We start from the raw sequence: 115,941 nt of genomic DNA on the forward strand, positions 1-115,941 counted from the left end.
CTCAGTGGTTGAGTTACAAATCAAAGAATTAAAGCAATATGCAATCCCAGGAAGAGAGGAATTACAAATTAAGGCATGAGAAGACAGAAGGCTAAAATGTTTTTCTTTCCTGAATGTCACTTACTGCCAGAAAGCAAAAATACCAAAATAATTATTTCATTACCCTAAACATTTCACCAAGAAAGTAAATAAGCAAAACCATTAAGAGGAATACTATTATCCACTTACTAGGTATAGAAAAAGCCATGAAAATATTTTGCAATTATTCAACAGACTAACATTTTAGTAAATTAGTTGCTTCATCGTTAACCATTTATCACAACTGTCCTTAGGGTTCCCCCTCACCCCCTTTCAGCTGGAAAATACTCAGAGCAGAAACTCAAAGTCTGACTCCGTGGGCTCACAATTGGCTCAAGTTAAACTGAGGGCTGATAGTGAAGGAGAAGCCCAAACTTTCACTGTTTTTTTTTCTTGGTATTATTTTTTTCTTAGTTTTCAGTTAAATCAGCTTGCTAGTCTGACTCAGACACTGGCACTATTACTAGAGCTGATGCAATGGAAGTGGTGACATCACACCTTTTCAGCAGCAGCAAAGCCTTACATTTTTTTCAGCTCACCACAAAACTGCACCTTAAAATATATATAGGGGCCAGAACACCATACAAGTGTGAAGCACAAGTAAATTTTGTGGAAAACAGCACAAATAAGGAGAATTAAGGCTCCTCTGGACTAGTTCGTGGCTACAGGATAGGCCAATGTTTAACAGCATATTAAATACTTTGGAGGCTTCTGCAGCCAGCCTTACAGTGCTGTGGTTGCATGACACAAGGTGCAGTTCCCACTGAAACACTCTCTGCCAATTCAATTTGTTCCAACAAAACTTAGATAGCTACCTTTTCCCGGTGGGATGACTGCTGCAACAGGCACCGGTTGCCCACACAGCCCTAACTCTCTGTGGTTCCAGCACCACATGTTCCTCTGCAACCAGGATAAAAGCAGACAGGCGGCATAAAATCCTCACGAAGCACTCTGCTAATTTGACAAAAATGTAATCATGTGCCCACACCTGATCCAGATCAAATTTGTACTGCTGGGTGATGTGGCATGGCTGAGAGCCAGCGGTAATGATTGTGGAACCACAGCACTCAGCTAAGGCTTCTCCTGCAGATGAATTACCCGTACGGGAGACTGTAAATACAGAGTGTGGCCTATCACTGTGGAAACAGCTTGTGTAGGCTCCCCAGAACATGCCCCGATCCGCACAAAAGAGACACAGCGTAACCCCTTGCCAAACCACCTTTCTTTCTACCCTCAGAGGGAGGGTGCTGGGTTAGCCTCTGACTGAGAGCATTAAGCAGAGGAGGGGAAAAAAAAAAAAAGGAAATTACATGTCTGAGGTTTTTCTTTCAGGCAAGTCTCTTATAAAAATAAAGGAGTGTACAAATGTCTTTGTTTCCCTGCCAACTTTTATAAGAACTAATTAAGACCAAGGAGAGCTTCGTTTTCCTGTTTATTTCATGGAGAGAACAGCTAATGAATTTGACCTATTGATGATTTCGCAGCTGCCTGCTTTAATTTGCTTAAGATTGGGAAACAAAAAGTTACTGTAACAGCAATGAGCTGCCAAAGCTGCAGAGCGGTCACTGGTGCGTGACCAACGATCCAGCTGTGTGATCAAACTTCAATTAGGCAGCTGTGACAACAGAGCGTGGGCTGTCCTTCTGAGCAAGAAAACAGTTTTAAAATTATGGCCACTGCTTAGTACTTGCTTATTTTCAGGTCGGCTGATTTGTCCATAATAAGGTCAGTACAACCATAAAGGTATAGAGCTCTGGCATTTATTCCCTGTGCAAGAACATCTTGCACTTTTCAACTTTATGATTTATCTGTTGATTGCGATAGAAAATTCAGGCCACAAAATTCGGTGGTAATTGCTATCAATAAATAAAGAATTTTGCTTTACTTGAAAACAGTCTTTGGAGGGAAATATTCACAGGACTTAACATAACTCATACTTCTTAGTCCAGACGAACGGATTACAAGGCATTTATTTTATCAAGTAGTCCTATGGACTTTATGGAAATTACACAGAATTCAATAAAGATTTTTATGGCTGCTATAAAACCTACAATATAATTTTTTATGTCCTTTTGATTCTGAAGGTGAAATCTCAGCCCGCTATAAATCAGTGACAGAATTCCCAATTGAGATTGGCGGAAAATGAGCACCCAATCATTTGCAACTCTTATTTATAAAATTTTCCATAAATTACTCTATGTGCCTGGGGAACCTTATGGGTTTTACTCACATTAAATTTTACAGTGTTTTTTTTTTTCTTTCCAAAGTAGGAGGAAAGATGATTCATTTCAGGGGAAGCGAGGTACTTTATTTTCTTGCTTTCCTTAAAAAACTAGCTCTTCAAACTTTTACATGTTATTTCAAAATATTATTTCAAAACAATTTAGAAATATTAGCCAGGGATTCCCAAACCGTGGTTTCCTAGCAGCAGACTACCTAAGCTACTTAAGAAGGCATGTGCAGTCCTTGGGGACTCCTGCTGCCCTGCTGCACCATCGGTCCCCAGCCAAAGTTAACCCTGCGTCAGCTCATGCACGAAGATTTGTACAATTCTAACAACTGGGAACTAGAATATCAAATAACAGCTAACTCTCCAGATTTCCACTGTTTATTCTATTCCAAAATCACAAACCTGGAGATGTGAAGCTTTTTCTGGGAAGCAGGGCGAAAGCCTTCTCCTTCTTACAGCAAGTAGAAATTGGCCACCAGAACCCTCTGGCTGGAGTGTAGCAGTATTATAAAGACTTGTGGTGTGTGTATGGAGTCTATGCCACAGAGAGGGGAAATGGTTTGCTGCAGAACACGTCAGATCCAAGCAGAACAGAATCCATATTATGTATTACTTGGTAGCAGTCAGTATATGCTGCTACTGTTGGTTCACATCTCTGCTATTGCTGCTCAGCAATAGCGCATTTCACCAATTCTTTCTTTTTCCTATTTACATGTGATTTGAAAGTCACATACAATTTAAATTAATGTATTGTTACAAACTGCACACAAAACAGTGTTTCTTCCTACATTTGATAAGTAGCAATTATGAATAAGTTTGCATGATGAACATTTGTTCAATTTTTTTCCAAGTAGTGTTTAGAAAGATTTATTTCATCAATTGTTTCCACAAATGGACATTCATGCATACAGACATGATAAAGTGACAAGAAAACAAAAATATAAGTGAAAATTAATTATAAGGCAATTTATGCTTTGAATTTCTATGTTGTTTGGGAGCATAGCTTCACAACGTACATTTTTTTTCTACATCTTGCAAAAAAACAGGCACTGGTAATGCAAATGGTATTGACTTAAGTGTATTAGTATTAATTCTGACTTCTAAGAAATTAAAGTCAATTCTTCCATCATCTGGGAATTGATTATCTTGGCTACAGGTGCAATAACATGTCATTTGCCCACAGATCATCTAGTTTGAGGTCACAGCACTGTATCACCAAACTAGGCTTTTTGAGCCTGCTCTTTGTGGTCTGCAGTAAAGTGTCAGCATCTTTCTTTATGAGTTTTACACTCTTTCTATCTTTTTAGACAAATTACAGATACTGCAGAATATGGGCTTTCTACTTATTTTGTCTAGTCACAACTTAAGTGTATAAGTAAAACCTCCTGCATAGAACTAAACAGATGTCATGGTTTTCCCTGGTTTTAGATATCCTATAAACATGCCATCTTGCAGGTTCTGAACAAGTTTCAGACTAGTATATTTATTCAGATTTTATACATTTTAGTAGATAATTGCTTACTAAAGAATTATATTAACAATAAACAATATAAAAGTTGCTTCTTTTCTTAGGTCTATACTTGTATAAAAGCAGTCTTCAAACTTCTAGTCATGTAATTTAATCTAGAAAACTGCTGACAGAGTATTGATTTATGTAGATTTAACTGATGTTCTGACACGACTAGAGGGTGTTCTCCATAATCCCAGCTCAGCAAAGCATGTAAGAACATGCATAAAATTAAGGATATGCTTTGTACCACTAATACTTTATGCTAATTAACCCATATTTTCACCACAATTTCTGCTATGCCTGTCTTGTGTCATAAGTATATTACATATATATTCCACATATGTTATATACTCCATATATAGGTTATATATTAATCTTATCTGTCATGTATTTCAATATGTTACACATCTACTGCAAAGAATATATTTATGTGAGATTTTAAAACTAGATTTTCCTAAAATGAACCACTTATGGAGTTACATAGTATCTGAGTAATTCCTTACATAATGCTCACCACGTAGGTGAGTTTTTATGATACAGCTGACGTGGTCTAATTGTGGGCTTATTCCAAAAGGGGCATTCCTATCACCAGTTACATACCTGCACCTTGTCCCAGCTGTGCTGTTTGGCACCTTTCTCAGTTTGTTTTTTGAGTTTTTTTTTGCTAGGGGCAGCAGGGCTAAGATTAATTTTTTGCCAGTTTAACTCTCTAAACTCTCTTGGCTTACCCTAGAGCTGAGCATCAGTACTGGTAGGACTAACAGCCAGGAGGAGTGAGATGGTGGGGCATGGTCCCTGGGTGCAGCAGGATCTAGCTTAGCACAGTGTGTATTAGCAAAATGTGTATTTTAAAACCACAGTGCCAGTGCACTCCACACCATCAAGAGGCTCACCCTGTGTTTCAGTGCACCACTCCCCCCATTCAGTTTTTAAACAAGAGATTATTCCTCTCTAATTAAATGTAAAACTGCTTTTAAGAAATGGATCAAAAAATATTCTCCTAGTACTTCAACTGTCTTTTGTCTGAATATAAAAGTTTATCAGAGTTAATCCTTTTAGTATGCACTTGTCTTACAAGAACAATTCTCTTTCATTCAGTCAAGACAAAGGAATTCAACGCTTTCTGTAAACTAACCCTCCTAGCATTTTTGTTGACATATTGGCAATATTCCTTCCAGTTTTAATTGGGTTAAGCACACTGAAATTTAGTGAGTTGTAAATCTGACAAGATATCAACTACCTTTTTTTGCAATTGTTAAAAAAAAAAAGGTTTAGCAAGGAGCAAACGTAAAGAAAAGCAGAGCTAGTCTCTTGAAAGTAATGCAATCTTCTCGCTGCATTTGCTCAGGTAGTTAATGGGAAGACTGGCAGAATGACAGATGTTTTTCCAGACTTGCAAGGAGGTCATGCTAATGCTAACTCCAACACATTCTTTCCTTCACAAAGAAATGTCAGGATGCTACATAGTGGAAAACCAGGAGTAGCTGCAAATATTTAATCCTCTCACTTCTATTCATCTGAATGGGATTACCTTCTGCTGCTGTAGGTTTTCATAGTCCCACCAATTAGCTAAAAAACAAGCCCAAAGAAATGATAATCCTGATTAATTTCCAAAGGAAGCTCAAATCTAATGGGGAAACTGAAGTAGTATATTTGAGCATCTTTAGAAAAGGTAGAAAAATAACTACTTGGAATATAATTTGAATACTAATTAGTAGACATTTTTACTACTAATGTGATCCTATGAATGTAATTGTTAATTCTAATAGTAGTTAATATTTATTTCAACATAACTCTTTTTGTGAGGGAATAATTGCATAAAATAGCACTTCAATTAAAATAAAACTGATTAGTAAAAAAGCCAAATTGCAAGAGGAATGTAGGTGTAAGAGAAGGACTGCTAGGTTCCTGCATGTATTCATCCAAATTATCAGATGTGGAAACGCTGCAAGTTACTCAAATGCCCATTTCTGGTTTGCTTCAAAAGCCAAAGGGAGACTGCTTTTAAAGTGTACTTTTGTTGCTAGAAATTTTCCACTAATTTTAGCATAAATAAAAAGGTAACTATTTTACATCTTCATGCAAATACAATACTGCAACAAGGGAGTGCGCTCATTTTTAATATAACCAGACAAAATTAAAATGTTCTTTGAAAAATTCTATTGTTATTACCAGCACTGGTCTTATAAAAAACAGGACTAGTCAAGCCTCATGCTTGTTGTTTGTTTTATGGGTTTTTTTAAATAGGAATTGCATTAGCTGCTTCTTGTGTGAGCTCATTTCACTAAAGGACCCTCTACAGAATTAATTCAGAGTGAGGTCCCTTATGCCCTAGAAGAAGGCAGGACCCCAAGAAAGGTCTCATTTTTGATATTTAGGCAATGAACTGCTTTCCTTTACTTTCTGACAACACAACACAGTGAGATTCATAAGACACTGTTGCTTCAGTCTCATTGGTTAGCAGGAACTTTAGCTCATTATTTCATTTCTATCAGTATGTGATAGTCTGAGTTTTAATATTATAAGACACCTTTACTATATATCAGTAAGCCAATAAGGGATCAGATGGGACATCAGGGATATTTTGAACCTAAACACAACTTCCAAATCAAAACCTAGCTCTAGTTCCTAATCACGGGGAAATTTTTAAAAAATAAAAGCCAAAATTGCTTTAGAAAATCCTTGTAAAGGCTGCTAAAAATTACTGGTAAAAACTTGCACTACTAAACAAATCTAGAAAGCACATGCAATTTTAATGAGGTATTGAGGCAACATCTTAAAAAAAAGCTAGAAAACCCCATAAAAAATAAATCACCATATTTTTTTTAAGACAGAACGGGTGACTGATGCTCTACAGCTTATAACGGAGGTTACCCGGTACTGAACACTGAATGGTACCTTAAGAAATGATTCAGCTGGTGAATGTGCAATGCATTTGTTACATCTGTTCATAGGGGTCCAAACCCACCTCCATTACTAACACAAAGGGCTGTGAATTTTCAGCTTCTAATAACACCATTAAACTTGTAAGCTGCACCTCTGAAAATGCACCTGGGGTTCTCATATCCTCCCACTCTGGTATTAAAAATATTCTGTGCATCAGCTGTTATTATGCATGTAAAAATGACACAAAGAGGAGCTTTTTCCACAAGTTCATGCTGACACCACCGCCCTTATTCATTTTAACTGTCGTATGAGGATTCTTGTCCAGGTAACCATAATCACTGAGAAAACAGAACTTCAGTGGACGAAGCTATTTAAGCTGTGTGCACTCTTGTGGAAGTTTTTTAGGAGTGCATTTAAGAAAGAATTGTTTCCAATAATGTCTTCAGTGGAGTTAGAAAAAGCTGTCTTTGAACTCACATTAAAGTTTTGGCAGTCTGTAGCTGTGCTCAGAGCTGACTTTTGTTAACCTGTTTCCTAAGTCAGTCCCTGTTCCTGAAGGCTATAGCTTGTCAGTAAAACTTAAAGTCTTAAATTAGGCATAGAAGATGATTCTTAGGGATGGAAGCAACAGAAATCTTGAAATCCTTTGGGATCACTCTCAAGCTTTCTGCTCCAGCTTGCTGGTTTTGGTGCAGAATTGGTACATGTCCATTAGCCACTGTCTGTTTAGTGAAACTGAAGTTATTACAAATATTGAAAATATTCTCAGCAGTTTTCAATATAATATTCAAAATACCAGAAACTGAAGCTAAAGCAAACAACCAGTCTGCCCAGACAAGTCAGACTGACTTTATCTGCCTCTCCAGCAGAGTGACAAAACCTGTAGCTAATGGGAACACGGCACACATGACTTAGCTTGTCTTTACTGACACTCTCCTTCTACACAGTCCACCCTGACACCACTATAAGCAAAATCGCATAACCCAGTTCATCTGATCAACTTCACACACACAAACTGAAGTAACTAAACTAGGAGAAAGGTTGTGCTGTGTTGCTTCTTCTCAGTGGAGAGAAAGGCAAGTTCAAAGAACAACTTGAATGGCCTGCTGTCTCTCCCTTAATTATTGACTATGAAATTAGCCTTAGGCAACTAGTCTCCAGGTTAACCTCAAAAGCCAGCAAAGATGAACCTGGGCATTGGAATAGATAAAGCTACTGAAATATGGGTGCAAAAATGACTGGAAACCATTCCCAGAGGAGTTAGCAAGGGTTGACAGGATTTAATAAATGCCAGTCTGCAGAACTCTTCCAGGTCTTAGACTCACTCTTAGAATTTTTACTGCTGAGTTGTTTTGAGAGCATGCTTATTAAATTTGCAGATGACAGAGAGCCAGGAAGGTCTAGAATTAGAAGGACAGGACTTATACTCAGTCTTGACCAACCAAAAAAATGCGTTGAGGAAATCACAATGCACTCAGGTAAAGGCAAGTGCAAATTATCCCACTCAGGAAGGACGAATACACTGAGGGGACGGTGTAAAGTTCTGCAGAAAATATCTGGGGTGCAGGGGATGGCAAACAAAGTAGGAGTCAAGAATGTTGTATTGCCACAACAATTGAAACAAGCCCAACGCAGACCCAGGACAAGGTAGAGGGAAGGGACACGTCAAATAGGGACATAAGTACATTTCAAATGGGCTGCCAGAGGTCTGGAATTCCTATGGAAATACACAGTATTCATTCAGATAGTAAGTCTGGGTAAAAAAAAAAAAAACAGACATATCTGGTTATGTGCCAAAGAAATGGCATATGCCAAAAACAATGTCTAAAAATGCAGTGATCGAGGACATAACAAACAAAGAAACTTTCTACTTGTCTACAGAAATAACTCTGCCTTTTATACCACGTAACTTCTTCAGGTAAGAAGAAAAGTTAAAATCTCTTGTGCTTGTCTTGGTCATTTACCTGTATGAATAAATATTTTCTGTGTTCTCATAGTGTCTTCAAAGTACAAACATGTTATGCCTTTGAGGATCCTTATTTTCCATTTTGTATGAGAACATGGGAAAAGCATCCTCTTCTGTTCAGACTGTTCAGTTCTGACAGCATTAGCTGGCTGTGCCCCAGAGAGGCACTCCGTGCTGTGCAGTTAGCCCAGCAGAATGTCTTGCTGGAGTGCCTGTGTGACTTCATCCTCTTTTCACAGTAACCAGGAAACTAAACTAACTCTGATTTTGTGATCTTCCGTCTCTCCAGTTTTATGTGAGTGCTGTTCCTTCTGATAAATTTGGCCATCAGTAACTCTTCTTCCTTGCTAACAGCACCCTGAAAATTATAATGATGTGTAAAAGACATTAACCACAAACGTGAAAAGAAACATCGAAATGTTATTAATACTCCCTAAATTTGAATATTCTAATCAGTCTCTATCAATGGCTGTATCTGCCATGATAAAGAATTCACAACACACAGGGCTTACATAGCTGGACTGTGGCACCTCACGATGTCCTATGATGCATTTAAGGCGTGCAGCACAGTGGTACTCAAAGAACTCCATGGTTCACTAGGAGAGCAACTTAATTCAAACAAAAGGCTGTGAACGAACACTTTGTGTTGCTATAGTTCTATGACAGAAATCAATAAAAACCTCTTGCCTTTTCTACAAGCTCTTAACTTGAGGCAGGCAAAGACAGCAGACAACTGGCAGGATAAAAGTCACAGAACATGCATTCTTTTTGTAACAAACATATTTAGGCTGAAAATATGTGACTTAATGCCGTAATTTTAAAGTTTTGTCTATCATTCAGAGGCAAGATTGGGGGGTTGGAACTAGGTGATCTTTAATGTCCCTTCCAACCCAAGCCATTCTATGATTCTATAAGTCTTCCTTGTAAGCTCATACAAGAAATCAGCACCTGGTTAATATTAATAACTTCTGTATTTATTAAACAATAGTAATTTGTGTTCTGAAAGCAGCACATTTATGGAAACAGCCACTGCCTGGAAAATCTATGCTTACTTCATAATAATGTATTTTCAGTTTCCTTAAAGGTGTTTATGTAATGTTAATTAGAGATCAAAGATTATATAAGGGATAATACTGGTTCTGCTATTTAAGGCTATACTGGTTCAGACTGAGAACTAAAACGACCCTAAAGAACTAGTTTCAACTAATCAAGTGGAAAGTACACAAAGCTGACAGGAACCATTAAACACACTATCAATAATCTTTACTTATAGTTTGACCTTATAGGATTGAAATACACACTATTTATATTCAGTGAAAGTAAGAATATGCACTTTTTTCCCCTAAAAGATGTGACATATTTTTATGAATTGAGTTTTAGATTGACTAGAGTAAAAATCCATCCTACCTAAGTATAGAAAACTAATTCATTATTAGTAGAAATTTTGAAAAATGAATGGGGGAGGGAGAGAAACCCTGACTCCAGTGAAGCTGGTGGAGTTCTATCAGTAACTTAAATGCACTGTAGATTTAATGTTAACAGGCCAAATATGAATAAACTGTCAAAGAATGCAGAAGAAAACCTGACATGTCCTAATTACTAGGGAAAAAAAAAAAAGGCTGGGCATGTGATTTTACTTTGAATTTCTATGTGCTTATTATATCTTGAATTATTGCATGTATACATTATAAATACATACTGAGAATGCTTGTGAGATTTTTTTATTTCAAAAACCATGAGAAAAACAACAGAAGAAGCTTTTAAGACACGGCACTTGATCTAGTGTCCTCTCTCACGTGTCCATATGTCCTTGTGACTATCCATGAGACAGTGCGGGATTGCAGTTTTGCAAAAGAACGAGGTGCATTTGTTAACTTCACAGCTCTGGGTGAAATGGCCACCAGTCCACACCTGTAAAACTTCTTGCTTCTACAACTAGTTCAAACAGATGAAAATCCTCCATAAAAACCACCTATTCTTTTCAAATAGGCTCCTCCAAAGCTGTGTCATTGCCTATAAATAACCATTATCATGTGAAATCTAAACCTTTCTGCCAGTAAGCAAGCACTTAGAAGAATAATGTATTATGCAAAATTAAATCATATGAATCATTTTGCAAAATATGATTTTTAAGTGGGTACAGGCACTTCATATATTATGCAAAGAACAGAAACGTTCCTTTACCTATCATGATATATTTAGGATTTTTTTTTTTATTATGGAGAAATAAAAGAGATGAAAGGATGGGGGAAAAAAAGCAGCTTCAGAGAGAGACAAAGAGAAGCTTAGTCCTAAAAAGAAAAAAACACAACACAAAGTTTATTTCTAAGTGTCTCAGCTAATGTGATGTACGTAATGTGATGTGACGGTCCAGATCACATAATGAATTATTCCTTTTCTCCCTTAGAGTCCAATTCCTGGAGCTGTGCAGTTTCCCAGGAATCTCATTTTTTACCTTAACAACAATTACACAGTTTTACCTCTTTGTCTTGCAAAAAACCCCACCCCTCCACACTCTAAAAATGAACAGGAAGGGTTCAAATGCAAATACAAACTCCCCAGTGCATTGCTTTTGATACATAGTGCATTTTAAAATAAAACTGTCTTTCCGTGTTTGATTTTCGAGCAGCTGCCCAAGCTGAGCGTTCAAGGCCAGGCCATACTGACTGGTGCCCAGCCTCCTGTGGGAGAAGCGGGATCTGGCCCCGGTGAGACCACAGCTCCCTCAGTGTGGCTCCCCCAGCCCTCAGGGCACAGCAGGGGAGGGAACTGAGGGCTGACGGACACAATGACAGAATGTCCTGAGTTGGAAGGGATCATCAGAGTCCAACTCCTGGCCCTGCGCAGGACAGCCCCAAGAATCCCACCATGCACCCAAGAGCGTTGTTCAAACCCTTCTTGAACTCAGACAGGCTTGGTGCTCTGACCAAGGTGCAACCTGGGGAGCCTGTTCAAGTGCTCAACCACCCTCTGGTAAGAAACCTTTTCCCAAATATCCAGTGTAAACCTCCCATGACACAGTTTCACGCCATTCCCTTGGATATGGCATGTTACAACATGGGGGCACCAAGACAAACACCCACTACCTTCTTTCCAGCCCAGGGCTTCCAGGACCCCTTTGGGTCTTGCCCAAGCAGTGTCACACCTCCAGTCCTGTGTCCAGTTCTGGGCCCCTCAGTTCAGGAAGGACATTGAGGTGCTGGAGTGAGTCCCAAGAAGGGCAACAAAGCTGGCGAAAGGTCTGGAGCACAAGTCCTGTGAGGAGCTGCTGAGGGAGCTGGGGTTGTTCAGCCTCAAGGAGGCTCAGAGGGGACCTTATCACTCTCTACAACTGCCTGAAAGGAGGGTGTAGCGAGGTGGGGCTTGGTGTAGAAGCGACAGCACAAGAGGACATGGCCTCAAGCTGTGCCAGGGGAGGCTCAGGTTGGACATCAGGAAGAATTTCTTCACAGAAAGGGTGACTGGACATTGGAATGGGCTGCCCAGGGAGGTGGAGGAGTCACCGTCCTTGTAGGTGTCTGAGGAAAGCCTGGACATGGCACTTAATGCCATGGTCTAGCTGACACGGTGGTGCTCGGTCACAGGTTGTGCTCGACGATCTCAGAAGTCTTTTCCTCGCTAACCGATTCGGTGACTCCGCGATGCTGGCACGGGAGGGAGGGGAGGGCAGGAGGGCGGCTGCGAAGGCGCGAGGGGGGGGCGGAGGGCGCATGCGCGCGGCGCCCGCCGAGCCGCCCCTGCCTGGTGCGCGCGGACGGGGAGCGCGAGTGTGGGCAGCGGTGACGTGATGACGCCGCTGTGCGCGTGTCGCCAGCCGCGCGACCCACGCACGGTCCGCCGGGCTCGTGCCTGCTGCTCCAGCCGGGCCGGCGCGCGGGCGGGGCGGAGGCTCCATCCCTCCTCCATCCCTCCTCCATCTCCTCCTCCTCCTCTTTCTCTCCCTCCTCCTCCTCCTCCGCTCTCCTCCTCCTCCTCCTTCTCCTCCTCCCCCTCCTGCCCGGGTCCCCTCTCCGACGGCCCGGCCCCTTCCCCTCGGCGGAGCGGCGCCTCCTCCTCCTCCCGCTCCCGCTCCCGGCCGTGCCGGACAATAGGGACGAGCGCGGCGCGTGTCCCCCGGCGCGGCCCCCGGCCCTCCATGCGCGGCGCGGGGCAGCGGCGCTGACAGCGGCTCCGCGGGCGGCAGCGCGCCCGAGGGCGGGCGGCAGGGAGGGAGCGGCGGCGGCCGCGGGCTGCGGGCCGGGACTCGCCGCCCCTGGCGCTGACAGAGCCGTCCCGCTCCGCCGCCTCCCCCCGCTCCCGCCGGCGGCTCCCGCCGGGCTTTGGCGGCAGCGGAGCACAAAGGCGCGGGGCCCGGCGCGGCCCGGCCCGGCCCCCCGGGGGGCGCGGGGGCGGCGAGGAGGCGCCGGGCCCCCGCGGGGCTTCGCCGCCGGCCCTTCCCCGCTGCGGGGAGCCCTGCGCGGGCAGGTGCGGCGGGCGAGGCCGCTGCCCCGCGGCGGGCCGGCGCACCGAGGCTTCGTCAATGGAAGTATGTTACCAGCTGCCCGTGCTGCCGCTGGACAGGCCGGTGCCGCAGCACGTCCTCAGCCGCAGAGGGGCCATCAGCTTCAGCTCCAGCTCCGCGCTCTTCGGCTGCCCCAACCCCCGGCAGCTCTCGCAGGTAAGGCACCACCACCGGGCCCGCCGCCCTTGCCCGCCTGCGCCCGAACACGGCGGCGGCGGCGGCGGCGGCGAAAAGATACAGCATTTAATAGATTTATGGCTGGTTATTGCCGAGCTTATCTCTGTAGTATCGGTTGCGATGCGACTGGTGAGCTCCTTGGGGTTTATTTCCATAGCCAGTGGATTATTTGTTTCTTCTGTAATTTTTAAGCAAGGGCTGTTTTCTGTCTTTTTGTGGTGTTTTTTTTCCCCCTTTTTTTTCTAGCTTGGGCTTTCTTTGAAGGGTCCAAATTTCCTACGGGATTGCCAAAAGCTGCAGCGACTTTGCTGAAATGGTGAACATGCACTGCAGTGTTTTATTTGGGATGCTGTGCTTTTTCTCCCTCCAACTATTGAGACTTGGCATTCCGTCTAGAAGGAGACAAAGATCCTTGGCTTTTTCTTTTCCACGGTATTGTTCCCTGCCCACATTACATCAGTCACAATATGAGCTGCACTGTATTTTGTTTAATCTGATCGTGTTGGAAATACTACGAAAAGGGTCATTATAACATATCAAGACAAAATGCAGGTTTTTCTTGTGAACACTGCCCTAAATTCTGAATGTGCGTTAGTATGGTTTCCCAGCACCCAGTGATAAAATTATATTCTAGCGGAAGTCTCTGGAGAAAATTATGGTGGAAAGCATGCGTTTTGGTGGGGAGTCAGCCCGTTTGAAGTATGTTGTCGTCACAGAAGATGCTGTGTTTGCTCTTTTCACGTGTATTGATCATTTTTTAATGTACATTTTTGGTGTATTTTATTACATTATTCTACTTCTTTTCATGACTTCCTCTTCTTCATAGATGCACATGTAGAAATTACAGAGCTGCCAGTCACTTTTGGCTTTGTCCCTGGTTTGGAAGCAGTGAAGCTCTCTATGTGTGTGAGCATTAGGCACGTATATGTTTGGACAGGAAGAATCAACAAAATACTGTGTTAATGATCAGGAATGCATATGGGAATAATTATTAGCAAGCAAACAAAGATGGACGTGTGTTGACAATGCTTCTTCCCCGAATCTAAATGTAATAATTGACAAAAACTTTGCTTTTATGACTATTAATTTTCCATGTAGCAGCTTGGTTAGGATCTTTTCCATTTGTAGTGCATGTTCTGAGTTGTACTTGGTGATGGTGACTTTCCCTTGTTTATAAATTGTCTTGAAAGTCCGGCCTAATGGCGCACGGTTTTTTCTGTGCAAATAAGAGAAGAGTTTCTCTTGTTTGAACCATTTATGGTTTTCTGAAAAGGAATAGTCAAAATGGGCAAGGTGATATATTGTATTCCTTCCTGTATGGTCTCCAGAGCAGGTGACGCATGAAGTGTATACAAGCTTATCAAATTAAATATGGTATTGACATTTAAAGTAGGGTTTTTTTTTTCCCCCCAGCTTTCAAGCTTCTCAATGGATTCCTTGTTTTCTGACCGATATGCTGCAGGTATATTAGTGAGTTACAGGAAGAGGTGCTTGAATAACTTGTAAAAAAGGGAAACTATATGTATAGTTGACCAAGTAGTGTTTTGTTTGCGTAAACCAAAGAACTAGGTTCATGCATTTACATAAAGGAATTAGGATATTTAAGTCAGGAAGCCTTTGTTATTATTGGACTTCTGATTAGAATACAGCTATGCTTGCTGGCTTTACATGTTCTTTTCCTTTCCCTGAAGTCTTCTGCAGACAATATGATGTGAATGTCTACCAGACCTCCAGTCACAGGCTGGTGTAAATGATGGACTAAAGCATCACCAGTGAGATTAATGATTCTATGTAACTCCTGAACTTTTTGTCACCTTGCAAGTCTCCTGTAAGACTAAGAGTATTCCAGTTCCGTTGCTGTTCAAAGAGGTCTGAACCCGTACTACTCTGTCGTTCTCAGTCTTCTGCTCCAGCTAGCTTTGGGCAATAGGAGTAAAACTGGAGATGTGTACTCAAGAAGCTGGTATGTACAGCCAGCATTTTACAGCTAATATGCATTTAGCAGGTTTTCTTAAAAAATGTGAGGTCTTGAAAATTGAATTCCCAGTTAGAGATTAAAGTGAAATGGTGGAGTCATAAAATGTTTTAGGCTTATCCTTTCAGCAAGACGGTATTTTACGTAGGAAACATGTGAGGTAAATGCATGCTACATTAGACATATTTAATTCTGACAATGCTGAGTAGGCCAATATCTATCTCTGTATATATTAAGTGAAATTTTGGTTTTGTAAATTTTCACTAAATGAGTTTAAAATGGGCTCTGTGTTGCTTTTTAAAACTTAAGTGAAGTGGTGTGGCAAATGACCTCGAGAATTCTGTTCTACTTCTCTCAGCCCCAGGAAGGATAAATTGTACTTACAGTGTTATTAGCAGATGTTTGTCTAATCTGTTTGCATAATCTGTTTTTTAAGATACAGTCTTATGAGATGAGATGAGTTGACATAACTCATTGTTGCTGAAGGTTAAAAGTCCTGCTTCCTCTGTGCCATCTCCGATGCTTGTCAGGTGTTTGCTGATTCAGTTCACCAAAACAGCAGAAAACTAACACAAGCAGCAAACTGGGTAGCTTCCTGCCACCTCTTTGAATAAAATATGCTTAATGAAGTTTGTCAGAACTGATTTAAAGAAAAAGATGGTACCACTAGGCTTTTGAAATCCATAAAAGCCTCAAATAATAGAATTTATGCAATCTCACTAGTCAGTTTTTCTTAATAGTGCTTAACTGCTCTTGTAAGGAGAGTTCTTTCTTAATACTGAATGAAATCTTTCTTGTGGTGATTTGTATCTTTTACGATCCCCAGTAAATGCAGAGAAGAGCTTATTGCTTTTCCTTTGTAGTTTTATGTATGAATTATTTCCCTGTAGTCGTATTTTTGATAATTTCAAAGTTTTTACAACAGAAATAATAAAAGTGACATCTCTTACTTGAAGGTTATTGTGATATTTATTGTCAAGTCCAGTCAAGTGAAATACATGCTATTGTATGGGTTTATACAATTGTTTGAGTTAATAATTTTCCTTGAATGTGAAATAATTTTAAATGCTAGTGTTTTTAAGGGCACTTGAAATGGGTAACTATTGAAATGACCAGGACATTTCATGCTGAGTTGAAATGACCAGGACATTTCATACAGTTGAGATTGAATTTAGCTTCACTGTGAGATGAAGTGGATGTTAAGTAGTACCTTGTATCATACATTTAGGGTATTCATTCCAAATGTTACAAAATTATGTTTTTCAAATTAAAGCTGAGCTTTCAGATAACAAATTTTGATTTATTGCCTCATCTAGTTTTTAGCTTGTGTTGTAGTAATAGCAGTAAAAAAGAGGTTCTAAAACCGTTCTTGGTGTGAAAATTTATAGTATGTATTTTTTATGAATAAGGGTTTATAATGAAAACTGCTTCACAAATATGGCTGCAAATGCTTTTAAATTGTCCTGTGTTGCACTCCCCCCACCCTCCAAGCTGAATTGACGTAAACATATCATAAATGGTAAGAAAACTTTGGCCTAACCTGCTATTTTTGACTAATTTATCTCCCTCTGCTTTGTAACTGGTTTGGCACTTTCTTCAGTTCCTCCAAAAATGGCATCGGTAGTATCTAGTAGAAATGTCTGAATAAAAGTAAAGAATCTAGTTTTGGCCTTTATCCTTAAATGATTGAAATTGGTGATGGTAAAGAGAGATGTCTCCTAATGATGAAATTGCATGAAGAGGGAATGGAGCAATAACAGAAGACTCTGTTTGAATCTCGGAAAGGTAGACACTGTCTCCACCTGAAGCACCAAGGATTACTGTGTACCAGGTAGTACCATGTACTGCTCCTCGTGTTTGATAAGCCAGTTCATAATCCTTCTCCATTCCTTCTTCATTTTGTGCATTTAAGCAATATAGTGTCATACTTTGTGACTTCTCATATGTTATACACCTGAACAATAGACTGTAGATCGTGCACGTGGAATCCTAGTTTTGACTTGGAGGATGAAGTGGAGAAAAAAGTCGCTAAGAGGAACTGGAAATGTCTTGCATTGATGGATTCTTCAGTGAAAGGCGTACACTTCCTCTGAAAAATGTGTTCCCCAACATTAACCAAGTGTTTTGGCCACCTTTGTTCTGTGTAACTTTTCACTGTTTGTTACCTGATGTGATCCAAATATGTTCCACTCTGCATGTAGCGTGACAGATTCCAAGGCAGAATTGAGAGGTGTATTTTTATGGTCTGAACATACACATTGGTCTTTAATTCCATGGTTGCACCTTTTTGCTGGGAGAAATGTTAGCCTGACCTATTTTTCTCTTGCAGCTGCTCATTTCTACTCCTGCGTTTTCCTTTTAGTTGTGTCAACTTCTTTTTTTTTTCCCTTTTTTTTTTTTTTATCAGATTATTTTTCAGCCTTGGCTGACTCATAGTACAGTTTCATAAACGATTGTGACTGTTAGTAAGGAGGAAGAAGTACACCACAATGCTAGACCAGGAATAACGAGCAGTGGAGAAGCAGAAGGAATGCCTTGCGTTGACCCTTCTATTGAATGTGAAACCTTACCCCAAACTCCTTTCTTTTCTCATCCACTGTTTTTCATAACTTTTGTTCTATACCCTTCTAAACCTCTTCATCAGTGTTTCTCAATTGCTTGCTCTTTCATTAGCTTTCTCCTGCCATTTCCTGTATCTCTGCTGCATGAATAATTAACGAGTTGAAATAATGAAATAATTTTCATGTTGTGATTCCTAGCCTCTGGAATTATTTCTGTGTTGCTGCTATGCTTGCCATTTCCTTCATCTTGTATTTATTGTGTCTGGTTGCTGAGATTGCATCTATTCATATGAGAGGCAGAGACTGATTCTACACACAGCACAGACAAGTTCTGATTGAGGCTTTCATGTGCTAGAGTAATTTTATGTGGCAGTTCTTTTTTAAAATGCTCTGAGTTTTATTACCAATTAACTTTTTCATATATTGTAGTATAAGGCAACATTGGTACTTCCATTCTGCAAAAGATCATAGCAGCTTGTTTTGTGGCCTGTAATTGTCTGTGTAAGATCTAAACAGAATAATAGTTTAAACTCCCCATTAATTAGATTGTCTTAAATCACCAGAAGTCAATTCTTCTTTTTCCAAATTGTGTAATAGTATGTTTTGTGTTTTGTATGAATCTCAATTTTCTCGTGCTATCTCTAAAGAGAAATTGGTTTGAAAATAGATTGTAATTTGGTGCCCTTTAAGTTGTGAAATATTGAATTTCAACCATAAAACAATTTTACAAGAATACAGCATTAGTCTATGAATATTCAGTATTCTATATGAATTAATTATATAGTAATGGGGTGCAAATACAAGGTTGTTGGAATTAGGAGTGTTTTGCATGGGATGTCTGTTTAAGCAGCTTTTCTTAAAACAATTCTCTATTTGCTAAGTAAGTCTGTTTTTTTAGGTTGTTTGAGAAAAGGAGTAGCATCCAAACAAGGTTAATTGTGAGTCAATATGGTATTATGCTCAATTTTGAATTAATAAAGTATCATAGAAATAATGTAATTTTCTGACACATCTGTTGTTCTACAGTTTTGGCTTGTGGAAAACAGTGTTGAAGATGTCTGCATTTTGAATCTGTTCCCTCCATTCTTTTATTTTCTGCAAAGTCTATGGTGGAAGAAACCCCTGGTAATAGAATTTGTTAAAAAAGTTCTTACTCATGTCAGTGATCATTGGCTTAGTGTTTCTTGTGTTTCTCTCATCACTCAGTATCTGCAAGATTCCATTGGTTTTCTGCTAACATTGTAGATTTCTGAATGTACTCAGTTATTTTCTGGCATTGTGAATCTCAAGATTTGTGGCTGTATTTCCAAGTCCTGCTGGGTTACGGCTCAGATATATGAAACACCTTTTGGATTGGACTAAACATGTTGTATTTGCCTTTATTACAAATTCACTGAACCTGCATGGAAATAGTGAGCAATTTGACAGCTCAGATTAGTTTGGTGGTTTGCCTTTTTTTTTTCTCCCAGAAGTGTGAAACCAAAGTAACTTGTTTGTCCTTTACTGTGTAAATCTTTGCTAACATACATCAGCACTTTCCTCATGTGAATTTGTACAGTGGGTGTGTAAGATACAAATTCATGTATCTTATGATACGATTAAAGGAAAGTAGTGTATTCTGTCAGAATATCTGTTCCTTGTAAATGAAGCTCTGAGGATGGGCATGCTAAAAACTTGAATCTTAATCTCAGTAATCATACTACATAAAACATTTAGTGCAAATAGTCCTTTGTGTGCATTCACAGCTAATGAAATGTTCGATTCTGCTCAAGAAAACTCTTTTATATAAGCAAATAGAAATACTTGGTGTGGGCATGCACATGCATGTGGGGTCTTACAGGAATCATGTTTCTGGGACCAGGAATTGAACCCAGACCTCTCAAATTCCAGTTCAGAGTTATGCACAGAAATCCTTACAGGAAAACTTGGAAGCATTTGTCTTTCATTAGATGTGAAGTTTTCCTCAGTTTGTTCTGATTATGTCATTAACAAGTAACTGCAGTGTAAATAAGCACCCTGTGTAATCCAGCAAGGCAGCCGGCCAAAGACAAAATATTTTATTATAAAAATACAGTTCTGGGAAACTGGATTTACGATTTAGTTGGGGAATTGTTTATTTGGATGTTTGCATCCTAGGTGTATTGAAAGGAATTTGTAGCCAAATATTTTGTTTTCTTTCTGTTTGAAAATAAATTTGTGGCTGTTATCTCACCTTCCCTGCCCTCCTCTCTTCCATACCCTGAGAATTTTTTACTTCTGTTACAGCAGTCTGACTCCTGTTTTCCTCCCACTTCCCCCCCTTTTGTATACCTTTGATATGGCAATCCGATTTATTATCTTCCTGACCACACTCCCACAATAATTATAATTAAAGAGATTCTTGGAGTCTGCTTTTCATCACAAGGCAGAGGGTGAATTCTTTTCTCAGCTCCTAGCTGAATTTGTGAAGGAGCCAAGATTTGCAGCAGGCCCTCCTCCTCTGCCTGCCTGAGCATCAGAAAGAGTATGCTGCAATGAGAATAATAAAGAAAGCTCTATATTAGCAGAATATTTTACTATTTCTTCCACTCCTTTCTGCCAGATGAGACATGTGGAAAGAAAGAGACTGGTTCCTTTACCGGTGGTAGGGATTTTTTTTCCTATCTCTCCCCCTGCCCCCCCATAGCAGACGTAGCTGGAGGCTACTCTGACTAGTAAAACTGGATATTTAATACATGCAAAACACAGCCTGTTGCCCCCTTTAGGACAAGGGATCAATTCTATCCCAAGGGGTAAAAAAAAAACAAAGGAAGAGGTACAGGAACCTATTCCAAGGCTGTGAGGGAAAAGTTATAATGAGAAGCTTGAGAGTTCTGTAGGTGGAACAGGAAAGATGTAGTAACTTTGTGTGAGATTTCTGTCCGATGTGATGGATCTTAGTTGTCTTAAAAATGGAGGTATATGTGGTGTTAGGATGGTGGCAAGCGATTTCATGAGGGACTCAGTTGTATATCTAGATCACAAAAAGTCAATACTCTTAGGAAAAAGACATAGAATACTATAGTCTGGTAGTGGAGGAACTGAAGCTGTCGTGGCAGGAGTGACACTGGCCTGTGTTACTTCTTGCTTTGTGTTTGTAGCTAATTTGCTCCATATATTGATGTTGCAGTTAATGATGTGCTGCAGAGACGGTTTCACAGTTAGTCAGGCATGAACTTGCACTTCCATTTTCTTAAGCTTTCCAGTAAAGTTCATGTGCCACAGTAATCTCCTGAAATGTGCGTGTGTGACAGGGGTGTGTGTCTTGTCAGTAAGTGCCTTATCTTCTCTTTTGGAATGGTAGAGTCCTGTAACCAGTTTTCAAAGAGCCCGGAGTACTTAAATTTCCTAGATTATTATCTGTGGAATTTTAGACTTTAGATTTCAGCAACTGCAATAATTGAGCTCTTTCTGATATTGGGCAAAGAAAAATCTGTAGTTTCTTTTCCAGCTGCAAGCATGGTGTGAGAAAGCTAAATAACAAATATCTATGTATAGAAGTAAAGGTGAGTTTCCTTTGATGTTCTTGTTTATTATGAGAGATCCAGAGAGTAATTTTATGGGGTTTTGTTGTTATTTCTTCTGTTGTAAAGTCTGAGCTACATTTTCTTTAGTGTGGCGATAATAGGAATTCCTGCATTTTTTACTAAATTTATACAGTATATTTAATCAGCTTTTCCTAACTTGTTTTCATTTGGATAAAATGAACTGATTATATCTTTGTCCAGATAAAACATCTAGTATATAGCTCACCACTTGATGGAGGAAAGGGGAAAACTTTATGACCTGAATTAAAAAAAAAATCATCTTGAATTTCTTACCTTGAGAAACTCAGAATGTCCCAAATATTTTAAAAAAGTTGTTGTCCCCTCAATGTTTTTTTCCCTTCTCTTTTCGAAAAGGATATTAGTTCTCTTCTGCATATAGTCCCCCTGCTTATATCTTTGTCACTTCAGATTATTGCAAGAATTTTGCAGCCTACCATAAATGAAGACTCGAAGTTAAACATAGCAAATTGCAGGTACTAAATTCCTGAACTTTTGCTTGTGGGGAATATGTTGGACTTGTACTTTGTGATCTGTATTGAGCTTTAGGCCCTTTTAAGGAGGAGAAAGGCTTCCTCTCCATAGGAGCATTGAATGGTTGAAGCTATGGTTACCTTGTGTTTTTTCGTGTGCTACTATGGCACTATTTTTTTGCCAGTGCCCTTCCAGCTTAAGTTGAAGTCTAAAGGGATGGGGTTTTTTGTCTTATAAAAGGCCCTTGCTTAAAATTCTCCACCTGTTACCTTTCGATACAATAGACTGTAAGTGAAATAATCAGCTGTGCACTACAAGGCTAATCTATTTTCATGAGATTTGTAGGAAATATGATTCGAGAGCATTAGACAAGAAGTTATTATTCATAATTGGCTGAATAAATAAGACCATTATGACTAATGAAGTTCAAGATTTTTTTTCTTCATTCTTAATATTGTTGTATTTTATGAGAACATAGTGTAGGAAGAACTATATGCTTAAAAATCTGGCTGTATTGAAAGCAATTTGTGAGCCAGGAGATCAATTTTTTTTTTTTCTTTTGGACATGGCAGAGAGTCTGGTTAGGGTAGGAGGAGATGAAGGTCTATAAGCTAAAGAATACATCTGAAGTTTGTTTCTTAGTGTAATAAAACACATTACAGAAGTTTTTTGTTTCTGACATGCCTCAAATTAAGGTTGTTACAGTTAAGTACAATGGGTTTTGGATTTAATGTGTCATGAAAAATAGGAGGTTAATTTCTTTAATTCTGCCTTGTTTGACACTTTGTAATGCTGTGTTTGTTGCTTGGAGAGGCATGGTGGTTGATGATTACTGTTGACAGGAGCCATAGTTTATTACTATTACTATTTTAAATCGAAATTCTTTTTCAAGTAAGAGTTTTATTTAATGTCTGCAGTCATAGTTGCAAAGTGCTTTTGGTGTAGTGTAAGCAGTATGGCTTGTGCAGTAATTGCTTTTAGCTGTGTATCTTTACTCCTCTAGTGCTGACATTTGCACTTCTCTGACCCTGCAGAAAGCTGGTTTACCGAGCAGCAGTAGCAGAAAGCCCTTTAATTTTTGTAGCAATAATTTTCTGCTGCTTTGTCTCTCCTTGGCTTTCTTGCAGGATCTGAGGAGTGTTGGTGCAAGGGAAGGAGCAGGGATGTGCAGGCAGGGGCCGCACAGTGTGTGGCAACATTGACTCAAGTTGTTTCCATTGCAGTTGGAGGAATGTCCAGAACGCTGACAACCGTGTGGAATTGTTTCACTTTCTTCTCAAACAGGAGGGGGCTGAGTAATTCACTGGTGTTATTCAAATTAACTAATGCACTGTGTCAGATTTTTAGTACTACCAAAGGAGCATTGTGCACCCCATATATTTTATATGTTCTTTTTCTTTGCATAGCTTCAAAATCTGTAATTTAATCTCTATTAGATGAATCCATGGTTTAGTGTATTTTCAGATATTGTATAGATGTGACTTAGTAGAAAGGACTGTTGTTAACTTTTGAACAAATGCTTGATGAAGTACATTAAGTCAAAAGAATCTGTATTTCTTCTTACTTTTTAACTGTAAAACATCCAATTTCAAAATTTTGGTTAATAGACTTCAGAATACTAAGTCTTTTGTTTTTCTCATCTGTATGAGTAGTACATTTAAAAGTAATGTACAAATGAAAGGTTATTTTCATGTAAAACTGAAAGCATCTTTATGCATTTTTTTAATGAAATGTAGCTATGGTTGTTACAGTTCACAAATGAAATATGTGAGAACATAAGGATCAGTCCTGTCATTTGTCTTTGAGAATTGTTTAGCATACTTCAAAGGCTTGTTAGTGTGTGTTTTTATGTGGGAGTGAGTGTACATGTGTATATATACACACACAAATGAAAATAAATATATAGATATAAATATATCAAATTGTGGTAACTGGATAAGGATATGCTGGGTGCTGCATAGATTCAGAAAGGAGAAAAAAATTATATTTATTGTACCATTTGCTAACATGTTGTCCTGGGTCCATCAAGTCACAGGACAAAATAATATCCTAAATATAATAATTTCGGGAATACTTGTTGCTTTCACTGGATCTTTCCAAGCAAGAAGTTTATACTTACTAGATTGTACTTATTAGGTCACCTTTATCGTTTACAATAAGGTTTTAGAAGCTTCTGGTCAGGATGAACAATAGATAAAGACACATTAGTTTTACAGTTTTAGGTGCTTCAGGATGATGTCAGGTAACCGTCAGGATTGTTCTTTCTAGCTTTTTTTTTTGTTGTTTGTTTTCCCTTTCTCCAGATTCCTTGTGTAACATACCTCCTTCAAACTTTGTAGAGCTTGCCCCGAAGCATGTCTTGAGCCAAGGACAGTCGTAGGTAAAAGCTGACTCTCTGTGTTACTGAGTTGCCGAGTCAAACGAACTTGGATTGACCGTGTACATGTGTGCACAGTTGTTCGGCCATCCCTTTCTGCTGAATTTAGTAGAGCACACAGTATGCTGATTATGTTGATTGGCAGAATTATTTTGAATCCCAGCCTGAAGTGCATTCAGTTCTGTTGGAGGTATTTGTGGGTGGGTTCATCGGGGGCCTGTGTGGAACCCAGCGCTTGACCTAGGAGTGGTGCCTGGAGTGAGTTAGGATGCCATATGCGGTCTGCCCAGAGTAGCACCGTGAGAACATTCCTGGAAATTGACAACAGTCAAGGAGATAAAATAGGCCGTGCTGCTGGTACATTTACTGGATCATGATAGAAGAGAAGAAGCTGCAAGAATAAATGCATTGGCTTCCATTTAACACATGCTGGCATTTGAGAGGAGGATTGATCAGTAGTGGATGATGGGTCTGCAGATGAAGTAAAACTTGAGGATGGAAAAGGTGATGTATATGGGCATCCTTTCTTAGTAGCTCTTCATCTTTGCTGTAGAAGACACTGCGTAAAGGTCTAATGTTTGTGAGAACAAAGAATGAGGAATGACAGTGTATGAGAGATGTGCCACCAGTGCCTTTTAGAGTTTGTTCCCTTTGGGAAAAGGTGAAGATCAGATAATCTGTGTGATGTGCATGATGGCACAATATTACCTCTGCGTTTCATGAGATTGTTGTGAAAGCAATATGGTTTTGTGGAAAGCACACATTGATCCCCATCTGTTTCATCTGTTGCATTTTCTCACCTCTGCTGCCCACTTTGTGGCATTGCTTTCTTCATGTTTCTTCATGGTGGCTTAGGCCCAGATACAGCCTCTCAAAACATTCCATGAAAGTTTCAGGTGTCTTTATGAGGCCCAGTGCTTCACTTCACTATGAAAGTGCCAATGAAAATGAGTTTGGTAAATAAAGGAAATGGATCTATTGCAAAACTATAGAATATTTATTAGAGTAAATGTATTAAGTTTTTAAGCAGGTCTCTGCTCTTTAGGAATTCCACTGATTTATGCTTTGAGAAAAAGAAGGAAGCAGCTCTTGTTTGGAGGAGAAAGCTGTGGAAAGTTTTTAAGGACACCTAAGTGTGGATGTGCTGTCATGCAGTGGTGGTGTATGCTTTCATCCCTGCTTCTCCAGAAGCAGCATTCTCCTGGCTATGGGCTATGCCACTACTTCTCTGCAGGGAGCAAGAAAAGACTGTGCTGCAGAGAGTATGGCAGCGCCTACACAATACAGAGGAGTCTCCAGTGAGGCAGTAGTTGCTGAGTTACGGTTTCCAGCATTGAGCTTACTTCTCAATTGTTTCTTCAGTGCCTCTGTATCAGTTTTCTCATCCTTGTAATGATATAGTAGCCTCTAGCACTGTCAGAGCAGCGTGATGGCTCTCACTCTTCTATTCCAGTGGTCTTTCAAGCCTCTCTGCTTCATGTCCATCAGATCTGTGATACTGTCTCATAGGTGCTATAATGTGCTCCCTGTTTGGTCCCCTGAGCTGCTGCTTTGCCTGTGATTCCAGCAGACTGAGGACTGCTGTCTGCATGCAACTGGGATAAAGGGGCTGCATTTGAGGCAGTCCTTAGTTAGAGTTGAAACGACTTGGAAAAGGAAGGATATAGAAAAAGAGAGGCAATCCTGGTATTGGAAGAACACTCATGCTACTGAGTGTTCAGATGGAGAGTATGGTTACAGTTTCTAGTTTCTGGATTTTTATCTGAAATCTTACTTTTTTTTAACTGCTGTGAGTCTTCTCAACACCCAAGGCAACCAGTAGAGAGTACAGGTCTGAAATAGCTTATAAAATGGGACTGTGAAATGTGCTTTTGTCTTCAAAAGCAGTTCAGTGATTGGAAGGAGTTTGGTAAAAGCACCAGGGCAATGATATCCACAGGACTTAACCAGAAAGCTACTTAATTAGGTGCATAATGAACTGAAATAATTCAGAGTCAGATTTCATCCCATCAATAACCTAACCTGGCAAAACTCCTTTATATGCAGATAAAAGAATTAATGTCATATAATTGCAGTACTTTTTCAATACCTTCTTTTTTATATTTTTGATCCCAAGTATCCTGCAGGTTTTTTCTGTTTTATCAGTCCATGGTTCTACATTTTGTAGTTCAGGAGAAAGAAACATATTAGTGAAAATTCATTGGTGCATTCAACAGCGTAGTATTTGGGTTCCATAAAGATGGGAGATCTGCAGTTTTCAAGGCAGATGGTTTTGTAGTTAAAATAGATATTTAGTGAAGTGATTGTGTTCTTTAGTTTTATAGTGTGCCAATCTAAATGTTATGTGAGTTTTACTCTATCTAAATACTTATTTTTTAGTTGGCAATTCTGAACTAGTTGTGTGTGTGCTAGCGAGTTACACTTACTTGGCTGAAATGTGCATTTTAAATTTTTCTCAGTGCTGTTATGAAAAACAATCTTACAATAAGAAGTCAGAATACTGTTAAACATTGTACAAGGAGTGTAGGTGAGATAAGGGACTTGTCATCTCTGCCCTGACAGCAGTGACCTCTCATGTCCTGTGTGATCTGGTTGAAGGGTGCTGCTGAAGTGTCCATCTCCTTCAGTATCTCTGTTCCCATCTCAGCTATGCAGATACACAGAAATGTATCCCTTCACTGAGCTTTTTTTGGAATCTTTACGCCTTCATAAATTCCCTTTCCAAGTCTTGCAGGCTCTCCTATTGGCTCCTTTGTCTGCCATAGAATATGATAGTTCTGCTCCTATACTTTTTAGGGGAAGAGGGATTTGTGCTTAGGGGGAACGGATCTAGTCAGTCTATAATCCTTCATGGTGGTGTTTGAGACAGAAAAGGGTTGAGAATGAACATAAATATTTTGGGGTCTGATGTTGCCAGCTGGGGCCCAGAGCTAGTAATACAGAATCACTGGTGCAGATACTGTAATAGGCAGCAGTGCTGGATTCCTTGTGTCCTTTCACTTTTAACTGCAGTGTACTCTTGCAGTATATTGGTTTTTTACTGAATGAAATTAATGTTTAGGCTTATTTGTGAAAAATTGCTCTGTTAGATAAGGACATGTCTTTGATAATAGCTCTTTTATGCTGTATCTACAACACTTATTTAAGCCTCCAGCAGCAACCATGGGTTATTCTGATTACTGGGTATGTTTTTTTGCTGCAGAGAGCAACATGATGTCTTCTGCCTCTAGAGAAAGCATCTCTGGTTGGTGGGCTTTAAAATAAAATGTTGTCTTGGTATTCCATAGACATTAAAATGCTGTTGGCATGATAAGCAACTGCATTTATCTTTCATGATTGTTCACCTTCATGAGTATATTTTAAGTATCAAATTATTCTGTTTGACTTTTTAATAGACATTCTACTAAGGAGAGGACTACCAAGCTGCTTGTTTTTAAAGGTCTCAAGCGATGTTTGAAGCTAACTAGTGGACAGATGCATAAGGGCTGTTCTTGGTAATGCTGGCTCTTCATCATGCTATGTGAAAACTCCGATAATTGGTCCTTCGTACTGAGAAAACGAAGCACTTAAAGTTTGCTGTCTCCTACTTTTTTGTCTAAGAGTGCTGGGGGATTTTTTTTAACATCACAACTTTAACTAGAATTCATCAAACAAATATGTGTTATTTAGAAGTGTGAGCTGTGCTTTTTGATACACAGATGTAAAATATTTCAACAGTAGTGTGAAGGAGAAAAAAACCTGTTTGAATGTGTAAAACTAGTAGGAAAGAGGCAAAAGGTATAGCTGAGCCTGTAATTTAAAAGGGGAAAAAAACCTGAGGAGGGAAGGGGATGTTCATGGATAGATGTTTCAGATATTTGAGATGGGAGTTCCTATCTAGTGGTATTTAAGAACTGTGCATCCTTTGCTCTTGTCCTTTGATTAAGGGTACAAAAGGTGGCTCAAGTGCAGTCCTCTGATTTCTGTTGGAAGTGGTAAAGGGACAGACTGGGTCATTCATTCAATCTCTCTGTCAGGCACACTCATAGGCACACACCTCAACAAGAAATAAAGGCATTTGAAAATGTTATATGTGGATGGGCAAGTTTTGGAGTCACAAATTTTAAATTGTTCTACAACCATAGACTAAATTATGGGAAAAGAGTGCCTTCTTAAAGATGATTAAGGAGTTACAAGTTTTCTAAGAGCAGCTCTTGAGGCCATAGGGCACGAATTAATTCTAATTAGCCCATGGTGGAATGTGTCATTGAGGTTTTTAAAACTGGCTGTTCTATATGGTAGATATCCCAGCATGTTTTTCGAGATGTTTCGCCATGTTAAAATCCACACAACACCACCTGGAGGGTTCTTCTTTAAATTACCAGTCTGCTTTGTGATGTGTATCTCCAAATCCAGCTGACGACTCAAAGCTTTGAACATCTGCAGGGACCACATTACATAAGTGTGTTGGCACCAACGTGGGTTCCTCCCACGCATTCAAATAAAGCTGGTATGGATGTACTGTATCTTTTTAATCAGCTTTGTCCGGCCATCTAGGTGATTTGTCTTTGGAAATGATGTCAGTTACTTAAGAATTTGCGGTACCTCACACATTGGCAAGGAAAGGGCGCTTGTAAGAAACTGATAGGAAGAACAAAAACTGAAGAAGCTGCGGATTAAGGTCTCTCCTGGAAGACAAGGCCTATGGAATGTTTTCAGTATTGTGTCTCTTCCAGAAAACTGGTTTCAGGGTATGCAGATAAGTGAAAAAAAGTTGTTTTCTTCTGAAGTGAACTTCTACTCCGTTTTTTTTTTGATGGGTCTGTGTTATTGTTTGGAGAAGTGAGGTAACTGATTTTATGGGTAGTACTGGCTGTCTTGGGGTTGTCCAGAGTATAGGCAGGCTGGACATTGAAAGTTTACAGAGCAGCACTCCAGAAGTTATATCTGTACTGACAAATGTAACAACTGCAGTTGCAGCTTGAATGTTTATTGCTGCTTCAAGAGTTGCCAAGTTCACATAAACTGGTTAAATTATTTTCTTAAAAATTAACCGTTTTGCCTCTTATACAATATGATGCATTCATTATATTTGCAGGTAGTAATAATGTAAATAATTGGATTAAAAAAATGCTTTGTGCATCATGGCAAATAAAAATTATTTTTGTATTCGTTGCTTTCATTCAAGTACAATAGGTGAAGGATCATAATTGCAGCTCTTAGAATACACATTTTTTTGTTCCCAAGTTTTTATTAATATTAGTGGAGGATATTTTTTTAATTCAGCCCCTCTTTTTTCAGTTTTCATTTCAAGTTTGCATGTTTTCAGCAACTTAAGATTTCAGATAAAATTCTCAGTTCTTCTGTAACAATTAACTTTGGTTAGTGTTTTCTGTGGGTGAAAAAAGTCGAAGTCTTATTTTAGTAACATTAAATTACAAACATTAATAGATGTTGCATCATAGAATTGGTGGGTGATTATAATGTTTTCAGATAGTTTATGCTTTATAAAATTGGGTTTTATCTTAGCCATTACATTGTAACCAAGTGTATTACTCTGATAGCACCAGCCCACACCGAAATACTGTTCCTGAAAGCAGTCTCTTGACAGGGGATTTCTAGGAGAGTTTGAGGATCTGCTCTTTCAGGGCTGCCTGGGTAATGGCAGGAGCCTCACTAGTTAATGAAAAACCTTTTGTGTGGATTAATGATTTCAGTTCCATCAGCAGACATGGTGTTCTCTTACCAGCACGATAAAGAACTTAAGGTAAAGTCATCACAAACCTTCATAATCTGGCAGCCTTGATGTCTTGGAGGCCTTCATTGTGACATATTAATTCAGTTGTGGGCTGTTGATATTCTGCAGAAATCTAGACATGAGCGCAAGGTGAAAAAAAAAATCATGTCATACTTGAGAAGGATTTTGTAGATTTAAAAAACACCTGAATCAAGTAACTGAAGATAGTTTTATCAATTTTGTTAAAGATTAAACTGTCTTTATATGTACTGAATTGTCCTTTTACATGAACAGATACAATGGGGTTGTTACTTCATTGGTAATAATTACACAATTGATTTGCCATTTGCAGAGGTATTACAGTTCTTGGCTATTTGCAAAGCTTAAGATATGAATCTGTGTAATACTTGACATTATGCATTGGTTTTAGTTATTAATTTCTTTTTTTCTTGTGGTCTGATGATTCTTCGATGTTTTAATGCTGGATAATTTTTGGTAGCTTGCCTATCAGTTTTGACCATAGGTACCAAAAAAATGTTCTAGGAAGCAGAATTACCTCCCTCCCAACTGCCTGACCGTGTGCCCCCTTATCCTCCATTAATTTTTTCAGGAACATGGATTGGCATCAGATATCCCAAGAACTATTTTCCCTTAAAGGAACATCACTGGTTTGATGCTGATTTGGTCTGATGGAGTTTGACAACACCTGCAGTTTGAAAAGGAAAGGTCTCTTACTGACACTGAAATGATGCATATGCATATCAAGGAAATGAGTCACTGAGTATTCTCAACTGGAGAGCGAGGTTAGGAATTGGAGCAGCCTTGTGCACACATGTAGCAGGCTTTGACATGCACGGATTTAGCACATACATAGAGGCAGTTCCCATGTTCGTAAACTCGGAGTCAGTTCTAGAGTTTGTAGTAGCAAATGGAGCCCCTGGTGGTCTAGTGGTAAAGGCGCGGCGCTGTCACCGCCGAGACCCGGGTTCGATTCCCGGTCAGGGCCACTCCCGGGCAGGTGGGGCTCGTTAGCCCTTAAAGGCAACCCACCTACGTCCTAAGGACCTCGCTGCCACCGTCCAAGCTCGCTTGGCCCTGGCAGATGAACTTTAGGATTAAAGGGTGGGCTCAGTTCCGCGCACACTGTGTCTCACCTAAAAAATCCAATGCGCAGGCTGGAAGGTGTAAAGACCTTCCCTGGATCTTCACTCGTGAAGACTGGCCATTATTAGTAGCAAATGATCTCAGTGCCCAGAATGTGTGATGGTGCTGTATGTGATACTAAGTTCCTCTCTGAAGGGTTTCCAGATATCTGGCAGTTTAGATTGATAAATGTAGGAAAACTGGATAGTTACTTTTTAAGAACTTTGCCTGAACTGGTGTGCTCTTGATATTCATGCTAAAATGGAAACAGAGGTGAAAAATTAGTTTGCTTGTTGAGGGAAGCAGGAGTGTACCTGGCCTCTCTTCTGGTTCGCTGCTTGTGCAAAGTGTGAAGTGGAGCCCAGGTTTCTTCTGGATGAGTCAGGTGGTGGTGATGCTTAGCGCCTGCCTGCAGTTAATTGTCATGAGTGACAGCTAAAGAAAAGCCTGTGAATGTTGTCTTCTTCTTCCTTAGGGTACACGTGCTGTTTAAATTTATAGATTCATGAATTCAGTCACTTCCCCCAGCTCCCAGAGTTGGGTTACTCTTCTGGCTTTGAAAAATGCTTGCTCATCATATTTCAGGAGAAGCTTTTATGCCTCGCTCCAAGCTGGAGCTTTCCCAACCTCCCGTTTTCTAAATTCTTGGTTAATGAGGTGGAGCAGTTTGCAGACCTTGTTAAGAATGTTTCACTGTGCAGGCAAAATAAAAGGGAAGAGCAACTAAGTAGCACCATTGAGTAGGTTGTCTTCTTAGGGCCTGAGATACACTCAGGTATAATCTTGTGAAATAGGTAGGTTGGTTGTACTTCTATTACTGCAGGAAAAAATTAGGAAGTGAAACCCCGTAAAGTTGAAACTGAGTAAGCAATCCTCTGTCAAACAGATAATGTAATGGGGTGGGGTGGGGTGGGGGGAGAAAAAATGACTACGCAAATCCAAATACGGTACATGGAAAGTTGTATTTCTGTCTCAAAGATTTGTTCAGACCTTCCCCACCTCCCATTCTTTTGTCTTAAGAGCAAACAAAAATTATAAGTAATGTTGATGTTTTTAGTCTTATCTGCAGTGTAGCATGGGGGATTTCTGTTGGTTGTTTTTTGGGTTTCTTACATTTCACACTTTGTGTTTAAAATAACAAAAATGTTGGCAGTTATGGAAATCACCATTTTTTCAATTTTAAAGGAAGACTCTCCAACTCTGGCACATGATTTATGCGTAGTTGCTTGAGGAATAAAATAGAAAAGTAATCCATCAGGGGAGTTTGGCAGAACATGCTTTATGCTACAAAATGTCCAGGAAAAAAGAAAGTAAAATAAATAAGTATGCTGTGATATTTGGTTAGAGAATAAAAGCTGAATTCTTCTTTCAAGGGGTTTCTGATGTAATTTAATTTCTAGGGTGGAAGAGGTTGGGGGCTGCTAAACTACTTGCTTAATTTCACATATGGGATTCCATTTTATATGGAATGATTTCCATGAAAATATGAGAATATCCAGCTAATTTTGTCTGCCATTGGAAAGAAGCTTATTGTCCCTTCAACTGGTTTTGTGGGGAATATTGTTGTGACCTTCATAACTTCGCATTCAAAGAAATTTTTTAGATTCTAGTTGTCTACATTTTTTTCTACAAAAACAAGGGGAAAGCATTAACATGAAAACGTACTGCTTGATGCAAATTGAAATTTGTCCTCTGCATGTCACAGATATATGCTGTTTTTTTAAACATAACCATATTTTTCAGTAATACAGTAATAGACTTGCCTTCCCAAGCCTTGAAGAAGTTACAATTCTGATATCAAAACTGTGTTTTTGTGGTCTGTTCCAACGTGGTAATAGATACTTACTTGCAAAAAATAATTTTTTTTTACTCCAGTTCCTCTCTTCGGGAGCCTTGCATTTGTATGACCTTATCCCACTCCTTCACAACGTGTCTGGATTCAGGAAGAGGTGGAATAATATATATTGCCTTAGGACAAGCCATGCTTCAATGGAAGGTTAAAAGGTGTGCAGCTGAAGGGCAGCAAGCCTCCTGTACCACATGTCCCTGGTATGGGGGAGGCCAGAGCCAGGAAAGGAGTTCAGCTTATTAGTCATTTTCTTTTACTTCTTGGATGTTGAGTATTACATTGAAACCTGTTTTGCAAAATTAGGGAATAAAAAGAAGATCTATCAGTGTGCTTGGGTTGAGTTCCAAGTCAGTTGGGTGTTGTACCCTGTGCACACACACCGTAACAGGCAGCATTGCAATCTCTCTGCTCAAGGTGGTCTCAAAGGACTTACATTAGTCTTGTGCCACCAAATATAAGCTGTAACCTGATGACAAGAAGCATCAGCATTTCAGATAAACTGCCCTATACCTGCAGATTTTAAAAACATCAAGTAATTATTTTTATTAAACAAGGAAACTTAATTAAACAGTGTTTAGTCTCATTGTAATTACTGTAAAGGAGGAGGCTCTCAAATGCGCTGCAGTGCTCTTGTGGCTAACCTGTTCAAAGCTTTGGTACAGTGTTAAATTTTCAGGGTCAAAGGCATTTTGGCGTGAACTGAAAACTTATTCTCATCTCTAAGGACGGATTGCTTTATGGCTAACGCCCTGTCCACGCCTAGCCCTGATTACTACACCACTTACAACCCTAGTAGGCATTGTATGCCTGGAGGAAACAACTTCAGACAACTTCTAAACCCATGAGTTTTAAAGATTTTTATTGAACTTTTGGGTTTGTAGGTAATTAAAGCAGCCAGTCCAGTGTAGAAAGTTCAGTTGTTCAGGGAATAGTATAAGTATCTCAGATCTAGAAAGATAAAAATGAGTGGGTATACAAAACTACCTTAGTTTTTTTTGCATTGTACTACTTTCTGTAAAAAGTTGGCACTCACTGGTTGAGAATGAGTGCTTTAAATTTGTGCATTTTTTTCCTCATATAGCTTATATGCTGAATGTGTTTATCTTATATAAAAGAATTATTGCTATATTGCTCAAGATACACTTTCAGTGTGTTTATTTTTGAATTAGATTTTTGTTTTCTATTATTAGAAATTATGAGTTATGTATGTAGTTTGTATCTTTAAACAGCAGAAGTTGCCTCTGAGATGGAGTTTGTAACTTCTTTGGTAAATTATGTGGGTAGAGTATGTTCTGACCTATAGAGTTTCATAGTTTGGTTGTTGATTTGTTATTTTTCTGTTTTGTTTTTTTTTTTTTTTTCAGTCGAAAGAAAACAAAAAAATGGTAACCTAAGTTTTCTTCCCTTAAAGATGTAACGCTAAAGACAAGTACAGCATTTGGGAAATACACATTTGGATTGCCAGTGCAATCCATGTTAACCTCCTTACATCAATGCACTGTGGGGTTTTGATTTTGTTAATGTTTTCCAGGAAATCTCTGTCTCCTTTATTGCACAAAATGTACTTGCTTTTGTTATGAGAAGCATTTTAGCCATTCCTTATGTGTTTTGTCTAAGAAGAATGGAGAATTGTGTGTATTTAAAAGGCAGTTAAATGCCACTCTGGAGAAAAAGATATTTCTCATGCTTCCATCTTGTAATGGCTTATTAGTGCAGACATGTAAATCAAGCTTTTCCTAGATCGTGACTGTATGCTTCTCATTTGTTAAGTATTTGATATGAGATCTTGCAGCCTGATTTGCCTTTCCTGCCCTCTTCCTCTCCTCCACCCACTCCCAAAAGAGGAAGACGCTTAGGCCGGGGAGCTGTGCTTATGTGAGGGCCATATGTGATTAAAATAATGGAAGAATACAATTCTAGCAGTCTTAAACTGAGTCCCCGGAAGGACTGATGTTTGTGCTCTGGTCTTGGTTCTGGGCTGGGGTTTGAGGATGGATACTTATCATAGGATCATAGAATGGTTTGGGTTAGAAGGACCTTAAAGATCATCTGGTTCCAATCCCCCCTGTTAAGGATGGGGTCACTAGACCAGAGCCCTATCCAACCTGGTCTTGAACACTTCAGGGGATGAGGCATCTGCAACTTCTCTGGGCAGCAACTTGTGAAGTGCTCTGACAGTTTTGATAAATGCTTTAGAGAAAATGAATTCTGCCTTCATTCAGAGTTTGAGCCCTTTGCAGTATGTTTTGCCTATTGCCATTTCAGGCTTTTTACTTTTCATGAAAAGAATTCTGACATGGAGCAGCAACCTATGTGCATAAATTGACTTGGGGATTCTGTGGAAAAACAGAATGGAATCTTACTTGTGGTCTGTTAAAAAACAGAGAGTATATACTGTAGGAGAATTCAGTTAAAATGCACAGTGTTCCTTTCTTTAAAAGATATTTTTGAGGGTGAGGTTAAAATTAAGGACATCATAAGTGTGGATTATAATAAGCTGACTATTTTGTCTAATGATGTATTGCCATGTATGCCTTTCAGTGCAGAATATTTTCCAAAATGTTTATGTTGCTTGTTTAGAAGGACATATATGAAATTTTTTTGAAATAAATAAAAAGTACTTAATAGAAACACCTGTGTATCTCAAAGCAGAATAAAAAGTTCAGTGTTGAAAATGAGTTGATTATACTGAGGATTTGAAAACTCTTAACAGTTTGCAAAGGAAATGAAAGACCAAGAGCTGGGCTTCTCACTGGTGATTTCAAGAAGTTCTATGGCATGATATGCAGTGAGACTTTGACCAGGCTGATGGGATAGCCACAGTATGTGCTACCCTTCTTTTCCTGTACTCCTACACTGTTATTTGGTGGAAAATGATGCAAAAGAGGGGACAGTAGAATGAGAGTGAGTTATTTGATTGCACATTGAAAATTTTGGTTAAAGGTAGGAGGACAGTTGGTAATTTTGTGTAGGAAGCAATAAGGAAGAAGTTGGGGCAGTTTTGGTGGAGGTAGAGTGTTTTATAGCACGGGAAGCAAGGTCCTGATGTGTGTGTCACAAGTTGGCTCCACATGGGAGCCAAAAAACCAGGGATTTTGAACTACAGGCTTTCTTTCTATATTTTCTTAGCCACATCTTTGGGAGTAGTCTTTGCACTTCCAGTACTGTTCTTCTCGGGAGCAGTGGCATCCATATTTGTGTAAAACAAAGAATGTTTTTAATGTTTTCTACTGTTCTTTTTTTCTGTATTTCCATAAAATGAGAAAGGCTTTAACTATATTGAGGGTCATGTCTGTCTTCCATCATATTTGGAGAAGTAACTGACAGCAGATCCTCCTTGCCCCTGGAGAGTATGGGGAGTGGGACTGTACACCTTTTGATCTGTGAACTCCCAGATCTGACGTAATGATGAGAAGCCTGGAATTATGCTACAATAGTACAAGTTACTCCTCTCTTTCCTCATCTTCCAAATGTGTTTCAGAGGTTGCCTGTTCTTGCCTGAGCTCAACTGTTTTGTCATTCTACTTTGTTCCAAAAGTGCCTCTATAAAATTAGTTCACTACATTCATAAGGATATTATGATCCAATATACCAGATTTCCCCTGTATTGCCTAAGTCATATAACATTAATGAAATTAATTGTGTCTTGGTATTTTTAGTTTGTCATGCAGACAGCACAAAATTAGTACTGCAGATAATCCTGTAGAAAGCTGAAATGGCTTCTTACAGAACAACAGGATGATTAGTGATGCCAAATTTGAAGACAAAACTAGGATGTAGTAACAAAAATGTGTGGGATTTCTATATACCTGAAATGCATACTGAACTACTGTTCAGGGTTCTAGGTTAAAATGAAAGGTTTTAACACCAGCTTGTGTGCAAACAGAGAATACAGCAAGCAGACTAACACCAAGACTTTAGAATAATAAATTCACCCCAAGTAGCTAACTGTTGCCTTAATTAGATACAGCTTCAAAGTATATGCTAAGATTTTTCCACTACAGCTTTTTATCACTTCCACAAGTTCAACATGCCCTATACAGATGCTTAATTTGTATGCTGGGCCCTGTGATAAAGCTATTTCTGTCGATGAGATTCCAAAATTGTAGGCACTGATGTCAATGCAGATGAGGTTAGCCTAATTTGGTCAAGAGAGGGCTATGCCATGCAAAATCTTCTTTACATGGGCACATAAAGGCCAGTGCCAAGACTGACAGGTGTCCAGTGGGTGGCAAGGAGCTTCAGAGATAAACATTCTTGTTGGTAACTGCTACAATTCTTGCTTCTTTAAGAAACAATATAATAATAATTGTATGGCTTTTTTCAGCATCCCTGCAGGATAAATAAGTGAAATGGAAATGGAATGTAATTTTATGAATGTAAATCTTTCAAATCCTATTGAAATAACTTTTTTTCCTATGCTACATTCTTAATTCAAATTCTGTTTAATGTTAAAGACTTGACAATGAAAGTAGCATCTTGTTACCTTCAAAAATGGCATACTAAATTTGGAGGTATACTGCCTTGAAGTGCCTGTATGAAAAATTACTTGAAAGTGTTTTTTAATTGCAGGAGATCTTGGAATGTTGTAACTCTGATGAAGTGCACACTCAGGTGAATAATGAGAAGTCTTTACAAAGATACAGTACTTTTGAGAAGGCTGTAGAAGGATATTAGTTGCAGTTGAAGAAGTCCCTATATTTTTTTCTCTGACTTTCCACATTTTTTCTATGTAAATGTGTCAACTGTGAAGTATATAAAAAATGTATTAATCTATTCATAGAACTCTTTCTTTGTATGCCTGTTTCCATACCTCCTTCCATACCTACCCCTAACAGGGGACTGCAATCATACGGGATTTTTTGCCTGGGCAATTTTTTATATTAGTTTTGAGCTTGTAATTCTTCTGTTCCTGTGTCAGCTATCTCTTTCTCAGTACTGATGTATTAGAAAAAAACCCAAAACCAACAGCCAAACGAAATAAAAACAAATCCTCTTTCTTTGTATCCAGGAAAATATATCTTACACTGACATCTCTGTAATTGAAGGCTGAGCCTTTTCAGTGTATTTCAGTCTCAAACACAGTAGTCTTTTTCAGTTTAACACCTGCAGACATAAGGCACAACACTACTGAAAAGCTCCCTCTGTTTCAGGGTCAGCTTTATCTGTAGTGGATGAGATGCTGAAATAAGTAGGTTTGGTTTTTTGATGAAAAATATTTGAACGTATGGATTGCTGACACCCACATGCTGACAGAATATTAATGAAAGGCAATAGCTACATGTTTTGCAACTTTGTAAATGTCTATAAACACAAGTTTTGCATGAAAATGCCTTTATTAAACTTCATTAGCAAGCTTTTAAAGCATTCTCCATAAGAAATGTACATCTGCTGCTACAGGTCAGAGAACGAGAATTTAGAGGTATGTAAAACAGGTGTTTTGGTGGCTTAATAAAATAAAAGGTGGGAAGCTGTCGTAATATATTACAGTCTGCAAAGTGAGGGAAGGTCTTGGAATGGCAGGTATGTTCGAGCTGTGGCATTTGGAAGATGGGTTTTCAGCTTCCTCTCTCATTAGAACCTCTCCAAGTTTAAGGAGTTCAGCTGAAATTGGTCTGCTTAACCAGTTCAGTTGAAATTGGTCAGTTTCCCCTTAATGGGTGTAGGTTTTAATTAGTTCTTGGAAAAACACATAGAAGGCTAAAGGCATTTTTAAATGTGGTGGATAAGCAAGTTCTGAAATAAGTGTTTAGTACAGGTGAATCTCCAGATGAATTTTCTCTAGAAAGAACTTTATAGCAGAAACTGTGACTCCTCTAATGGTTTGGTTTTGTGTATGATTTTGGGGATTTTTGGTGTGTTTTTTTGTTTATATTGATTTGACAGCAAATTGTGTAACCAGTTTCAGTGTTTGTCCTGTGTAATCCTTCAGTTATTTTAATGGAAATAATCACAGAATAGAAAAATGAAAGCCAGGCTTGATTTATTTCAGATGTTCTGATGCTATTTCTGCTTAATTTATCAATGTGAAACTTCCAGCTTTCCCCTTGAAATGTAATCTTTTTTGACAACGTATATTTTTGTAATGGCTGTCAAGGAACCAGAAACAAAGATGATTTTATTACTGCCTTTTTAATGCTTAGCCTACTTCCGAGCTTTAGTATGTAACAGTGTGCCTAGGAAAATGCTGAAATCTTTGGGTGTTTGGGGTTTTTTCTCCCTGTGGGAATTACTAGTTTTTTAAAATCAGATCTGAAAACAGAAAATCTTTACATATATACCTGCTTATAATAAATGGAAGCTTGGTTGACTGGGGAGTCTTGATAGCTGTCAATATTTTAATTTTATGTAAACTGCTCTTCAAGTGCTTCCTACAAAGTGAATTGAAGAGTGTATAAAGGGGTTAAAAGTAGCTTTTAGCAGTGCTGGATTAGGGAAAACTTGCTAGACAAGAACCAAGGCTTAGAGGAAGGTGAGCCCTCATAGCTGTGGGAGATTACCCATCACTTAGTCAAATAGAAGCTTAGTTGTTTTTATTAGTTTTATTTATTTATGTTTCCTTTTCAAGTGTGAATGAGAGAGAAGCCTAGGGAACAAGTCAAAAGGAGCAGCTCACCCTGTACCCTACCCTTGTGCCTTTTAGCCTTTATGCATTGCTCAGGGTTGCTCTCTTCTCTGGCTTCATGAGCTAGACAAACACATCTGTGGAAATTCATACATAGAGCTGCTGTCTGGGGAGGCCTTGATTGCTTCCTGAGCTCCCCCTTTCCACACTCGTGCCCCTGGAAGCTCTGAAGCTGCACAGGTGAGCTGGTAGTGTTCAGATAAGCACAACAGTTAGTGGGAAAGCTTCTCTGAGGTAAAAAGCTTAAGCCTTGAATGTAGAGGACACACTTGGTGTGTCCTTCATGCCTTACTATAGATAATTTATGAAGAATTATAAAATGCAGCTTTCGTGACTTGAAGTTCTGTGATTTTCTTTTTTGGTGTTGTGATGTGTTGACAGTTTTGTATTGTCCTTCTGTGAGATTCTAAACTCAATGCTTTTTATTTAGGTTCCCAGTTAAATATAGCACAGTAAGATGGTCTTTCACTGTTCAAAGGATGTGCTTTAGAAATAGAACATAAATGTTTTATTACAGAATCTAAAACATTGGTAGCTTTTCTTGTCATGTATTACTGTTCATCTGTTTTTGCTTACGTAGCCAGGTTACTTGCAATATGTGAAGTATGTGGGAATTGAAATTACTGTTTATTTGTCTCCATTATACCCTTCAGTCTTTGCTGAAGGCATATTAGTAGTGGAACATAGTTACTCAAAGCAGCAAAAACTCAACTTCTTGCATCTCACCTTCAGAATTCTGTCTTTACTGAACGACTTGCAGTCTTGAGACCCTGATAGAGCTTTGTCCTGTGACAGTAGTGCAGTCCTTTAACTCTTCAAAATCACAGATGAAGGCACTTTTACTGAATTCGAAATTGGCACAGTTTTTTTGCTGTGCAGCACACCTCTTGTGAATGAGCAGATGACAGTGCCTGCAAACAAGTGTGGGCAGATACAGGCTGATGTGGACCAGTCCTGGTTGAGCATCTGTACGACTGTGCCAACATGGCTCTTTGTCCGAGGTGATAAGTCTCACTACATCCAACAGTTAAAAAATAAATATTTCCTAAATAACACATGACACATATGTGTTATTAGGCTGCAGCCTTCACTTTTTCATACTTTTTTATTTGGTTGTTTCTTGAAAGAGGGTTTGGTAAAAGTGGAGTAGAACTTCTTTCCAAAATCTTTTCTCTGAAGAGAAGTAGAAATCTGGGTTCAGTGGATTTAAACAAAGCCCTAGAATGCAGTAGTGAGTAAACATCCTCTGAAAATGAGTCTCTGAATAAAATAGAGAAGGAATAGGTGTTGTAAAACAAATCATCTTCTGATGATTGTTTTATCTAACATAGTAAATTTCAGAGTTTCTACAAAGAACATACCATTATACGTTTCGATAATGTAAATTGGATCGTTTGTCACTGTACCAGTTTGTACCGTATAACACTTTTTCTTATGAAAACGCATCTAGCTATAGATCTGAAGTTCATGGTATGACAGAGGCATGAGAGTCTTCTAATTTGTATTGCAAAGGAAGCATTTCAGAAAGAAGTAATTTGTTTCTAGATGTTTAATCTATGTAAGGAAATTAAAAATGTGTTCTTACCCATCCAGTCAACTTAGATATCTATGTTTTTGCCTTTTCAGTTACATGTCCATTTCTGTTAACCTGCAAAAGCATGATGTTGAGTGAATAAGATGAAAGGTTTAAAATAGCCATCAGAAAAATGCTGTATTTAATAATGTGCTTTCTTTGGCAAGGATTTATGTGATTTGTGTATAAAATACAGACTACCTCTTTCCCCTTTTGGACATGCAGTACACACAGGATGATCCTGAGAGTTTTCTATTGCTACACAACAGTAGAATGATGGTACAGAAATGCAGGTTACTGGCTTCTTTTTGTTCATCAGCACTGTATCTTTTCTAAGAGGGGTTTCTTTCTTTCACTGAGGACTGAAATGGAAGATTGCTAAACCTGAAAAATGGTCCTTAAGGTTGTGCTTAAATACTGCCTTCTGGATCTGTCGCTGTCCTCGATTGTCAGAGTTCATGTTCTGGAGTTCTAAGCCCTTGGTTTAAGATCAGCGAGCCTTTTGAGTTTAGTTGCAATGAGTTAGGTAGTTGCAATGATGATTTATATGTGGTCGTGAAGGTGAATTTTACTAACTTCCTTAAATTTTTCATGTTTGCTTATTGTTTGCTAGCTGATATGGAGCCTTATGTGGCTGAATCACTATCCCTAGAGCTATTTAAAAGATGTGTATATGTGGCATTTAGGGACATGGTTTAATGGTGAACTCAGCAGTGCTGGGTTAATGGTTGGACTTGACGATCTTAAAGGTCTTTTCCAACTAAATGATTGTATGATTTTGTTAATAAGCAGCTAGAATTGTTGGAATCTTGTACCTAGTTGCAACATAGGCTCACATGGCAAATCATTTAAATAAGAAGCTGAATTGAAAGTAAAATATTTAGGTAACACTTTAAATTAAGACATAAACAGAAATATCATTTGTAAAAGTTGGTCATTGTGTATACATTGTGAAATTCAAAAAGGTCTGTTCTCAGTATCTGTAGAAATAATGGTGTATTTTCCTCTCTTTTTGTTCCCTTAAGTGCAGTGTTTGGTGGTTGAGTTGGGCTGCAGCAATAGCTACCCACACTTGTTACAAGAATACTCATAGATTACCATTTAATTATTCTTTGTTAGTGAAGTCAGCTGGGGAGAGAGATCACACATGATATTTATAATGAGGCAGGGAGAAAAGCAAAGAAAAGATGGAAATGAGTTTAGAGCTGTGGTTTTTTTCGCTATGTGCCGATGAATTTGTAAATGATAGGCTTATTTCTCTGCTGTCATTACATGCTGTTAATATAAATACAGTTATATGGTCCGTAGCAAGTAATAGACCAGTCAGGAGTGTATCCTAGAAATCAGTGTGCCGTAAACATCTGTTCTGTGCCTGTTCTGGAAGGGGGTGTTTGAAGGGCAAAGGAGAGTCCATGGAGATCTCTTTTCTGGGCCAGGTGCACAAGTGCACACACATGAAATCAGGTCATTCTGGTAAGTAGGAGTGATTAGTAATAGGCCTCAAACTTTAGCATAAAAACTCATGTGGTAATAGAGGTCTGTGAAGCCCTCCTGCATTTAAACAGGAGTGTCATATAGGACCCAATAGTGTCTGTGAAATATGGTGCTCTTGCTTCAACTCTGAATTTCCTGTAAATGTTATTAAAATGGGTTTTTGTGTGGTGGAGCATTTAAAGACACTTTTGCACATGTAGTAGTTACTGAGGTTTGTAAAGCAGCCTTGAGTCATTCTTCAGGGCTGATGAACTTCAGTAAAATTTAAAAAAAAAATAGAAAAGGATTGAAACATATGGGTATTTAGAAATATACAAGGAAAACTGGATCCTGTAATTGGTACTTCAAACAACAGAGTACATAATAAGAAATAATCAGTTTCCATATGGAGCCTTGCAGATCTCTAGGTGTGTATATGGAAATAATTGGTTCCTTGCAAATCACCATGGTATATTAATGGAGAACTCCTTTGAATTAGTAGGAGCTGGTCCCATGTGATGGCAGTTTCACAATGAGAGCAAATTGATATGTTTAGTAAATTCACTACTGGAATCTTTGTAACAACAGTTGCAAGGCCCCGAGCACTTTCTGCTGTATTGATAATGAATGCTTGTCTTATAAGGAATTGCACAGAAAGGTTTGTTCAGCAAATACAAAAATTGTAGCAAAACGTGCCTTTGACTGCTTAGATGCATCCACAGTGCTGCATATCATCAAGTTTACATTGAAGTCATTGGGATATTTGTTTCTTTATTTGGAAATCGTAAGAGACAGCAGTTGCACTTGTACGTTTGAGCTGATGGTAAGGACAGAAGAACTAGATAATGACTTGTATGCTATAGCTGAGTGTTAAGTACTGTAAATCTTGCCTTGTGAAACATGGTCTTTCTGCAGGCATCAAGAAAATGGATTTTAGAAAAACTGAAAAAGAATATGCTAGAAAGCAGGGAAGAAAAAGAGAAGAAGAAAATGAAACAGCCTTAAGAACTTCCATATTTTTTTTAAGTACAATGCAGTGAATTGTATGATAGCTGTTCTTTCTGGTGTGCATCTTAGTTTCAAGATAAAGCTGATGGTAATGTCCAGAGCTCGAGGGTCACTGATTGCACTCCCAAAACTGAGGTAGTATAACAGGTACTGTGATAACAGAGGAAATTTAATCCTACCTTATTTTTATGTAGTCTTCTATCTGAGGGTTTACCTTGAATAATTTCTTGCCCTTTTTTGTAAAATGTCGTTTCTTTCACCTTCACCTTGGAGTTGTTAATAGGGTTATTCAAAGCGGTAGCCCCCAAAACCAGCACTTTAGCTTCTGTGTCACTTTCTTACAGTTTTCATACAAACTGACGCACTTTGTGATCTTACTCTGTCTCCAAATTCAGAATCTTATTTCCAAAACAGTCTTTCCATTTTCAAGCCATAATTAAAACAAATAGTGCTGTAGTGGTGCTTAACAGATGGGCATATATTTTTATTTCAGTGTTCTGATATTAAACTTATGTATGAGACAGTAGTTTTAAGAAAACTTCCAGTAAGAGGAGGCTTCTTAATTAAACCATTTACTGTTGGAAGACAAAAGAGGAAAGGATGATTACTTTATTGTATAGCTATGTTTTCTACGGTAATACTGTGTTTCTGAAGTTGGCGGAAGAAGATCTTGCTCCATGTACCTGGGATAAGACCATCCACACACTCCAAGAGCTCTTCAAGTGTTCAGACAGGAAAACGGAAGACTTGTCAGGGATGGAAAACAGTGGTGAGGGAGAGAAATGCTTGACCTTTCAAAGAATGTAAGGCTATTTATGTTAGAGTCTTATTTGGAGGAGAGTTCAGTCCCGAAGCAAATCACCTTCTTGTCCCTGTTTATTGTGCCCATTTCTATTTTGTTTTCTAGAGTGGTTTTCGTATGTGCTAACCAGGCTTCTTCCAAAAGAAACTAAATTGTTCCACTTCTTGTGTGCACCAAATGTACTCTAGTCCATACTAGGGTCACAGAGGTTTGATCAGTTATTGGGTTCTTTTTTTGGCAGCTTTGAACCCCTTTTGGTAGGGTCTGTTTCAGGAAGTTTGAGTAAATATGGCCTTGCAAAAAAAATTAAAACTCCTGGGTTTCATATCGTATAGGTGTAAAGATCTCAGCAGCAGCTGTGTTTTGATCTGCTCCAGTTGTGTGCCAAATTGCTAATGCAAATATAGCCTAATGCCATTTATTGTGGGTTTGTTTTTTTAAAGTAACATCAGACTGGTGGTGACTAATTGTCAGGGTGTTTTAACCTTGTCAACTCTTCGAAGGTGGTAATGTTTTTAAATCTGTCTCTGTGACAGTTTGTGTTTTGGGTGGAACTTGACAGACCTTTAGATAAGTGCTGCATTCCTTAGGAGAGGTACCAAAAGGTCCATTCTGAGTGTTAAGGCCTATGATTTTGATCTGACTGGTTTTCAGGGGCATGGGTTGGGGACAGAGCAGAAGATACATGTTTGGAGTGTAATGTTGCTGTAGGAACAGCTAGTGCTGAGACCATGATTATAGCTCAAAAGTCAGCATAAATATAGGGAATTATCAGGTAAAATAATAAAGAGCTTTATCCCAGTTACTGAATCTTCTCCTGCCTTCACTAATCTTCCACTGTGGTATGTGTCCCCTTTTCCTGTGGATGGGAGGAAATTAATTTCTCAGTGTTGAAGTTAGTGATCTGTGCTAACTTTTGTATGTTGTGTGCATGCTGGAATTTGCAATTGATCTTTTTGGGGAAAAAAAAAGTTATATGAAGAGCAGAATCTTCATATAATTTTCCTTTCAGTTATTCTGCTTCATCCTTTTTAACTTATCAATGTCCACACTGTTTTTTTCCTGCCTCTGTAGCTCCTTTTTGTTCCAAACTATTTGAAATTTCTTTGTATTTCTGAAATGAAACATTTTTGTTAGCTTACAATGACAAAAATTAAAATGAATCTCAAAGCTGCCCCAAGCATGTAGGACCATTTGGCTGCCTAATCAGTGATCTTGGAGGAAGTTGGTCTGCTTTCCAACCCTGAGAAGTTCTAGGAAGACTGCAGCCAAGTTCAACCCTTGGAGCAATAAACCAAAGCCATATGCCAGTTCAGGCATGAGTGTGAGTGGCAAGAAAGACAAAGACAGTATGACGGATGGCCTGGTATTCAGTGGACAAAAGAAAAGCTGGAGAATGATGATTGGTTTGAATGATTGCACGTATTCAGTGCATTAACTTTCTTTCATTAACATTATTTATAGTAAGTGGCTGTAAAAGCAGTTTTGAAGTGCAGTTCATAACAGTTCTCCAGGTGGTGGAGATAAAAGGAATTTGAGAATATCAGCTGTGGTGGAATCTGCTGGAAACAGGCTCTTCATAGCATTTGAAGGCAAGGCAGTATCCTAAATAAGCTCAGGTGTTTTAACGACGGGAGTTTGATCCTGTTGTCTGGCACCCTTTACTGTATTGAAATGTGATAGAAGGGATATACTCGTGGTTATATATTTCCTTTAGCATTTCCGTGGGGTTTATTAAGGTTTTACTCTGTTGCCGTGTCGCCTGGTTGTAAAGCTTTCCTGTGTAGCCCAGCAGTGGCAGGAGGGGAGCGGGGCAGTGCTGCCCTCGCCGAGCACATTGCTGGGCTGTCAGGTGACAGCTGAGCCTGCCTTGTGCCTCCCTGCCCTGTCCTGCTGCTCGGGCTCCCCAGCCTCGTCAGACTGCAGCACTGGCCGCCGTCGGGAGGAGATTATGCTGCAGGGATCCGGGGTAACCCAATGGGAATTGCATTGATCTGGTGTTTAGCCCTGATCCTTATCAAATGGATTACTTCTAAGGTAGGCCTTTTTATTATTCTGCTTTGGCTAACTGGGTTTATAAGTGACCCGAGAGAAAACAAGTCGTTAGGAACTTCACAAGTGCTTATTTTTCTTCTTTAAATCTAATCTGTTTTGGAAACACATCATTCGTCATTTTGAGACTGTGTTTCCTGAGTGATCATACGTGATTTTGTAGCTCTTGACTTTTGCCTGCCTTGAAGTGGGAAGAGTGTGTTTGTAGCAGTGCCAGTTAGGAGACAGGGGAAAAAGGATCTGAAATGGCTTCTGAATGGCAGGGGTTTGCTTACCTCTCATACTAACATATCTTCAGTTTTATAGCCCTTTAAAGGCTTTGTGAAAATAAGGAAAAACAATTTTAAACATAGTGAGAATAATACAAATTAAAGTATTTTGCTTCCTGGACAGGATATCCTTTTTGTATTGTTGATTTCAGAGTTGTGGGAGTGGAAATACCAGTTTTGTTTGATTACATGAAATATGGGCTACTTGGCTTACTTTGTAGCCTTTCCATTTTAGATCCTTGTGTTTTGAAAAATATGTTCTAACGTTAGACAGGATTAGGAGTTCCTACTCTCATTCTAAAGAACAGAAGTATCTCCATAATGCATATTGTCCTAGTAAATATAGGTGAGATTGGTACCTGGAGATGACACCAGGTTCTTCTTAGCATAATTCACTGCCTAATCTGGAATTAATTCTAAGGGGGGAATAAATTCAAGTTAAGGATTGTGAAGAAGAGCCAGAATCATTGGAGAGAATGAGAGAAACTGGAAAAAAAAATCAGATTACATGCATTTATATGTAGGTAGATTTTTTTTTTATTGGTACACACATTAAAAATTTTTGTACAATTAGCAGGAGAATCTGAACAAGCATGAATTTGAATTTGTTGTAAAAACAGGCTTTGCCGGGCATCCATGCCTGTGCTCGTCAGTCCTTGCCTAGAACACGTTTCTAACTTTACTAAAAGCAAAAATGGTCAGGCTTCATTCCTGGCACTTTTGACAACTTTTGTCACATCAGGAAAAAGACCAAGATACCCAATGGATGTTCACTTGTGACTGAGGGTAGATTCTAAATGCCAGAGTTTTACAGCCCATGTGCTAGCCTTGTACATCCAACATATTACTGAAGGATTGTCGAACTGCTGGTTTTCTGGAACTTGACATAAAAGGCCTGCTCAGGGATTATGTCTAATCCAGTTTGGTCAAAGATTGTTTTAAAGTGTGGAAAAATAGGAATTCCAGGTAGTTGACACAACAGAGTTAGGCATAAAAAGCTCTACTATTTGTGGTTGTGTTTTTACATGAGCTAATGGTCGTTTCTTTTAACGAATTAGTATTTTTGTATTCATTCAATTACCCTATTTTGCTGTTGCCTTTGTGTCTTCCTGCTATTCTGATTTAGTTTCTAAAGGCAGTACCCCTGTGTGTTTCTATCCTCACCTAAGTCAACCACTTAAGCTTTTTTTTTTTTGACTATACTTTCTGATCAATTGTCAAGCTTTAGTTTTGTATATTTTTGTTAAATCTGGAATTTTTTATGTTGATAAATCTTTGGGTGAATCTTATGATGCCATGTGCTATACATCTAAGTTATATAAGAGAAAATAGCTTACAAGTTGGATGTATGTATCATTAACTTTGATAACTATCATCAAATGATAGATTTAAAAATGTTTGCCATCTGTCTTGGGAGGTGATCATGTGAAAATAGCTTTATATGGAAGAAAATTATCACGTTCAAATATTTGGAGGGAGTATGTGGTTCTTATTGCTGATTAATATTACCTTCCTGAAATTCAGCTCCATTTTCTTATCACTGGTTTGATAAACTTTAAAAGTACTGCTTTGAACTCCAATGAAATACTTAAGTAACAGTGGTAGGACCATTTTGCAGTGACTTACGTGAGTTCAGTGGTAGTTTAAGTGCTTTAATTGAATTTTCTCCAATGCTTTAGTCAGTAAAAACTTGTTGGTGCCTTGTAGAAGACTATGGATTTCATGTTAGCATGTAACTTTTAATTACTTGAAATAATTCTAAGAATTAACATATATGACAGTCTTGCTTTTGAAATCCAATGCTATTTGGAGAAATAAGGTCTAATTAGTTTGTAATTCTAGGAACTTCTAGTTGATAAACTGTCTTATGATCTTAAACATTCACACTTAAAAATTATTGGTAGGCAACGTCACCAGTAAATTGCCATTGCCATGATATAATAACTTCTTCAAACTTGTTCAGTTTGGAGAAGAACTTACCAGTTCTCCAAACTGATAGAACAGTTGAGAACAATCCTCTGATAGTAGGGCAAAGAACTTGAACAGAAAAACCAAGTTGATAAAAACACCTGCCTGGCTGCGTTGCTCTCTGTCCTCTGTCTTTTCTTTCCTGCCCCTGAATAAACAACTGTGTCACAAAATGAGGGTTGTGTACGCTATCAAAAAGCATGGATGGTTCTTTCTGATGGGCGGTACTGAATTTTGAAGGCCAACAGCTCTACCAGGTTTTGTTGCAGAATGAGACCCCAGCAGTTGTTTCAGTTGACAGTCCAAAAGCTGGCTAGCTGAGACTTGCCAAAATGAAGGGCCTGACTGCTCTGAACAAGTTCAGGGAGTCCATGTGATAAAACTGATACATCAATGGAAACGTTTCTGTTTGGCACAAACAGCAGCAGGTGCTCCGTTTCCAAGTGGTACATGTATATGCTGTACTCCCTAGCATCCCTGAAGCGGTTTCCCTTTGAAGATGTATCTGTGTGCTATTTTGGCATGTAGTTCCCATTGCATGGCCTTTAATACCTTCCTACACTCTGTGAAAAGATGTTCAGAAAGATCTGACTTAAAATCTGAGTTCTGGTAGATACTTCCTTTGCATATTTTTACAGAGTCCTTATTCTTAGAGATTAGTGAATCTCCCACTTTAGTTAGAACTTTTTTCATTCACGTTCCACAAATATGTCACAAAAGAGAGGAGAAGTTAAAGCTTTTTTACTTTTTTGCCCATTGGAAGAATAAGTGACGCTCTAATATGAAACTGAAGTTTAAGGTGAGGTTTTCAAAGTGGAAGTCCAGTATAAACAATTCTCCACAGTCATCTTTCTGACATCTATCTTCACTGCTGAAGCCAAACAGCCCACCCAGTTCAGACGGCTGTGCTCATGTCTGTAAGGAGCAGAGCAGTTCAGAACCTCACCTAATCATTTGAGGAATTTGTTGAATCATTTGGAGTCCAGAAAACATTCCAACCGACCAAAGTTGTCCCTGTGCTTGAAAAGGGAACCTGCCTAAACACATTAGGATTGTCTTAACTTTGAGCACTAGTAATTCTGTCTGCCCCTTGGAATGATGCTTGTTTGTTTGATGTTTGTATGGAGGATCAGTGTTGTTATTAATAGGTACAAAACTTCAGGTAGATCAAAGAGGTGGCAGAGATTTAGAAATAAAATTTTATGCTAGATGAGTTAAAAATATTAATAATTACATAATATTTTGAAGTGCCAGAAGTCAGTCTTAGTCCATGAAGATTTTAGCCAAGATTTCCCTAGGATAATACAGCGTTTGCTATGGTCATCTCAACTGTGTCAGTAAGGTTCATTTTCAGGTTAAGTATAGTCTTGATGTAAGTTTAGGTTAAGGTTAAGTATAGTCTGGGTGTAGGCTACAGAAAGTGGGCCTGTGATTAGCAATGAGGGTGGCATTTTTGGTCATCAACAAGGGTAAAATCCTGGTGATTATATTGTTTGAACTGTAGAATGCTTTACAGTAACTTTGGTTCTTCAAGACACATTTGCCTTCCTGCTTACGAATTTGCTTCATGTGTTGGTTCACATCTCAGTAGAAGCTGATGCTTTAAATCTGATCCTTCTGTTTGCTGGATTTAAATAGTGGCATCTGGGCAGTGGATTTTAAAGAACAGCACACAGAACAGATTAAATTACTTCTCTCTTTTTGGTCCTTTTTCTATTCGTTTTTCTAGAGTAGTGTAGGGTGTAATATAACAAAGTTTTATTTGAAGTCAAACAATAGGCGATACACCTCATCCTGCAGTAGATAGTCTGTTACCTGTTTGCAGCATAAGCTGACATAAAGCAATCCCTTTCTGCATGAGTGCGATATTATTTAATTTACTTACCTATCACAAGTAACTAAAAAACCTCTCTACAATTAGTTCCATCCTTTGTCTCTGACTGCCCACCACAGTGCTCCTAACTATCTGTGCCTCACTTATTTGCCTGGCCTAAACATAAGAGGTCTGGCCATTCACCACCCACCCTTTTTCCATTGGTGAAACTTGCTAATAAGTTTTTTCCTCTTATCTATTTTATTTAACAAATTTCAGTGAGTGAAATATCTTTAAGACCTCTACAGTTTAGTAGAGGCCTTAAAGAGTACAATAACAAAACTACCTGAAAACGTCCTATTACTTGTGAATTTTACACAATAAATAGTCTATTTTCCTTAGGAAATCAAACTTTGAAAGGTAATTTAAAAAGATTTGATTGTTCAAAGCTTTCTGTGAGATCTTTCAGGGTCCTTGCAGAACAAAATCACTTGTCTATATAAGCAACTACTCTGTGTTCTTAAAAATGTACTTTGATATCATATGGGGACATACCATTTTATACTGCTTCATCTAGCAAAGAATATTTTAGATAGCAAGTACTGTTTTAGAATCAACGTATGAAAGGATTGATTTTTCAGTAAATTTTTGCGTATTGTTTTCCTTCTTGGAAACTAATGCCCCGGTTGGGCATGGGTCTTGTAGCTGCATGTGTGCTTAGCTTTCCCCTGTATTAGATTACAGAACTGTACTGGACATGTCCAGAAATCTGTGATAGACAGGTGCAAATTGCAAGTTAGCACTAAATTACATCACTGATTGTGCCTAGTCAGTGATATGAAATGTTCCTTCCAGGCTACTGAAAATATATTCAGCTGAGATTTGCTAAAACTCAGAGGTAGGTTATATGAAAAGTTTGAAAATGTTAGTGGGAAATCGGCACAGTTTGCTGGCTAATGAGTTGCATTTCTGCCTTTCCTATCAGGACAGGCATACTGCTTTGAGAAATGCTGTACAAACATACTTTGAAAAATTATTTACATGGTTTGTGGTCTTCCAGGGAAATACGGAACAAAAGCTAAGACAACAAAGAAGTGCTGTATAGTTCTTCCTTGTAGTCTTTTCAACAGCTATTATCATTGAACCCCATTTGGAGTTAGGTGTTGGGTAATTTCTGTAATTAAATTTTAAGCTTACTTTTGGAAAAACTTCTCTGAATTCAAGTGTAAGATTTTCTTTCTTGTTTTAACATGAAAAATATTCAAAAAACTAAGGAATTTGGAGTCTTAGCACATCACTCATACAAATCGCTGTGATAGAGGTTATTCATCTCTAGTCTTTCTTTGTTCAGTTTGTTCTGATAGATAAATGCACATAAGCAGTTCTGCCTCTTCCCCCTTCTAAGACATTTTTCTTTATTTAATTTTCTTTCTTTTAGAATTAGTTTCAATAACCAGTATCTGGTTTCTCCCCTCCTGTTTCTTAACATGGTTTGGTTTCTTGTCTTTTGAACTTGCACATTTTCAGGCTGTTGTGTGTCCCTGGTATAGTGCTGTTCGTGCTGCACAGGTGAAAAAATGGGTGCTTGTGTTCACTACCAGGCTGGCTTTTATCTAAAGTTCTCAAAGGGGTCTGATGACTCTTTGTAGCACTGAGGCCTTCACTGTCCTAGGTGTAAGAAAGAAGTGTAGTGGACAGGGAAAGGTCATAGGAGTTTCTAAGAAAGTAAGGTAAGAAATACAGCTTATATGGGAGTATCTCAGTGTTGTACATGGATAACTTGATGACTCTTTTAGGCTTTCATCATAAAATATGAAATTCTACTTGCTTGATTTCTCTAAAATATCTTTACATATTCTTGCTTCAGTGGTACCTTGATTTGCCTACAGAAAGCACTGGGTAGAGTGAAAGTAGCATATGGCAGCCTAGAACTGCAGTAATGGTGTCATTTGATTTCTTTTACTTCTTTTAAAACTACTGTTACATTTGAAAGATGAAAACACCCCATAGGCAAAAGTAAATAAATAAACCAGGAGCTGCAAATTTATTTTTTTTTTCAAGTATGATGCTCTAGAAGGCTATGAGAAGCACTTATTTGTGTCAGTGTAGTCTTGTTCTGTGTCTTTTTTATTGTGAGGAGTGATTGAGGAACATCTGAAAAGAAATTTAAGGGGGTATGTATTTTTTTTTCCCCACTCAAGTCCTATTTTCATAATCTTTTCACTACCAATTCCTGTCCTTCTTTTGACCCCTCTTAAATGAAAATCAGTAGACATCTATATATTTGAAAGATGCGTTTTGCATGAAAGATGCAAAATTTCTAAAATTAATTTTGAGAGTTAAATTGGAAATGGTCAACTAATATTTTAATTTCAATTTAAAAATTATTTACTTCTAAGTTACATAAAATATGCTTCTTCTTTTTGCAGAGACGTGGAGCAATTTCCTATGACAGCTCCGATCAGACTGCGTTGTACATTCGTATGCTAGGTAAGCATGCCAGTTTCTATATTGCAAAGTTCTAACTTTTATGATTGATTTAAATAATACCTTTTTAAATATTTATGTTGAATTCAGGAACTTTCTCTTTCTCATGGATAACATTTTGATTAGGTTCTTTAGAAGAATTTTGGTTGTTTTGTGTTGACTTGGGTTTTTTGGTTGTTGGATTTTTTTCTCTTTTTTCCTGAGTTAGGTATTGTGTTGGATGTCTTACTTCTATATTAAAAAAAAAAAAGTTCTTGTAATTAACCTAAAGTGCTTGGTAGAAGTTACGTTTTCTAAGTGACTCATGAATGACCTTTATTTCTGTGATGGAATTTACCACCTCTGCATGGTATCCTTCTGGTTAAAACTTTAGCTTAGGGAAATTTGTGTAAGAGTTACCACACACTCTTAAAAACTTCGGTAGGGAGGATATGAAATGCTCAAGGTGTTTTTAAAATAATGATAATGATTTTAAGCAATATTTTTCTCATTAATCCTAGGAGGTGACTTGAGAGTATAGTCAAGCTAAGAATGTTTTCAGAATAGCAGCTAGAGAAAGACTAAATCTGAATTCAAATGAAAGCACAGTATTGGGAGGGGGAGACCCTCAGTGATACTGAGTGCACAGAATGAGTTGAGGTCACTTGTTGAGAGGAGAAAGATGCAAAGCTCTCGCAGTTCTGGCTGCCGGATTCAGTATTTCCCGCACCTCTTCTGGAGGCTGCTGGTGGTGCAGATGGCGTGGGGACTGTGTATGTGCTCTAAGTCTGTTTCACTGCAAAATGATGCCACTTAATTTAAGCCATCTTGAGCTATGATTTTGTGTTGAAATGGACTATGAATGTGTTTGCATGATGTCTCTCACAGCTCGATGAACAACAGCTAGTGATTACTAATTCTTAACCATCTCCAACTCAATCAGCCATAACATGTCTTTTTATGCCCTGACTCTTTTCAGTTTAGTTGCATATTGTATGTGTTAAAGTCCCCAGAAATTCATAACTGCATTGTCTATGAATTTAGATTTGTAAGCTATATGCATGTGTACACCTGTGTGTATATGAATTCATAGTCCTAACCTACATATGTGGGCATACACCCACATATTTACATATAAATCCAATTTTGACTTAGCATCTTCACATTTTTGTTTTTCAGTTATTTTAATTTTTTTACATTTATGAAGTTGTTAATACTACAGCACTGACTGTCTACTGAAGGATTTTTGATAAGAGAATTTAATTACTTTGGAGATTTGTTAAGAGGAGGGGAGAAGATGCTGACTTCTTAATGTTTGCTGAAGAAGCTGCTGGAGGTTTTGTTGTTGGAAGTAGTTTTATCTTGCTTTCAAAACTTAAAACGAAGTAGTTAGGCCCATCATTTCTGCAGAAGGATATGTGATAATGCTCAAGTAATTCTAGAGGGAAGCAAAACATGATTTCCTGTAGTTCTTGGTACATACTCCTGAACTGAGGGAAAAATCTCATTTGTCTGGAAAACCTTTAACTATTCTCATAGGCAGAACTTGAAAATATTCAGAATATGGTGCTAAGTAAATTAAATTTTCACTTGTTCTCTCATTGGAATTAATAATTACACTGTGTGATTGGTGCTTGTTATGAATAGCATAAGTCTTGCTTGCTGGCATAACTCATTCGCACTGTTCTAACTTGGGTGGGGGGAGGAGGGCACCAACAAGCAAACAAAAATTTGCTCGCTGGATGTTTCGATCAGTATGATAAATTTGTAGTATTTTCTCACTTATTAGAGATCACTTGTTTCTCCCAAATATTATGTACACTGTACTGTACAAGCTAGCACCTAATTTACATATTTATTACTTTTGTAAGTGTAAATGGACTGTAAAAAAGACCAGCCTGAAAGCTGAACAGTTGGGTGCATCTGTATGTAGAAACATTCATATCAGAGTAGATTCAAGAGTTAATATACTCCATTAGAATTTTTTGCAAGAAATGTGAAGCATTGCATTTCCTACAGTATTGTGACGAAGTTTTGTTTTTCTTTTATTTATCTTAGTACATTTTAGTGGAGTGAGCTATAAGAAATCCTCAGCTGTAACTTAATGGGAAGTTAGGCACAGTCAAGAGGGGTTTTGCCTTTTACTTTCTTAGTTATTATTCCATACAAAGTATATCTACTAGTAAAATGTACCTTGATAAGGTGTTTATTTTAGCAGACCAAAAATATAAAGCTAAGGATATCTAGGATACCTCCCTCTGCCTCTGTTTAGCAGTGCTGGCTGTAAAGTTGCTTCATTTGATGTTTTTAAGTTGTTTCAATGGGAATCCAATGGAAATTAATTTATTCCAAGTAAATTGGAATTCCTGTGGTATAGCAGTGTTGCTGGGTTCCACTTAAAAGATCAAATTTTAGGGCTACACAAAATAAACAACTCCTAACTGTCTTCATCAGTGTGTCGACATAAACAAACAGGGTTGACTGTAATGACTCATCTGTCATACCCCATTCCCAAAATATACACTAAGCCACTCCCGAGTGGCTTATTTACTATTTTAAAATATAGATACAGATGCAGCATTGTAGAATTTTTCTTTTAAGACCTTGGAAGGGCTAATACATCTGCATCACCTCAGCTACTACACCCCTCAGCTACTTTTCTCAGCAACTATGAGGAATTCTCCAAGTATCTTGTAAGTGCTTCTGTGTAATCTTGTGTAATCCTTGATTTGTTTTCCTCTTATTTGCTTTTCTGGTTTCTTTTTCTTGCTGTTTTCTATTGCCTGAAAGTTTTCCTGCTGTGCATGGAGTAGAAAGTGTGGGGCACTGACTGCTTGTATTGGTGAGTGTGCACCTCTCAACAGAAAGGGGAGCGAGCATTTTTTGCTCCTTTAGAGAGATTTTACTCTCCTTTAGAGACATTGGAGGAAAGCTACTGTGTGATGTAGGTGCACGCTCCTCTCCTGTAGCAGTTATGTCGCATTCAGTTTGCTTTAATTCTGGCATATTCGGCTGACCTGTCATCTGTTTCTTCAACAAATTTAATAGGAACTTTACTCTGTGAAGCTAGTAATTCTGTCTGGAAATCCTGCTCTTCAGAACTTCATGGCTTTGACTTGAGTGCTTTACCTTGAGGTGGCTGTCGTAATTTCTGCTCCCAGCTGTCCTCCGTGATCTCTGAGGTTTCTGCCCCTGCTCCAGAAGGCCTCAGCTCCCCAAGCAGCTGCTGCATTGTTACTGTGCCACACTGGAGCGTTAGGGTAGCATGAAGTATGTGCTGTGTAACCCTAACGGGCAGGGATGTCAGCTGTGGCATTTCAGCTGCCTCGTAAGTATCAGAGCTGTCCTTGCCCTGTAAGCAGGAATCTGAGAGAGGGGCAGGAACTAAGCGATCTCTTTGAAGGTAAGTTGTTCCAGCCCTGATTCCTTTCCGGTTTTCAGTTGTAGCTGCAAACCTCCCACTTACATTCATTCTTCCATGATTTATTTAGTCTTCAGCTGAGTTTCTGCCTGTGTGACCTTTGTCTTAAAAATGCAAGCAATCCTGATCATGTAGAACTCTTCTGGAAAAAATGTAGCTGAATACTCGGCCATCAGACATTTTGTCAATTTTGTGCTCAAAATCAGGTTTTGTAAGGAAGGCTTCACACGTTTAAATCTTCTTGATTCTTTGGAATCACGGAAACTCTCAAAGAGGGGAAAAAAGTTGTTCCTGGAAGTCCACTGTTAGTAAGATGCTGGACTTGAATGTGTTCCCTTAAGGTAACAGAGGAGTGGCTGAAAGCGGCCAAAGAAGGGACACTTAAGATAAAAGCTGTCAGTCAGGTTTGTACCGCTTCTGTGCCCTCCCCTGCCCCCCCGCCAGGAAATTTACCTACGAGCAGACTGTGCAATCTCATTGCTTAAAAAGATTTTGTAACCGTTTTGATATACTTGTAAAGGTCTAAATAAATGAAAACTATTCAAAAGTTCTTCTGGTTTAGGTGTTGAATTTACATTGTCTTTCAACTACTGTAATAATGATTGGCTTTGAGGTTGGACTTCTGTTGCTGTTTGTAGGACTTACGTAACAGTGTCCTTTTGTCTGATGAAAGCGATCCTAAATTCAAGATGTCTTCTGACTTTTGTTAAAGTTACCTGTGAAGATAAACATGTCTCTTCCTTAAAATTCAATTTTGCATAATTTGAGTAACAGGATTACAAAACACTTGCACAGGATATCCCAGGCAAATCGATGCAAATACGTTATGTTGTCTGAAAGCACGAGGATTTGGGATCTATTAATCTTTGCAGGTTACATTAACTGAACAGTGAATGCATAACGATGGTCCAGTATTCCTGGATGTTTTGGGGACTAACTATACCTATGCAGTAGAGATCAGTTTCACTGTGCTAATGGCACATAATTTCGTAACATGCAGCCAGTTAGCTGTTATTCCTTTTTCTGCTTCTATATACTTAGAAACTTCAGATGGAAAAATGCTGTCACCAAATTCCACTTGTACCAGTATTTTTCAAGCACATTTGTTGTCTGAAATCTTAAAAAAATACAGCAGTTCTGTACAATGGTAATGGAGACTGCTTTTCTGCCTTTGTTTTAGTGCAGTAGAATTTTCTGCTTTGCTTGCTGTAATACATTCCAGTCCTGTAGAAGGGATATATTTTCCCAGAATGAATACAATTGTATTCTTAAAAAATTCATCCATTGTTAAAATCTTTATTTTTAAAAAAAATTCCTCTTCTACCATGACTAAGGAGAGAGAATTTTGTTTAACAACTAGTTAATGAAAATATTTTGCTTTCCCTGCTGGGAATTTCTCATTTCATATGTAGGCAAGTAAATACACTCATTTTAGTTACATCTTATTACAGTTACCTTTTTGTTACTTTGCCATGTGCATTTATAGTATAAATTTCTTCTTTTGGCTAAATATTCCTGTAAATAGATGTTCTAATAACTCCTATTAAAAGCAATGTAGTTAATTGCACTTCTGCATTTCTCTTGTAGACAGTTTTTCATGTTTTCCTACTCAAAATCCTCAACACTGCAGGCATTTCAAGGATAACAGGAATACTATTATTCCTGTCTATGCTGTTAGGCAAGGTACTAGTAAATAAAATAGAACAAAGCAGAGAGAAATTTTCTGGACATCATTTATCAGATGAACCTTCTTGGGTTTTTTATTTGCAGAATTCCATGTTGGCCTTGTGGTATTTTTCTGTGAACTTTTCCTATTCTTGATACTTAAAACAATTAAATTGTTTGTCAAAACCTAGTTGTACATTGACTGAAACTATTTACTGATTTATGTGGTTTTTAAATTTTAAAAGTAAAGAACTGTCTTGAAAACTAAATATAATTCACAAAAGCTGTCTTACATTTTCTGTAAAAAATTAGCTCAACTAAAAATGTCTTTTCTCTTTTAATTCAGCTGGTGAACTCATTCACACAGCTGTAGCTATGCCTGATTACCCAGATAAATATGAGTGAAAGGTAATGAAAGTTGAATTTGTCTCCATGTAAACTGATATTTTCATACACAGCTACTAATGCAATCTCCTCCTCTCTTCCAAAGTTTTCTCTCTTTTTCCTTTTTATTAATTTATTTTGTAAATAAAATTCACCAGTTGCTTTTGCCTAACAGAAGACTTCTACAATTTGCTGCCTCTGTATTGCCTGGAAGGAGACAATTCTCTTGCACTCTGCTCAAATGAATGCTTGAAGCATTTTTAAGTCATATATTGTCAGGTTACTTTCCCTTGCCGCTCAGTTCAGATTTTCAGTTTCAAGAAAAATAAAAGGGCTAATCACCGAAAGGCACATTTATTTAGTATGTTTTTACTGGTATGCAAATTCTAGACCCAGCATTTGGAGAGCCCTGGACTCACTTACCTTTATGTGGTCCTTCCAGCACGGTTCACAAGATAACATTCATGTGTCACTATAGGTATGTCAGTGTTTATAGATACGTATCTCTACAAAGATACCTGTTGAGCATTAAAAGCTTAAGTGAATATCTTTAGCTATTTTCTGACAAGTTGCCTGCTTCAGCATTACAGATTAGCAGGTTGGAAAAGAAAAGAAGGGGAAAATACTTTCAAGGTGTCTATTACTTGCTGGAGATTAAATAGATATTTTTAAATTTTGTTTTTATCAAGTCAGTCATAGTTGGTTTTGTTAATTACTTATTTTGGGTTCATATAAAAAGTGCTGTGTTTGAGGTAAGGAGAATATTACACTTGAAGGATTTTCATAGTTAGAAAGCAGAACATTTGCACGTCTTCAATTTAACTTTTTGTTAGGATTTGAGGAGGGAAACACCACTGCATTTGATCCTCAAAGATTTGTCCAAATTTGTAATTGCGAAAGGATTTTAAGTGAAAGCTTTTAATCCAAGTGAACTACTTATATTAATGCATACAAGTACCTAATGAAAGAATACTGATCAGCTTTCAGTTGGTAAAATGGATAAGCAGAAATCAACTAGCATGCTAAAAGATTCAGGTTGAAGCTAATTACAGTGCAAAATAGTTTGATAAAATTTTAATACTGAGTTTTGGTATTTTAATAGGCTCTTGTGTAATATTCAAACAGCTGAGCACAAGTAAGTAAATGCTAGTGGGAAAATATTCTATTATGTAAAATAAAACCATATTTTAACTAGCTTATTTGCTAAAAGCTACCATTTTCTAGAAGTTGAATCTTTTTTGTATTTTACAAAATGTTATCGTTTTATGTGTGTTACTGAGGAACAAATCAACTTTAAATGTTTGTGTTTTCTGTCATATTAAGGTGCATTTTTACCATACTGGTGTAGCAAGCTCTTCCTAATTTCATCTGAATGCTTATCACATGCTTCTGGCAACGTATGCTTAGGCAGGAGAGATTTTGACGAGAAAGCATGTGATTGCATGTTTAACAAGTCTTCAAACTTTGTTTTGAATTTCACCTTTAAAACAAAAAGCATTGAAGTAGGCCTATTGTTTGAATTACTCTCCTCCATTAAGTACATGAATCTTTACCCCTCCAGGCTATGTTCATTTGCATTTTATCTCTGCCACTCTTCCACACTTTTATTTCACTCTTGACCCTGTTTCTAGGAGATGTGCGAGTAAGAAGTCGGGCAGGATTTGAAACAGAGAGAAGAGGTTCTCATCCATACATTGATTTCCGTATTTTTCACTGTAAGTATTTAAAAGCAGATAAATTACAAATAAACAAAGGCTTCCACCAATTTTAACTACTGAGCCTCTAAAAGATAGCAGCTTTTTATAGCAAGACCATTTTTTATACTTAGGAAAATCCTTCATGCTAGCTCTTTACCAAAAATAGAGGAGGACAATCTGCTAAATTTTTGTTTTAAAAAGTTTAGTTTAAGCTCATTGAATTTAAACCTGAATCCCTGTGAAAATGAAGACTGTCTTATATCCAGCTACTGGTGCGTGTGCTGAGTGCTCACTTGGCAGACCCAATCAGTTGAGGAGAATAGTTTCCTGCTTTTATGCAGCAGCAGCAGAAGGGCCCTGTCTAGGATGGTGCTTGAACAGACTTAGAGTAGATATCAATATGCTTTGACCTCATCATAATCAATTAACATTACATCTATCAAACATGTAGCTAGGGCTTAAATTTTTGGACAAATACAAATCTTAAAGTGTTACAGGAAAACAGCAGACTAAATTTTTTTGATTATGTGTTGTAGGAATCATTCTTTCTCAGAAGTGTTGTAAGAATAGTATTTTTGTAGAGGAAAAAGTTAAATTATCGATCTATGTTATTATAACTAAATTTTTCAGTAGTTGTTGTAGTATAAAGTCGCAATAACCACCAAACCAATATGCAGTGAAAGTGCAGGGGATTTAAGTCTTAATTAAATTATGTCAATACTGAATGTATTAAGTGTCATGAAGTATCTATACCAACACTGTATCAGCACAGTTCCAAGTATTCTGAATGCAATGGAGAGATTTAGAAAAGCTGATTTCATGGTAACAAGTGTGGTTGTTGTAATTACCTTATTAACAAAAATGAGTGGCAGAAACTGGTCTTACCTTCTGATTGTAACTGAAGTTACTCTTTTAAAAAAGTAGATCACATTTAAAACTCTTAAACTCTTAGTTTCATTCAAAAGTTTCATAAAAATAGGTGAGAAAACAAAGTTTGAAGAGTGTGCTATATTGATTTTTCCAACAAAGAGGATAAGAATTTCATCTCAAGTCCTGATTAAGTATAATAAATTCTTTAGAAATAGCATGCAACTTATGAAGTACATAACTATGTCTCTTTGTATATGTATATGTATGTGTGGCATTTCATGCTGATAGGGGAAAATACTAACAGAGGTAGTAAAAGGACTACCACTTAAAAGGCAGTCAACATATGATATTATTGCTTGTTGTCAAATTAACTATTTTCTGTGGTCCTCATCACGCTGTTTCTTTCCATCCTGGTGATTGTGCATCAGGCAGATCATGACTAATCAGGAAGAGGATTTTCACACCCTTTCTTCTTGCCCCTACTTGTTCAGGCACAGGCACCAGCTTTTAGCAACATCACCTGTGGTGTCTGATGACAGCAAAGAATGTTGCTAGGAGGCCCAAAAAATTCTTTGGCTGTAGCTTCCCTCTCAAGTCAGCTGCTGTGGCAGTTTTCAGAGTTGCCATTGTAGCCAGATTTTTTGCACTTCAGAATTGTAGCCTGTTGCAGGGTTGCTCTTCCACTTCAGGCTCCTGCTGTATTGTGGAGTTTCTTTCAAAGTCAGTACGGAATTCAGAGCCATCTCTCACCATATCACTAGGTTATCTGTTAATTAACATAACTGTGGGCTTTTATTAATCAGTAAAATATTTTCTTTGTCTCTGCAATACTAATTGAGTCCTGATCAATGTTTCCTTAATTGTTTTAAGCAAAAGAGATTTAGTATGATACTGTGAGACTACAAGTAGAGAGAAGTTGTGGGAATCAGACATGACTTAATTTTTAGGGTATTCTCCCTGCCCTCTCCCAGTAACTCCAGAAGGATTTGATTTTGCCACATTGAGCTACGTGACTGAAAAATGTTCACCCTTGTGAGCAATAGCATGTGAGAGGAGCCAGCCAGCTCTTCTTTCCTTGAGGCAAAGACTGAACTGAAAAGGGTCTCTTCAGGAGCCAAAGCTAACTAAACCATCTGAATGCTGGCTTTTTGTTTTTCCCTCCCCACCACAGCTGTATCCTGAACATCAGTAATGCATGGATATGCTTCCTTCATCATGTTTGTATAGTTTCAGTGTAATTTTCTTCTGCCATCCACTAACTTTATTCTGTGGTACTTAATATTTTGCAAAGATCATGGCTTACCTGTTTTGCAGATGTTGTATATACTGGCTGTCAGTCACTGTGTGGAAGCATTATTGCTGTTTTGTATTTTTCTTAGCTAATTTTTGTTGTTCAGCGTTTTCTTTTTGTGTCAATGATGTTTTGAGAAGTTGAACGTCTTTCAGGAGGTCCATCTGATAATCTGCTGACCAGTTCTGTTTTCCTGTATTTATTGATAGGCTCTTAACCCTGTATTTTATTGGTAGGTTTTAAGAATACTGAATTTTAAATGCTTTATTCTGTTTTCAGGAAGCTACTGTTGTGTGTATTTGTTTTAAATAGTCACTTCTGTTTCATAATGCTCTTTTAACTTGCAACTTCATTTGGTGTTGCTGAAGGAAAATTTTTAGCACTTACTTCTTAAGACCACTTCTGTATCTTGTTAAGCATTATAAGCTCAGCCTCTGCATCCTCATCTCACAGTTCTGTAATTGACACATGACTATGCAAGTTTTTAACTTGGCTAGAAGTGTTCTCTCAACAGTAACTTTTTTCTAGGAAATTCAATTTGAGGAAAGATTGTTGAAAAAATATCTTTATTGTTATTGTTAGAGATGGTGGTATGGGAGTCATCTGAGAATTGTTAAATTCAGGATTTGACTGGTGACCAAGCTAAGTTTGTTGGGTGGTAGTTTCCCTTCTTGGAGCCCCTGGTGGTCTAGTGGTAAGGGCGCGGCGTTATCACCGCCGAGACCCGAGATCCGGGTTCGATTCCCGGTCAGGGCCACTCCCGGGCAGGTGGGGCTCGTTAGCCCTTAAAGGCAACCCACCTACGTCCTAAGGACCTCGCTGCCACCGTCCAAGCTCGCTTGGCCCCGGCAGATGAACCTTAGGATTAAAGGGTGGGCTCAGTTCCGCGCACACTGTGTCTCACCTAAAAAATCCAATGCGCAGGCTGGAAGGTGTAAAGACCTTCCCCGGATCTTCACTCGTGAAGACTGGCCATTATTAGTTTCCCTTCTGTATTACCTGTTGTTCAGGAAATCACCTTTTTATAGGTAATTGCAGGAACTAGCCAGGAGGAGCAGCTTGATTAACAAATTTTTGTTTGAATAAGACTGCTTCCTGATTAGTGGGGAAAGACAGGATTGTATTCCTCGCATTGGTTGTCAATTTGTTTATGTCGAATCATCAATTAGCAGCTTTTCTGTTATTTTGGTCTGTGATTATGCCTGTGTAGGAAGGACCATGGGCGTAAACTCAGAAAGCAGCTCAAAGCCACCATTTCTGGGAAGGAGAGAGTAGACACACAACTTTCTTCCTCTGAAGTAAATTTTGGCCTTAAATATAATGGTTGTTCAGTGGATGTACATAAATCACAGTCGCACATTGAAATGCCTGCACTGTGATGTCTTATTGAATCGACTGTGGAACTTTTCACTCCACATGTTACGAGGAGGAAGTTTTGCAGTTCATTGTGATAATGCAGCATGTACTGTTTGGTTTTCAGGGAAGTTATTGAAAAGGTGATTTCAGTGGTGTTAACCACCTTTGCTGTCTGCTAGTTTACAAATAGGCTACAGTTAACGCGATTACTTTAAATTTTTTTTTACATTACTTGAAACAGTAATTTCATCTGCAGTGTTGACAGAATATATTGAGAGAAGCTAATGCAAACCAGAATCTTTGGTGGAAGAATTGGTAAATGTCAGTATAAAAATATTCCCTTTTCCAGAAAATGTAAACCAGCAATAAATGTTTAGGTCTTGTTTTCTTGCTATTGAGAGGTTGTCAGTAATATCTATTTATATACGTGTGTCTGTGTATGTATATACACACAGTTACAAATACACTTAAGAAACTTCGATTATGTTTGTGAGGAGTTTTTAGTGTGCACAAACAGGAGTATATAATTTGCCCCAATCATTCACTGTTTAACCTGAAAAAAACACCCAAAGAGTGCTCATTTGTGTGTACAATATGTTTTACTGAGGAAGTGAAGCCAAAAGGAATAAAGATCAAGTGAATAATTAAGATAACAGAAAAAACATTGGGAAGCGTCTTATGCAGAACAACTTAAATGAATGCTTGCTTTTAAGCTTCCTTTTTAGAAAAGGGTTGTTGGATATAGTCAAAAGAAATAGATAAAAACCCAAATATTTTTGAGTTTGCGGAGAGGAAACATTTTTTTCTTTGTGCTTTTCCTGTTTTGCCTGACCCTGAGTAATTATGATCTTGTCAAAAGGTTTTTAGAATTCTCTTGAGCCACTCTCATCTGAGCATGATGTAGTGATGTTGCCAACACATGAGGCTCTATTTTGTGTTTTACAGATAAGGGGATATGTCTCATATGTGCGTTAAAATATCTTGGAAAGAAGGAAGGGATTTTTTGAGTTATTCAGTATGTGTCTGCTGACATTCAGGAATGGCTCAATTTAAAAGGAGGTAGATGCTTGCATACAATGTAGTGCTCCGTATAGGAGAGAAAATAATGTGATTTGAACTTAAGGCTTCATTGAGACTTAGATGGTTCTTCTCAGTTGTATATGAAGCCTTTCTAGTGGGAAAAGAAAGGGAGACTTTTATAGGTAATGGATAAATCTATTTCTCTTTCTTGAGAAGGCAAACCCTTGAAGAAATCCCAGAGTTTATTATACAACCTTCAGACGATTTACTTGGAAAATCAGAGTTCATGTTACATATTATATGCTACTCTGAGATCTGATGATATCAGCATCTACTGTTTGCCATGATGTTTTTAACTGTCCAGTTTTTTGCTCCAACAAATTGTTGGAAAAGCTCTATGTTAAACAGTGAATTTAAATTCCCCTTGGCTGAGAGGCCAAAAGTCAAAGAAGAGAGTGGAGTGCAAATCTAAATTGATGGCTTTAAACAATTTGCAAAATCCTTGTGTAATAGCAGCCTTGTGCTTTTGATGATACCATCTAGAGATTGAGATAAAATGAGCACAGTCCAGGTGAATTTGAATGCCCTTTTTTGTTCCAAGAAAACAAAGGAATTACCAAGCTGAATATGGTTAAAAGTAATTGTCTTGTTTAACAGTCTACTGTGAAAAAGAGTGAATTTCACAACCATGCAAGAAGATTTCCCTGTGGTCATAGATTGAATGAATTGTTTCCCTATGAAAATACCAGCACTGAGGAGTAAAAAGCTTGTACTCAAGATAACTCTCCAAAAGCTGCCTTTCTGTGACAGATGCGATTCTGAAATGGTCCTCTAATTATTCACAACCCAGATTATTCAAATATATTGTTTTCCTCAATGTGAGCGAAATTTTGACTTCAGTTTAGTGTGGAGAATTCAGTCCCACAAGGGGAAGTCAGAAAATGCTCTAAATACAACCTTAGCCAAACGAAAACATTGAAGATAAACTTGAAGTGAAAAGGGATCTTGAAGTGAGCTTGGTTAAGGAAGATTTTGGGCTAAAAGCTGCCAACTGAGAATACAGGACAGGTGGGGTTTTTTTGTGTTTTGTTTTGTGGGTTTTGTTTGTTTGTTTGTTTGTTTTTTCTCCTTTTGCTGTCCTAGATTGTTGTTTTACCTACAGTTTCTTCTTTATGAGTTTCTGTAAAACATTATGTGTGCCCTGGAGTCTTGCACAGGTACAGCCCACTCCATGTTTTATTGCTGAAGTAAGTTTGGCCTTAGAAGAAGACAGAGACACATTCTGCTTTCTTCTTCCCTTTTCTTTTGAACCTCTCCAATGTGTTTCTTCTCCAAGTAGCTTATTTTGAAAGCCTTTTTTTTTTTTTTAATGCTGGATAATTTGATGGAAAGTATGTGAGAATTCTTTTGTTTTCATGTCTGCTCCCAATTTGAGTTTTGTATTCACAGTCATACAAACTGGTAAAGGAAATTCTTTTCTGTTAACCATGATGTGTTACTTTTGAATTCTTTCATTTCTGGTGGTGAAAAATAGCCAAGAAGTATTACTTGAGGGTTCTGACAGTCCATTGTTGTAGAACTGAAGATTTCTAGGACACTGAAGAAAGGTGGACTCTTTTGTAAGACATCAAGAAAATTATTTGGTGATGGTTTGGAATATATTATCCTTTTGGAAAATAGTGGAACCATTATTGTGTCATGTGCTTGTTCGTCAGGAGGATCAGTATCTTGATTAACACAGCATAACCCATTTTGTAAGGGCTGTATTTGTGTTCTGATGATATTCCTCTAAATGTTTTGCTTCAGTGAAGCTCATTGGTTCACACTCTGCTGTTGTGAGCTGCAGATTTGCCTTGCCCAGTGGGTGGTTTCAGGTTAAAAAAAAAAGTACACAATTGCAGGATTGCTGGGGTTATGATTCAGTAAATTGGTATGGAAAGATTGTGCCTTGTATATAGTTTCTTAGTCCTGAGATTATTGCAAAATATTACTCATGGCAGCAGAGGAATGGCATTGTCTAATTTACTTAATTTTGTATCTTTCCTGAGGTATTTACAGAAATATTAAGAACAGCCAAAATTCAAGAGAGATACTTTAGTAAAATCCTGTAGATTCCTTTTTGCGGTGTTTTCTTCACACTTTTTTTGCTGTGCATTGGCTTACAGTGCCACTGGAGAATTGGCACTTATTTCATACTGAAGCAGTCTAATCTCTGCACTCTGAGTAATTTCTCTCAGATTAGCTCTGCTTTGAGCAGAAATTTGGACTAAAGGACTTTTTGAGAAGTCTCTTCTGGCCCTTCCCACCTAAATTATTCTACGGTTCTGTGGTTCTGTATTTTGCTAAAGCAGTATTTCATTCTGTAAGATCCTTCAGGAAAGAAGTTATCTTTGATAGTGGTGATGTTTAGCAGTTCTTCCTGCCTCCATCAGGGAAGATTTGTTGAAAAGCACTGGAGTTGTTAATATAATTGTGGTATTACCAGGGTTTCTTGAGACTTAACAATTTTTTCTGAATCCACTCAGCCAGAAGACACTTGCAAAGCCATGTTTGTTTCATTGATCCTTAACCCCCGTAAGGATTTAGCATATTTTCCATTGATCATTACTATTTGGAAAAGAAACGTATGAGTGTGTGTATAAGTAGGTATACATTAAAACTAAAACAGTCTGGCTTATTTTTTTCTTTTAAGCGGGAGAGAGGATGTAGTGCCTTACAGTGATGCCGAGCAGGGATTCAGAGTGCTTATGAGGAAAACAAGAAGTATAATAAGGTAGTTTAGAACCCCAATAGTCTTTCTATGTAACTTCAAAACCCTTGCTGAAATGGTATCTTCCAAGCAAAATCATAGTTTTATATAATGCTTTAGTACTGAATGTCTTAAAAAATACTTGAAGCCTCAGATCATGAGTCAAAAACTTACAGAAGAGTTAAGTAACAGGACTTGATTTTTTAGAAAATGTCCATAGATCTAAAATAATGTATTTCTTAATGGTTTGACGGGGATAGATGGGAAATTAGAATGCGTATGGGTCCCTCTAGTGGTGTGAAGTGCTAGATAATACTTTCAAATTATTCGTAAATAGAAATTATTTGTATCCTGTAAGACCTCAGAAAGATGGTTATAATGGCATATGAAATTGAAAATTGCTTTCAAGTGTATATATTTACAGGTAGTGGAAACTGTCAGATGTTGTGTCATGTTTAGTGAAAGTATCTGCTGTGTAGAAATGATAAATGCTTAGTTGAGTTTAATGTGGAAAAATCAGTGAGAGATTACTTCCGCTAAAAGAAGATATTTCTGTGATACTTCTTAGGAAAAAGATCTCCTCTGCTGGGCTATGCACCTCAAACTTCAGGTTTTACATTAAACATAAGAACGATGCATCCTCTCAAATATTATTTTTACATTTCTTTTTTCTGTTAGTGGCGGTGATGCCTGAGATCCTGAGTTATGCTCTTCCTGTTTATTGTAGCAAAAACCAGTGATTTTTATCATGGATAATTTCCTATTTGTCTTTTGTGCTGTAGCAGGGAAGAAATGGAGGTAGAGTTCTTACACTGGGTAGCCTTGTTTCATCTGGGATCCCGTCAGAGGGTATGAGTCTTTATCTTTGCATTAAAATAAAATCGAAGCATATTGTTAGGATTTAAGTTTTCCATTAATAAAAAATTAAACCAAACCATAATTAAGTTGTCATTCTGCCTTTTGTTGACTGTCCTTGCTATATGCAAGATGCAAAAATTCAGAGAGCAAATCTATCAGTATATGATTTAGTGATATGATTATGATTCTGTGATTACCGCTTGTTTTCACTTTGTATTTTTATATCGGCATGAGAAAAATAAATATTTAATATCCTTGTGAAATGTGATAAAACTTTTTTTTAGGTTTTCATGAAGAATGACATGCTTGAAAGATTGGGAGTGGGAAGAGAGATTAAAATTAGTGTCTTGAAATACAGATGAAATCTGTTGCATGAAGGCAATGTGCGCTATTTTATTGCTGTATGTGCTTAACATTAGCAAAATAACTGATATTAGTAACAGAATTACTTATTTTTCTTTATTTTAGAGAAAGAAATATTTTATTTTACCAGCATCTCAGTTAAGGTGCTTAGAAATGAGAATATAACCATTTTAATCAAACAAACAAAAAGAAAAGCCAAAAAACCTTTGGAAAATATTTTGGATGATATCTCTAACTTAGAAAGGAATGAGAAGAAGAATGTCATAGGATGGCTGCTGTTGAGGAGGCACAAAAACCTACAGGTTGCCTTCTAGTTCCTTGCATTGAAAGCACTTCTGAATGCTGCAGCATTCTTCTTAACATGCCTGCCATCCCAACTTTGCTTTCATTCTCTTTGTTCTCAAGGCAGTAAATGCCATTTCTCACTTACTTTCTCATTCTAATTTGTCCCTAAACTGTCCTTAAGAGCAAGTGGTCAGTACTGGATATTAGAAAGGCATTTAGGACACTGAAGGCTCCAAATGAAAGATGTTTAGGCTGGGAGAAGGGACATCTTTGCAGCATGCTTATTCATGAGAAAATGCAATGCACTCTTCATTCTTCACCACCTTCTTTGCATAATAAATACATTATTGAACCTTGATTTGGTAGGCTCTTTGAAATTAGCATCTCATTTCATGACTCACTGATGGAAGAGGTAGGCTGACATTTTCATATTAATCATGCATATAAAGGGAATGAATGTGCCAGGAGGGAAATACCAAGTTTCCATTGCACAACTGTATTTTACTGGTCCTTCCCATGAACTGGTCTTAGCTGGTCTGCCAGAACCACAAAGCAGTTGGTTTGTGTATCCTTAATACCAGTTTATCTGTGAGGAAAAGGAAACAGCAGGCATGGTTGCTATCAGTGTTCCTGCAGCTGAAGAACCTGTCTTCCTCCCACCCCGTTCCTTGAAAGCCAGCTATTTTCTGTTTCAGCCTCCCATTACAATTAATAACCTGTCAAACCTCCGCATCTGACTCGCTTATTCTGAATTGTCTTGTGGAAGATGTTCAGCTGTTCAAGGGAGAGAAATTTGCTTTTGGGGTTGGTGGTGTCCCACCGAATGAGGTGTTCTGGAACTGCAGAGGGATGGCAAGGCTCAAGATCTCTTTTCTCAGTTGGAAGTTATTCTAATTATTGCAGATCTAAATGTTAAAAGACATTTAGTCAAGGTTTATTTAGCTTGGGCTATACGTGTACAATAACTAGTAGTTCAAAGGGAAGTGCAAAGCCCTTGGTTCCTGAGGAGGAACAGCCCCAGACTAGAAAGCAACTTGGCTGAAAATCACCTGGTGGGCACCAAACTGAACATGAACCAGCCATGTGGCCTTGTTGGAAAGAAAGCAGATGGTTTGCTGGGCTACATTAGGAGGAATGGTGCCAGCAGGTAGAGGGAGGTGGTCCCGCTCCTTTATTCAGCACTGGCAAGGCCTCACCTGGAGTGCTATGTCCATGTCTGGGCTCCACAGTAAAAGAAAGACATGGGCGTATCAGAGAGTCCCACAGAGGGTCAGGAAAACTGATGAGAAAAGTCTGAGCTGGGACTGTTCAGGCTAGAGAAGGCTTGGTGGGGGAACTTACCCATGTATGCAAATCCCTGAAGGGAAGGTGCAGAGGATGGAGCCAGGCTCTTTCAGTGCTGCCCAGTGCCAGGACCAGAAGCAATGGGCACAAACTGAAACACAGGAGGTTCCCTCTGAACATCAGGAAATACTGCTCCACTGTGAGGTGACCAAGTCGCTGGCACAGGTTGCCCAAGAAGACTGTAGAGTCTCCATCCTGGGAGATACTCAGAATCTTCTGGGACACTGTGCTGCTGGGCGATGTGGTCTGAGTGATCCCACTTGTGCAGAGCAGTTTGACCAGATGAACCCCAGAAGTCATTTCCTACCTCAGCAGTTTTGTGATTCTGCAATAAGCAGCACAGCTGCTGGGAAAGCTGGAATGATGTAGGCTTTGCTGTTTGTTTGAATTGCATCAGCTGAAGCAGTGCTCTTTTTCTTCTTCTTAACAAGGGGTAAAAAAAGTAGGATTAATGTGTAACAGTAGTTTATAAACTATAGAAATAGGTGATAATTTAGAGAGTTTAAACATGCTAAATGTCTCAATAGCATATTGTGAAGTAAAGAGTAATGATGGTTCACAGAATAATGAAACTTCACAGAAAACCAAACAACTCATTTGCCTCTGTACCCACATCATCATCAGAAAAAAATACTGAAGCAAGATCATGTGCACCCCCCCCCCCCCATGGCTTACAAATACAGGTGGAATATCTATAGTGCCAAATTATTGCATTTCTGTGTTCTGTTTTGTTCTTTGCTGCCAGAAGCTGCTGTTTGACTTGTATTACCTATATCATACTATTCTGTCAAAGATTAACATGTGGCATCTGTGACAGTGAAACTTAGTTTGCAGTATGACAACAAGAATAGGTTTTTGTTCAACTCTAGATCTGTAGAAAAGTACTTGAGATCAAGATAAGTATCTGCACAATTTTTCCTGCTTTAAATATTTTGTTTTATTGACATTTAGTGAAGTTCCTGGATTTTGTATGTGACTGTGGATATTTTAGATCATTTTATGGTCCAAGTTACAACAGTTTTATATTATTTTATTTTTCAATCTAGCAGCTTCTGTTCTGAAATGTGGATTTTAAGGGATTGGATCAAGGTTGAGGGGGAAGCACTGTGCTCCTGTAACAGCAGCAGCTGCATTGCTCCCTGCTTCTCTGTTTTGCAGCCTGGCAATGCTCAGACCGCATGTTAACAAATGTGCTTAGAAATATTGGTAGAGTAAGGCAGCCTGACAGAATCTATTTATTTGCCTGCTGTACATGTGAATGTTGCTTTGTAAGCTGCCTTTATCATAGGTAGCATATATGTATATATGTATATACATGGATGTACATATATACATTTCAGTGTCTTCAGAGGAAGTGCCCTTGTCCTTGAGTATGATATCCTTGAAGAAGGATATTTCACGTGAAGTTGTCTGTGCTAGCCCTGAATTTCAGTGTCTTGATAAAGTGTTTCAGGCATGTCTGAAAGAATATTGCAGTTTTGTTGGTTTAATCTCTGTTAGCACAGACTGCTCATGTGGAATGCTGCTGCGTTTGATTAGATACTGTATGTTTGTCCCACTGTCAGTTCTGTTTAGAGGTGTTTTATTTCTGTGGTTTGGAAATTAATATATTAATGAGCTAACATAGAACAGAAAGTAAGTTGGAACCTCTGCAGGGCAAAGAATTTAAATGGATAAGATTTGTTTTACATAGGATTAAGCTGCTGTCACTAGATATTGCTAAGGCTTTTGAAGTCGTCAGTAAGACCACTGCTTCCCCTGTACAGCATTTTAGACTGACTTTTAAGAACAAAAGGTGTAACTCCTTACTTCACCAGCTTCTAATATGCCTCGTTCTTGGAAAAAGAAGAGATCTGTGCTATAGAGTTGAGCTCATGTTGGTTTTGAGCATCTGCATTTTTGGAGAAGAACCTGTTTGCACTGACTTCCTTAATACCTTATTTTTTAATTTTTTTTTTTTTTGAGCACGAGTAATTTCAGGCAGAATGAGTGAATATCAAGATTATTGACTCTTGGTTATAGAAAACTGCTATTAGGATGCTGCTGAAAAGAAAGTAAAGGCCAAGTTTGGCCTTCAGTATTTCAAAATCAGAGTATCTGACTTGTTACAAAGAAATTGTAGCTATGCATAGTTTGATCTTCAGGTTTCTCAAATGCTTCAAGTATATCAAGTGGAATTGGACATAAACTAGCATCAGTCATTTGAATAAACAGTTAACTTAGTAAATATAAAGCAAAATATTTGGATTAATATTTGAAAACAGGTTAAAATAATTTTCTGTTGTGTTTTCACTGTACCAGGAAAGGGATTTGCATATGCTGGAAAATAAATGTGGTACTTGTTTGCCAGAAGAACGTAACTATCTGCAAAAGCACCAAAATTACTTGAGTGAGTTTAAAATTTTGCCAGTAGTGGGGCTAAGGGATTTTCTGAGCTTTAAAACCGATGTAAAAGTTACTTGTATGTGCTCAAAGCCTACTTGTATCTCCTGTATCAGCATGCAGTTTCTGATATTCTCTTGCTGGTGTGCATATTTTATGCGATTTGTTAGGGACACGGATACATGAGAGCAGTTTTCAAAAAATAATTTGTTTGCAGTACTATGTGTTTTTAGACAATTTCCATAATATTTCTGTCCTTTCAATAGCAGAGTTCCTTAAAAAGATATGTTGCAGCTGTGATTTAAATATTTGTTTTTCTTCACAGGATGCTTACACGGAACACTCTTTTCTAAACCCTGGCTCTGTATTTATTATTAATAAAAATATCTGTATTTGTGGCTGAAACGTTTGATACCAAAAAAAATAACACTGCCTTTGTACCAGACTTCCCTGAACACTCATCTTTTCGATAAAGGTTTTTTAGCGAGAGTGTTTGTTTTCTTGTTTTTTTTGTAGCAAATTCTGAAATTGAGGTCTCTGTGTCTGCGAGAAATGTGAGAAGGTTGCTTAGTTTCCAGCGATACCTGAGATCTTCCCGTTTTTTCCGTGGTATCACTGTTCCAAATTCTTCAAACATTTTAGATGATGATTATAATGGACAAGCAAAGGTTGGTTGCTTGATTTTTATTTTTTTAAGTATGTTTTTTAAAATGCTTGCTAGTATATATATAACTATATCACGGTGTTGAAAGTACAACCAAATACAAATTTTAAGCGTGTTTTTTTATATATGTGTGTGTATGTATTTTTATGTGTTTATATAGATATATCTTAATAGTTTGCAACAAACTGCTTACTAGTGTAGTGGGATGATTTTTGTGGCTAGTGTTTTGTTTTTTTTTTTTTTCTAGTAACTGGTGAATGAAGGGTGCACTTTAAAAACATGAAGAAAGGAAAATGTATCTGTATATAAGGAATGTAATGGAGCAATTTGGACAGCTATTCCCTTTCATTTTTAGTCTAACATAACTAAAGAACATCTGAGAGAGTGACTACCTACTACTTCAGACTCAGTAAAATGCAGTAAATTGATTTCTCAGGACATGTTTATGCCAAACTGACTTTTTCTTTGATAGGCAGTTCTTTTAGAAAAGAAAACTGTGGTAGCTGTAATATGCCTTTGTGGCACTAAAGCGGGGAAAACAGGTACTGGGAAGAGAGGTGGTGGTAAGAAAGCAGCTACCTGGATAAAAGACTAGTGTACTCGGGACAGAGGTCAGATAGTGCTGAAGGAGACTAAACAGGCAAAGATGATTCAGGTTATTCAAGATCCCAGAGGCTGTGTGTCACTGCATTTAGTGCTTCTTTGTTTGTCATACTGACACAAAAAAGGAATATACTTACACAATGGACATCTCCAAGCTGAACATGATCAGGCTGTGGTGTAGAAAAAAATGCAATAACCTGGAGGATGGATCTTAAAAATGTACATGTAATTTAATACTAAAGAGAACTTGTTAATGTTCTTGTTTTCTTGGGTAGCAGAGTTTTAGTGGCTGGTAGAGAAAAGCTAGAATGCTTTTTGCGTAATTGGATTATAAAACAGCTCTACCAATCTAATGAGAATAGGAGAAGGCAGGAGTCTGTCGTAAAATGTGCTGGACCAGGGATTTGTGATACAGGTAGGGGAGGCAGAGATCGGGATTGCTGAACTCTGGTGAGGCCTCGTGTGCTGTTTGGTGTTCTTGCTGATCCCTCTTGCTGGAAGGACAGTTCATGTGAAGCTGCTGTGAAGACGTGCTAGTTCACTGAGGTGGAAAGTCAAAAGCTAAGTTTGTAAAGAATTTAAAATGCATAATGGCTCAAATGCAAGTGGCTCATATATCTAGTAAATCATCTAGATACTATTTCTCTTCTATAAGCAGGAAAAGACAGAAAATGAGGTCAAAGACTACACAGATTTATTTGATAATTCATTGAAAAACTGAAAGAAGTCTGAATGCAGAGTCTTTCTGGTTTTATTGTTTTCATTGTTTCTGGTTTTAACCTAAGTGTTTTAAACTGTATCTTGCTTCTTTTGAGAAATTAACTAAAGGATGAAAGGAAAACCTCCAGCCAGTTCTGTCAAGGCACTTCTTGTTTTTTTCAGTTTTTTAATTTGTAACATGCATTTTGGAGTTTTTCAGTTAGCAGATAAATTTAATTATTCTTTTATTACTTTTTTTTCTTTGTATGTAGAAATCCTAAGACTTGATCTGTCTCTGAAATCTTAAATACTCCTCCAGGTTACAGGAAGATAGACATACGCTGATTAAAAAATGACAGCTTTTGTGTTTTCTTTCAGTGTATGCTGGAGAAGGTTGGAAATTGGAATTTTGATATTTTTCTTTTTGATAGACTGACAAATGGTGAGTTTACTCTTGCTATTTCATTTGTGTTTTATCTCCTAGCATAACTTAGCTGTGGCACTTATGTTGCAGTATATGATTCACTAAAAAGCACAAATTTCATCAGGCAGTACTTTTTAATTTAATAGTGTTTAATCTAAGTCCTAGTTTGCCTGGTCACTCCATTAAAATAATGATGCTGTCAGTGCTGATAATAATCATCGATTTGTAGAAGAGCCCCTTCACATACTTCGTACTTTCTGTTCTCTTTTAGTAATTTGTAGCAGTAATTTCATATAAATTAAATAATTTTACTGTCTTAGACTTTTTTTTCCAGTTATGGGTTTCCTGGTAATTCATATGCTTGTGTCCAAAAGGTCATTTACACTGAACAAGTATTTTTCTGATAAATTTAATGTTTGATAGGTCTGTTTCTTTATAGTGCAGTAAGAAGGCACAGTGGTGTTAATACATTTTAATTAGGACATGTAATAGAATACCTGGAGATTTAGGAGTGGAGCAGAGGGAAGATGCTGTATCCACACCTTGCACAAAGTAGAAGAAGGAAGAGAAAACATTATGGTTAGTTTTGTACGCCCATTACAAGTAGCGGTAGGAACTGCAGAAGTATTTGGTTAAAAAAACACCAAAGTATTGTTTTATTTATGGACAGACAGAAAAGAGATCTATAAAAGTGCTGGAAAGGAGGAGGGAAGGCTGCTGCAGTGGGTAGGGTGAATATTTGTATCATAATCACAGCGATGGAAGCTGGATTTTGAATAAAATGGAAGGAGGAGATAAGCAAGTCCAGCGTCGCAGTGACATTTGTGCTAGTGTGGGAAGAGCATGAAGGGCAGCTCTTGCAGGTCTTACATCATATGGAGTAGGTAGAAGAATTGCAATTAGAGCATTTAAAGTTTTGCATCCTAATTAAGTCATTTTAGGAGGACATTTTGATCAGGCAGCCTTGTTCTTAAAAGTTTTTAAGGGCAGAATGCTGTTTATAAAACTCTGCTGGATGAGCTGCCCTGGATGAACCTCTGAGAAACAAATTACCTGGTAAATGTTGTTCCAAGAATTGCATATCTCACAGTGAGGAAGTGGCATGCACATAGGAATACATTAAGCCCAGTAATAAGCAAGATTTGGCAGAAATTTTTTGTCCTTTTGTACCTTAATTTCTATCTGTGCTAGGTTCTTTAATGCTAAATGAAGATTGTCAGCCATGGCATTGTTTGCAGAGCAAATAATGGGCAAACTATTTCAGATAAACATTTTGGGCTATTTCTCTGTCTTTGCAATTTTACCTATTTTACTACTGCAAATGATTATAATACAGCTATGAGTAGGCGAAGTATATTGTAAGCTTGTAATAGTATGTGTTTTCTAGAGAAACTTTTTCATAGAGTTCTGGGTAAAATAAGGAGCAGTTCAGCTGAATACATGAGAAAAATGAGAGTTACCATATTTACAATGTGTGATAATCGACAGTTGTTGGCTTTTACCTTTGCTTGATTATTTTTGTATTTGGTTTTCAGCTGTTTGTGATATATTGCATAAAGTTACTTACAAAGTTGAATATCATTGTAATGGGTTTGTTTGTTGGAACCTGTTGGCTTTTTTTAATGTTCAGTAACATTTTCCTCCTATCACTTGACAGTGGACAGTTGGTGAATGCATTATCATTAATTAAAACCACTGGTTATTACTAGAAACAGCTAATTGAATCTTGTCATGCAATAAGATTTAAATACTTATCATAAATTGGTGTAGAAAAATTTGCTTGTATAATTTTTGTGACCAATTTGTTTGAAATAATACATTTCTTGTGAAAGAGTCACTGATTTCATGGCTTCCAATGAATTAGTATTTTCATCTTATTTTTAGGAAACAGTCTAGTCAGCTTAACCTTTCATCTGTTTAATCTTCATGGACTAATTGAACACTTCCAGTTAGATACGATGAAACTTCGTAGATTTTTGGGTAAATACAGCTTTTTATTATGATGAATATTGCTGCCTTTTTATACCTTAATTGAAGTGCTACTTGAAGTTTAGCAATAATGTTTGAAGAGTATTAATGCAGTCCAAATTGTGCAGTGATTTAAGTTATATTGACTGAGGCAATCTCTCAAAGTTTCTATGAGTACAGAACTGTCCATATTAAATCCAAACAAGTATTAACAAGTTTATTAGTTCCATAGCTGATGTTGTATTCCATTTATTAAATCTGACTAATCAGAAATATATGTAACATTATGTGACATTTGTATTGAGAAAGGCCAGACAGCTCCTTTCTTTTAATTTTCCAGTTCTGCATTCATCTTTACTTCCCAGTGATACGGTTTCCTAACTGTATGGAATATGTAAGCTTGGCTGGATTAGCTGGGGCCAGTTTGATGCTGTCTCTGGCTCACTCAAACTCTTACAGAAGTAAGCACTGTACTGTGGGTTTAGCTGCTCCCTAAACAGAGTGCAGGACAGTTTTATTTAAATGTCTGGGCCTGCTGCACTGAAATGCTTCGATGGAAAGAACTGTAAATACAACATAGAATGTTCAAACCAAGCAGTACAGTCACTCAACAGCTGAATGAGCTGTCTTTCTGCATCCCAGTGCCACAAACAGGTACTGGTGTGAGACAACTTTCCGTTCGTTCTTCCATGACAGTCAGTACCTTTAATTTTGTGAAGTGGGATGATTTTTTAAACTGAGCAGGAGAAACAAGTTTCTGGTCCCTTTTAGCAGGCTTTCACAGTTCCAGAGAAATCAATTGCGTGGTTACAAAATTTGTCACTTAACAGAGGAGAAATTACATTTGGAAGACTTTCCTCCCCTTTCAAATTAGGGAAATGTTTTTGTTTTCATAATTTAGTTCTCTTACAGTTAAAAAAAAAAAAAGAATAGTTCTGTCTTGCATTTCATGTTGCTTTAAAGTGGACTCAATTCCTTCCAGCTTCAGAAAAGTAAATCAACTGACCTTAATGATTGATATATTGAAATGTGAAGAAAATTATTATAGAAATCCAGTCTTAGGCTACTCGAGTTGTAACTGAGTGTGCTTTGTCTTTCTCATCTTGTCTTCTGGTTAGTTGAGATTAAGCAAAGCATAGTACTTGAAAGACTAGTTATGAATCACTGGATTAGTTAGCTGGTTATCAAAAGATTATAAATATAGTTTTAACTACATATGATTACTCAAAGTCACTAAAATGAGATTAGACTTGGAAGAAGGCAAAATTTTATTCCAGTTTTGAAAGTTACCACCTTTCCCTTTTGTTAATGCCTTCTACTTAACGTCGCTGAGAAGAACATTCTGTCCTAGTCCACTGTCAAATCAAGGAACCTTTCTTCCAAATACATCATTCAGCATGAACACAGTTCATTCTTTTCTTTTACTACCTCTTGTACTCCAGTCCACAGTAATCTGAAGATCAAATTCTGGAAGACTAGGACAGCACAAGTGGTTCATAGTAGCATATAAAATTCATTTTTTGGGAATTTAATGGAATCTTTTTAAGTAGAGAAATCTGGTTTTAGTTCTCAGTAAGATTTCAACGTTTTATTTTTGTATGTGTGTGTATATATATATATATTTGTATGTTTATACACATACATAGTCTTTCAGTGATTTCCAAAGGTTACTTGGAGATCTGCATCCTCCTACTGTGTGTTTTCAAGTTCTTATTCCAGACCTGAAGAGAGGGAGAGCAAATACGACATACTCTATTCCTGAAAACAGAGGATGGTTGTGATATTCTAGTTCAGGCAAATCATGATCAAAATTTTGGCCTAAGTCTACTTTATTAAATAAGTTAGAAAAATTGTAGGCTTCAGGTAGCTTGACCAGCCTGTGAAGCCACAAAAAAATTAAGGACATCTATACTTGATGTGAGGAATAGGTGGGAGAGAGTTCTAATGCAGGTTGATAGAACACAAAGACATTTATTTTCATCATTTTTTGTATGAGCTGTCAGCTATGCTTTGAATAGTATTGAGATTATGTGGTGGTTACACTATTTTGAGTTTTCATGAACCACAGCTCTTCACAAATACCACGTCAGTAATGCTGTAACATTACAATCACAGTTATGTGGACGGTTTTGGCTTGTCAACTGAGTAGAAAAAGGGGTTGTAGGCATGTTTTTTTGATGGGACTGACTGATCGTAGTCAGCCAGGAAAATATTCTTTTAGGTTGCCTTGAAAGAACTAATGTGTAGTATCAGGCCAAACCTTAGAATGCAGTTTGATTGTTGTGCTTCAGATCTTTTTCCCCTCCATCCTTTTTAACATTATAGTTCTTTCATTCCATGTACTCGAGCTAGTGTTGATGCCCTTTAAAGAATTCTACCTATACTGTTTGAAGACAGCCAGGAAGATGAGTGAAAGAGGAGAAAAGCAAGGAAGAGGTTAAATAGGGAATATTAAGTCTAGTTAGTCAGACTATCATCTAAACAAGATTCTTTTCTAAATTGCATGTAGACTTAAATTGTCCTGAGTGAAGTATAAGATGCCTAAAAAAGTGTAGAGGTGGCTTTCCATGACCACTTTCCTGAATGGGAAAGAAAAGCACTTCATATGACAGAAATGCAGTGCCTAATTCCTCTGATCCTGTCTGTTTTCAAGGCCTGATGTGGGATCATCCTGATACTTTGGTAGACAGCATCATCTTCATTTTGTATTCAGGGTTGCCTCACGGTTTGGACAGTCCAGATTTTCAAAGGGAGCCTTGCCTAGGAAGGTCTCAGAGTCTCTCAGATTATATATTGATTTCAAGTTGTTTAATTTTGCTCTGAGATGACTCCACATGTGGTTGATTTCCTTTAGAAAATACGATTTCTTCACATAAAAATGCTGTACCTGTGTTGTGGTTCAGCTGATGATTTACTGACTGTGATGTTTTCATGTGTGTATAACTTGGGATATTGCATATTTCTGTGCCTAGTAATGGAATATAAAATGTTGCTTGAAAGAACTGTTATTTAAATTTGGATATATGTTATTTCCTGCAGTTATGGTTCAAGAAGATTATCACAGTCAAAACCCTTATCATAATGCAGTTCATGCTGCTGATGTGACTCAGGCCATGCACTGTTACTTAAAAGAGCCCAAGGTAAGGGAGCATTCTCACTTTCACATCACATGTATGTACAGAAATATGTGCATTTGTGTGTGTGTGCATATGAAGGGTGTGCATATGAACTGTGTGTGCATAGCACAGAATCATTTAGGTTGGAAAAGGCCTCTGAGATCGAGTCCAGTCTATGACCTCGACACCACCATGGTCAACTAGACCATGGCACAAAGTGCCACGTCTGGGGACGGTGACTCCGCCACCTCCCTGGGCAGCTCGTTCCAATGCTTAGCAACCCTTTCTGTGAAGAAGTTGTCCAGTGTCCCAATGTCCAATCTGAACCTCCTCTGATGCAGCTTGAAGCTGTGTCCTCTCATCCTGTCAGTAGTCACCTGGCAGAAGAGGCTGACCCTCACTTGGCTACAATATCCTTACAGGGAGCTGTAGAGAGTGGTAAGCTCATGTATCTGTATAGACATATAAAAGTAAAGAAACCTAAGAACCCAACAAGGCACAGTTTTGAACTCTCCATTGCTCTCTCTGTTGCTGAGGTTGTGAGTTCACACTTAACAGTGTGCTTTTCTTTTTTCCCCTCTTCTGAGCTGACACTGTCTTTTGTGTGACTTCACATTGGACCAGCTGTTTAACGTAGTGCTGTGCCCCAAAACATTTGCACAGAATTGTAGCCTGAGTCAGAGCTGGCAATAATAAATTTGTGTATTTATCGTTTGGGATGGGGTTTTTCCTCCAGCAACTACTGTTACCCTTGCTTTGCTCATCTTTGATGTCACTGAATAGGATGCTTCTGCTAGAGGCAGTTCATAGCAGTACATTAGGACTTCTTTTTGGCCTTTCTTTTTAAGAAATGGCAGTTACAGACATGAAGGAGCTGAGCTGGTTGGGTGTTTGTTCCTCCCTACTTGGACTGCTGTCAGGCTACTCTGAGTGATTGGACAATTTTAGGACTAAATCCTGTTCTTCTGTATTAATTTGAAAACTGCAGTGCTCTATAGCCAGGTGAGACAAGTTATCTGCCTCGATGCAGATTATCACCAGTCTGGTATTCCCTTGAATAGCATAGCTCCCTTTTCTGCTTCTGAAGTAAAACCAAGTAAGTTCTGGCTCCCTTAATGTTTTTTGGAGGCTCTTTGCCCACTCCTCCCACTCAGTTTCTCAGTGCTGCTCTCAGATCAGTTGGTGCAGTGAGCCAAATCAGAGCTGATACGTGATGAGCTTTTTTATGGCATGCAGTTTGGAAGCTCTGAGCATTTTTTATTTAATACTCGTGATGGAAGTTTTGTGATGCTTTAGATACAAGTATAGACTTTGTATTTTTAGTAACATATACAGCTACAGGTTCTGTTGCACCAAAGTGCTTTATAAACATGAGATGGCAAATGCAACAGGGAATATAAACTTCTGTCCTCGCAGGGTGTTTGCTGCATTTCACCTTTGTGTGGGCAGAGTTGTCTTCTCTGTTTTAGTGCAAGCTAGACTTTCTGACTTAGTCTAACTCACAAACCTCCCAACCATAAGTAGTAACAGCTATGAGCAGTGAAAGTAAGTCTGTGCAGGTGAATGCTGAGTTAATTGACATACACATACTTCTTGAAAATATTTATTTGTGACAGAATTTCCTCCTTTGGTTCCGGCCCTGCTGGACTTTTAAATGTAATTTCTCATAAGAGTAGAAATCCATTCTGAACAGTTCTAAAGTCTTCTAGAGCATTAGTTTCTTCCCTTTAAGAGGAAGGGGTTTTTATGCTTTTTAAAATACATTGTGTATTTAAAGCAGAATTGACACATACAGATGGACTTGGTAAATGACATGGATCTGCTTAGGAACAGTACTTCACTACCAGACAAAAAATAGGATTTTGTGTGCCTGTGTTTTTCAGGACTGAACCTTCTCATTCAGAAAGAGTAATGCTTAAACCATTGTTGAAATTGGTAGCTTTGAGTGAGGAAATACTGTGCAAAGTGAGTGGAATATTAGTTTTGCATCTTCAGAAATTTTCTCTGAATTTCTCTTGGCTGTTAATTACTAAAACCCAAAAATGCAACACTTGTGCACTTTTTCTAAGGGAGTACTTGCATTACTAACATTTATTGGTTTTGCCTTGCAGCTTTCCAAATCTTTAACTCCATGGGATGTTCTGCTCAGTTTAATAGCAGCTGCCACACATGACTTGGATCACCCAGGCGTTAACCAACCTTTCCTAATTAAAACAAACCATTATTTAGCAACTTTATATAAGGTAAGAACAGATTAAGTTGTTTTGTTAAAGCCCAGTTTGGAGAATGCTTGAGTAGTACAGAAAAGGAGTATAAATTGTGATGTGTTTAGCTAGTGGTAGGTTTGAATCCAGACATTGTTTCCATGCCACTGGGATAAAAAAATGTGCAAATTAACAACATATTTGGGTTTGTGAGTTTTAACCTCCTTGGGGAAAAAAAAAACCACACAAAAAACCCAAGGAAGAAATAAAAACACCAACTCCAAAACACAGCAAAACTTTCTGGTCTCCTCTTGGTGTACAGCTCTGCAGTGTAAGAAAAAGGCATTGATTGATAGGTGCTATTCCCTTTTCATTCACAGAATACCTCAGTATTAGAGAACCATCACTGGAGATCGGCAGTGGGGTTGCTGAGAGAGTCTGGTTTATTTGCACATATGTCATTAGAAAACAGGTATGTTTATACCAAAGAGTATAGATTAGTTTAAGACGTAAGCAAGCTGTCCCTTAAGTGAGACAGCCTTGCAAAACAAGATGAATTATTGCATGGCAGTTTTGAATACAACATGTAGATGATGGATCTATTTTAAGAATTCCTGGATACTGTGCTGGTGGAGTAGAGCAGTTCATGGTGCAACGTGATATCCGGAAAATAACATTTACTGCGAGCACATTGAAGAAGTGTATTTATGTAGACGAGCACCTGTTCAGATTAAACTTGGCATCCTTTTCTCGTTCTGCCACCACAACTGTAGTTTAAAATAGACCCTCTTCACCTACTCTAACAAGAAACAATCTTGAAACAATTAGTTTGTGCATTTTTAAGAACAAAAAAGAGGGGAGAGGTGGGGAGAAAAGAAGCTAAAAACTGCTTTGAAGTCTTCCTGAAAACTGCCAGTGAAGTGTCCTGGTGTTTCTGTGGGTGTTGTAAGACTTTCCAGCAAAAGAAAACAAACAAACAAACAAGTTCAGTGAAAATGCTAATTATAAAACTTGTACTTGTATAATAATAAATATGATAAAAAGACATCTCAGTCTAGTGATGACTGTTGTTCTTAATTGTTATGCTTTGAATGTTTGGTATCGCTAATTTCAGGCAGCTGATGGAAAGCCAGATAGGCGATCTCATTCTTGCCACAGACATCAGTCAGCAAAACGAGTATCTGTCCATGTTTCGATCCCATTTGGATAGAGGAGACCTATGTTTAGAGAATGCAAACCATCGGCACTTCGTTTTACAGGTGATCTTTCTGGGAATATTTTTGAAAACATCATTTTAGCATAAGAATAATTTACTTAAAAATGCTAAATACTACTTCTGCCAGGCTTTCTCCTCCTTTCAAAAGCAAAACTATCTTCTAGTCATTCTGTTTCATAACAAAAAGGTTGTTCCCTCCGCTTCAATTCCCTTCCCCAGCACTTCTCCCAAGTGATAGTGAGTGTTGGTAAGTCTCATAACTTAGAGCTACTAAAGCAAGGAGAGGTGTTTTTCCAAGAGAGGGTTTAGCTTTTCTAACAACATTGCAGCCTCAGAATTGTGAAATGCTTTGTCAGAACATATTTTGGGAAAGGAAAGCACTACTGTTGTGAATCAGTTTGCAGCTGTGCTAGTGAGCTTTAACAAACTCCAAAAACAAAAACCTTGAAATTCTTTTTAGATTTATAGACATTTTCTTATTAGGTTCATATTGTGGACTATCAAAGGACATAAACAGATGAGAAATTCTGTCTTGTGCAAACCATTGCTAAAAATATGAGTTTCAGAGCCAGGAATGGAAAATGCTGTTTGCTTACTTTGATGTTTCTTCTCCTGATTTTATTTTTGGGTTCCTGTACCAGTGAATATACTAAATATAGTGCTCCTGAAATACTTGGACTTGACTGAATTTCCATATTACTCAGGGATGATCATGAGTTCTGAGTTCCCTGAGTACTTTTTAAATATTGCAGAACATAAGTTTGGGGCGCAGATGTTAGGTAGGTTTGTTATTCAGAAAAGTTAAAATAATCTGCTGTAAGGACATAAATAATTACAGGTGCTTCTGCTGGAGGGGAAGGTAATTAACACTGTGTGATAACTTTCTAGATGGCTTTGAAGTGTGCAGATATTTGTAACCCGTGTCGGACATGGGAGCTGAGCAAGCAGTGGAGTGAAAAAGTAACAGAGGAGTTCTTCCATCAAGGTAAGAGTAGAAGTATCTGTTAGGATGCGATGTACTTACAGCGTGAAAAGAGCATCCTAGTCCGTTTATATTTAGGACTAACAGAGATGTACAGTGCAGTATGGGATTTTTTTGCTTTCGTGGGTTGTACTTCTTGCAAAAGGTTGGAATTACTAAAACTCATTGAGGAACCTGCTTAGAATCTGAAGCTGGAATGGCTGGTGCAACCTGAAAGGTGCTTTGGATGAGTAATTATGGCCGCCCGCATTAAATTTACCTAGTGGCTTCAGTAAATGATGAAATATGTTCATCATGTGCCTTCAGTATTTAAACGTCAGCTGTGAGGCCTGTTGGGAAGCAGGTGAGAACTGGGGAGATTTTTAGTTACCATGCAGTTACGACTGCTTATATAAGCAGTTAATAAAGCTTGTAATTAACAAATGGAGTGAATTTCCTCCATTATTATTAAATTTTAATAATAGAACTAAGGCTAGTTTAGCTGACTTGAGACCTGGTATTTTGCACATGAGTATGATAAATGGGGAACAGACTGCTTTATTTGCTGCTAACCACATGAGGCTTAATCTTAGGTAAAGGTGATGGGGAGGCGGAACTACAAATTGCCATTAGCCAGAAATTTCTGAAGGCTGAGCTATTCTCTTCAATATTCCTAAGGGGGGATTTTAATTTATCATTTCTATGACAGTCTAGGAAGCTTTGTGAGGAAGAGTATGTTAATCCTTCATTAAACTAGTGGTTCTATGTTTTTTGTCTAATTAGTGTTTGATGAAAAATAGTATTTAAATACGGTGTTTATAAATACTGTTAGTCTCACTGACAGATCTACTTGGTTTATGTGGGAGGTGGGGAAAGAAGTAGATGCATTCCACCAGCTGCAAGATACCATCCTTGTTAGCCCCCTTGCACAGCTCACCTCTTTTGGTGTTTGATTTGGGTTTGGACCTGACGACTTAACAGTTGTATTATACTTTTGTTTCTTTAGGTGATATTGAAAAAAAATATCACTTGGGTGTGAGTCCACTTTGTGACCGACAGACAGAAACTATTGCCAACATCCAGATTGGTAACTGCAGTTCAGTTTATTTCAGTAGATTTCTTTAGGATGCAGTTTGAAAAAAAGGACATTTTGGGTACATTTGCTAGAGGCTGTACCTGCTGTGTGTGTGTGTGTGGCAGCACTTCATTACAAAGAGCACTTTTATTTCAATTTGCTGTGTAACACTTCTGGCTTCAACTGTTCACAAGAGTCCTGGAGACCAGAGCCCCTCTGTTTCCTCACAGATCAGGTACAGCATGGGAAGCAGCTGTCTGACTTCTCCCTGACCTGCTGCTGCCCAGAATTTCCTGGTCTGAAGGGGTTGTTTTGGAAGAGGAGGGTTCCTTCCCCTTGCCATGTGGTCTCGGGTGCCTTTTGCAGCGAGATTGCCACAACAGGGCTCTGGTTCGCTGGGTGTAGCTTTCTGGAATGTCAGTGTTCCCTTCAAATGCAGCCTTTAAGGAGGGCGGTGGACAGAGATTTGATGGAGAATGGTGAACAGCCATTATGTTAATAGTTTTTGCTACCTTGAGTTGGATTTAAAATAGTAAAATGTTTTTTATAGTTATTCTACTAAAAGTTGCTTATTTAGGTTGAATGGGTCTCAGTTAAAAGCACAGTAAAGAAAAGAATAAATTTGACCACAAACACAGTATTAATTATGCTTTAAATTGACACAAAAGCGGATGTGTTCAATAAGCTGCACTGGTGTAATTTAGAATGTTAGGAAAACACACATTTCTGTAATTGACAGATTCAGTTTTGGTCATCTTACCCTTGAATTTTTGGTTCATGGAAATAGACACTACACATAAGTGAACATGTGCATATGCACAAAGTTGTATATAAACACACAACTGTATATAAATGTGTGCTAGTGTTTTGTGGCCTTGTTTAAAGAATTTATAAAATTTATATTTTAAAGTACTTTTAGCCAGCTTAATATTGTGAAAGTAATATTTTTTCCCCCCTGTGTAGTGTAGTTCAGACTGTCTGTGGGGTAATTCATTATAAAGTTCCCCCATGTTCCTCAATATTTTCGTTTATTTGGTCATTGCTGTGAGAGAAAGAGAGTTAATTTGTAATCCAGTGTATTGCTGTTCTGACTGATTAGTAAAATCTTTTATATTTTGAGAGATTATTTTGTAAAGATGCCCTAAATATTAAAATTAATTTTTAAATGCACATTGGAGAATAGTAGTTTGAGATATTTACTTTTTGCTGTCAAATTCTATTTAAAATACTTAGGTTGAATATTTTAATTTTTCTCTAGGTTTGTTTTCTGGTTTTCATTTGTCTCTGTTTGCTTGTTTTTGAAGGTTTTATGACCTACTTAGTGGAACCTCTGTTCGGGGAATGGGCCCGGTTTTCCAACACCAGGCTGTCACAGACCATGCTCGGCCACCTGGGACTGAACAAGGCAAGCTGGAAGGGAGTGCAGAGGGAACAGTCTGGCAGTGGTGACGATGTTGACCCTACTTTTGAGGAAATGGACTCAGACATATTACCTCAGGAACCTCGATTGTCCTGACCTCAGTCCCCATGACAAAACTGCCTCTTCTATTGGTATCTGCACGGTTGGATTACAGGAGATACGTGCCAGCCCAAGGTTTTGGTAAAATGGTAAAATGATGCCAGCATTATTTATTTCCAAGTTTTCCTTTGACACAGACCATTTGAACCCGAATTTTTTAAGCCGCAAGATTTGAACATAGAGCAATATGCACCCGCCTCAGCTGGTTTTCGTTCGGAACCTTGAATATGCAAAGCACAGCAGTGACTGAGCCTTGGAGCAACAGGACGAAAGCTTCATTGTGCCACATGTGGCTTGGGTTTTTCAGTGAAATTTGGAATACGGTCTTCAAATCTAAAACTTGAGATGGATTGTTCCACTCCCTTGGAATTTAGCAAGACTTGCATAAATGTGTTCAAAGCATACCTTCCACTCAGTCCCTGTTTTAATATGGAAATGTGAAGTGCCCATCCTCTGCTGCCTCTGGCAAGACTTGATGTTTACAAATGTACTCTGAAACTGTCGGTTCTAGACTTAACCTTTGCGCATGGCTGTGAAGGAACCACTAACTTGGGTTTTTTGCTTTTTTTAAAAGAAAAAGATCAAATCTGAGACTGCAGCTCTCGTTTCTTTGGATGCCAGAAAAGCCTCCCATTTGCCATAATTTTGTTTGTGCACTGGGAGCTGAGCATTCATCATAGAGCACAGCCAAGCTTTACTCCAGTGCTATATGGGAATGCAATTTTTTAACGGCGACAAAACACTTCTGAGTCTGGGAAGGGCGGGGTGGGGGTGGGGGGAAGCGTCCGAACTGCATTGCGATTCTGCAGTGGGAACATCGCATGTTGTTCTCACTATTGTACACTTGAACTGCACATGCAAGAAAAAGGTGGAATGTCTAAACACCATAATCAGCTCAGGGTATTTGCCAATCTGAAATAAAGTGGGATGGGAAGCGTGTCCTTCAGAACAAGGGTACAAATGCCCCTTTCGCTGCAGCGTGTGTGTATGTGTGGGTGTGTGAGTACGTTTGGGACGGGGAGGGCGGGAGGGCTCGGGGAAGGGTTTGAACGGCAACATTTGTTTTCTTTTCTTTTTTTTTTTTTTTTAATTTATTCTTTTAGAATGTGACAATTTCATGAACAGCCACACTGGGGAGGAAACTGTAACAAATTGCTACAGATGCCTTAAACTATGCACAAAGCTAAGTGACCAAATTTGTTTTTGATTTGAAAAAAAAATAATAAAAAAAAAAAGTGCATTGTTTACGTATTCCTCCCTCTACTGAAACATTACCCGCTGATGGGTTTTTGATGGGAAAAGGAGAAAATGTTTTTTAGGACAAAATTAAAGGACTAATTTTAAACTTAAAACATTCCATTTTTGTAATTTGTTTTACATTGTTTTAAGTACAGTAAGCACAACTGTAATCTAGTTTGAGAAACTGGTGCTTTCTTTTAGTTCATTTGTATTTCCCTGTTATTATTGTAAAAGACTGTTTATTAATTCTGTTTACAGTTTGTTGCAACAGCCATTTTTGGGAGAGAGCTTCAGCGTAAAGCCATTTGTAAAGGCTTTGCCATATTCATTTTAATATGTGCCTGTTGCTGTTAACTTTTAATTAATAAAACAAAATCTTTTCACATTACGCTCCTGTACATTTAAGTCACGACTGAGTCCAGTGTTGTGGAAAGGTAGCTAAGGTTGCAGTCAGCTTCCACTGTAAAACTAAGCCAACTTTCGGATTTGAAAATACTAGTCCTCATATGCCAAAATTTATTGCCTCTTGGAGCTTGGCCTTTTACTGTTTGAAAAGCAAATCCTGACTTACCTGATTGTTTCCCTTCTAAAATTGTTTATTCTTCTTTCATGTTCCCTGAAGTAGTATCATTAATCTCAAAGTGGCCATGTTTAAAGAAATAAATTTCTAATGAAACCATTCTGTTGAACGTGCGTGAACTTCCTTCCTTCGCTGTCAGTGCAAGTCCTTGCCGTTGTCTGACTCCAGCAGAGAAGGACCAGATGGGACAATGAGCTTTGGTTGTAACTTGAAGGAACAGAAAAGCACTTTGTTAACAGATTATCTCTGAAAGGGCAACACTTTCCAGAGGTGTTTGAAGCTGTGAGAACACAGGTAAGGACTGCGTGTGAGTAACTTACTACAGAGAAGATGCAGCTAAGTTTCCCTACAGCCTAAGCGGGTTTGTAGGGTTAAATGTGGAAAAGTACTGACTCCTATTGCACTGTTTTGAATAAAACCATGTGCCAAGATTGCAGCTGTTTCCAAAACGACCACTAAAATCAGTACCTGATGATGTCTTCTGTGATGCGTGTTTGTAAAAAATGTGACTTGGTTTAAAGAGCCTCATCTGCATTTTAAGTTTTACTACTCATTGCAGACTATTTATAAGGACATTTTAATATCTAATGCAAATTAAGATTAATGGATTTACAAACAAGTATATAGCAATATTTCAATACAGTATTTATAAAGAGCCTGTGATTCTTTCACATTGTGCCATCTTGCTGTCCTCTGCTCTGACAGGAACCAGTACAGCTTGTGAAAGTGCTTAGAGTGAAACATGAGTAGTTTTGTTCTAAGCCACCTTTCCTGGAAAGGGGCCTCCGTCTTTTCCTAGCAGACTGGATTTAGAAAGACTGGTCCTAATCCCACCTCTTAGTGTACATGGGAGGTTCTGACACTGGACTGAGTTAAAAAAAAAGCCTTTTTTTTGGACTTGTCTAGAAATGCTTTCCACAAATCTACATTGTGCGCCACCATTCCTGCAGCCTGAACGTTTCATGTGAGAGCGGAGCGTGTCAGGAGCAGGGTCCCTAAAGCACCACGGCCACTCACAGCCCACAGGAGCCCAGCCATGTGTGAGGGAATGGGGGCCAGGCCCCCACCACACACTGTCTGAATTCACAGATCTGCTCCCACCACTGTTCACAGATGGACACGTAGAGGCCTCACATTATGTCTGTGGCCTCAGCCTAGCAAGAGTGGAGGGCTTTAGTTTGAGCACCTGAGGTGTTTTACTGTGGGCAGTGGCACTGTGCGTGTACAAGACTTTAAGCAGAAAGACACAAATTAGGGTACAGTATAAAGTAAGTTATTTGATGTCAGCTTTGTGGTTTTATTTTCTTGTGCAGATGGCATTTCTGTAATTTTACGTCAGTGATAAGGCTCACCCTATTTCTGGGCACTGGATACCTCGGTTCAGATAGGCAGTGCCTGATGTGGGCTTTTCTCACGCTCTAGCCTAGTTTAATAGGTCACGTGATAACCCTGCATTTTACATGTTAATGATTTAACTGGACTGCCAGGACAACCCCGTGTACCAGGGGATGGTTAAACAAGTACCTTCCTGCTATGCTTGTGATGAGGCATAAACTTCTCACTGGTTCCTCATACCCTTTTTTTTAACTGAATTAACAGTGTGGAGCTTTTCTAGACTAACTCACTCCTGGTGCACAGCGAGATAAGCAGCGAGGAGATGGAAGTTGATTTACAGTCATTGTAACAATGTAAACTATACTTTACTGTGGCTGCTGTCCTTTTTAGAGTACCCACAAATAAAATATGCCATGTTTATTTTAACTGCTTTTAATTTTATACAGTGGCAATAGAGCATAAAATACAAAACTTTAAAACACCTTTCTGAAAGTCAATTTTGGTTTTAAGTCAGTTAAAAGAACTCAAGGATTGAGCGGCCTGTCAGTAAGACTGATGGCAGAGCATTTTGGAAGTTACATTGTGTACATATTAACACCATTTCAAGTTCCACCCCAGAAAGCACCCTCCTGCACTGTACAACCTACATTCCAGTTATAAGCAGCAGAGCTCCAGTAACCTCGTCATTCAGCTCTCTTTATTAAATAGTGCTGCTTTCGTCTTTTCCTAGAAAACAGAAGCTCCCAGAGGCAGTTGTACTTGTCCCAGGAGCCAGGATCAACTCAGAGCACCAAAATATCCAGGCTCAGCTTTTTCTACTCCCATCTATGGCCAGAGCAAAGCTTGGCTTCATTTCACTGTGTAACTAAGCTGTAGCTCTCAGCTCCTGAACAGCTCTTCTGTATGTTTAGCTTGAGGTTTTTCTTCATCTGTGGCTGGAGCCATGAGCTCAGGTGGCTGGTGCAGGTCTGGCAGCAAATAACTGCTCTGGGGAAGCCTCAGAAGGGCTTTCCTTGGAAAACAGGTTATGTGCAATGGCTTATCCCGTGTCTTCCCGGCAAACAGGACCATGAGGGTGTGTGCAGGCCCCAGCTGCTAGAAACGTATCCAGGGACCCAAAACAGCTGGGGAGAAAGGTGTCCACAAGCATCTCTTAGAGCAGCAGAGGTCAACGATATACTTTTGGCAACTTGCACCCCACAGTACTTTGTACCTTTATTTTCTTGCCTACACCGTTTCTACTCTAATTAACACATACTCTCTTACTATTTTACTCTGCTGCTATCTACTGGCTATTTCAAATTCACTGGACTACCTATTCATAGAGGCTCCCACAGCATGATTTACTCACTTGTCCTGCGCTCTTTATAATGGCCACAGCATGACGTAAGCAGGTTTTGCTCTCTTAGCATTGCAAGCTCATTTGAAACAACCAACCCTGCACAAAAATGTGCTACTACTTAAAATTTAGCTGACCTCTGCAGCAGATTCAAGTTTTTCCTTTGCTTCACTAAGAAGCAAAGTGCCTTCAGATTTTCTTTGGGCTAACATTTTGCTTAAGTTAAATTTAAAAGAAAGACTTCAACATGAAAATTTCAGTATCAAATTACACACTGTAGTGCAAGTTACAAGTAGAGCTCAAATAACTGATATTAACTTAAGGGTGTATCACCATCATCATTAACATGTACACAGATTTTTAAGATGGTCAGTTATGCACAAAGAATGCTGTATATATAACTTAGTGTTAATAAACTAAACCCACCACGTAAGTCTGAGTGGAAAGCCAGGCTTGAATGCAAAATTAATACCTGAGTATAACGGTCCAATTTATTCCCCTTGACAAATCACATACAAACATGTTTAGTGCCTCACTTCTGCCTCACATAGGGTCTTTCTGTGCTGTAAGAGACCACTCAGTACTAGTGCTAATTGCAACATAAAGTATTTCAGAGAAAGGAGCTCAACAGTCTTTCACGCAGTGATCTCAGTTCACTAGGATTTTTCAATTAAAGTCTTCATTTTTCCTGTGGACTTCAGCATGTGCGGCCCAAACTGAAAAGGAAACCAGAAACATGTTCAGATTGCTTTCAACAGAAACTTTGCTGAGCTACCATCCATCCAAGCTGTAAGTAAAAGCAGAACTTGGGCAGAGATAATTCTCTCTACCATCCTGCTCCTCTGTGCGTGGATTTCACAAAGTAAAGGAAAACTTGTGTCAGCAGTTGGCTGAAATCGCTCAGATGAGGCAGGTAAGGACCTGCTGGAGCAGCTCTGACTAGAGACAGCTCACTCTGCCACAGCAAGGTAAGAAGACAGATGCAATTATCTTTACAAGCTGACAACCAACTGCTCTAGCACCAGTTTTACAGTATTTCTGTTCTTACTCTACTTTGCCTTTTTCTGCAAGTCCTTTTCAGAATGATCACACAAAGATATCAACAAGTTTGATCTAACAAAGAAGGTACATACTGGTAAGTAACTGATGGACAGATTTTATTACCTCATTAAAGATCAATGCACTATCATCCTACAAAAATCTGCAATTTCCTTAGCTATTGAGAACTTGATCCTTAATCTCAAAATGTGGACTGTAAATTTTGAAAATGGAAAGTCATGAGAAACCTCTGTGTAAATAAACATTGCCAATTTCTGTTCTTTTCCTTAAAGCCCCAGAGATGTTGGGGAAAGAAGTGATTAATTCTAGGGAATATCTAGCTTTTTAGTTGTGAAAACCAGCCTGAACATTACAGAAATACACCTTTAAAGGCCAAAACCAGATGACAAGTAAGTCAACATCAATTAGCAGAAATACTCAAAAGTCCTGAGATTTGTGGCTTGGGAATGTTATTTTCCTTAAAACTCCATTCAGAGGGGATCCAGCTTTTGGAGTTTTATCTGCATTTTTTCAAATTTATAAAGGGTTCCATAGCACAAGGCTTCAAGGATTGCTTACAAATAAAACTGATCTATACCAGCTTGTTTCTTAAGTAAGTGTACATTGCTAGAAACTTGTTCCTTGAACATTCACTGCTTAAAAACCTCTTCAGTTTCAAATCAGTCTGAAACAGTAGTCATTAACTTGTGCCATGATGTGGATTTTAAATACACTTTCACTTTAATGTTCTCACACTATTAAGAAACTGCTTTTATTTACTCAGCATTTCCAATTATTAGAAGAAACTCCCTATACCGTGATCCTGCAGGCATTATGAATAATTTGCTTTCTGCATTCCCAGGAATGGTGACATGGTTCAGGATCTTGCTTCAAAGTTTCACTCACACTGCCTGAATAGTTAAGGTTGGTGGTAACAGGCAAACTCAGTTCATATTTGATTCCAGTATGAGCCCTTAGCAATGGAGTTTTCAGAGTATCACATGCTTGTGGCAACAGAAAACACTTTTGTTTAAAAAAAAAAAAAGACAAAACTGTAACAGGACTTTTTAGACCTAGGGCCAAGACAGCACACAGTCCTAAGATTTGAAACTAAAAACACAGGGTTGCCACAACTCCTAGCATATCAGCAGAACTTCACAGGGTTTTGTGGACTGGGATGCTAACTTGTGGGTAACTGCATATGTTGGCAGAAAGAAAGACATACGTTTGTTTTCACAACTATAATTTAATCCAAGCATGTGTTCAGAATCACAATACTCACCAGCACTACCTCAGTCTGTGTCTTTGTTTCAGTCTTTGGAATCACTTTTTCTGTTTCGCTTTGGCTGTCACTTCGGTATCGATGAGCAAATTTCTTTTTGAGAGCTTCTGCTATTAATGCTGCAGGATCTGCAGGGTCAGCCACTTTAGGTTTTGTACTTTCTGAGGATCTAGAAAAGAAAATAAGAAGCATTAACACAGTCCAAAACTTAACCACTTGTGAATGCTTTTGCATTCTCTTTGTCAGACATTACATCAGCAGCCGTCTCACCTTGAGGTAGTTCCAAGTCATAAAAACAAATGCAAATGTTGGTATATTAATATTTATTTCTATTTATTACCTTTTCACCGAGCGTAGTTTCACACTGTTCATGTCTTTGAGGATTTCTAGCATGTTTGGTACTTCAGACTTCTTTGGCCCGTTTTCCACCACACTCTGGCCAGAGTTCGTTTTTTTGTTTTTCCTTTCTTTAATGAGATCGATGGCAGACCTGCTCTGCTGCAGACCCGAGGGAGGGGGCGGTGGCAGAGGAGGAGGTGGCGGCGGTGGAGGAGCAACAGGGACAGCAGCTGGAGGAACCGGACTTGACCCAACTACAAATGAAACGAGCATTACACGTCAGTTCACTTGGAACTCCCCTTTACATGTCACAAATGCCCAGGTAAGAACATCACTGTAATATCTTCAATTGCCTCCCCTCTGCCACCTTTAGACTGTCACATAACTTCTTCTCACCTAAGCTGAAAAGCCACATAAACATCCTTCTTGAAGAGTGAGAAACATCCTTTAAATTTCCAGTTCAAATTCTAGGGGCATTCGTGTCTACTGCAGTGGGATGGATGTCATGACATCTTTTAGTTATCACAGAATATTCTGAGTTGGAAGGGGCCCACAAGGATCATCAAGGCCAACTCTTAAGTTAAGGGCCCATATGGGGATCAAACCTTGGCATTATTAGCCCATGCTCAAACCAGCTCAGCTCATCTCAGGGTCATGTTCTGCTCCTGCTGTTACCAGTATTTCACTTTCGTCCTGAGAGGCAGGTACTGAGCTGGAAGTCACAATCTGCCAAATGTGAGCAATGTTTCTCCTTACTTATCATCACAAATACGAAATTACCATACAAGATTTTTAGACATAAATTTCAGAGCTCAAACAGCGCCCAGGTTGAACCTCATACCAGCTCTCCAAGGTTAACGATTTTGAGCTAATCATCTGTCTGAAGATTGAGATTCTCACAATAATCTTGATTTCAAGTTTCCTGTGCAGTTTAGGTAAAAATTGGTGTTATAAATGTAATAGCAGTAATAACCTGACAAATAAATGAAGATACCTCTGCTCAAATGCACGTTTAAAGAAATTGTGAAAACCATACAAAACCAGAGTTTTGAAGCTCGGGTTATAACGTGTGTGAAGGTATGTACAGACAGACGATACAGACGAGTCTTCTGTTTACGTGCTGGCAAAGGCATAATGCCATTACCACGTTCTACCACAAGAGGGAAGTAAAGATGATAAAATCAAATAAAAAATACATTATTAGTTATTTCACACACCCCTGTTCCCCACCCTTTAAAATCCAGGAGAGAAACTATGTGATCCTTAAAACTATTTCATAGTTTTGAATATGAGCAGGTCAGGAAAGATAAAGAAACTACTCTCAGTTCACAGACAAAAGCTAAACAAGAGCATCTGAAGAATCAGAATATAATTTTATACACAAACATAGGCAAAACTGTACTTGCTAAGTGACCTTAGGAAGGAGTTAAAACCAAATGCCTGTCATCTGCAGTTGACAAGGGACATCTCCCACTAATCTTTGAAGACTTAAAACTGGAAAGCAGTCAGAGGTGAGGGAAAGAGGAAGAAGATTCAGGAAAAGAATTATTCTGTTTACTGCCAGAAATGGTGCACCACTTCTGCTTCCATATGGACAATGTGTCTGATCCCAGAGATGATTCCAGTAAACACTTAATTGCCTTTTCTGTTACTTGTTACGTACATTACATATTCCAAAAGTATAATTAGCATCTTGTATGAATACTTAATGATACCAGAGAGCTTATTTCATGGCTGAATGGAAAGACTTCAGTGCTAGTAATTAAGTAACATCCTTTTAGTTTGGTTTAAGCCATCATGTTTATCATGAGCTTTGCTCTGAAAGCTGTTTAATACTACTTCTCTCATTCACAGATTCAGAACTCTGGCAGGCTTAACAGACATGAAGACTTTTGGAATACTAGAAAATACAGAAAATCTGTCAGGTCGCTTGTCTTCAAGACCTGTTCTGTACCTCTTGGTTAGTGTGCCTCGTCTGTCTACCAGACTAACGAAAACAATATGGAGAAGGGCTCAGTGTTGCAGTTATGTCACAAAAATGAATTAGCACAGTATTAATTAAAAAAGGGACAAATCCATTAACTAATTTTTGCTAAGAGTACAGCAAATTTAATACCTGCTGTCAAGTTCTGCTGTTCTTGCAAGGTTACAATTTTGGCTATTTGTGCTCTTAAAGTGGCCAGTTCATTTTCTAGAGCACTGATCTTCTGCAGTGCTTCTTCATTTGCCATCACTGCGCTCCTGGGCACTGGTTCTTCTTCCAGCGGGTTTTGTAAGGACACTTGTCTGCGTGGAGACCTCCCGGAATGATGTGGCTCCCCTGAGGGAGGCTGGGCTGTTTGTGACCAAACTTCTGATCTGTAACAAAGACATCACAAGCTGTTTTAAAGGCTTTGTAATAGATAAAAAGCTAAAGCAACGTTACCTACAAACTCGGAATACAAGCTGAAGACCTGACTTCAAAAATCTCTTCACACAAATCACTTCCACCAACACCTTGTGGAGCCTAAACTGAATAAGAGCTTCTGGTCCTTTCTGTTTGCATCACTACCTGTATTTCTTCTCTTCCCAGGCCAGCTTTTTGTAGAATCCTTCATTTCATAAGAAAAAAGGAATACATTCCCCCTCACTCTAATCTATTTCTCTATTTCATACCTATTGCATATTTTATTGGAATTAAGATTTTTTTTTGGCCCCCAAATGCCACCATTTTTCCCCCATGGGCTGCAAACAGTCACTTATTGATTCCTTTGAAGTAGGAAGAGTTTATTAGTTTCACAGAGTATTTTTTGTACTTCTTTGACTTCTGAAGGGACAATCCCCAAGTCTAGCAATGTTGGAAATATGGAGTGTGTGAAACAGCTTAGTGATGCAGAGGCTGCTTATCAGTAGATGGGCAAGGGTCATGTATCTAGTTTCCTAACAAAATAATTAGAACTATATAGAAAAAGAAGTCTTACAGTTTTGAAGAGTCCATGACCTTCCCTCCTCTTCTCACAAGATAATGCAACTCTGCTGCCTTCCTTTATTACCCACCAAAGCTCAAGCCATGTTAAACACTGAGGCATTATGGAAAAACTGCTCAGGTAAGTCAAATAAGCCCTTAAAAGACACCAACGTTTTAAAATGGTTTATCTCAATATCTGAGTAACCTGATTGAGTTGAAGATGTCCCTGCTCATTGCAGGGGGCTGGGACTGGATGGCTTTTAAAGGTACCTTCCAATACAAACGATTCATGACACTGTAAGTGGAACTGATAGGGATTGATGACAACAAATTATCATAAACATTAAAACTGCAAAATATGACCACATTACTTAACTCCTTAATCCTCCTTAACTTCAATCCCAAAACTTCCCAGGCGTGTCAGGATTCCATTGTTTATTCAAACATGAGAGTAAAAATGGGGGCTGGTGATAGGACTTTTTCAAATGTGTAGAGAGGCTCCAGAGTAATACAGCCCTAGTGCCCCATCGCTCTGGATGCATGGATTAAGCTGCTGTGGATGCTCATCACATTAAATCTGCAGTTGTGCTAGACCTAAAGCAAGAGCCAAGATTAAAGCTAGAAATAACTCCCACCTTAAACCAGGAGTTGATACAGATTTGAGTCTTCTACGACACTGACAGAAAACATCAGCATGACTTGCAGAAATTTGATCAAAGAGAATTGAATGTTTTCAGGGATGATAAAATTTAGGTGTTGTTACCTAGACAGGAATGGAGAGCACCTAAAGCTGAGAACAAGATACTTCCTACAGCAGCCACCTCCCTGCTCTCCCTAAGGTGGAAGGAGCCAGCGGTCACTTCGCTCTTTATTACTGCTCTGAGCAAAAAATACCCTTTTTTATTTAGCTATTCTGCTCCTTTAAAGTTTCTATAAGGCGGGTTTTAGTGTTTTAAGGAAATGTCTCGATTAGAATCTAACACTGTGGAAAAATATTATGCCTGAGTTGTCATTACTGCTCTGACTAGGGCTGAGGGAAAAATGATGTGTCACTGAGTTGCTTCCTCTCCAAAACTGCATTCATAGAAAAAAACAATGTCTGCAAGACTGTTTACTGAATTATACTGTGAATAAATATTTAACAGTAACACCTATGTGATCTTGTTGAAACAGAATTTCAAAAGCCTGGAAAACACCTAATGTATACTAGCTCCACTACTGATGCTGTGCACAGACATAATAAACAGTGCACATTGAAATACTCCTATTTGCTAAGTAATTCACTTACATGCTCCATTATAAGCTGTTTGCCTCAAGGTCACTATATATCTGCAGGATTATTTTAGTGCCATCCCACATCCATCTGTCCCCCTTCCCCGCTTCCCAGGCAGACGTTTCAGCAAACATGCAAGTCCTGCATCTTTCGTAATAGGTTCTTGGAAGCACCAAGGAGCTATTCTGCCTGTTGTCTCCATTAAACATAATAACTTTACAGTTCAGTCCTTAAACAAGATGTTTCTGTGCAAACAAAACTAGTATTGGGCAGTTAATTTCCTTTGTATCAAATGGACTTCACAAATAGTGTTTCCCAAACAAGTGTTGATTTCTGTGACTCCCCTCTGTGAAATGAATGTGGGCAGTGCCAGAATGTTTGTTATGCAAAGCTTCACTGTAACAAGTCATGTTGGAGGGCATCTAAGTCATTACTAACCTATTTCATGCTTTCAAATTAAGAACAGTATCCTCCAGTAATCTCTGAAGCCAGCAATCTCTGCCCTTCTCTGGAAGGTTAGTTTATTTAAAACAAAAAGCTCCTCTGCGCTACAGAACTGCACCTTTGTCCCTGGCTAATCTGAGCAGCAATTTGAGTAGGATGGAATAGAGAACTTATCCCTTCAGCCAACCTGTTTCATGCAGTGACAGTGAACCCTTGGTCCCACACAACAGTACCTGTCCCACCACTCTGGACACACGTGCTCACGTCTCCCTGCCAGTTTTCTTTATGAAGGTTAAAGATGAAACACCAACCACAATTTTACAATTGTACTTAACAGACTGCGGAGCCTTAGCTAGAAAGGTGAAAAACAACGTGCTAATTACTGGACTGTCAAAATGACCATTGCTGCTAATGAGGAAGCTGTGCAGTACTGCCCCGTATCTCAGAGCTGGAGAACCAGTGTTAGCAATTGTCATACTGCAGCAGACATTTTTGGGGGGACAAGGATGATTGAAGCTACTGCATGGAACTCTTTGCAATACATAAATAAATAAACCCCACAGTCTTCCTTTTATAAAATCAATCTCCTGTATATTTTCAAACCAGTCCTTCTTTCACAACCCTGTTAGTCTAACTTCTACTACTTCTTTTCAGGACCCTGCCTCTGGCTCTTCCCTCTCTCTTCTCCCATCATTCAAGTGCTCTCAGTTAACTGCAATGCGCAACAGCTTCTCATTGGAGAGAACTGAGGTTTCTTCCTCTCAGTTCAGGAGTTCAGAGAGAAGATCTGAGAAACATACCTGAGCCTTGTAGAGACTTCTCCTTCTTCTTCAGCAACCCATCCCACATCTGCAAAGGAGGCCACTGCATCTTCTCTAAACTGAGCAGGACGGTTTCCTTCCGTGACATGAGAAATAAGCTAAATTTTAAAGACAAGATTGAAGGCCTTAGAGTCAACATTCCCAGCCCGTGCCACAGTTATTTTACCTGATACTTCTACTGAGACTACATGTCGCTATTAACACATACATGCACAAACACATCTGTAGCCTTAGCACACTTTTTTCTGTCCTGGGCTTGGTCCAGAACTATTTCACTGACTTCAAACTATTCAATCTAGTCTGCTGAACACTTTACAGAGGTTCAGGTACTATCACATGACACTACTGAACACTAAAAATCCAAGGCAAATTGTTACCTTAAAGACAAACAAGTATCAACATTCTCCCACAGTTTGCTATATGAACTCTAACAATATGTTTTTAAATTACGTTCACGACCAGTCGTTAAAAAAGACATTAAAGCTACCACTACTTCTTAAGTCTTTTGCTCTGATTTAGTATTATTTTGAAAGTGAAATTTTGTTGAAGCTTCCCTTTCCCTCCAACTTCCAAAATTTCTGTACAAGAAGTAAGTACATTGCACAGGAAAAGCAAGCAAACTGAACAAACGCCAAAACCAGGCAAAAAAGCCATTTTTACTAGCTCAGTAATCACAGAGACTGAGTGAGAGGTAGGATGCAATCACAACGTTACACACTATTTGCTAACAATCCTATTTACAACATGCCAAACAAACTGACCGTTTTCCAGCATGGTTCTGGCCATTAGCTTTACAGCTGTTTGAAGCCAAAGGTGAGCAAGGCTCCAGAGACTGGAACCTTTCTTAGACTTCCAGCTAAGTGACGTAAAGCGAGATTTGAAAAACTGCTCAGACCGTTAGTACCCGCTTCACAGCCACAACGCAACAAAATGGTTTCAAATCTGTTTTGAAATTCTGCTTCCCTGGGTTAGACAAGGGTATGTGTGCACAGTCACTGGACCCCTGAGCAGCCTGGGCTCAGTACCTCAGCAGATAAAAGCTGATGAACCAATTTTCAGTAATTTCTTCTGCTCAGTCTGTACTTTGAGTTAGCTATCTCCAATGCAACCATATCCCCTCTTTTCTTGTATTATATAGAATCACAGAATTGTAAGGATTGGAAAAGCCCTCTAAGATCATCAAGTTCACCTGTTAACCCAACACTACACCCAAATCCACAGCCAAATCTGCACGAGTGGTTGCAGCTGTTCAAGTGCTGCCTGCAGCTAGCAGAGGGCCAATAGCTGGGAATACTGACAGAGCTGGTGGTAGTAGGTACCAGTCTGTGAAGGCAGCTTGGATCCAGCCCATTAGCACTTAATTTTCAAGGCAAATCCTCTCTGTAAGGGCAAACTACTACGTAGCAGCAACTATAAAATGTTGGCATTAATCTGAATTTGTAGCAGACCCATCACAGTAGGACTGCAGTCTGGATGCGGTGAAACCATTTCTCAAGAACATCCATATATACTTTAGTTGTAGCCTTTGATACACAAGTCCCAGGAAGAAAGAAGTTGTGGAACTGAGGCTGTTTTCCTCCCAAGGAGTTGTTACAAACAGCTTTAGAAATTGAGATTAGTCATCTTCACCTCACACTTGCACAACTTGTACGTTAGCCTTTATCACAGCTCCCAGGAGTGTGTATTGGCACCGTCAGATCATTTGGAAACAACAGGGTTTTTTCCAGGTAGCATCAGCACAGATGGTAATATGTTTTTCACATTAACAGTTGTGCCTAATACCATTACAGTCTGCCTCTCTTTAAAACAGTCTAGAGAATACTATATTGCATGTTAGGATTTTTGCTGTTTGAGGTTTCTTTGGTTTTTTCTTTTTAAAAATAAATTGAAATTTTCATGACTGCCACATCTGTATTAATGTTAATGGCAATTTAAAAATCCTTAATTCTTCAGCCACTTCTTGCAGGTGATGCAGATCTTCCTGACAGTAACGGCCACATGAGGAACTATTACCATTAAAAGACTGAAGCCAAATTTAAATAAAGGCACTACACATACTTGAATCAAATATAATTTTATAAATCAACAGTAAGGAAATACATTTATCACTGCCAGATTTCCTGCACTCTGAGATAAATAACTTCTAATCCAACATTTAGGAGCAACCCTTCTGTTATATTACAAGTTTCTTCTTACTTTTTTATTCATATTTATATATAAGCAGAATCTGCTTGTTACCCCATATACAGAGGTTTCTTTTCTCTATCCCTTAAAACAACAAAGCCTTCCGCAGCACTAGATTTTGAATTTAGGTTAATGCAAGCTTTTTGCTTTAATTTAAAGGTTAAAAGCCAACATCCATCTCTTTACACCTGCCTGTAAACAACTCTGTGACTACCCTATTCCTCCAGTCAATTCCAGGTGAAGAGAACAGACAACTGCTCTGCCAGTACCTGAAATGGAGAACAGAGCGCTGAAAACAGAGTCCCAGTTCTACTGGAAGGCAGGAACTGAAAGAATCAGTGAAGTAGCCTGCTTTTCTTTCTCTGCAAACTACACAGTTGCTTCCCCCACTTTGTTCAGCACAGGCTTTTTTGCCGGTTGTAGTGTGCTCATACGCTGCCCACACAGACACACAAGCCTGGGGGTTTCAGACCCAGCACGAATTTCTGAACACGACACACACTGCACTGTTTTGACTGTCACAGAATCACAGAATATCCTGAGTTGGAACGGATGCATAAAGAATCACCGAGTCCGACTCCCAGAGAAAGAGCCAGCCTCGCCAGTGTTTCCGCCCGGTTTCGAACCGGGGACCTTTCGCGTGTGAGGCGAACGTGATAACCACTACACTACGGAAACGCTGCTGGGGGACAGGGCAGGGCAGGATCCCCACTTTCTGTTTGCTCCATAAAGTGCAAAGTAGAACAGATGCTTTTATACTTCTAAGAACAGAATAAAAACCTCTAGTTTCAAACTACTAATACAGTTATGTGTTAGACATTTGGAAATATTTCTTCAAGTAAGACGAACTTGCTATGATTTTTCAAATTAGCCCAGTAAATTCAGATGTTTGCTACATGCGCACCAATTCCTTGGGAGCCTTTACTGAGTTATGAGGTATCCAAACAGACAGGAGAAGCATGCGACTAAAACAGAGAAGCTGTAGCTGAAGGATACAATCTTCAGAGACGCTACTGTAGGTTTGATTGAATCCACCTAGACTATACTGGGTAGTTTATTTTCTCCTAAAGACTACAAATAAACCTAAAATATATGCCATACAAAAGAACTGTATCAACCATTTAGAGTAGTAAGGTGAGCTCTGCCGCCTCTTACTGAACACTTAAGCAGCATTTAGCAATTAATTTAAATGTTTACTACGGCAAGATCCATACTATGGCAAGAACCAGAGACAGAACAGTCAGCAGACCTCAAACATCAAAATTTTAAGCCACTACTCTTTTTTTTTCCAGACTAGCTGAACAAATGCACTCTAGAAGATAAGTATGAACATTAGAGACATACTCATTCAGTATCTTTCATCCATTTATCATAAAGAAAATGAAGACTTGTGGTCAGTTTGCTGCTCTGGGGTTAGAAACAGTGATTACATACATGCACCCTCAGATAAAGCAAGTAAGATTTGTATTTGTTTTTTCAGATAAAGTGACTTACAGCAAGGTTCAGTGCATGGTCCTTTCAGAAAATAGCCAAAGCTGGCAAGGAAGAAAGAGGAAGAGACAGCTATAGGAAAGTGTCAGTTGCAACAGCATGAAAATGATCAAGATCAGTATTGAACTTTTAATGCTGAGATAAAGACACAAAAAACAGATGTTAGCATCACAGTTACATGTTCACCAGTTTATATATTAAAGTAGTTTAAAGTTTCCATAAACCACATAACTTTTAATGTGTTTCAAGGCTCAAATTTTGAAATTCCTTTTTCTAATTAAATCAACTCTGACAAGTGTACTTCTATTTTTGGGATCCTTTCCTTTCATCTAATAGAAGGTGAATGCTTATACTTTAGTGTCCATGCAAAGCTGACTGAATGTTTCTTTAAGAGGAAAAAAATGCAAATATTATACTTAACAGAATTCAGACCAAAACATGTATATGCATTTATTTATTTATTTGTTTAAACAATAAAAATATTCAGGAACAGATTCACCAGATATATCTTACTGTTCTTTGCAAGGCCATAAACCAGAAATGTCTTCTTTTATGTACCATATTAAGAGAAGGTAGTATTTGGCTAACTATCTGCATATGAGCATCATCTTCCCTTGTGTAGCCTTTACAATACAGCAAATCAGACACATTATGGGAGGACTTCACTTCCTTTCAAATCCGAGGCACAGGCAGCCCTATTGCTGGCAAAACTACTACTACTACTATTAGTACTTCTAAAGTTTAAATCCAGCATGCCTTTTGTTGCCCTTCTCACCTGCACAAATTCCTGTATCCTCCCTTTTATTTTTCAAGTTTCACCAAGCCACTATAAATGTGAGATGCCTGCCCCTCCCCACCCCCGTTTCTCAATGTACTTATTTAAGAGAGGCAAAATGTTAGTGCGGCTTTACCATGACAACAACAAGGCTTCTATGGTAATCTTAACTATCTAGTTTTGCTACTGTAATTTCAAGTCTAAACATTGTTCATACATGTCATTTAGGATAAAGAAATTAATTTAAACATTGAAAAATTTAGCTGTGTGGAAATTACTTTATCTTAGTGGGGTAGATGATTCCCTCCATTCATAGTTATGCTTCCCGTCCTTGCTCAGCCCATGAAACATTCCTCTCAACTTGAGTTTCAAGTACTAAATTTTTCCAATTCTATACCCACCCCCTACCCCTAACACACACAGAGTTGAAGAGATTATGTGTAACAGCTTCCACTTTTCCATCTGTTCCTGAAAGACTCATTATAAAGAGCATGGGTTTTCTCTTCCTTCAGCTTTTTACCCTTGCTCTTTACCCTCCCCTTTCACCTACACAGCCTTGTATTTTAAACAAAAGCAGAGTACTTGTATTATCTTATTACTAATGTTTTACTTTCTGATAAAGTTGTTCATTTTCCCAAATATTTTTAACACTGTTCATCTTTACATGCCTCTTAAGCCTAGCTTGTAAGTATTGTTTATAGAAATAAGCTTCAAAAAACATTCTCTTTTATGAATGTATTTTTTTCAATTCAGTTGAACTGGAAGCAGAAAGAACTGAAGTAGGCTAATTCTCCTATGTCTAGTTTATCATATTCTGCTTTTACAAACCTTCTAGTCAGTATAGTGAAACACTATAAAAACATGTTTTAAACTGTTGAGAACACATACCTGAAACTGAACTCTTGGACACTGTATAAGAGAGAGGTTAGTACCAATTTTTCTCACAATACTTCGAGATGAACCATAAGGTTTGCTTGACCAAAGCACCTGGATGGGAAGAAAAAAGAAGCCAGCTGTTAGGGAACAGATTTTTATATCATATTGTAATAGTTCTCCTTTATCCTTCAATACTATGCTTGTGATTTACTTATTCCTTTCATGCTAGAATAGAATACAACATATATACACTGAAATCTGTATCGGTGAACTCCTTACATCCTATACCTGAATTGATACAAGATTTCTTTGTGTCATTACAATATAGCTATGGCTGCTTAAGGTCAAGACAGACTTTGCATTAAATTTAAACTCAAAGCAATAAATCAGGTAACACAGAAGAATTCAAGAGTGGGAAGCCTCTTCAAAAACATAATTTGTTGATTTTCAAGACAACAAAGAATCTACATCAGGACAGACAGCTCTTTTAATGGGGTTTCAAGATAAGACACTCAATCACTGAAAACTCCATAAAGTTATGTAATTCTACCTGTCCCAAAATATCTCTTTTCTTTTTTAATTAAGAGCTGTTCTACAACAGGAATAGCATCCACCAGTCTTACCAGAAATAACTATCAACTATAATAAACCCGAAAATGTAACTGTGAAATTAAAGAGCAAAGGAAAATAAAAAGCGGAAAAGAAAATGAAATTTTTTAAGAAAGAAACCTTGTCCTAAAAAATCACACTCAAACATTCACCTAGAGAAAACTCCCCATGGCACCTCAACACACCTTGCTTCATCAGAACTGTTTCTACTCTGCAATTTAGATTTCCTCCACATTGTTTCAATGGGGATTAAATTTGCTTTCTTTTGTTGCATTTAATGTTTGCTCAATTATTTATCATAATTGCATGAAATGAAATAAAATGAGACTTCGATCCTAGGAGAATACTTCGAAATGAACCAGAATAGAAGTAAAAAGTACCAGAGAGAGGTATGAAAGATTTCAGCACAGGGAAAGGCAACAAAAACAATGCAAAGAAGAAAAAGAATAATGAGAAGACTCTAACACAGGGTACATTGTTAGTAAACAATTAGAACACTGTATGGTAATTTAAAAACTTGGCCAGTGTTTACTTATGGCTGTAAATATGAATTTACCACTGAGACATTTTAAAGGCTCATAGCTTCAAGCAAACTCAACATCCTGTTAGAAGGTTGCCTGACAGTGAACATTTAGATAAAGTCCAGGCTATTAATACTGAAACAACCCTTATCTGGCACAGCAATATTGCCTGTATTGCACTGTAGCACAGCCGTGGGAGTTACTCAACACACAGCTAAACTAGTTACAGCAGATACACTAAGCAAAGATCACTAGTCTTAGATGTTGAAGGTTCTATTACAAAGAAAAGTTTATGCTTCCTGGTATTTATCCCCAGACTACCTCAGAAACTTTACACAAACATTTTGCCTATTTCTAAGCAAGTATCTTTCCCTCCTCTGGCTTTAAGAGGATATAAAAATGTTGACAAAATAAATGTGCACTGCACATATGCTATTCTAGATACATCAGGGCCTCAACTTTGCCATGAATCCACTCAGATCTATTTTTTTCACTCAATGAAACATACATCCTGTTGCTCAATACTCTGCTAGGTCTGAACACAAATGTTTCAATGCAGAGTATTGATTCTGCACTTTGGTTGCCCCAACAAAGACCTCACGTTTGTGATCATCACATGACTGTTTGTGTCTGAGCAAACAACAGGTAGATCAGTGGCCTTCAAGAAAAAGTCACTGACAAACAGTACCACAGTAATACAACTGATTCTGGTGTCTGAAGCAGAAGTGTCGGCAATAGACTCAAAGTGATATGGCATTGGAAAAAATAATACCAGTCACGGGAAGGCTTAATTACAGAAGTATTTCCACAACAGCAAGAGAGCTCAGACCACATGCTGTCTTACCAACGTAAGTGCAGTGCATTTTAAACAAGTGGCAAAACTTGTTTAGAGATTGCTCAGACCACAGACAAGATGGTGACTAGCACCCAGATACTCAAAAATATTTGGTGCCCAAATGCCCTCAGGGCTCTTCAACCACAGTGGCCTGGTGCACCAAATGACCCAGTTCTGGTAACTCAAGACATGCCAGGACAATATTTTCATGCAAGCCATGCCACAACATCTGCAAGGAAAGTCAGTGCTCTGCTCAGCTCAGCTACTCAGTCTCAGCACTGCTCTAACCAAGTTCACACAGCTTCTTGTTGACTTGAAGCACTGGCAGAGCAAGTCTGCAAAATATTACTTAGTCATACACTCTTATTACATCAGTGTTTTGCTGCTGCCCAGAACAGCTGATATTTGGAAATGTAACTGCATTATCACAAGCTTGATATAAGTAGAGAATGGTGGGAAACAGACTAAAAACTTGTTCCTCTCCCTATTTAGGCTGAAATTGCTGAATTGTGCAGCAACACCCATGGTAATGCTACATATTCTTATACTTTGAATTTTTAAAGTTACATAAAAATCTCAGATCAAAGTTCAAATAAAATCCCCAAATACAGACTCTTGTTGGCAACTTTAATTTGCAATGCTAATTTTGCTATCCGTAAATTCCTAACACCAATAAAAAGTTCTAGCACAATAATACAAAGTACTGCACATAGCTGTTAAGGATTTCCCCACTGTTAAAACATTAAAATATTTTAACAACTTACAGGGATTACTGCACTGAGGCCAACATTTGTACTCAAAATAGCTTCCTAAAGGTCCCAGTGACAAAGCAGTTGATGTATAGCAGCTCTCTCTCTCTCTCCTGAGCATTCAAAGAAAACTATGTACACACTTTCCTCCAAGAGGAGAGCTGTGCATGCACATTCCTCTGTTCAGCCAGCACAGAACACAGCTGTCTTGCTCTCATGTGCTGTCGCACTTTCAGAAGAGGCAAATAAAGCACAATTATAACCATCTCAGTTTCATGGGCCTTTTTGTATCTCCAAGGGAAGAGCAAGAAATATGTTTTTTTATCACTGGAAGTTCTCCTTCAGCTTCAAAACACACACAGAAGTCCAGCATGAAAGGCAGTGTTTACAAAGCAAACAGTTTATTATTAGGGCTAGAAGGAACTGCATAGTTCTTTTAACACATACATTACTGAATACTTCAGTGTCCAAGCTCTAAACTTCATGATTTTCCAGCAATGCAGAAGCAGTATTGAGCATCCTGCTACAACTGACAAGCACAAACCAAAATACACGAAGTGCTTTCTATACCTGATTTTCTGAAAACATAAAGGAAGTTTGAAACACTTACTGATTCCATCTTCAATCCAACTTGTTCAAATGCCATCCTAATTAAGCGCTTAAGCCAGCAAATCATCTGGAATGGAAAAGGCCTTTCCAAACTTGAATTTAAGCCTTCCAAACCTACGGGGCTGCCGAGGTTCCATAGTAGTTCTGAAACGAGACACAAGAATTTTAGATGCATGTTGTGGAACATACACAGGAGTAAACTGCTCCATGTATTCCTAAAAAAAAAAAAAAGCTCTAGAAACAGTTAGTGAAAACAAGACATACTAGATGACACCAATTCCTGGTACTGCAAAGCAAAGGCATTCGGAAGGCATTTATTTACTCAATTCAGCTAACAAAGCCTTTTCAGTAGGGTCATTTTTATAGAATCCTAGAATGGTCTGTGCTGGAAGGGACCTTAAAAAAATCATCTTTTTCCAACCCTCCTGCCATGGGCAGGAACAACTTCCACTAGACCAGATGGCTCAGGGCCTTATCCAACATGGCCTTGAACACTTCCAGGGATGGGGCATCCACAACTTCTGTGGTCACCCTGTTCCAGTGCCTCACCACCCTTGCAGTGGTACATATCTAATCCAAACCTATCTTTTTCAGTTTTAAGCCACTGCCCCTTTCCTATCACTACATGCCCTTGTAAAAGTCCCTCTCCAGCTCTCTAGTAGCCCCCTTCAGGTACTGGAAAGAAATCAAAGCAATTGTAAAGTTAACATTTAAAAAGTTGGGAAATGATTGCTCTAAGCGAGCATCAAGCCCTATGGAATGCCTGCAGGTGGGGATCAGCACTAAGATTCAAGTGCCATACCATATCTAAAACTCATTTCTATGCAGGATCTGACTGCAGAAAGCTGACCACCTCACTTGATTCACATTCTCTGACAGCTTTGTTGTTTCTTCTTTTTTCCTACAACTAAGGAGAGAAACATGGAAAAATGACTAATGCAAGAAAATGACAGGAAATACTGTAGATGTGGGAATTGAAAATATTCAAGCAGTTTATAAAGCTGGACAGATTTCAAATTTTGTCTATTTATATACACTTCCATTCACTTAAATCAAGATGGTTTTATTGCTCCTTTAGTGAAAATAGTATAATTTTTCTTTAACTGTGTTCAACACCAGTCGTAACTTGGATGGCACTGAGAAGTGTATGCCACCAAAACCAGAAAAGGAAGCCATAGATTTAGGTTTACGTTTGTTTTGTGTATCAGGCTGGAAACAACGCTCTGTTGAACCACCCTGAGCAACATATTTGTAGTATGAACAACAGTGTTGCTGAAGCCACTCTGAACAGAGACTGATGACTAAAGTAGTGTAGCTGCAAGGAACCGGTACTTGGGAAGTTGGAAAGCCAGGAGATGGAAAACCTATGCTGTTTGAAAGTGCCCACAAGCCCTACAGTTAAACCATCACTGTTTCCATTACAAATTTTTTTTCAACAGTTTGTGGTTCCTTAGTAATAACCTACTTCTTGTGGAAACTTGGCAGAAACAGTGCAATTCTTCAGTTATCTTTTTTTAGGCAGGCTTAAAAAAAAAAGTTGATATTAAGTTTCTCATCCCCACAGATAATAAAATACATTTCCCAACATGATTTTCTTTTGTTCCTGAACAAACTAGGAAGAAACTACTAATCTACACCACGAGATTAGAATGGAAATTGCAATTGTTATAAGAAAAACAATAGGGAAGAATAATGGGCTACCTACCAAACAGCCATGAATACAAGCTACAGTCATTCATCATAAATAAATAAGTCATGGACTTCTCTATGGAACTCTGGAGAAGTCTGGTAGGGGAGCATTACCATCTATGCGACCTATTATTCCTTTAGGCATCTGCTATTCTTCCCTTAGACAACCTACCGTATGGACTGTGTGGATCTTTGATCACATTGCACCTGCTGCGTTCTTAAAACAGGAAGAACACAACTCTTTCTAGGTGCCTCACATTAGATTTGGCATCATATCTGGCACTGTAGACATGCAGTGACATAAAAGAGACAGGAATGCTCCTTTAAAAGGGGAAACCTGATCCAAAATCATCATACATGTGACACACTCCACCTCACTTCAAAGTCCAGACTTGTTGAACATGCAGTGTGGAAATCAAAGGGAAGAAAAACGGAAGCTGTGTCAAGACATTCAAACAAAAGAGAAGAAAAGGCAGAGTACTGCTGAGCAACTGCAAGGCAGGGCTGGCTGAGAAAGGCAAGTGATAGGGCTAAAAGGAATTACTGTATCCTGAAACACTGCTCTTTCAACAGATAGCCAGGTTGTTAGTTTAAAAATCCCCAGACAAAGTCAGAGTCATGTGTTGTTTCAGGAAGTGAAGAAAAGGTCTGTATTTTGTTTCTGATCAACTGAGAAGCCCCAGTCTTTAATAACAGAAACAATTTGGACAGAAGTAAAAAGAGAGTGTTAAGAACTTTCTCTGAGAAAACCAGAGCAGGTTTAGAAAGTTTCCATGAATTCAAGAAATTTAAAGGCAAAGAGGTAAAGGACCAACACAAAAACTGACAAAACAACCAGTTAAAGGCATAAAACCAGATGTAGAAAAAAAGTAGCATAATATGAGGATGACAGAACAGTATAAATATGAAGTAGTAAGCTAAAAAAAGGCTAAGGTACAAAATGGGTTCCAGCTTACAGACATAAAAGAAGCCCTACACACCTATTGGCAGTAAGAGACAAGAGATACAGCCACAATGTAACAGGAGAGGACAGAAAGCAATGAGAGATATGGATAGTCAGTATATTCAGTGTTTTAACTTGAGGATGGTAGAAAAGACAGACAGATGGTAGAATGGTTTACAGATAGCTCTGAAAAGTTATAAACATCCAGGACAACAGTATCTAGAGATTTTTACCTTGCAAAGTACAGAAACCAGCCAAAGCGATTTCTGAAATATTAGTGATGAATTTTAGAAACTTGTTCAGTGAGGTCCAAAAAATCCAGGAATAAAAGGAGCATGATGACACAAAGCATTGGAAATAGTCCAAAACACCTATCCTGCCCTAAAACATTAAGGTGCCCTTTGATAATTCCAGGTTCTAAGACTCTGATGACCAAGCACAAAAGAGCATGCATTGAAAAAAACAAATAGTTCAGTAAAATGAATATTTATAAACTCTATAGCCTAAATACTTCAAGTACCTAAGACTGGGGTCATCAATGCCTTGCTCTTGTGAATGTCCTGCCTGCTTCTGCAGCAGAAAGTGACTGAAATCAGTCTGTAAGAGTGCAGAGTACCACCCAGTTCCTGAATTAGTTTCCTTAGTTTATGGTACTAAGGAAAACCACCATGTTTGAACGACCTCCAGCTAATCTGTTATCTAAATGGAAAAGGCTTCTAAGTAAATCAGCTTGATATTTTTATAAAATTATTAGTTCTACAGAATTATCCCCAGCCAAACTTCCTACTCATTTCTTCCAGGCTATACTGCATTACACCTTTCTTCACCAAACTTAGATATTTCACAATTGGTTTATGTGCCAAGGACAGACAGAGTTCATTCCAAAAGAAACTGCTGGACAGCAAGAATGGAAGTGTTAGTAAATTTTTCTCTCCTCCTCTGTATACATGTCAATTTCAGAAGCAGGAGTTAAATTTTAATGCTTTTAGTAATAATACCTCTTTTAAAATACTGATCTTAGTGGTATTTATCATCTATTTTCTTGGTGCTACCTACACTAAAAATAGTAGCAGTTGAATTCCCCCAGAATTTCCACAACTCAATTACTACAATAAAGAGCCCTGAGTAACAGTAATATTGGTATAAAAATCCGTCCTTCTGCTCTGCCTCAGCAAAACTATTACAAGCACAAGCAGCAGTCACAGACAAGATTACCAAGAGATTTGAAGAACAGCACAAAGAACTACATTTCACTGCACAAAGCACAAAGGGATTGGAATTTCACAGGCTCATTTAAATGAAACCCCAAAATTAACAATGCCAAAGAACTTTCTTTCTGATATGGAAACACGCAGGAATTCCCTGGTTTAGAAATTAGGAGGTCTACATTTCCAAGTGTAGGGATCCTCATTTTAGCCTCCTTGAGCTCTCTTTTGCCCCTACTCTTCCCAACCACTTTTGCAGGTTTCATTCAATACTGCCATATCAAATATCAAGTCTACAAAGCTGAGAGATAATACCACTTTTAAATTACAAAATGCTCATTAAATAAATATAAAGGCTTTGGAGTCTGTACACATAAGACATAATATTCAGTAAATAAGAACAGGAGCCCTTTGCCAGGCTTTCTAGTGAGTCCTACACATGAAAGATGAAAAAGAAAGAGAAATCAGATGCAACTGCTTTCAAAGTGAAACTCTTTTATGTATATTTTCCATATTTGTTCAAGTCGCTTTCAAAGCATTAAGTTCTCACTCTTAAAAAGAAATATGATATTCACATTTTTCCTACTGAAGGAAGTTTCTCTCATTCACTTAATATCCACACAAAAATAAAAGAGAATGACTTAATGTGCTTGATGGAGCAGATCAGTTTTAATAAAGAATAAAAAAGGGCATGAAAAAGGTCTAGTCTCTAAATTGAAAGGGTACAGCATAAAGAAGTACAAAATTTTCAAAGAAGCATGGGTTCAAAGGAATATCACCACCAAAAAATCAAACAGATCAGGCTCCTCATTATTTCAGCAAGAACTAGGGCAAGCATATCTCCCCAGTCTTTTAGACTGACACATGAACCAAGCTCATCTAATGAAATTACAACCATAAGGAAACATATTTAAAAAGTAATAAAGAAAGATAAAGCCAACAAAACATTATCACAGCAACAGCCAAAGGGGCAGGAACAATCTCCTGAAAAAGGACCAGATCCTCTCCTCAACTGACACAGACCAGTTACAAGTTACTTAAGTATGTGTTTGTCAGAGGTCACACAGCCAAAAGCAGAGGTCTATTTTTTGGTGTGGAAGCCACAAATAATGAAGCACCCAAGAACTTTCAGAAACACCTGTTTGGAAAGATATGCAGAGACAGACAAAAGTCAGTGAATACTGCAGAGACAATCAAGAGCTTAGCTAAGCTAGTACCCGTGTGAAATCTAAATGAGAAATTGAAAATGATACATACTTGCAACAGAACTTGCTAACGCTTTCTTGAAAACATAGCCCCATCATGCATACCTGAGAATGCAAAACCGTATCCATCACATCTCACTCACGTTAACCTATCCTGCCAACTAAGGACAGAGAAAAAAAAATAAATCCATGTTTCAGCACTAGTTTAATCAAAAGCCTTTGCTCAGCAGAGATCGTACCTGCACAGTGCACTGCGATACCACTGAGAGGTAACTGAAACCCTTCACCATAAACCATGTGGTATTACATGATACGGACACAGCCACACACCTACACTTCCCTGCCAGACGGACAGACCTCCCCGGTAATCGCTGTGAACACCAGTCTTTCTGCTACAGCTTCAAGAAACACCACCATGCAAATCTGATTAACAAGAGGGTGTGTTTGTCTGAAAAAAAGCATTCAAAATACCCAATTTTCCCCCCGGAAATCTCTCTTTGTAACAGTGTTGAGTTCCTACACACAGCAATCATATTTTAGCTAGTGACCCCTACAAAGCAAGTTACCTACGATTCAGCAACAACTAACTACAACTTTTAGAGATGATGTGCAGATAACTCAGCTGCCTTCTTTTTTTCTTTATCAACTAGCTAAAAAGCAGTGGGGATCAAAAGACACAATTCCTTTTCATTTAGTCTTTATAAGTCTTGCCTTCACAGGGGCTGCAGAGCCCTACGGCTGCCTGAGGACAAGCATGTAAATAATGTTAATGAAGTCCTGCTGACGCTGTCAGGCCCAGGTCAATGCACTACGGTTGATTTCAGCATTCAAAATCTACTCACGCTCAATATTTGAAATTTCAACAGCTTGATAAACAAAATGAAAACAAGCGTCCAGCAAGTTACTTATTTATGACCACTGCAGAAGAACCTGAGCCCGGCAGCACTATCACTGAAGGTGTACAAAGCAAGGAGCATAAATTTAAAGAAAAGGGAAATAAAAGCACCAGACTCCTCAAGGCTCATTTTCTCTCTATACATCAACTCTGTATTTTACAGCCTGCTTAAAAAGCTTCCCTCAACTTTCCCCGGATTATCTTTTATTTACACTATTCCTTGTGACCTGTCACCCCTACCGCAGCAGTTCGCCTGTAGGCACGACCGCTTCGACCCCGGCACCCCGAGCCGCTCCCACGGCCTGGCACCTGCCCTGCCCCGCCCGGGACGAGTCCCGGGCGCCGCCACGCTCCCGGCGGGAGGCGGGATGGCCCTGTCCGGGGACAGTGGCCTGTACCTACCGCCGGCCGAGCGGCACCGCTGCCGCACCTCTCGCACCTTCTCCCCCCCCGCACCGCCCCCCGCCCGGGATCGGCCGCGCCAAGAGGGGTTCCCATGGGAAGTAGAGCCCTGTCCCCCCGGTCCCCCGGTCCCGCCGCGCCTCACCCGCCGCCGCCGCCGCCGCCGCGCCGCCTCACCGCTGCTCGCGCGGCCGCCCGCGAGCCGCCCCCGCCAGCCAATCCGCGGCCGCCTCGGCGCCGCTCTGGCCAATCGTGGCCGCGCCCGTGCCCGCGGGAGGCGGGACTTGGAGCGCGCCCGCCGTGAGGCGAAATACCCGGCAGGGGCGGGGCAGCGCGCGAGGTCACGTGACAGGGACCCCTCCGCTAAGGGCGGGGCCCCGGGAGGGTGTGGGGGGGGTGAGGTTGGTTCTGGTTCCGCTCCCGCTCCCCACATGGAGGTTCAGGGGTGACCTCACTGCTCTTTACAACTACCTAGGAGGAGGTTGTAGCCAGCTGGGGATCGGTCTCTTCTGCCTGGCAACTAGTTGACAGTATGAGAGGATGTGGCCCCAGGCTGTGCCAGGAGAGGTTTAGGTTGGACATTAGGAGGAATTTCTGCACAGAGAGGACGATTAAACTTCGGAATGGGCTGCCTGGGGAGATGGGAAGAGTCACCCTCCCTGGAGGTGTTCAAGAAGAGACTGGATGTGGCACTCAGTGCCATGGTCTAGTGTTCGGTCATAGGTTGTACTCGGGCGATCTGAGGCCTTTTCCAACCTAATTCATTCCGTGTTTCTGAGGCGGTGGGGAAGGGCAGCGGCCGTCCCTCGCCTCCGCCGAGCCGGCGCTGCGGTGCCTGTCTGGGGGCTGTTCCCGGGGGGTGCGGGCTGCGGCACCGCCAGGGGCTCCTTGGGTGGCTCGGATGTGTCCCAGTAAAACCTGGTGGGAAGCACTGGGGGATCGGGATCGCTGGGAGTCAGAGGGCGCAGGGTGGGTTGCGGGGCAGAGGGGAACTCGGGGTGATTCCTCGTGCTGAATTCATTTCAGGATTACTTCGGGGGTGTTTCCAGCTTTACAAACTTTACTGAGAACTTTGCTCAACCATTTCAAAATAAGGGGCAAAGGTGACGAGTGGAGGAATATGGAAA

The 115,941-nt window shown here is 38.7% G+C and overlaps 2 protein-coding genes and 1 non-coding gene across 4 annotated transcripts; 1 reads left to right on the plus strand and 2 right to left on the minus strand.

Annotated features, from left to right (window-relative positions):
• Positions 1-13,151: 13,151 nt before the first annotated feature.
• PDE7A (phosphodiesterase 7A) lies at positions 13,152-89,107 on the plus strand. Of its 2 annotated transcripts, XM_050312869.1 has the most exons (13): positions 13,152-13,327; positions 53,019-53,079; positions 60,157-60,240; positions 73,257-73,408; positions 75,085-75,148; positions 77,015-77,110; positions 80,138-80,238; positions 82,326-82,457; positions 82,799-82,890; positions 83,533-83,677; positions 84,523-84,619; positions 85,602-85,682; positions 86,975-89,107. In XM_050312869.1, exons 1-13 carry the CDS (start codon positions 13,190-13,192, stop codon positions 87,184-87,186), a joined length of 1,455 nt encoding a protein of 484 aa, XP_050168826.1. In that variant the 5' UTR covers positions 13,152-13,189; the 3' UTR covers positions 87,187-89,107. The 2 variants fall into 2 exon arrangements, with proteins under 2 accessions (XP_050168826.1, XP_050168834.1); XM_050312877.1 differs by lacking the exon at positions 60,157-60,240 and having other exon boundaries at positions 13,157-13,327.
• A 1,652-nt stretch (positions 89,108-90,759) lies between these two features.
• MTFR1 (mitochondrial fission regulator 1) lies at positions 90,760-114,668 on the minus strand. Its single transcript, XM_050312923.1, has 8 exons — positions 113,623-114,668; positions 108,477-108,619; positions 105,165-105,263; positions 99,806-99,924; positions 96,458-96,699; positions 94,343-94,595; positions 94,003-94,171; positions 90,760-92,398 (listed from the first exon to the last, which is right to left on the minus strand). Exons 2-8 carry the CDS (start codon positions 108,540-108,542, stop codon positions 92,339-92,341), a joined length of 1,008 nt encoding a protein of 335 aa, XP_050168880.1. The 5' UTR covers positions 108,543-108,619; positions 113,623-114,668; the 3' UTR covers positions 90,760-92,338.
• On the minus strand, positions 102,616-102,688 carry TRNAV-CAC (transfer RNA valine (anticodon CAC)). The gene has a single exon. It is a non-coding gene; the product is annotated as a tRNA-Val (tRNA).
• Positions 114,669-115,941: the final 1,273 nt, after the last annotated feature.

This window comes from Myiozetetes cayanensis, unplaced genomic scaffold (assembly GCF_022539395.1).
Source record: "Myiozetetes cayanensis isolate MyiCay16 unplaced genomic scaffold, myiCay2020 scf1, whole genome shotgun sequence".
Taxonomy (NCBI): domain Eukaryota; kingdom Metazoa; phylum Chordata; class Aves; order Passeriformes; family Tyrannidae; genus Myiozetetes; species Myiozetetes cayanensis.

What these genes read in the sequence shown, in the direction of transcription:
- PDE7A (XM_050312869.1), top strand. Translation starts at nt 13,190, where the DNA reads ATGGAAGTATGTTACCAGCTGCCCGTGCTGCCGCTGGACAGGCCGGTG. An exon ending in ATTATAATGGACAAGCAAAG is followed by an intron (nt 73,409 to 75,084) that starts GTTGGTTGCTTG and finishes GTTTTCTTTCAG; the next exon opens with TGTATGCTGGAGAAGGTTGG. An exon ending in TATTGCCAACATCCAGATTG is followed by an intron (nt 85,683 to 86,974) that starts GTAACTGCAGTT and finishes TTGTTTTTGAAG; the next exon opens with GTTTTATGACCTACTTAGTG.
- MTFR1 (XM_050312923.1), bottom strand. Translation starts at nt 108,542, where the DNA reads ATGATTTGCTGGCTTAAGCGCTTAATTAGGATGGCATTTGAACAAGTT. An exon ending in GAAGTCTCTACAAGGCTCAG is followed by an intron (nt 96,700 to 99,805) that starts GTATGTTTCTCA and finishes TCTTTGTTACAG; the next exon opens with ATCAGAAGTTTGGTCACAAA. An exon ending in AAACTACGCTCGGTGAAAAG is followed by an intron (nt 94,172 to 94,342) that starts GTAATAAATAGA and finishes TTTCTTTTCTAG; the next exon opens with ATCCTCAGAAAGTACAAAAC.